We start from the raw sequence: 131,883 nt of genomic DNA, 5'->3' as shown, positions 1-131,883 counted from the left end.
CATACAATGAAGAAATAAGAGCAGCAAAATTTGGTAGAAATTGTGCATACAGTAGACAGTCAATATAATAGTGCAAAAGTCAGGCCAATAAATGGCTGAGGTAGTTTTGTTTGACCTAAGTATGCAAGTGGCATAGTGGTGCAAGTTATGTAAGAGCAGCAGAAGTGTGTTCAGAAGTTCACTAGATCTAGCCTAACCGAGATTAAACACTTGTAGTTTATAACAGTATGTTCACATTCATGAATATTGCACATTGAATTATACCTGTGTATGAAATGCGCTATATAAATAAGCTTGCCTTGTCTTGCCTAAATACCATGTATCTGCATTTCATTGTGATATTATTTTAATGGAGACGAATGATTCAATGTTTTTGGATTAGATTACCTGAGACATAATATGTGAGGTGCACCTCTGACAGACACCTAATTTCTTACTTTGCTGTGTGCATGCAAATTGTGTACAGCGGTAAAATTGTATTCGTCTGTGCTTCTTTGTGGAACTTTAAATAAATGCAAAATCCTTCTATATTGAGAATAGCTGCCTGTATGTTGTGAAAATTCTTTGCACAGCATGTTTAGTGCAGGACATGGGAAGACCGTCCACCCCAGATAGGTGTTCTTGTGACAGTTTTGGGTCTTTCAAGAGGGGTCAAAAGACATCTGTTCAGCTTACTTGTAATTAATTAATTTTCTTAATTATGGTTTGTATATTTATGTTTTTTGTTTATTTTCATTAATGATATTTGATGTTATTGATATATATTGTTATTATAAATATTTTGCTTAATGTAGGCTTACTAACTTTTTTAATTATTAATTGTAATGTTCATATTCTGTGTCACTTTGGAAAGAAGCATCTGCTAAATAAAATAAGTATAACCAAAGTAGTCGGAGCCTCATTATGACCGCCGCTAGCATAGCTAGTGTAGTGGTAAAGTCCGTCCCCCCCCCCCCCATCTTTTTGGTCAACGATACCCGGGACACTGAAATACCAGGGTAATTGATGAGCATGTAGCCCCACTAGACTTTTACGGAAAAATTTATTTTGGTCCCCGAAACAAAAAATGCAGTTTTTGAACCGTGGCATCAAGGATGAAAATGTTTTATGGTATGTTGGGCTCAAGGGCCCACATCAACATAGCTCATAACCACTCATTTGCACCCCCCCCCCCCCGTAAAAAAATTAAAATGCAATATTATACTGCTTAAATCGCCCCTTTCTTCAGTTCAGATGTTCTGAACTGCACCAAATTTCATGTGTATGATTAACCTGACATCATCATCTGGGGGTATTCCATGTTTCATGGAATTTCAACCATGGGGGGGGGGTATAAAGTAAATTGATTAATGTGTACATTTAGTGACTGTACACCCATCGGCCTGTAGGTGGTGGTGTTGAGCAAAGGGTTGCTGGTAGAGGATGTTGAGGAGAGGAGCTACAAAGCAGGACTGTCTCACACACACACACTCTCTCACAAACACACACACACACATGCACACACACGCGCACACACACTCACAGCCACAGACACACACGCATACACACGTTCACACACAAACACATTTCCCATTTCTTCTTGCCAAAATAAGCTGAAATAAACCTGAGAATGTTTATCAGACATGGTTGTTTTTTACTGCAGGTACGTTTATCTTAGTGGTGTTTAGACGACAACGAAAACTATTGACCCCGTCATTTAGACGCAAACGGAGGTTTTATCCCCCCGCAAACAGAGTTTTTAAAAACTCAGAGCTGATCATTTTTTGGGGAAACAATTGTTCGTTTGCATCTAAACAGGTACAAACAGAGATTTATGTGACGAGGCGGAGATTTTTAGTCAGTTCAAAAGAGAAAGAGGAAGTGACTCATTGCTGTTGTTGCTATTTTTGGGATTCTGATTGGCTAACATGGCTTGAGCTTCTTGTTACACTGCCACGTACAGGTTTGGCATGCACTTGAAGGCATACAGTATACCTGGGTTAGTGTAAAGAAAAACTATTCTGAAAACTGACAGGTGTGCACAATGTTTTATTTTTGAAAACGGAGAGGGTGAAATGTCCGTTTATGAAAATAGCCAACCAGCTTAATGTTCGGGTGATGTCACGGACAGAAGACGACCCAAGAGCGCAAGTTCAAATTCAGAGTCTTTTTATTGAAGGGTTCAGGGGGGGAAGAGGAGTGAGAGAAACGTGAGGTCTTGGAGGTTCCGGTTCCAGGGGTGCTAGGAGTGCCAGGGGTGTCAGGGGTTCTCGGGGCTCAGGGGAACCCACACACAACAGCAAGGTGAACAGCAGGCAGTAGTACAGACCAGAGCTAGGCACTAAACGTGGTGAGAGACAGAAGGCAGATTCGAGTTACCGGGGGGGCTGAAGATCGGAGAGTAATCGAGAAGATCCGGAAGGCAGGTCGGGATAACCGGGGCAGTAGAACAGGGAGGCAGTCAAGAAAGGATCCGAATCACAGGTAGGAGTCAGAGAGTAGACAGGCAGGCAGGCAGGCAGGTTACTGGTCCAGGTTTGAAGACGATCTGACAGGGCTTGGCTGAAAAACAGGGCTTTATATACTGGGAGAGGTTAGTGGAGAAATGCAGTGCAGCTGGCAGAGTAATTAGAGCAGAGTGGGGCAAGGTGAGGATGGTGAGTAGGAAATGCAGCGCAGCTGGCCAGGTAACAAGAGCTGAGCAGGGCGGAGCCAGGTGGAGCTCGTTAGGCAGAGTAGAGAGAGAGTGAGCAGAGTGGCAGAGAGTTGAATCAATTAAGGGTTGTTGCCAGGGAGAGAGAATGCTCATGACAGGTGAGTGATAGAGGCTAGTTTGATTGTTGGTATATTTATGAAACATAGTTATACTGAGCAAATTGATAACAGCAGGAACGTCGTTAGGCCTATTTTGGGGGGGGGAAACGTCATTAGGCCTAAGCCCCCCCAAGATGTTCAAAAGCCCCCCCTACAAAAATATTGTATTTTCTTTTTTTTCTTTTCAAGGAAATTGTAACATTCTTGTACTTAACATAATAAACCAGACTATGAGTTGAAATACTAATACTAATTCAATTAGAAGTTGTCTTTAATTTGGATATTGTTTCCAAGAGCGCTGGCGGGAAGGGCTAGGGGTCACATTAACGTTACATTTTCTGAATCAGGATGGCAATTTGGCACTCGGCGTAAGAAATAAGAGATAAATTGACAAAAGAGATTACAGATCACAGAGTGAAATTTGACCAGATATACAAAGGTACCTGACAAGTGTGAGGGAGAAGCAGAGCACGGTGAGTGGCAGAGCAGCTGATGCTGACGGAGCCTGCGAAGTCAGTCAAGATCTAGGCATACAGGTCGAGTCTACTTGTGTCCATGAACTAACGACCAGCCAAAACTACTTTATTATTTCATTATATACTCTTTACTGTAATAAATGATGAATTAAGGAAGCACTTTAAAGATGTGATAAAAAAAAATCGGTGCGCGCATTGGATAAACTAGGGGTTAAGCCCCCCCAGTCTCTAAATCCTAGTGACGTCCCTGGATAACAGTACTGTAATTGTCTTCTTCGATTGTCATCCCATTGTTTTCTGACCATACTGAGGAGCTAAATTAGTTGGCCACAACACTAATGTTCGCTAATGTGATGGTTTGCCGATGGAAGATATACAGCAGGGTATGGATACCTGTCTATGATGCATCCTAAACATTGACCTGGGACATTTCTGTTGCTAAATAGGTTTTTCTGCTGTTGACTCTCACAGTCCTTAGTGGCCCTGTCAGTGCTTTGTAAAATGCCTTAAAGGTAAACTATGCAGTATTGGCAATTTCCTTACTGTTTTTTTCCCCGGTTTTTGCTTATTTTTCACTTGCTCCGTCATGACGAATGTCTGAGAAACTCCAATGCTATCTTTTTCTAGCCGGTGCCTGGCATGTATGTGTATTTGAATGTAGTAAAGCAATTTGTTACACTCGTTATACTTCCTGACACTGAGGCCGTTGGCCCGCTGGCCCACAGTTGCAAGGGTATTTTTTCGCTCACAGGCGCTAGGGGGAAGCGAGATGGCCACCATTCAACCTGAAAAAAGTCATATAACCATTCCAATGACTCTGAAGCTGGTAAATGAAGGTAAATTAACCTAAAAAACTTCCATATTAAGCTAAAAAACCTGCATAATGTGCCTTTAAGACCACAACAAGTCTACACGAAATAAATGTGAGCATCTGAGCTAACGTTCATTCCCAAACACCCATTAAACTAGGCTACTCCCTAATTTCAGTCTTCCATTTCTTGCATTTCAACAAAGGTGTTTAAGTAAAGAAGAGCATGGTTTAGGCTATACAGGCTAAAAGTAAAGTAACTGATCATACTTGTAAAATGTTTGGCTTGCATAAAGGGAGCGTCAAGTATAAACTGCTCACAATATAGTTTGTCACAAAGAACAAAGGCCTCTTTTATTCTTACTATTTTTTATATTCAATACACTCTTTTATTTCTTAAAAACTAGATGTACAAAATATGACGCTGCTCAGTCCTGTACATCTGTTCTGCGAACATAAATCACACTAATCAATCAATCAATGTAAAAATGTAGCATTGTTATAAAACCTTTAAAGGGACACCAGGCAAGCTTGATGCTTTTTCTCTACGAAACTCCCCCTCGCTCGGTCTGAAGCTCTTTTCCCTTTCTTTGCATCTTCCGTCAAGGGTTTTCGCTGCATCTTCGCCGGCTCTGGCATTATACACACGTTTGCAACAATCGCTAGCGTTTTGTTAGCCTGCCTCTGTGCTGTGGATGCAGGATGTAAACTGATCCTGCTTCGGCCGGCAGGTACGATACACTGAACTTGCAAGCGGGATATTCTTCCTACAGGCAGTAGGGGCGCGCGAGAGAGTCTTCATTCGCCCTTTAATGAGTCATTTAACCCTATATCGACTTACGAAGATGAGTAATTAACACGAAAACGTTGCCTGGTGTCCTTTTAAAATCTCTAAACAATCACAAGTAGGGCAGTTCATCACAGTTCATCCAATGCAACTGGACTGATGAAAGTTCATGTACACCTGTAGACTGTAGGCTACATTGTATAGGGGAAAGCTGAAGGTATCAGTTTTACTTTTATTTATTTATATATTTATTAATAAACAAAACAATCCATGCAGTTTTCAACAGCTATCAAGAAGAGATGTCATGCCATGGATTTTTGTGACTTACTACATAACGCCAGGACCACCACTGAATAAAAATACTGATTCCCACATTGCAACTACTGAATCCATGGTCAGGGACCAGCAGCAATGTCCTCACGGACCACAAGTGGGCCGCAGACCACCGGTTGAAAACCCCTGGCTTACAGTATAAGCGGAACCTCTTGGCGAAAAGTTGTAGGCTAATACATTTCACGCAGCTGTGTGAATCACAGAAAGCGCAAATGAAGTGGCCACTTCTAAATGGGACCCACTGTACAGTAGCTAAAGGTCTGGCTAAAGTAGCCATAATGAAAGTGTTATCATTGTTTGGATACTTCACACGCACATGCTTTTTAATCGCAACTACAAGTACCAAGCTGGAATCAAGCACATCGATTCCCCTCTCACACCCTAAGCACGAACTTCAAACAAACGAACAAGCGTCTCAGTTTCACGCATGTATAGCCATAAGCAAAACTGTATCAGACATAACGTTGGTAAATCATCCATCGCACAGAATGATTTTTGTAGCACGTGCAACAGGTAGGCGACAGCCCTGCCCTGGATACATCTCTCAAAGTGCGCTCTAAAACATTTGGTTTAAGATGTAGATCATCACGGGTGCGTTAATAAATCTACATTGTAACGAGTTGACACAAATGATTCACTTTGCCGAATTTATGTAGTCAAATTACGCCTTGTTTCACGGAGGGCTACCCATCCCTTCCACATTGTGTCTTTTGTGTAGTTCACACACAAGTGTTGTTCAAATTTTGTAAACTGAAATCTTTTTATTTTTTTGGAAACCTAAATGAGTGTCAGACCTCCTTATGTTGCAGTGCCACCATACCTTCCTCCCAGTCTTTTTTGCATTTGTTCCTGTTATTGTTTTAAACACACATTGAAAACTTAATAAAAAATTCTATTGAAAACCTAACATGTATCAGTCATCCTTTTCATGCTGTAGTCTCACCAGCCGGCTGAAATATAAGTTATAAGTATTTTATTGAAATAGGCCTAGTTGATTGCTTATTGAGTTACAAGTGTGTTATTGAAACAGTGGGTGTCTTATCTTGCAGTATTAATCAAATTTTTCACATTTAAGTTGTTGATTCTTATTTAGCCTATGTGTTTTTGACATGTTTATGGCTTAGTCTTAAAATGTTACCAAGGCTGTGTGGTGGCCACCTTTATGCTATTTCTCTAAAAGAACTGAACAGATTTAATGCATTGATCAAACTTTTAAAATTTAAGCTGTTAGGCTACTGAATGCCATTCATATATTTATATATTTGATAGACGTTTATTGCTAGTCTTACAATGATGGTGTTGTGTGGTAGATTTGGGGGGGGGGGGGGGCACCTTCATCTTCATCTCACCAAACGAACTGAAAAGGACACGGGCTCTAATGTCCACACACAAAAAGGATACAAAATGCATAGCCTACGTTTTGACAATGTAAGTAAAGTATATGTAGCGTGATACAGGCAAATGTAGGAATCCAGGAACAGCTCATGTCCAGCAAGGAAACAAACGTTCAATGTTAGAACTACCAAAGAACATATTTTAGATCGATGTTGCAAACTAATTATACTCGCAATATATAATTGACACTATAATATAAGCATGTTTTTGGTTTGTTGTAATGTTTCCCGTTCAATACTGCCATTGAAATAACACGACACGCAAAGAGCTGTTTGGAACTGTTGAAGCGTACGTGAACCACATGACCGCGTGGCGGGGACTTCATCGCAACTCTCTTTTTATGGCTCTGGGTCCCATCAAAAAGCTAGTTAAACTGATTGCACCTGTATCAACTGCTTTCTGCTCAATTAGGCCACATCTCTATGTGTATCTCCATTCTACAAGGATATAAGGCACATTCCATCCAACTTTCTATCCATTCACCCTCTTCAAACCATTCACTCATCTACCCATTAAACTATCCCATCAACATCCATTAAACAATCTGCCTATCAACATCCATTCAACTTTCTATCAACATCCATTACACTATCTACATTTAACTTTTAAACTATATACTCTGTCTCAGGCTTTAAACATACAATCTGGCTCTACAGATCCTGTTCAACTATTTCCTCTGCCCACAACTGTTTCAAAATAAATGTCCTCACTACAATAATTCACTATTAAATAATTTAACTATTTAAACTACTCAACTATTTAACTGTTCAGCCATTTCAGTTATCAACTATGACTTCTGGCAATTGTTATCAAATAAAAGTTTGTTTTGCATTTTATGTTAATATACAGTATGTTTATATTTTCATGCACTGGTAATTTCCTCAAAATTACATTTTCTAGTTAAAATATAAATCCAATACACCTCAAACTTATGTTAACATGTCAGAAACACGAACGTAAATAGCCTAGGCCTACATCTTGTGAGTTGTGACTCGCAGTGCGCACATTTTGTGTAGGCTAAAATGTGGAAACGGTAGACTTCTCCTGCACGTTGCAGTGTGCGTTTCAATGCGTGTGTTTCATTGAACTGAATTATAGAACGCATATATGACTATAGACTAGGGCTGGGATAAACGATTATTTTTTTCGATGCATCGATTAATCTAACGATTCATTTTTTCAGTCCGATTCGATTTCGATTCGATTATCTCCCCATTATATGACTAATAGCAACTTATACATGTTGATTTAAATATTTGAATGAAAAAACATGAATTCTTTAACAGTGCAATATATGTTTATTGCTTTTAAGATTCCAAAATAAAAGACTATACAAGTGCAAAGTAATGCATTCTTAGTCAGAGGTAGCATTCAATTAAGTTCAGTCACTTTAGGAGTTCGTGAGGGAATCCTTGCAATTAACATTAACACAGTTAAAAGGCTGCGGATGTGTGGATGCAATTCATAACATAGTTAGTTCAAATAACGGTTCGTACTTCTCCTTGGGACAAGCACTTTTGAGTCTTGGAAAACACTTTTCCATTTACATCGGGATTTTGCAAACATTCAGAGTCAATAAAATGAGCCCTGCATGAGTAACAAAATACAAGCAACTGTAAGTAAGCATGCTAAACTTGACATCCAAACAGTATTCTAACGTTAGCTTTGAGATACTGCTTGATTGCATAACTTAACTTAGTACATTGAGGAGACTAAACTATGTTGTGATAAGACATTAGCAGAGTTTACTTTAACTTTAATGCAGCAGTTTTGAACAAATTTGCGCAGCATGGTCACGATGCTAAGCGGATTTAATAGCAATTTAGCCCGCTGTGTTCTATGCAGTGCTTCTATGTGGCAACAACAATCCTTCAACAATCGTGAATATTTTGTTAAATGCACATGCAAGAGGAGGAGCAGCGGGCTCGTTACGAGAGAGAGCGGGCGGGGCGAGGAAAGGCTGCGTGAGTAAAAAGTGCAGCTCAATGAAATTATTTTATCTTATCTTATCTTTTTAAATAGTACAACATAGAACATCAATGTGTGGTGGGTGGTTTCGATTTTGTGGCGCCCAGCCACAGATTAGTCAACGTATGGGAAACACTGAAGGTGTAAAATTAAAAATATTTAGCAGCACACGTTATGCTTGACGAATCGACGTCGCGTCGACGATTTTGCGTCGACGTATTTTTTGCGCCGACGTCATCGATTACGTCGACGCGTTGTCCCAGCCCTACTATAGACTATAGTCTATAGACTGGACTAGTGGATACAAAATTGTCAGGCAAGAGGCAACACAGATTACTAACCAGAGTGGTGGTCAGTTGTGATATGCATTAGGTTAATATGCAGATTATTGTTTTGTCATTCGAGTTCGAATCTCATAGTTGAACTTTTTTTATTTTATTTATTTGCTGGTGTTTATAAGCCTGTGTTAGAGACACTTCAAGTAGAGGCGGCCACAGCCTGGCAGCAATCAGTGAAACATTTGTAAACTTAACCATGTTAAAGAGTCCTGCAACGGGTCGGGTATCCGCGGGTACCCGCAGAAAAGTTGCTAAAACGGGTAAATTATGACGTCCCTAAAATGTACGGGAGGAGAAAAGGAGAAAAAACTCCTTTCAGGCGGATATGATGAGAACCAAAACAGTATAGAAATAAAACATCATTGAAATATTTGTATATCTAAATTACCATTACCACATCGCAAATGTGAGTTTTAGGCAACGATACACTTGACCCATCACATCAGTACTGCGACTTTTGAATTATTTGTTTGATGCATCTATGTGTGAAAACATTAAACAATATAACCGTCTCGTAGTTGGAGCGCAAGAGAGTAGGCTACAATGGATGAAGTCAAGGTAAAGTTGGCTAGTGGCAGGCTCAGGTTGTTTTTTTCTTGTTCTCTTTGTTTCATTAACAGGTCCATTTTATGTAGAATAATGTTCTAATGCAGCAAGGTTTGTGCTATGTGTCGTTGTTGGTTTATCCCTGACGCAAAATGTAAAAAAAAAAAAAGGTCGCCCTTTACGAATTCCTAATGTGCTCAGCACAGCACCGTCTTCTCAATAGTGCCACGGAGGCGCTGCTTAACGTAGTGCTCTGTATATACATTATTAGAGTCTTGTGACGTTGGCTATTGTGCGTAGGTCAAAGTCCGCCGCGCAGCAGCATCCTCCTTTTTCGTAAAATTGATTTTTTATTTCTCTGGCTGTTGCAATTGATACCAATGATTAATATGAATGCCCTCAGTAAAAAAAGCACAACAAACAGAAAGCAAACAGTTACAAACAGTCACGCACTTGACTTCATAAGATTTCGCGTGCCCGCCTGCACTCGCGAACTGACCACCGGACAGCTTAGCGTAATATGACGGGAGACCGCGTGACCACGGCAGCCGAAGCATCAAGCCGGATTTGAACCGACGATGCTACTGGATCTAACGTTCATTCCCAAACACCCTTCAATCCTCTATTTTCAAAGGTTTTTCAAGTAAGGAAGAGCATGGTTCAAAGTAAAGTAGACTAACCAGGACTGAGACGACGTAATTGACCAGGGGTGGAGTGGGGCACTAAAATCTACCGGGAAAATTCTGGCGGCACCGCCCCCAACACGCACACACATCAATAGCACAAACAAAATATGTCAATTTAAAATACTAATAGGCTATGTATAGGCTACATTTGGAGAAAGGAACTATGGATAGTGCTAATGCAATACATCAAGCCAATCAACCACAAACCAGGAATTTTTTATAAATGTGTAAGGAACTAGATATTTAAGTGCAGTATAAAAACAGCTTTGTGGGTGGATGGAAATTTCAAGCATCATGCAAGGACATATCTGGGTATCATAGCACTCCAATAGTTGCCTGTATAAATTTTAAAAAGGCCTAGCCTACAGACAGTGTCAACCTAATAACTCAGGTAATTAAATAATTGAAAAACCAGGCACTTTGAATAGGTTTGTAGAGAATGATTAAAGTAGGCCTATATAGGCTTAAATATCGACAGTTCCAACGAGTTCCATAAACCATTTATCAGCCTGAGTGGCCCACTCATTAGGCTAGGCCTAGGCTACATATTGTAATGATCTGAGCCTAGCTGTTGATGACTGTGCTCCCATAATGCTGTGCAGTGTATGTGTGTGTGTGTGTAATGTTGATGTTGGTTTTAGTATGAGTAATTGCGTTTACCTTGTCATGTATGTGTTAGCTGGTATAGTCTTTCTTTATGTTGTACCTCGTGTTTACCCCGTGTATTGTATGTGACTACCCTGTTTGTGTATCGTGCTTGTTTAATTGACCTCCTTTGTTTTGCCTGTGTAATGACGTTCGTGTGTTTTGGTGCGTAACCAATAAAGACCATTTTGAGACAACCTTGCAGTTTGTTACATTGGTGTCAGAAGTGGTATGACGACCCCTACTGGACGGGAGGAGAAAGCTGCAACTGATGCCCTGACGATGATGAGTTTCCTGCCAAGACGGCTCTTCGACAGCGCGCTCGCCCATGGCCACCTGCTGGGCCCAGCAGACGGAGCCAGCCTGCAGCGTGACCGTGACGAAGAGACCCGCCCCCGGCCACAGGAGGGAACGAACCGGGCTGATGGCAGCATCCCGCCACTTGAACCTGCTCCACACGGGAGCGATGGAAACCGGCCGGTCCCCGGTGCGACGACGGCGGTAGAAGGGCGCCCCAGCGTAAAGTTGCCCCACTACAATGGCGAAAGGCCACTGGCGACATACCGGGTACAGGTCCGGCTGGCAGCCGAGCTGAATGGCTGGTCGGCGGAGAGAACGGGCGTACAGGTGCCGTTGGCTCTGGAGGGGGAAGCGCTACAAGTATTAGAAGACCTGCCACCGGCGGAACAAGTAAGCTGGACCGCAATCGAAGCAGCTCTGCAACGACGATTCGGACAGAGAATCTTCATCAGCGATGCCAGAGAACAACTCGCTTCCAGACGGCGACACAAGGACGAGAGACTGGGCAAGTTCGCGGCTGACCTGCAGCTGTATGCCCGGCGGGGCTACCCAACGTACAGCCAGGGTCTACATGAAGAGATGGCACTGGAAGCGTTCGTGCGAGGCATCCACCCAGAGCGGCTAAAAGAACACCTTCGCCTGAGCGCCCCCAGCTCGCTGTCCGTGGCGCTCGCGGAAGCCGAACGGGTGGAAAACATCTTCCGCACAACAGAGTCGAGGCATTGCGTACGCCAGACATCGATGGAGGAAGACGGGGAGGAACTGGAGGTGACGCGGCAGACCACGGCACAGCCACCACAACGCCGCCCACGTGAGTGGAAGAGGCCGGCCAGCGGAGACGGATGCCACCGGTGTGGCGAGCCGGGACACATCGCGTGGTACTGCCCAGCCCCGGCACCCCTCACGCTCGCGCCCCAGTTACTAGAAGAATGTGGCACGGCGGGAGGGGCTATGGACTGCATACGGCTGGGCCGGCTCGGCCAAACCAGAGGACTGTATGTGGACTGCACACTAGATGGGACTCGGTGTCGCACCTTGATCGATACTGGCTCCACCATCTCGCTTGTGCGCCCCGGTCTCTTACCCGGCACGCTGGTAGCCAGACCCAGAGGCTGGGAAAAGACAAAAACGCGCATCACAACAGTTACCGGAGAGCGAGCGGAACTGTATGGACAAAAAGTGGTGTGCATGTGCATCAACGGTGAGACGGCGAGCCGCCGGCTTTGGTTGGCTAGCATTCAGGATGATTGCATTCTCGGGCTGGACGTGCAAGAGAAATGGGGGGCTGTGGTGGACATTTCCCGGTTCACACTACACTTGGGGACGAGCAGCGTAGTGTTGCACACGGAGGGGAAAACAGAGCATGAAGTGCGGAGAACTGGCGCGACGAAGAACTCTCCAACTCGCTCCACACAAGTCCGCAGGAAGCGAACTCGCAAAGAGTACTCGTCATACCAGACTCCGCCCCTCCCCACACAAGCCCGCGAAACTCAAGCCCGCGAAAACAACAGGTCTCATCCAGGTCCGCTTGCTGAGTCTCCGCCCCTCCCCACACAAGCCCGCGAAACTGAAGCCCGCGAAAACAACAGGTCTCATCCAGGTCCGCTCGCTGAGGCCGCCACTGCTCAGCTCACGCTCACCAGGGAAGAGCCAAGAGAGCGGATTGAGCAAACACCACTCTCCGCTCAGAGAGCGCGGCCCTCTTTAGAGACAAGGCAAGCCGTAAATGAACTCTGCACTCTTAGCTGTGAGGGGCTGAGTGAAGCACAGGGTAGACAGGTGCGGAGACTACTAGCAGCGTACACCGACATCTTCGCTGCAAGAGATGAGGACTGCACCCGAACGAGCCTGGTCCAACACGATATCGACACCGGAAATGCTCGGCCTATCCGACTTCAGCCTCATCGCTTACCGTTCGCCAAACGACAAGCAGCTGAAGAAAAGATCAAGGAAATGGCCGCGGCAGGAGTGATAGAGCCAAGCAGTAGTCCCTGGGCTGCGCCGGCTGTACTCGTCCGGAAGAAGGACGGCTCGTGGCGGTTCTGTGTTGACTACAGGCGCCTCAACCAGGTAACCCGGAAAGACTCCTACCCGCTCCCCCGCATTGACGATGCGCTGGACAGCATTGCCGGCTCCTGCTGGTTTAGCTCGCTGGACAGTGGCTACTGGCAGATTGAGCTAGCCCCGGAAGCTCGGCCGAAGACAGCGTTTACCATCGGGCAAGGGCTGTGGCAGTTCCGGGTACTTCCATTCGGCCTATGCAACGGGCCAGCGAACTTTGAGCGGCTGATGGAGCGTGTCCTGGCGGGCATTCCACGAAAATGCGTGGTTTACCTGGACGACATCCTGTGTCATGCAACAGACTTCACCGGTGCCATAGGACATCTGGAAAAGGTGTTCGACGCCATACGGGGTGCTGGGCTCAAACTGCACCCGAAAAAGTGCCACCTGTTCCGGAGGCAAACCGGATTCCTAGGCCATGTCGTGGGGGCCGCCGGAGTGGCCACTGACCCAGTTAAGGTGGAGACGGTGAGACGTTGGCCTGTTCCACGCGACGGTGCTGAGCTGCGGAGCTTCCTGGGCCTGGCGTCATATTACCGGCGCTTCATTCGGGACTTTGCTACAGTCGCCAGCCCGCTGCATCGATTGACGCACAAAGGCCAGCTCTTCGAGTGGACACGAGAGTGCGACGCGGCATTCCGGCGGCTGCGGAGGGCGCTATGCGTGGCCCCGGTGCTCGCCTTCCCTGACCCTCGACTGCCGTTTATCCTGGACACTGACGCCAGCGACGTGGGCGTCGGCGCCGTCCTCTCACAAGCAGGCGAGCAGGGCGAGCAAGTGGTCGCATACTTCAGCCGCTCACTGGACCGAGCGGAGAAGAATTACTGCGTGACACGCAGAGAACTGTTGGCTGTGGTGGTGGCAGTGCGCCATTTCCGAACCTACCTCTACGACAAACGGTTCCTGCTGAGAACGGACCACACGTCGCTCACCTGGCTGCTGAACTTCAAAGAACCAGAGGGCCAGCTGACTCGCTGGTTGGAGGTGCTCCAGGACTACGACATGGAGATTCGACACCGGGCGGGTCGCCTTCACGGCAACGCGGACACCCTGTCCAGGCGTCCGTGTGCAGCAGACCAGTGCCAACACTGCCACCGGAGGGAGGAGAGGAGCCCGCTCGTCGGCTACAGGCTGCATCACCGCTGGCAGAGAGAGAGAGAGTCGCTGTTTTCAACGCTAGCCAGCGTCGCGCCAACGAGAGGGTCAACGCTCGCCAACAGCACGCCATTGAGGGAGCCAACGCTCGTCAGCAGCACACCAGCGAGAGACTCAACGCTTGCCAGCGGCGCGCCATCAAGAGAGCCACCGCTCGCCAGCTTCACGCCAGCGAGAGAGTCAACTCTCGCCAACAGCACCCCGAGGTCGTCTCGCCACCTTCCACTACCAGCTACAGTGATCGAGAGACCGGAGACAACGCACCGCAGCCCAACGCCACAACGCAGCACTGCAGAGCGGCAGCTGGGGCCACGGACGCGCAGTCGCCGGTGGACGTGATGTCGAGGGCGGAGATCCGGAAGGCGCAATCGGAAGACGCCACGCTCGGCCGAGTGTGGTCATGGATCGAAGCCGGTCAGCGACCGCCATGGACTGACGTATCAGCACTTGATCCAGAGACCAAAGCGATTTATTCACAGTGGCCGGGAATAGTAGCACGTCAAGGACTGTTGTATAGACACTGGCGAGCTCCCGATAGGCAATCGGACATTTTCCAGTTGCTGGTTCCTGCTGGATTACGAGCCTGTGTACTGGAACATGTGCATGGGGCAGTGGGGGCGGCTCATTTCGGCATTCCAAAGACTCTTCGTCGGCTGAGAGGCCACTTCTATTGGCCGGGATGCAGGCTGGACGTTGAACTGCATGTTCACTGCTGTGACGCCTGCACAGCGAAGAAGGGCCCCACGCGACGCTCGCACGCTCCGCTGCAGCAATACGCAGTCGGGGCTCCCATGGAGCGGGTAGCCGTCGATGTCATGGGCCCACTGCCAGTCACAGAGCGGGGAAATCGCTACGTGCTCGTGGCCATGGACTATTTCACTAAGTGGCCGGAGGCGTATGCGGTGCCAGATCAGAGCGCCCACACGACAGCGGACAGACTGGTCACTGAGATGTTCTGCCGGTTCGGGGCACCGGAACAGCTCCACAGCGACCAAGGGCGGAATTTCGAGGCAGAGGTGTTTGCTGAGGTTTGCCAGCGCATGGGCATCCGGAAAACGAGAACGACACCTCTGCATCCACAAAGCGACGGGCTGGTGGAACGGTTTAATCGGACTCTAGCAGTGCAGCTGGCCATATTGGCCGACCGCCGACAAAAGGACTGGGACTTACACTTGCCCCTGGTGCTCTGGGCATATCGCACAGCGGTGCAAGAGTCAACGAAATGCACACCGGCAGCTCTGATGTTCGGGCGAGAGTTACGCACGCCAGTGGACTTGGTGTTCGGTTCGCCTCCGGAAGCGGAGATTGGAGGTAAGCCAGGGCTGGAATACTACAAGCAGCTACGCGAGAGACTGAAAGGAGTACATGAGTTGGCCAGGCAGGCTATGAGTGAAGCTGGAATACGTCAAATGCGAGCTTACGATACGTGCTGTCGCGGCCAGGAGTTCCAGCCCGGCGATAAAGTTTGGGTGTACTGCCCGGAGAGAAAGAAAGGCATTTCTCCGAAACTCACTAGTCAGTGGGTAGGACCGTGCGATGTCAAAGAGAAGCTGTCTGATGTGGTCTATCGTGTGAGACTGATTAAGCGTCGGAGAGTTGTGGCTCTCCACCGTGATCGACTGGCCCCGTATCGACCCCTGGCCTCAGTTGAGCGTCGTGGAGACTTTGACACTGACTCTGTGGAACTTGGTGACAATGGAGCTGTGGCTCTAACACCGGTCACCGTGCAGCCTTCACCGGAAGTCACCGCCGCGACAGCGGGGCGCCCACAACGCCAGCGTCGCGTCCCAGCCAGGCTCATGGACTGACGTAGGGTAAGACTTGAGTCAAGGGGACATGGACTAAGTCTCGGGGGGGCTGTGTAATGATCTGAGCCTAGCTGTTGATGACTGTGCTCCCATAATGCTGTGCAGTGTATGTGTGTGTGTGTGTAATGTTGATGTTGGTTTTAGTATGAGTAATTGCGTTTACCTTGTCATGTATGTGTTAGCTGGTATAGTCTTTCTTTATGTTGTACCTCATGTGTTTACCCCGTGTATTGTATGTGACTACCCTGTTTGTGTATTGTGCTTGTTTAATTGACCTCCTTTGTTTTGCCTGTGTAATGACGTTCGTGTGTTTTGGTGCGTAACCAATAAAGACCATTTTGAGACAACCTTGCAGTTTGTTACAATATCAACATAAGACTAGCTTGTGCTAGTTTCTGCCTAGCAATAACGTCAATGCTTTAGCTCCGCTAACCTTTCTCTTTGCCTTCCGTCCATGTGTAAAACAGCAAGCAACCACACAAATCCGTCGACTGTCAAAATTCCTGTAGTTTTCCTCGAACTTGATCGCTTGTAGGGTCATGCCATTAGACGAGGGGCCGCTCATTTATCCCCCTACATTTTCTGCAGTCGTAATAGACCTCTCCGGAATAAATCCCGCCTCCGAAACATCCGGATCCACCCAACTTCCGGTTGTCGAATGTCTATGGGAAATAACATGCATGGTGTTTCGAAAAATGGTACCTGTCAAACTCTGTTGGTGGCAAAGTAGAAAAAGCTGGTGGGCCGATTGGCCTACATACTTCTGCCATCTGGTTTCCACTGGATTTTTTGATTGTCGGTGCAAAGTAGTAAACGATTATTAATGCTAACCGGGAGCTAGTTCCGATGTACGTGGGCGGAGGAGGGCGTTAGATCTCGCTCACAACCTAACGTGATGGTCATTTTCACGTGTGATTCACGCTTGATTTCAATGGTCTATAAAAGTAAATCGTTTGCAAGGTTTAGCCTCTTTTCAACACGACTTAACTTTGGTTTGACTGTGCTGAGAGTTTGTTGTTATTAAGATATTTGAAAAAGAAAGAAATCGCCGACAAAGACACTGAAGACATGACGAAACAAGATTTTTTTTTCACGAAAAACAGATAATGATAAGCAGACTAGGAATCAGAGGCAGAGTCGTATTGAGTTGATAGCTTTATTTTGCATGACCTTGATCAGAACATTAACATTTTCAGAATGTATCAACAACCTATCAAACATGACGATTTCATGCAGGTGCCACCTCCGTAGACAGGCTCTGGTGCCACAAACTCCATTTCGGTGAAGACAAACTATGAAACATTGCCGTTGCTATGCAACCTTGACTCAGGGAATCGCGGCGTCCGAAGCGTGCGTTAGCTTAGTGCTTCTTACTGATATATTTCTACTTTAACAGCACCGGCAATCAAAAAATCCAGTGGAAACTAGATGGCAGAAGTGTGTAGGCCAATCAGCCCACCATTTCTACTTCGCCACCTACAGATGTTTGACAGGTATGATATTTCGAAACGGCATGTTATTTCCCATAGACATTCGACGCCCAGAAGTTGGGTGGATCCGGATGTTTTGGAGGCGGGACTTATTCCGGAGAGGTCTATGGTACCAACATTTATCTCGTAAATTACCCCACTAATAATGCCCTGAATGGTACGAAACTTCTACAGTAGTAGGCTACAACTATGTTCTTTACTCATAAAACGAGGCATTGAAAAGTTTGTAAGTACACCAGGAGAGGGCCGCGAAGCAGGGTCGTTCACCCTGTTACGAGTTGATGAACCACGGAAACAATTTTGGAAACATTATTTTAAGGTGCAAAAAACTCTTTGGTGTTGCTTTAAGACTAAAGTGTAGATCTTGGAGTTTTCGCAGAAAATTCTTAATGCATTTATCATGTAAGACTCACAGCCGCGATAAGAGCTCGCCATTTCGCCACTGGCAGACAGCCTAATAAATTGTTTGCAGGCAAATCTGTGGCCTAGCGCAGTGAAATGCCATCAGTCAAATTATTATATATTAAATATAGCGCAATTATTATGCCATCAGTCATTATTATTATATTAATGTAGCTATCCATTTTGTACAGATTACTCAGGTATGCACATGTGTATATTACACAGGTATGCGCATTAGGGCTGGGACAACGCGTCGACGTAATCGATGACGACGACGCAAAAAATACGTCGACGCAAAATATGCACGTCGATTCGTCAAGCATAACGTGTGCTGCTAAATATTATTAATTTAACACCTTCAGTGTTTCCTATAAGTTGACTAATCTGTGGCTGGGCGCCACGAAATCGAAACCACCCACCACACATTGATGTTCTATGTTGTACTATTTAAAAAGATAAGATAAGATAAAATAATTTCATTGAGCTGCACTTTTTACTCACACAGCCTTTCCTCGCCCCGCCCGCTCTCTCTCGTAACGAGCCCGCTGCTCCTCCTCTGCATGTGCATTTAACAAAATATTCACGATTGTTGAAGGATTGTTGTTGCCACATAGAAGCACTGCATAGAACACAGCGGGCTAAATTGCTATTAAATCCGCTTAGCATCGTGACCATGCTGCGCAAATTTGTTCAAAACTGCTGCATTAAAGTTAAAGTAAACTCTGCTAATGTCTTATCACAACATAGTACATTGAGGAGACTAAACTAAGTTAAGTTATGCAATCAAGCAGTATCTCAAAGCTAACGTTAGAATTCTGTTTGGATGTCAAGTTTAGCATGCTTACTTACAGCTGCTTGTATTTCGTTACTCATGCAGGGCTCATTTTATTGACTCTGAATATTTGCAAAATCCCGATGTAAATGGAAAAGTGTTTTCCAAGACTCAAAAGTGCTTGTCCCAAGGAGAAGTACGAACCGTTATTTGAACTAACTATGTTATGAATTGCATCCACACATCCGCAGCCTTTTAACTGTGTTAATGTTAATTGCAAGGATTCCCTCACGAACTCTTAAAGTGACTCAATTAGACCTACTGAACTTTATTGAATGCTACCTCTGACTAAGAATGCATTACTTTGCACTTGTATAGTCTTTTATTTTGGAATCTTAAGAGTAATAAACATATATTGCAATGTTAAAGAATTCATGTTTTTTCATTCAAATATGTAAATCAACATGTATAAGTTGCTATTAGTCAATTAATGGGGAGATAATCGAATCGAAATCGAATCGGACTGAAAAAATGAATCGTTAGATTAATCGATGCATTGAAAAAATAATCGCTAGATTAATCGTTTAAAAAATAATCGTTTATCCCAGCCCTAATGCGCATGCATCGTAAAAGATTTCAAGACAGGAACATTGAACATATTTTAATCTGTATTTATAAAAAAAATACTGTGGATTAGATGGAAGTGTTAAAGTCGATAGTCTAATAATGGCATTATTAAGTGAAGAGTACCTGATGACTTGTTCAGGACTTGAAGATTAAAGGTTAAGGCCTAGTCCACACGTACCAAACCAATCTTTTTTTCCTCCGTCTTCCCTGGAACCGTATCAAGAATATTTGCGTCCAAACGGATCCATCTCAACACGACTCAACACGTTACTTCATACCCCAGGCCTATAGGTGGCACTGTGTCTTTACAGAAATTCACCAAAACTTGCAAAACTTGCGCTTTAAAAACAGATAGAATAGGCTACGGCGAAATGGCTAGTGCAAGGAAACCAGAATTGTTTGTGTGGACTGATTGTGAACTGTCAACTGTAGCCAACTGTAAAACTAATAAACTTTATTTTACGGTTTGTGAAGGGTGCAGTCCTGTCCTTTATTTGGCTAACACAGGTAGGCCTACTAATCACCTTTACTTTCTTTGGTTGTAGGATAGTCCGTGATTCACATTAGTTTTGGCTATCAACGCAATTAGGCTACTAAACGCAAGGCTTACCCAAGTTCTAGGCTATTCTGTCGCCACATTTATAATATTGCTATAAAACCTTCGTTAGTAACAGTCAATACTTTTGCCTGCATCAAATCGCGCATTTGCATTCAGTGTGCTACCATCGGCTTAACGTGAGTTCTAAGCGTCTTTGTATGCTTATATCTGATTTCACTCGACTGTGAATGCATGTATATATGTTGTAAGACATGTAAAATAAATGAATGACACTGGCACTACGCACAAATTAATGTAGCCTAAACTTACATCGCACTTTCCTAAGTGCCTAAGTTCTTAAGTTCTCTCGCGTCACTGACAGTAGCTAGAATGCATAAAAAAACACCGGGAAAAACAGTGTTCAGTCCACCAAGTCCACCAAGCTATCGGCGCTGCGCAGCATCAGTTGTGATATTTATCTTAACGGAGTGTAATCGTAGGTAATGTCATGTATGAAAACTAGTATTGTTAGGCAATACTATAAGTGCAAGTCCAGGGCAGCTGAGGTGTGGCGATGACATCATCGATACGCAAGCAGGATGTGCGGTTTCGCTGTCTAAACGAACTCAAACGGGCTACGGTTTCAGATTTCTCCACTCTGGGACCAGGTTTCAGAAAAGTGCGGTTTCGGGCAGTGCGTTTACAGGATTCGTTTGGACGCTCGGCCAAGACGAAGCAAAACCTCTGCGTTTAACCTAAAAAGCGTCTCCGTGTGGACAGGCCCTAAGACTTGGACTTGGACTCGACTTGCCCTTCTCTGTATTTACTTGGGACTTGACTGCTAAGACTTGGGACTTACTTGTGACTTGTCAAACAATAACTTGGTCCCACCTCTGGTTAGGCCTATATAAAATGCCCCAGCTTGATTAGAACCTTGTTATGGGAGAACATTTTTATAATGTGTTTGTTAAAAATTACACTATCGGTTAGCAGTTTTTGAAAAACTCAAATATTGAAATCGGTATAGGCCTTCAGAATCCCATATTGGTTAGGCTCTATATATCTATAGGAGAATAGAATAGAATAGTTTATTTGTCATTGATTTACAGACAACGAAGAGCAGTTTAACAGCTCCGCATTGACGGCATAACACATCATTAAACACACAACAGTCATGTCAGGATGAAATCAATAATAGATTTTAAAAAAAAAGTTGCAAAGGATTAGGGTAGATGAAAAGTGCATACACAGTGCTAACAGACAGACAAACCGGCAACACACACAAACAGAGCAGTCCCATGTGTGATAACAGTTCTTTTCAGTGGCCATTTGGGGTTATGGATTTGACAGCTTGTGGATAGAAGCTGTTTTTTAACCTGTTTGATTTGGACTTGATGGATCTGAATCTCCTTCCAGAGGGCAGTGGAGAGAACAGAGAGTGACCAGGGTGTGTAATGACAACTGGCATTCTTCTGCATTCGTCTACCATTGTAGATGTCTGTGAGTGAAGGCAATGGTGCTCCAATGACACGCTTAGCAGCCCTAACCACCCCTCTGCAGGGCTGAGTTTTAGCTTCCTCAGGAAGTAGAGCCTCTGTTGTTCCTTTCCCACCTGGTGAGAGATGTGCGTAGTCCAGGTGAGATCAGCTGAGATGTGCAGACCAAGGAATTTAAAGCGCTCCACCCTCTCTACTTCTCTACATTAATGGAGAGGACAGAGTGCTCAGTGCGCCTTGATCTCCTAAAGTTCATTATTATTTCCTTGGGTTTGGAAGTCCAGGTTATTTTGAAGAGATGGAGACAAATTGACATACGCATGCACACACAACCAGACACACACACACACACACACACACACACACACACACACACACACACACACAGGCATGCACATACAAGCATACACAAAAGTTGCAAGAGTAGGGGCTTGAGTAGGAGATGGAGACAAATTGACAAGCGTGATTTATTTTCGCGGAGAGGATGTACAGTACTGAGCGACGGTCATATTGTGTACCGCTATGCGGTACATCTAGTTTTTTACAGTTCAGAAAACAGTGTGTTTGTATTGCCCTCTAGTGTTCAAAAGCAAAGGCACACAACACACTGGGGAGCGCTCAGTGTTAGGACGTATGGTGAGGCCTGATCAAATGGGTGATAGGGGCAGTGTAATTGGCTGTACAATGATTAATACAACACAGTTTTAAAACAACGGAAGTTGCACCGAAGTGTCTTACAATAACTGAGGTGAATCCATTTTATAGTTTGATTTTTTTAAAGAAACAACAACAACAAAACCCACAAAAACATGTTTTGACACACATTAAATTTCACTGGTATAACTCAGGGGTTTTTATTTGAAAGTAAGTAAGAATATATTGCTTTGAATGATGCTTACAAGCACATCTTGATGGGATTGTGTATCAGGCCATCTCATTCAGCATCTTTGGTAGCTTCAATGAGGGTAAAAAAAACTGACCAATCAGAAGTTAAAAGAAGACAAAACAGGGCTTGGGACTTCAGGGTGTTGGGCAAAAATGTTAAATGTTGTAGGGCTGCAACTAATGATTATGCTCATTGTTGATCAAACTGCCAACTACACCGCTGCACTGTTTTTGCACTCTCTCCAACCCCTACCTGGGCTTTGCTCCATTGTGAGGGAAAACTCCTGCTCCCATTCAACCAAAGAATCCCTCCTGAGTCATTCCAAGTAGAGATCTCAGTAGCTTTGTGTTTGTCATGTCATCAGTACATTTTACTGGGATGATAGGGGAGAGCAGAAGGGAATCTTGGCGTTTAGTGCAGATGACAACAAGCAGTGTGGATAATAGCCCCCCTATAGGAGGCCAGCTGCTATTGCATAAGGGTCAGACATAGGAACTAGAGTTCTCAACGGGTTGGGTCAGCCCGACAAACCCGACGGGACCCGCAGGTCTCGGGCTTAATCTTTTCCGCTCAGTGAAAAAAAAAAATGTATTAATCATTGCTGCTGTTCACCGTAAAGAAAGTCTGGTTACTGCGTGCAACGTGCATCATGGAGAGGGACGGGGGCAGACCTGACGCCGCTGCGTGCAGCCTTTAGCCTGGAGAAGAAGATGGAGTTGGTGAAAAGTGAACTTGCCGCAGGTGAATTCACCGTCGCTATTACAGGAGTGGGAAAATCAGAGGTCTGGAAAGTGTTTCGATTCTGATGGAAATTCTACAGGTTATGTCTAATGCTCAAAATGTAAGGTGCTGATGAAATATGTGACCCTGCAAGGCGAAACCAGTCGCTTAGGTAAAATTTACAAAATTAAGTTATTGTGCTCACATTAACGGCCATAAACTAAGCTTCCCAACGACATGTAGCCTATTTAAGCCTAGGCATGTACGACATGTAGCCTACCACGGGCCGGGTTCGGGCAGATAATTCATGTTGATGTGTCGGGTTACATCGGTTCCGGGCTTTAAAAGCCACGGGCCGGGTCGGGTCAGGTTGTAATTTTCAGGCCCGTTGAGAACTGTAATAGGAACCCAAATGCACCTTTAGCTCTGTCACTCAGGTAGACCCTCATGAGTTAAGACAAGCCAGAGGGGTTACCTTACAGACATGTCTGCTATGGTTACAGTGACCATGCCATATTCGAGTCCGGCCTGGGTCATTCCCCGATCCCACCCCATCTCTCTCCCACTCGTACCCTGTCACTCTTTCCACTGTCCTGTCAAATTAAAGGCACATATATGTGTGTGTGTGTGTAATGGATGAGTGTTCTTGACTTCCCTATATATATATATATATATATATATATATATAGTTCCCTATATATAGTAATGACTCGAGCAAAGCTTGATTCACAATATGCAGCTTTATTGCTGGGTCAGGAGCATGAGTCAAGAACACTCATACATTACACACACAGGGTTGGACAGCCACACCAACACAAAGGGTCACACAAGAGGTAGAACTAAAAAGGGATTCACGCTGCACTAAAACACATACATAAACAGTAAATAAAGGCACAAACACACAATAAGAACCCCAAAGTTCTCCCAGAATTCCCAGCGTGAAACATGGTGGGAGCCGTAGCTTCCTACGCCGACGCTACAATATATATAAAAGAGATGGAATCAGAAATTCATGCACTAAAGACCCTGATAATAACCATTATCTTTTAAATAGACAACAACAGTCTTATGACTTTGGATCTGAAGGGAGTCAGTGCATTTGTTTGTGGGGGACACTGAAATGCCGGCTGCATCCCGGTGGGGCTCTGTAGCCCAGTGGCATGTGGCAGATGAATATTTGATTGGCCATAATGGAGGCACTTGCATGTGCTGGTAGTACAGTTTGGCTCACTGGCTGGCTTGCAGGCAGGAGGGAGAGAGAAGAGGACAGACTTACTGAGATGCTCTGGTCTAATCTGCTGCCCCCATTGTTGAATGTGGCACCCTCTTGGCCACGCCATCGAACAACAACAGCTGCTGGCTGTTTCATCATTCAGACCGGGCCGAGTAGCGCACAGGATGACTGGAGAGAGGACAAATATGCAGTAATGTTCACATCAATGTGCCCTCCATTAGGTATTTGTATTACAATTTGCCTCACATTCTCTTAACAGAAAAAGAAATAGTCAATTTATTTTATCATAAACATTCAATTGTCAGTTTATGTATTATAATTATTCCTATTCCAAAATGTAGCCAATTGGTTTATTACAGTTGCTGTAAAGTAAGCAGTACTTGTGACCAGTGTGTAATGAATGCATTGCAATGTATGGATTTTTTATGTGGTCATGGTCCTTGGTTGGGTTTGGCAAGACTATCCAGCAAGTAGTTCTGCTTAGCCTCGCAGAATGTGATGATATATTATTGTGAGCATTCCAGGGGGGTCAAAAGGTCAAGGTCTTGCAGCCATCTGTCCACGAGTTGATGTGAGGTCATTCTCTGGCTTCCATTCAGAATGCCTGCCATGTTGTAATCCTGTTTATGGCCAATGACAACACATCCAAATGGCATAGCATGGTGTGGATGACATTCATTGCAGTAAATGTGTTTGATATTTAAATATTTCCTGGATCAATTTAACAAATACAGTCAGCATCACATTTAAGACTTTTTAAAGACAAAAAGAACCTAATGTTTTGGTTTGAGTTAAAAGTTGGCAAGAAGGCTATACATTTTTAATTCTGAAATCACAAGTTATTAGCCTGGGAATACGAACTTTTGGCAAATTTGGGATTTGCTCTGCAGGTCCGTCTGGCCAAGAGGCCATTGAAGCCCATTTCCAATGTTCCTAAAACACGGGCACGCAAATACAATCTGGCATGGACGTGTATTTCTTTTAGCCTGGCGGGCCATCCTATATCATTGAAATGTATAGTCTGGAATCGAACCATTCACCTCGCTTAATCCAAGGGGCGGGCAGAGAATTGTCTTTCAAACTGCCTAGGCATGCAATAGGCCAGCGCTACGACCATATCCGTATCCGGTCGGCAAAACGGCAAATACATCCTTCTTCGAAAGGAATGACTTAAGTGCATTGTGTTGCTCAACTTTCAAAGAAAAGCACAAGTCCAACTCCTTCAAATTTGACGCCAACGCTGATTCAAACAACCGCTCTTCGTTCGCCATAGCCACCTTCCTTGTTGTTCACCGTCGCAGGACTGTCATTATCCTGTTAAGCCCGCCTTAAGACTCTCTAACAAAATAGAGCGCTGTGATTGGATGACGTCCACGGCGTCAGCCAATAGAAATCCCTATGGTTTGATACTAGACGTACAGGCTGAGCAAATTAATTTGCCGCCGCTAGGGTGCGTCTAGATTTCTAGGCTATATTTCTTTGGAATTGAGTAAACAACTGCATTTTAGCCCTTCATTTACAAGATTGCTACACTTCTGAAACGATTTGGTAAGAGTTTAATGAACCAGTTTAAGAGTAGTTTCACTGCTAGTTACGTCCCTGTAAAAAGTCGTAAGTCAATTAACCTTTTCCAGACCCACTCTCAGTGGAGAAGGGTCTGGTGTCAACTGTCAACAAGACTAACAAGTTATATTATTACTGTATAAATATCACTCCCTGTTATTCAGAGTCACCCCGTGTGTCTGTGTGTGTGTGTGTGTGTGTGTGTGAAGGGCTTGGCTGGACATTGACTGACAGGGGGATTTCAGAGGTGTGTTTGGCAGTGTTGGTGTTTCAGAAGGACGCAACCAGCTGTGTTCTCTGACTCTATCAGAGCACCTGTCATTTACAGTATAGGTAGTGCAGTACACACACATTACACACACACACACACACACACACACACACACACACACAGACCTTGTCTGTCCCCTCCATTTGTTTACATCTTTTCCTCTTGGCTACACCTGTTTTTCTCCACAACTACTCTCTTTCTCTCCTCCTGTCCCCCCCCCCCCCCCCACACACTCATAATACACACACACCACTGGCTCTATCATTATTGGAGTCAAGAACATTCCATCTCTCTCTCTCTCTGTGCCGTCTCCTCTTTTTTATGTCCATTTCACCAGCCATCCTCCCTACTCTCTCCTTCTGTTCATCTCTCTCTCTCTCTCTCTCTCTCTCTCTCTCTCTCTCTCTCTATCTATCTATCTCTGCATGTCTGTCTCATGTTTATGAGTGACTGGAATGGCAGGCAGTGAGAGGAGAGCCAGGGCAGCTGGTGGTGTGGTGCTTTGGGGCTACATGCTCCAACATGCCCCCCCTGAGCCCATCTCCGACGCCAACAGGTGCCTTTCATATTGCACCTCCTGACACCACCCCACTCCACCCACCTTCCACTACCCCAAATACCCCCCCCCCCCCCCCCTTACTGCCTTATCCCTCCCACCACCACCACCACCACCTCCTCCTCCTCTGTTCTCTGCCCACCGAACCACTCCCACATTCCGTTACTGCCTCACACACGCACTCTCTCCCTCATACATCCCCTCTACAAATCCAGTTCTCTCCCCTCCCCCCTCCTCCCCGAAATAACACTGCCTTGTCCGCACACAGGTGCACTTGCTCTGCACTTTCCTTAATTGTGTGTTTGCTTGGCAGCTGTTGGCCTAATACCCTTTTTGTCGGGGGAAAGTGCTCCCCTCGCCCCTGGACGACCCCCCCCCCCCCAAGGCCTCACTTGATTTCAGAGACCATTAACTCCGTGAGCCTATTACAGTAAGTGTTACATTCCTGAAGCGGCCCATCTCATCCACCACGCTTGTTTACATTGAGTGGACACACTATTGATCGCTCCAACTGGACTCGCCGAGACCCCTCTCTCTTTCTTTTCTGATCCCAGAGCTTTACTATCAATGTTAAAAGGGTTACTAGTCTGATGACGAGAGTAGGTGGAGAATATGATGGAGTAGAGGCAGAGGGGTGCAAGTAATGATTTCCTGCGGTCTTCCCTCCTGTTTGTGCCCAGTCTGATTGTGATGTTACTCCTGTGTGCGGGGAGATGATGAATGTGACCGGCTCTGGTGAGGTTTACTGCCGCGCTGTAAAACCCGATCTGCATCTGGGTGAAATATTTCACATTGCAGAGAGTAAATCAGCACTGGCCACTAATCTCACCCCCCTCTCCTGTTACCTCCGAATTACCGACATGGCCAGCCACCAGCCTCTCATACCATCCATTTACCACCTCATGCCTCCAGATGAGAGACTGAGAAATACATACACTGTCAAGACATGAGGATAGAGAGAGAGGGGGAGAGATGAGCAGAGAAAGAGACACAGCTACCTCATGACAGATAGATAGAGAGGCAAGCAGAGAGAGGAGAGGGAGAACTTGGGGCTATAGACATGTGTCCCATACATCTTCAAAACATTTGCATTTTAATGACAAGGTGAAAGAAGGGAGGGAGTGAGTAGAGTTGCCAATTTTCTGATATAAAAATAAGGAACTGCCTTACACGTCAGTGTGTGTGTGCGTGTTGCGTGTGTGTGTGTGTGTGTGTGTTGTATATCAAAAAAAAGATTTTTCATTTTACAAAATTGTGGGCCTGTTTACTAAATTGTGTCAAATGAATGCACTAAAATGAGTGCACTATTTGCTAAAATGAGCGTATACTATACTACATTCTATGCACAATGTAGTAAAATGAGATCATAACTGAGTAAAACGAGTGCACAATTTGGTTAAATGAGCGCACATTGTCACGATATACACAAAAAAATGATATATATCGCAATGATGCCTCCAGGTGTCTATCCGGTGCAACAATAATCATTTCGATGCAAAAGCCCTTGATAAAGAATTGTTTATAGTCTATTATCTGTTTTTTTCTGTCTCAGCAGCAAGTAGGCTAGCCTGTTTCTCTTGCACAGATGCACTGTAAAACTCTGAGCAAGATGTCATCTCACTACTATCAGTGTAATACGTGACTCACAGTGGCTCAAATCAAAAGTGCATTCTCTGTTGGTATAGTGATGACAGACAAACCAAGAGGGTTTCCCTTCATCTCATACAAATCGTGCATTCTTCGTTCATAGTCTCAACTTTTCAACTTTTTACTTGATCTGCACTGAGTTGACTCAATAATATGGAACAAAATGTGTTCTGTATCAGTTTGATACGGAACACGTCTTTTTTCTTTAAAATACGGGACAATTCTGTATTTTACGGAAAGGTTGGCAACCCTAGGAGAAGAGGATGATGGGGTAAGAGGGAACTTATAAACACAGAAATGTAAAGAGGGAGAGAGTGATAGAGTCAGTGAGTGAGCGAGACTGACAGACAGATGAAAAAAAACTGTAAACATAATTTATGACCCTGAGGGTTTTTAAATGGCCAAAGCAAGCCAGACGGTCGTATTTCTGGCATCAATGTTTCATGGGTTTTCTCTTACAAGGTTAGAGGTGGCACCCTGCATTGGCCAGAGCAGGGTCTACTGCTCACCCACACGGCCTCTGGTGACAAACAAAACAAAAACAGAGAATCCAAAACAACAGGCGCACAGCGCATTACTGACTGAAACACACACACACACACACACACATACACACATATACACATATACACAGTGTGTGTCAGGAAGCCATCCAGTCACAGGACTGGCCATACAGCATCCCATGGGTCCCTACCTCAATCTCACCACACACACATTCACACACATTACACGGTAGTATCAACTTTATGGAAAAGGTCAGTTGCATCATGAGGCTGAGATGAGCGTGAATGTGTTTTTGTGTAAATAACACGTACACCATTGGTCAAGTTGGTGGAGGAGGTGGACATAATGAATGGAGGACATGGGGAAGGGCAAGCTCATGACTGGATAGATGCAGCGGTCATGTGTTGTATGATGTCATGATAGGGAAGGAGTGGATATGTGTGCTATCTGATTGTCTGTGATGTGGCGGTGTGACATTCAAAACCACGGACAGAAGAACAGCTAAGAGCAACCATTATAATAATGTGTAAACCTCTCAATGAGCATGTGGTCATTTTAAACTTATAACAATTAAATGTCTATGTCAACAACATGTTGTACGCCAAAAACGTAAGTAGAAGGAATAAAGGTTTAAAGAGGCTTTAAAGAGGAATGACATTAATAGATAAATAAAATGAATTAAAATAAAGATAAAATAAACAAATAAATGAGCTTTAAAGTAAGAGGATACAGATTAATACTGTATAATGTGACCCTGCAAGGCGAAACCAGTCACTTTGCACAAAGTGCTATTTTGAGAAAATCCAATGTCAATAGTGGGGCAGGAAATGTGGACGGTAGAGGCGAAACAGTAAAAAAGACTTTTACTAATATAATGTGTGTCATTACTAAAAGACTTACTAATGACACACTCAGTTAAGCAAGAACTATTTCCAATGAAATTTGCAGAGAAACATAACTCTTGATAAATTAGCAAAATTGCATGAGTGAAAGAAAAGATCTGAAGAATAAAAAAGAATCTGAAGATAAAAAATTCCACTAGCTTACGCTAACAAAATAAATACAAGCAGATGAAAACAGGTTTCTATATATGGGGGAAATAAGTTTAAGAATGCCATGAGCTCACTCACTCCATCATAGTGTCACTGCAGGGTGTGACATCACCCATCTGTGCCTGCTGCAAGGGGGTTTGACACACAGTTGCCTCCAAGATTCGTCTAAATACATGGATATGCAGTCATACACACACACATACACACACACACACACACACACACAGTTGAACAAGTGTGCAGCCATAGCTGTAAGCAAACTCTGAGCACCTGAGAGTCGCAGGTGCCGCGGCAGAGAGACGAGTCCAGTCAGAATCATCAGGGAAAGGCCACACTGACACTCAAGAAGGCCGAGGGGAAAGTCCACAGCCACAGGGGGCCCAGCAGTCTGCTAATCCTATGTAAAGATGCTGTGTGTGTGTGTGTGTGTGCGCGTGTGTGCGCTCCCACAACAATCTGGTTGTGTGTGTGTGTGTGTGTCAAGTTGAATCAAGTTTATGCCTGTAGCACATTTAATTCATCATTATTTTGTTCATGAGCAGGAATTCACATATTTTATATGAATGTGTGTATGTGTGAGTGTGCGAGTGCAAGCATGTATGTGTATGTGTGTGTGTTTGTGTGTGTGTGCCGGAGCGTCAGACTGGGGGTAAAACCACTACTGATTATAGGGGCTCAAGGGGAGAGAGGGCCCTTGAAAAGTCTGGAATATATTTTATTTTACCTGGGTTGAGGAACATGGGGGCCCATCAGGAGGGGCCCAGGATCTTGTGCTACGCCCCTGTGTGTGTGTGTGTGTGTGTGTGTGTGTGTGAATGATGGGATCACACTGAGGTGTGAAGAGACTCAATGGGAGTTGATATGACAGAGTCCTGTTGGGCCTGCATCACAATAGAAGTGTGAGATTGGGGGAACTTCTGGTGCTGGGGCGGTAAAAGCAGCACACAAAAGCCAAGGAATGTGAAGCCTGTTCTGCCTCACAGGGGGTTCCATCAGAGACACAGAGAGCAAAGCAGTGGGATGTCTTTCTGAAGGCAAACTGTCAATTTAGAGTTTAAAAGCAGGGTAATGACTAGTTAGTTTTTTTCTTCATTTTAAGTTTAAGTGTTTCTTTCTAAATCACATGGCTTAATGGTTTGGGCTGCTTACATAGCATTTGAAAGATGCGTTTATCAGGTCTGTAAATGTGGAAAAGCTAATGGGAGGAAATGTAGCAGACAAATAGGACCCTCAAGGGGACCAATGACCTCATCCACATGGCAAAGTTAATGTGGCAATATAGAATATTAAAAGGGTCATTACTGCAAAATGGCCCAAAATAATTTCTGTCACTCTGCACGTTAGAGCATCAATTTCCTGTCACAAAGAGCATTGGACAGGGAGGTCAATTTGGAAGGAGGAGTCGCACACACCGTGATGATCTCATCCTCGAAGAAAATGTTTGCCACTATTCCCCGCCCGCATATCCTCTTTCATTATGATGCAAAGATTTCATCATGCGGTGTTTATGTTGTACTCCATCAGTAGCATGCCGAACCTGCCATTTTATTACAAACTGCCCTTCTGGTTTTTGGTTAGCCACAGCGATGAGTAAGTTAGCAGTCGTGCGTCCTCGGGGAGCAGTTATGTGCCATTGGTGCTGCAGCAGCGTGGCGCGCGTTGGAATGAAAGTGATCCATCATGAGGTCATGCCAGTGCCAGGCCATGATCTCATATGCCAAGGTTGGCATTGGAGCGGCTGCCTGTCTGGTTGGTTTATTAGCTGCCTGATCTGTCAGACCAGTGGGCAGTGAGGCGTCCCTTACCTAACACTTCACACTTAAGTCCTTTCTCCTCTCCTCTCTCTGTCCTTTTTTTCTCTTTCTCTCTCTCTCTGTCCTCTCACTAACTCTTTCCCTCGCTCCCTTTCACTCCCTTCCCTATTTTCCTCTCTCACTGTCATTTTCTCTCTTTCACTTTTGTGGTCTTTCTTCCTTTTACACTGTCTCTCTCAGACACCCTCTCTTGTTCTATCACTCTCTCTATCTCTTTCTCTCTCTCTGTCTCTCTCTCTCTCTCTGGGGAATGCCTGCTGTCTTGCCGTCTGATTTCCATGCTGTGTTCCTGTTCCAGGGCAGTGGTCCAGGCTCTCTGGAGGACATGGCTGCAGACCGTCCAGACCGGCCGTGACAGACGCGGGCAGAGCAGGGGGTGCTAAACATGGGCACTGACAGCCGACACCTCCCTGCCAAGGTGGAGGAGAGTTCACATGCACATACACACGCACGCACACACACATGCGCACAAACACACGCACGCATAAGCTATGAGCACCAAAAGAAAGATAACTATGTCTGATATGTTTTAAAATTCCATCTGGATTTTAAGGGCCCTTCTGTAACTACGGACTTCCCCCTACAGCTTTATTTTACAGCCGTCTTTTTGGTCTTTTCGCTGGCTCTGCCATGATGAACATCTAAAAAATGAAGCCATCTTATAGTTACAGTCTTAGTCCTGGCTGACTAGTGCTTGAGAGCATGCATTTAAGCATTTTGTGTTTCTCACTTGTTCTCGCTTCTCACAGGACTTCAGACACTTTCAGACACTGCCGGGACGGTATTGCAGATCTTTAGGGCTGGTTTTCCGCTAGGAGAGAGGTAGAGGGAGTATAAGTATAAGTATATATACTTTTTTGATCCCGTGAGGGAAATTTGGTCTCTGCATTTAACCCAATCGGTGAATTAGTGAAACACAAACAGCACACAGTGAACACACAGTGAGGTGATGCACACACTAATCCCGGCGCAGTGAGCTGCCTGCTTCAACGGCGGCACTCGGGGAGCAGTGAAGGGTTAGGTGCCTTGCTCAAGGGCACTTCAGCTGCGGCCCACTGGTCAGGGTTCGAACCGGCAACCCTCCGGTTACAAGTCCAGAGTGCTAACCAGTGGGCCACGGCTGCCCAGGGAGCAGGGAAAGCCGCCATTCTTGCCACAACACAAGTTGAAATGTTGCATAGGGGGGCTTTAAACACAGCGTACAATAAGAGTGTTAGATGATGCAGGTACACAACATCAAGTGCAGTACTGCAATACCACTGCACTCCAATATCACAGTACTGCCCCCACCCCTCTCACACTTCTTGCGTTCTCTCTTTCTCTAAGCTGTTGTCCAGTGTAAAATACGTGTCCAGCAGCAGAAGGGGGTTAAAGGTCAGGACGTGTCAGATAATCCTGACAGGTTCTCACAGCTGGAACTGCAGCAGGGAGCCATTCCAGAGGAGATGATGTCATTATAACCCTGACCCTCCTCCTCTTCACCCCAGCTCAGCTGCAGGTGGCCTGGAGCGCTTCAGAATGACAATGTCAGCACATTAGCTTGTGAAAGGGGCTGATTAAAAGACCAGTTTTCAGAGGTGAGAGGTCCCCTGCGGAGCCCAAGTATCGACAGGGAAGGAGTGGAGGATCTCTTTCCCACCTGTGTGCAACTCGAGGTGGGCTAATTGTTTGGGGTGTCTCCTGTCCACACCAAAAGATCAGCTTTGTGCTAAAATGTTACACTCCACCTGGGCCTGCTGGACAGTGGGCTGAGTTCATTGTGAAACGAAATGATAGTCAGAGGACGACTGTATCTGTAGTAATCCAATACAATCGGTTATAATCAGAAGATCATTAAATGAGAGGATTAAATAGTCATCAATGTGTTTGAAAGAAGTTGCAGTTTTTCATATTTCATATGATATCCTTGGCCAGTTGACAAAAAACGATGTACATGTCATGCAGACCATAGAAGTCACTTCATTTTATTTATTATTATATGTCACATCAAATGATTTGGAATAATTACACAATTTGGTCTGTTTGGTCATTAGACAGCCTCTCTCACTTCAACTATAAATGCTTTGAAGGCAATCTGTCCATCAATTCTGACGGAATATACAGTATAACAACTTGCTTTGATCTTTGCTTGGATAGTGTCATCCAAATATGTATGTCACCATTGTAATCAGATGTTCATACAGGTTTGGAATAGAGGAGAACTAATACAGGGAAAAAATATTTATTTTCATTTTCTTTATGTATCATGTAATTGTGCTAATATATACTTCAGCTCATATTTATGTACAAATACAGTAGTATCCTATTATGTGTGTTTTCATTATGTATTTGTATCCAGAGTTTATTTTTGAAGATTGTGTTTTGAACTCTCTGTTGGGGCATTTGGAGAGAATCTAAAATCCCTACCGAAGTGATTACATCATTCAAACATTTGCCAGACAAGTTCATCCAGTATAAAATGCATTAACCCAACTGGTTGTACTATGTAATCACAAATTAAACATACAAGACAGCAATAAAATAAAATAACACAACTATTTACATTCATACAGAATGTATGCTGTTTGATCTTTAGTTTCAGAGTTGTGCACACTTGGTTTGGAAATTTCTATGTGACCCCAAACTTTTGACCGGTAGTTTGGGGTCACTTAAAAATCAGTTAGTCAAGTCACTTATATATACACAAGTCACCCTTTTGCAATTATGTGCCTACATAATTGCAAAAGGGTTCTCAACTGTTATATATAACAGTGATCGATGGCAATTCTACAAGACAAGGATTATTATAGGCTTGAAGAGATTCCCGAGGCCCAGAGATATATATATATATATATGTATATATATGTATGTATGTCTATATGTATAGTGAAAAAGAACTGTGTTTTTCAACAAAATGTGTAAAATTCCAGAGCAAATGTGTAGCGTTCATGTTTTTATGTTCAGCAGCACTGATGTTTTTATACCTGCTACACACACACACACACACACACACAAATTAAAATGATTAAATGCAGGTTTCCTCGTTCATGTTTATCACATTTTACACAGCTTCACATATTCAAAATAGAGTACAGTAAGAATGAAATAATTAAAAAGGCTACAAGTTCATTCAAATCCCTTTGCATAGAGCCTTTTGTATGAGGGCACTGACAAATATGAGTAAAAAGTAGCAATGGCAAATATTTCACAATATTCTCCTACACCCTGTAAATTGTATCACTTTGTTTCAGGGATTTGTATGTTGCACGTGTTTATGTTTTCATTTATTTAGTCTAGAAAACATCTGTAGACCTAATCTGAACCTTTCTTGTTTGTTTTTAATTCCAACATCCTTGTGACACAAATCAGAACCTTCTGAGCAACTTCATGTCAACACATGTCCATTCGAGTGCACACGAATGGACTAATAGTTGGAAAAACAAGGGGAGAGTCACACTTAGCGGGAAACCTATGTGCTGGGAGGTGGGGTGGGGAGGAGTTGGCTCCAGACTGTGTGTGTGTGTGTGTTAGAGAATGTCTGTGTGCATACTAGATTATTGCAATGATGTTTGTGAGAGTGTTCAGACACGTGCACAAGCATCTACGCTTGCAGTTGGGTTGGGGTGTGTGTGTGTGGTGGGGGGGACTATAGTACTCTTCAGCTCACGTTTTCTGTGTTTCTCAGAAGATCAATAAAGCAGCTTTCATCTTGCTTCTCGGGACATAGTGACCTAGAAACACTGACTGTCTCATTAGACAATGTGATGAGCCTTGTGCTGCACTAGCTGGAGGGAGGCTCTACCCAGCGGCGCACGCTGAAAGAGGATTAATGCTCTGTTTTCCTTGTATATGCAGCTGTGTAGGATAACTTAGGTTGCCATTTGCTCCCTCGACGGCCATGCATTATGAATACAATCCATATGTTCCTGGGTTTTTAAATGCATTAATATTTATGACTAAGCATACATTCTTGTATGTATTTGTGTAAAAGCCTGCAATGGCCACCACTCATGTTAATGACCACATAGCTCAAGGGCAACAAGTTATTTATATATATATATATATATATATATATAAGGAAAAGGGGGAATGGAGGTGGCTTTTGTAGGACAACACTTCAAAAGCTGTTATAGCCGACAGAAACAAAAGACAGGGTGTGGTGTGGTGTCTGTGTGAGAGTGTGATGGGGAGTTGGGGGTAGGGGGTAAACAGGTTTGGTGTAGGACATCAAACACAAGGTGCCGTGAGTCCGGCAAGAGGTACTATTGATTGGGTGGGATAAAAACAGGAAGGTGTAAAAAGCTCAGGTAGATATAGATGATTCCCTGCTGCTGGACACACACCGAGCTGCTTTATTTGTTGTGCACCACTGAGGATGCTGAAGTGATACACACAGTGCAGCTGTCAGGAGGTGGAGGTGTGTGTTTGTGTGTGTGCATGTGCGTGCTGGGGTACACTTCACACAATTATTCAGCTCTCTAGGATGCCTGCTGACCCCCAATATATCCCGCTAGTTTTGATGCAAGACCACCCCAGACCAACATGATGGGGGTAGGTACTAATTAAAGCCCACTGATCTGCCACACTCCCCAGAACAAAGATATGAAATTGAAAAACCAGAGCTCACCAGTGATTGTGTGATTAAAAATTGAAGAATTATCCTCTTTTTGTGTTTTTACTCAATATCCGAGGGGTTCAGGTGCCCTTTAAAGATTTTGAATTCCTCTGTGGACCTTTGTTTTTCCTTTTGAAGAAGTTCTGCTAAAGCTTTAACAAGCAACTTTATCATAATTAGAGGCACAACGTGTCGGTAGGACACAATGTAGCTCCACCACTTTGTCCAGGGGAACAGGAAGTCAATGATTATCCTCTGTATTCATTACACCGACATCTCAAAACACTGTATTACATCCTAAATGATTTAAAAGCTGCTCCATTGTGTTCATACATAACAGCATGACTGCCAAAAGCTCCCCATAAATCCTCTTTCCTACAGTGGAGGTGAGAAAACATCATTAAGATGTGAATCAATTAATCTGCATTCAAATGAAAAAATCTGGAGTCTAGCCATTAAGTTATCAAAGAACTACTCTGTAAAATGTGTGTCAATGTAATGATGTGCTTTCATAACCTGTTCCCTCAAGGGGAGTCCAATAAAACTTTATAGTAGTTATACAAAAAGTTGTACTTATGAAGTTATTAAAAAATAAATTAATCCATGTGCCAAAACGGAATCACTGAACCAATCCCTGAATGAGTTTAACATTATTAATTAAATGCTGGGGGGAAGATACGATGATATGCTTGCAATCATCTCGCTCTCTCTCTGGCTTCTCTTCTTGCAATTTTGGTCTCACTATCAAAGGAAAGCCCTTTGCCACAGCATTAATAAAACACAAGCACGTGATACGGTGACTCGCGGACCCCATTTGCTTTGATGTTAGGTTTATTTTTTTACCCACGGATCTATTGATCGTTCAGCAGATAGACCAGCAACATCAAAGAGATCTTGTCTAGAGAGGCTGTCTAAACTATGTCACCTCACAGTCTGAGATTGTGGTCGTATGCTGGTCAACCTCACTACAACCCCCCTCTTCCTTCACACACACAAACACAAACATACAGGTTGGGAACTGTGGAATACTGGTATACATAGGACCTTTTGCACTCTTTCTTACCAATTAAGGCTAACAACCACTGTTACTGATTTTAAACACATTTCAAATGGTATTTATCTGGTGGTGTTTTTGTTTGTTAGCTCAAGGGAACATCTGCTGCACCTCACCATATGTGATGATGTCATACGGAAGCCACTCTGTCCATTCACTAGAGTGGAAGAGAGAGAGAGAGAGAGAGAGAGAGAGAGGGAAAAAGACAAGAAAAAAAAGATGAGCACATGCACTCAGACTACAGGTCCATGGAGTGTTATTCAGTTCACCACATTACCTTGAGATAAACAATTTGCTTAATGAGCAAAACACATTAGATCATCCATCCATGAATAAGAGCCTATGGGCCATACTGCTAACCTTTCACATATATTTTCACTTTAGGGGATAATTTGGTCACAATGCACAATGTACACAAATCCAAAGAACCAATACTACAATTCTCAGAACTACTGATGAACATTACACAGGATACTTGACCAAGAATTAACTGGCAAACTGGCTGGCACAACAACATTTCCATCTGGACTGTCCACTGCATGCACATCAATACATGCATTCTTTATGCCCTACAGGTTAAATTGCATTATCAGAAAGTCATTAGATGAAATGCATTTGCCTCCTACCTTTGGTTATCAACATTACCAATAGAGAATAGTGGGGTATGAGCTCCCTTCATGGGCTTTAAGCCTTTTATTCTGCAGTCCCACAAATGGGGCTCTTGGGTTGTTTGTTGGTATGCTGTCTGGCTCTGTGATTGGCAGCACTTTTGTTTTCCGCGTGTTAGGGAATCTGACTTCACCGTTGGACCACAGGGGGTGGGGGGTTCACATAACCTTGGCCGCAGGTCACCCAATGCCAATGACCCCTCCTCCACTGGTCAGAAGGAACAGGTCAGGACTGAATGCGCCTCTCCATCTAACCCAATCTGTGGCCATAATGACAGAGACACACACACACACTTGCGGGAACGTCACATATACACTTACACACAGTCCAAGTACTCAGTGTGAGGTCAGTGTTGATGCAGACAGTATATCGCTTAGTATTCAAGGAGCCTTGGGGTTCTCTGCCCTCTGTTCTCCTTGGGAAAAGTGTAAAATATTCATGGGATATACATTAAGGGGGCCTGCATTGCCCTGGTATATGATGTTCTCAACCTCGGCTTGGATTTCACCACAGTCTGGTTCAGAAATAGGGGGACGGGGGGATTGATTTTTCTATCATTTTGCCTCTTCTGCTGTGCAGGGATAAATAATTCACGTTCATACCTTGCGACACCTCACGCATATTCATTACTGTAACTCAACTCATGTTTTCTTTGGCGTCGCCGTTTTGATTGGCGTGACCGTGATTGTATGACCATTATTTGAAACAGATGGGATAAATAATGAAGCGGTGCCCAAGATCACCCAGGGAGATAATAGGGCATTATGTTGCCATGACGCCATGACCGGTACCCATCGCTCATAGTCTGGGGCATGTTGTTGACAGCCTCAAGATGAGTGTGTGTGTGTTCACGTGTGCCTACATGTATATGTGTGTATTTGCAGGTCTGTGTGTGTATGAGTATGTGTGAGTGTGATAATGTGTGTTTGGCTGTTTATGTTCATGTGTGTTGGTGTGTCTGTTTTCTGTTTCTCTGTGTGTGTGTGTGTGTGTGTGTGTGTGTGTGTGTGTGTGTGTGTGTGTGTGTGTGTGTGTGTGAAGAGGGCGAGGGGTGAAACTAGAGACAGACATGTCTGAGGTCACCCACTGATTACCTGTCCCACCATGGGTCAGATGACTTTCATATGTTTTGGCCATGAATATTCCCTTCAACCCTCTACTTCAAACATTTCACAACCCATATCAATAGTAATATCAGTGGCAATCTCAGAAGTGGACAACTTGCAATCAATTAATCTGTACATCATTTTGTCAGCTCTTTATAAATAAGTTAAAATATATTATTTTCCTTTCCAAGTGCTTTGCCATCACATTACTTGGCCTACAGTTATTTTGCTAACCATCACACATTACATGCACAAAACAAATCTGACAACAAACAGCAAAGAAGAAAGAGATCTTTATCAGTCTGAAGTGAAGATGGCTATTTCAGGGCTCTCTCTGTCCCTCGTGACGCCTTCGAGTCTCGCGCTCTTACCACACAGGAAACGCCCTCTCGCAGTCTGTTCCGCAGCAGGGCTTCTAAGAGGCCGATACATCCATGACATCACCTCTGAGTGTTGCATCAGCCACATCTACAGACCGCATGGCACCTTCTGCTGTAGATGGTCTGATGGTTCCCAGGCCATACGCTGTCCAGGAGCACTGAAAGCTACATTTGGCCCATCACATGACTGTGAGTAATAATGGACAATGTGGTGTCTATGAGCTGGATCCTGCTAACCATCCTCTGAATAAATGAGACTTTCTGAACTTGCATGAAGTGCACTAAAACCACCAAAGTAGCATTATTACTCCTACTGTTTCTCAACAAATGTCAAAACACAAAACTACAAGCATCACATGGATGATGTCTCCAACTTTGTGAACTAACATCAAGAGCCCTAAAAAGACCAATATATAATTACTAATCCAATTGTTTGTCAATAAATGTAAAATCACAACACTTTCTGTACAAGCATCAAGTGGACGTTACCAACTTTCCAAATTTCAAGTGCACTAAAATCACCAACTTATCATTAGTGCTGCAGCTGTTAGTCACTTAATGAAATGTCAAATCACGGAAAAAAAACACAAAAGGCAGCTGTGTTAGGGAGACCTGTTGATTCACAGCTCACAGTGGCAGCAGGGCGATATCAAAGTGTTTTGGGCTTAATAGCCCCTGCATCTTTCAGGAGCGGCTATAAGGTTACAGTTGGCTGTGGGCCTGGAGCTACCCTGGCGACTAGTGGATAATTATACTGGCCGCTGTAAGTACAAATTGCTCCGGAGGAACCGCTCAAAGGGCTTGTTGGTGCATGTCAGCCATCACGGAGGTGCCTGGCACCTCAGTGCTGCGCCAGCCAGGCCAAGTGTCCCAGCGAGGACACATGGGACACCAGGCGCAGCCGGCGTCCTCCACCCATCACCCATACCAATGGCACAAATACTCTGTTCCACACTGACATCAGAGGAACATCAGAGGAAGATGTATTGAATGTAAAAATGTCAGTCCAGTGTTTTGCACTTTCAAAAAAGAACCTTCTTTACTGTGTATCTGCATGCTTATGCTGGGAAACGTTTGGAGTTGGAGGACAATGTTTGGAGGACAGACATGACTTACTATCATCTGTCGTGCCATTCGTTCAGCTTCCTCCACGCGACACACACTCCAATGGCACACACACACATACACTGATCAAGTATGCATGGTTTTGCTGGGAGACATGGTGAAGTGAGAATGCTTGGCTTCACACACACACACATACATGTTTTGCCACTGCTGGTGTGTGTGTTGTGTGTAGGGAGCCAAGCTGTCCCTTGCGCCGTGCCACAACTCGCTTCTACTGGTGTGTGCGGTGTGTGTGTGTGCAGCTGGTTGTGTGTACCGTCTCTGGTTCAGTCTTGTGTCTCAGACAGAGAAGGCCCAACAGGGCTAGGTCACAGAGGGACAAGCCCTGCTCCATTTCTCCAGCGTTTACACCTGTATCAGGTTCACATGCACATACTGTTCTACAAGTCCTTTCTCTCTCTCTTTCTTTGACTCTGTGTGTGTGTGTGTGTGTGTGTGTGTGTGTGTGTGTGTGTGTGTGTGTATGTACTGTATGTGTGTTACTCTGCAATGTTTTCATCCTGTCTGAACTAATCCTGACTTTTGTTTCTATCTGAAACCTGACATGGATCAGATATTTCTTTGTTACCTTTTATGTTTGAGTGGCACTTTGCCTACAATTAGATAGCCTGTTTAAACCTTGAAGCAAAATGATGATAAAAAAAATTGCTCAGAAGTGCTGAGACAGCAAGTGTCTGCTCGTTGCATAGGTGAGTCACTTATTATTGAGCTCCAAGATGGATGTGTGTTTTTGAACCTACATGTCTCCTGGCAGGTGTTTGAATGTGTAAGATTTCTCATTTTTCGTCCTCTCTCTCTCTCTGTCTTTTTATAGACTCTGCACTGTGTCAGGCGTAAGGGCCAGTGTTGCCACAGTTACCTTGAAAAAGTAATCTGATTACGGATTACTGATTAGGCCTACTCCTTTAAAAAGTAACTTAGTTACTTTACTGATTACTTGATTTTAAAAGTAACTAAGTTAGATTACAAGTTACTTTATTAGTTACTTTCAGCAGCTGCCAACAACACCCCCACCGCCTCAACATAAAAATGATAACCGGTTTTGCCAATACTCACTATACTGGAAGTGCATTTGAACAGTAATGTCAGCAATGTATAGCAGACATCCCATAACCTACAGTACTTAGATACTGAAATTCAGATGTTTGTTAAATAATGTCTAAGTACACCAAATAAGGAAGACCTATTGATAGAAATTGTTATAGTAAAATATGTAGATTTTTTTGTAGATTTTTTTTCATGTAGCCTTGGCAACTAGCCATCTTGTATAGGCCTGAGTAATATGCAAATGAAATGACACTTGTTAAACTCACCTCAACAAGTCTTTTGCAATCATTTAACCCGCTGTGAGCAATGCTAAAGTCGCTGTTACAAACAGTGCAGCGTGCAAGACTATCATTATATTTTAATCTTATGAGACAATTGGGTATACTTTTGTGTAGTCTGATGTGAAATGGGTCTTAAATCTTCCTTTTTAAGGGGCACTGACTCTGCCATGACGCTCCAGTTCCTAGATGCACTGACTAAACTGATTAATTAAGTTTATGAGAAAAGAGATATAAGCACACTTACACTGAAAACTGATTGTTGATTTAGCAAAACAGACCAGGATGCTCTCTGTCTTGGATACGCTTCAGGCACAAACGCACCACTCCTCTCTCTCTCCCTCTCAGTTGTGTGCGTGTTAAACTCATATGCACACGCGATTTGAAGTCCGGTCTGGCTTGCGTGCTCTTGTTCGCTCTAGGTACCATGAGATTTTATGTAATTTGTGGGCGTCAGGAAGCCGCTATCAATATGTGGGAGACTCCCAAAACTTCGGGAGACTTGGGATGTCTAGCTAGACAGCACTTTGTCGCCAGCACAGGATGTACAATGTACCTTAATGTTGTCGTGTTTAGCTGACACAAACTCAAAGTAATGACTGATGAAATGTGCATCTCTCTCTCTCCCTCCATTGTTGTTTACGTTTGTGTCGCTGCGTGGTTTTACATGTGAATTGTCCTCATGCTGAAAACTTGAGCATAGCCTACATGACATTAATCCCCAAGACAAGAAGAAAGCAAAGAATATATCTTTTTACTAAGGAAAATGACAAAAATAGTAACGCACAGTAACTTAGATAAGTAACTTTAATCTGATTACTGTTGTAAATAGTAGCGCATTAGATTACTCGTTACCGAAAAAAGTGTTCAAAATAGACTAACGCGTTACTAAGTACTAAGTAACGCGTTACTGGCATCACTGGTAGGGCCTGTCTGCTTCCTACATTGTAGCCAGATAACTGACAATGGTTAAATATGAATGATGGCAGATAAATGTTTAGTAGCGGAGCAGAGGCTGAAACCGGAGCCCTTGGGTCCTGGCAGAATAATTAGCAGTTGATGAGAGAGGCCATCAGTGGAGCCCTGTGGCCTGAATGAATAGGCTTCTATCTTGGCCCCCTTCATGTAGGCCCAATTCAAGCCATCTACAGGTAATTAAGCTTTAAATAAACACCAGCTTATCTGCTTACAGGAGCCTGGGCCTACTGGATCACATGTAAATGGGGCAGGAGTGATAACATTGCATGTATTATTGAAAGCTGGAAAAGTCTGAAGAATGAGATTCATGTATGTTTGGGTGCCTGAAATGTCTGAATCCTAAGTGCTGGCCTGCAAGTTGTGCACTCACTGACACCTATTTGAGGTAATTCAACCTCATTAACCCTTCTCATGAGTTCTACTGTACCTGCTCAGAAACACAGGTGTGAATTAAGAACATTTACTGACCACCGTGTTCACATCTGGTCAACAAATACTGCACGTGTCTGAGGCTTTTTGTACCGTTCACTGGGAAATGTGCGTGTGTGAGTCTGCATGGTTTTGCGGGGAAACGTGTGCATGAATATCTTCATGGGGGAGTGAGAAGACTGGCCTTCATTGTTTGGATGACACACACACAGAAGGTTCAAACACTGTTTGTGTCAGATCTCGTCTGGCTAAAGCAGATCAGAGCTACACCACATTCCACCATGGAAACCACCAAGCCCTGGGTCTGTAAACTCTTGATTGCTATCAACCACTTCAATGTGCCACTGGTTCATGGATTATGACTTATGTCAACAACTAAAGCAGAGGGAAAACAAAAGGCATCATACAACCTCTAACCCCCTCTTTGACAAATGAAATGCCACAATACTGTTTTCAAACCCATTATCATACCCATATCAATAATACAGAAAACAGCGCATCATATATGACTTTGGATTGCCCTTGAATACCAACTAAATTGAAAGATACTGTACAAACATTGAAACGGTCAGGCTGTGATGAAGGATTAATTGTGTTCAGTGTGCGGCGTCTTAAGAGCTCAGGTTGCCGTTATCTTTTCATCTCCACTCCTCTCTGTTTGCCTTTTCCATGCATACATCCAGTCTCACACAGCGTTGTGGGTCACTGATCTTCAAAGAGGATTAATGGGATCTATTTAAGGAACTCTACAAATATTCCAGGGGGAGCAATCGAAGGAGGAGGGAGAAAAAAAATCCAGGACTGTCACATCTCTTAGGGTGAAGGACCCACAGAGAGAGATCAAAACAGTCGCACATAATTCCCACAAAAGCACTAAATCCCCCTTTAACTGCACTGGCTAAAAGTGACAGGAGTCACTGGAGCGTGCCACAGTCGGTCGGGAGGGGAGGAGTAGCACAAGAACAGATGGACACAGGCAGATTTCCACTCGTAATACTGTACAACAGGGGTCTCTGACCCCCGCAGGGCCCTTTGTTGGAGACCTCCACCACTCCTGCACTCCTAGATTGTGCCCGATCCAAAGGACAGGAGCCGGGGGCAGCCATGTGGAAGGCAGGCCTTCTGGTCTGTCTGTGTATGTGTGTACGAGCTCTGCCATCATCACTGTGTTGACAAAGAATAACATCAGGCTCTAAAGCCTTATACTGATGATCTAATGCCTGAATAGAATGAAGCCCCACATGCTTAATGAAGTTAGCTGTGAAAACAACAGGCGTTTAAATGAACAGTCAGAAGCAGAACTAGGCCAGGTCTCCAGGTGCAGGTGACGGATAACACAACGGCAGCAACAACAACAAAAAACTTGAGAGGGAGAGGTGGAGGCACACGTAGGCCCGAAGGGGTGAATGCACACAACCGTTTGTTTACCAGACGGAGAGAAAAAGAAATCGTCTGTGTCTGAGGCCTCTCGGTTACCTGAGGGAGATCGGGTGTCATTGCTTCATATCCACGGCATCTTTGCGTGGCCTCAGGGTGGCTCGCGGGGCGGCTGACTGAGCTAGAGTCTGCTCTCCTCAAGCCTGCGTCTGTGTGTCTGTCTGCCTGCCTCTGGAAAGAGGCGAGGGTCAGAGCCTCTCCCACCCAACGACTGCTCAATTATTCACACTGTCTTCACCTGAGAACAGTGGCAAGGGGCTGCAGACAGAGGATCTCTCTCAGTGTCTGTGATCAGCAGCATCTCTGGGCCGGACCAGACGTATAAGGGTAGGATCATATGCGTATGGAAAGCCATACACATGCTTTATTCATCACAACATACCCTCGATTGTGTATGATTATGGTCCTCTCCACACCACTCACACACCCACAAACCAGTGAAGATTTCAGCTGTGATAACAAAAGTTATTTATAGAGCATTGTATTATTCTATATGGGTGATAGAATTTCATATAGAACACATGCAGCTGGCGTGCTGCCAGATGGCACCACTGCCTCTTCCAGAGGCAATCAGGTTTCACATCTTACTCACAATGAGTGCAGATGGATCCAGCACTTGCTATCATCTTGCTCTTGTTTGGAGTTGCATTAAAGTTCAAAAACTTGGGCTCTGACTGCTCCTGCTGCATTCTCACCAGTCCACTTTAAATCACCAATCCTATATGCATATCCTGAAGGACTTACCAGTCCTTTTCAAAGCTTTCTTATAAACAATATGCACAACAAATGATTGGTATACTTGTGTATGAGTACTAGGAAGGGAGCATGGATTTCACCCCTTTTATCTACGAGCAAGGAACGGATGACAACCCATTGATGTTAAGTCCCAGAGACTCTGCAGAGGCTGTGCAAAAATATTTTGATGACTGTGCTGGAAAGAGATATGAATATGAATGAGTGAATGACAGGAGCCGCTACAGAAGAAGGAACACGCTGCAAATGGACAGAGAAGCTTTACCGAGCCAATGAGGCTGGGGTGAAGGCGGGATAAGGTGGTCAGGAGACTGTTACCAGGTCAGTGTGTCTACTGTGCTACACTGCCATTGGGTCAGTGTGCCTCTCATGCTCTGCCTGAATGGCTAGCCTGGCAAAACGCGGTTGCTATGGAGCTCGTCCAATTGGAGAGGAGCGGAATCCCCCTTCCTGGTTTCCAGGCAGGATTCACCACGTGCAGGGGATGTTTTGGTGAGAGAAGGGTGGGTGTGTGTGTGTCGGTGTGTGAAAGCGTATGTGTGTGGGTGGGAGGAGTATAAGAAGGAGAGAGGGCGAGGTCAGGGGGGCCAGTGGGTTTCAGGGCTACTAGGGGAAGTGGAGCATGTGATTGTGCAGCCATGTGTGTGTGTGTGTGTGTGTGTGTGTGTGTGTCTGTGTGTCACTTTCAGCTTCTTGACTGCGCTTTCTGATGCAACCGAACGAGATGTCAGGCCCTCTCTTGACTTCTCTCTTTAGACCCCAGGAAACCACTTGTTTGTGTTTACAATCCCTCTGACAAGCAGGGAAGGCCAATGGGGATTCTGTTGGCATTGAGGAGAGGGGGGTAGGGTGAAATGGAGGATGGTACTAAGTCTCGCACTCCTCGTTACAGTGATCCATCTCCTCGGTTACCATGGAAACAGAGTAACTCCAGAGCTGTGCTTTAAATGGCGCTGATGTCTTTTCGTGTAAATCTTTCATACTTGTCTCTGATACCACACATCCTATACAAGCAGACAAACTGGTGACAAGACCTTCCTGGATGTGGGCTACTCTGTGAGTTGCATTTGTGATCTTTAAAACAGCAGAATGAACATATGATTTACATAATTAAATGGCAACCAAATATTTTATGCATACATGAACTTTATGCATGCTTTAAGCACAAGTGCAGTGAATTAGAAATAAGGTTATGGGACAAACATTTGCTTAACTTCATCAGAAATCTTAATTACAACATAAAATAACTAAAAGAAAAGTAGGCTATAAATCATCACACCGCAGCGGTATGGTGTAATAACATTATGATACAGTACAGTGCATCAGTCTTTAGCCATAGCATAATGTCTGTGAAATTATATTAACACAGCTAAGGAAGAATTGAGAATATTGCCCTAGCTAGTAAAAATACAAACAAACAAACTCAGTCCTCTGAATGACATGAAATGGCCAGGGAAAACATGTTGTGAACAACGAACAAGTCACAGCATCAAGAAGCCAGTGAATGAGAAATCATGCGAAAAGCCACTGTCCAAAAAGGGCTCGGCAAATAAGCATGATCTAATGGCAACTAACAACAACAAAGCTAGGGAAAACTTTTCATCACTGCACATTCCCCCATTTCTGCCTGTGTCACCAATCCAAGGCACGCGTGGAGATTTATCTGTGGCCGATTTGTGAACCTGATCACAGCCGAATGAATTGGCCCAGACCCAAACAAACTGGCGGTGAACTCGTGGAGAGCGTGGTTTGTCAGGGTGAGGTTCACTTCAGGGGAGGTGACAGCAGCAGGGGGAATGGGGGAGGGGGAGTGAGGGACCCATCTCTGAATATGTCAACAAAAGGTGTTAGATTTCAGGGTGATTGTAGCATAGAGAACTGGTGGGATTGTGGGAGAGGATCAAATTTTCATTTGGCTTTTTTTGTTTTGTTGTAATTTTAGCAAAGCTCTAGTTATGGAAATGAACTTGTACAGCTTTTACAACTGTCAGCTTTTGTCATTTTTATACAGATACTGTCAACTAGCAATACCAGGGTGTGGGTGTTGTTAAAATTTTAATAGAACTGCAATTGCAAAGGAAATGCACCATTAGCCGAGCAACTTTAAAAAAACAAAAAAAAAAAAAACGAATCTCTAATCTGAACTGTCAACTTGCTATTGACTCAACTACAAAAAAGGGAGAATTAAGTAAATAACATGACAAGTAACAACAACATAACAAGGTCTGTTACTTTGTTGTCGAACCTCTACAGGTTTAGGGGAAATGGGAATGGACTGACCCATTCAACGAGGATAATTACTACATGTGGGTCCACTCCTGAGTCATGTATTGAAAGTCTGATGTTTTTGTTATGACTGATATTAAAAGAGCCAACACTGGCTCTCCCCCACAGCTTTTGTTTTGCACTGTGCTCAGTCATGCAAGCGGTAACCTTCTTTCCAATACACCACAGTGGATGTGAAAGCAGACTCTTCCCACTTTTCACATCAGGTCCCACTGCACTGCTCAGCTACAGTATACTGCGTGTGTGTGTGTGTGTGTGTGTGTGTGTGTGTGTGTTTGTGGGGGGGGTGTTGTAAGTGAATGCGAATGTGTATGACTGTGTTTGTACAATGTGTGTTTCTGAGTATGTGTGTGACAGTGAGTGTGTTGAGTATAGCGTGATGTGTGAGAGTCATAATGGGGGAAGGTAGGCTGATGAGTGACAGATTGAGTGTTGGGAGCTGAGCAGTCCTAGTGGGGGTAGGGGAGTGGTGTGTGTGTGTGTTGGGAAAGGGGGGGGGGGGGGGGGGGGGTCGAGAGTGGGGTTTTGAATTGTCTTCTGTGTGAGAGAATGCAGGGTCATTCTCTTCCCCCAGCTGCCCGAGTGTTTATTGATCAGTGATACCCCAGGGGGTGGGAGAGAGGGCAGATCATAACAACCAGCACCTGCCCCAGCCTCCCAGCACCACTCTCAAGCCAGCACTGGATTCCAAAGGGGAATAAATAGAGCCTATCAAACAGTGGTGGAATGGGTGCGGCCTTGTTTGTGGGAATGTTACATTCATGTGCTGAGTCTGCTATGCAGAAAGGTAATTAGAAACTGTTACAGCTGTGTTGGGTAGGGCAGTGCACAGTACAAATGGATTGTTTGCCATTCTTGGTAAAGAGCACCTATCCATCAAACAATGGAAATGGGGGGAGGTTGGCATTAGGTTTCAATTTCAGATGAGCTAAATGAGATCAAATAGGCATCTGCCTATACCTGCTGCTAACAATGATCCATATAGCGGATGTCTGCGTTTTGCACCACATATCTGTCATCTTCAGTTAAATACCAACATCTATCTACATGAAATAAGCTGCCTTTAGGCTACTGCGTATGAGTCTATTCTTTCTATTCTCTCTCACATTTTTCGTTCATTAATACTAACATAACATAACATAACATGCGGGCAAACACAGTCAACACAATCGCACAGAAATGTGACAATTTTCATTCATATAGGCAGTTACTGTTGATTTGAGCCTCAGTAAAAGCGGAGGCAGTCGCTGACAGAAAGTGCACTAGTTTTCCCGCTGGGGAATTTCCCATCCACGTGTCTAAATAGGCGGGATCAAAACAAACATTTTAATTGGTTGTTCAAGACGTCAGTCTTCCATCTACCAAATTCTGTCGTGAATATGAAGTAATGGTAAACATTTCATATTTGTTGAATTGTCGACTGGTATCTATCGAAATAATCACAACATTTTACATCTGGAACATTTTACTGAATTAGTAGGCCTGCCTTATTCAAGGCACATTTGTGATAGTGTAGCCTAGTACATAAGTATGTAACTAAGACAGCCTAAAGTACATTGAGTTAAACATGCAAAAACTAAATAAAATGTATAAAAGTAAAAGACAGCAGAGGCCCATTGATAATTCAACGGATTAACACACTTTAACTTTTCCATTCATTGTTATGGTAGCCTACTGTGACAGGCCCTATTTACTTGTAGGCTGGTCAATGGGAGGAGTATTTTTCTGACGTCGACGGATGAAATGGACATGCTAGTCTACTCACAGCAGAGAACGGAGTAGAACCGCGATAAGCACGACCCTGCTTGCCTGCGTCGCCAACAATCGTGATCTTACAAATACATTTCTGACAAGGAAATACAACGAATTGGAGAACAAACTGAGGTAACGTTAGCTGCTACTGCAATGAACCCAAGCAAATGATCAAAAGCAAAGACATAACGTAACGCTAGTTTTTTTTTGTCTTTCTTAGTTTCTACATGAACGTTAACTGTGTAGTGCTACATATTGACGTTAGTTACAGAATACCAGTCTTAATGACACATACATTTTGTTTGTTTGCTAGCTCGCTTGCTAACGTTAACTTCCATTAACTGGCTCTAGGGTATTTTGGTTTTTAACATGCAGTGCTTGCGAACGAATGTTAAATCACTGGACATTGTTATTCGGTTTTACTGATGACTCACTTGATAGGAAGTATGTTGTTTAGTCAGGCTGCGAAAATTATCATTAACGTTGTTAATCTAGTTAACGTAACTGGCAGACGTTAATGGTGGCTTCGGCAATTTTCGCTAGTAGATCTAAACCGCCACGATACGGGCAAATAGAAATAGCAACTACCTAGCCAGCGGGCTAATTTAGCCACCGGTAGATTCGTAACGTTAACTGTTAGCGATAAGACAACGGTAACATTGTTAACACTATTGTACCTGACTCCATATTACCGCGACGGGCAATTTAACAGGTTATTCTTATTAGATTGTTTGGTTTAAATCATCGTTGGAGATATTTCATAAGTTGCCATAATAACATAACATCATCTTGCTTGAAAATGCTGATACGGAATATTAAGTTATTTGATATTATCAGTGTTCGTTAAACTTTACGTTACTTTAACATAGAATGCTAAGCCTTAACCGTAACGTTAACGTTACTCAGCGATAGACATCGACCCCTCTGCTCCTTAAAGTTTTCTGAACTCACGACGGTCAACATTTAGCTCAACAATTCAACTTGCTAACGTTATCACTAAATTGACACGCTTCTATCAGCTTCCTTGTACTGCATCTTTTTTCATCACAAGTGAACTGATGGGAGACGGCTGTGAACTGACTTGACATTGATGTAACTGTTAACTGTTACATTACTAGGAAAGAGACGTCCCGAACTTTGTCGAAATGATAACGATATAACTATTTGTTTTGGCTGTGGCGAGTGTTGGAAGGGAGAGGCGTTGCTTACTCAAGATGTAATGTGATGTTATTTATTTATTTTTTCCCAATTATTTGTATTATTGTTATTTATTATTATTATTATTATTATTATTATTATTATTATATTGGTTGACGTTAGACATCATACACATGTAAGTGCCCTTTAATATTAACAATATTTTGCCAAATGGTTTAACATATTTGGCGAAAGAGATTCTATGAAACTTAGCTAGTTCTACCCTTGGAGAAAATCATGGGAGCTAAGTTTAGCAAGGTAACAGTAATATTAACGTTAAACTAGTGATCTTATCTAATTTGTATGACTGCACGCAATGGGTTCACTGAGTTTATGGCCGTGTGTCTTCCCCGGGTCCGGGAAGTCAAACAACTTTAACGTTAGCTAACGTGACTAAAGTCTTTGCGAAGATTTTGGTATATAATCTCTACGGGGCCAGGCCGTTAAATTGAGATTCAGTATACAACCAATTGACTCTGACCACCGCCCTAGTATCCGTCCGTTTCGTTATTAACGCCAAACACCAGCCGTATGAATTAACATTAATTTACAGGTTATACCTAGAACCTTCGGTGCTATCCCCAAATTAACGTTAACATTAGCTGTAACAGGCAAGTTTTCATATCGTGGCACAGTTAATTTAGCAGGCTAACTTGTTTTAAGACAGGGAAAACACATTTCGTAGTTGTTTACCTTTTTCTTTTTAGCACATGCGTGTATTACGTTACAGAACGGACGGAAAAGTGAAGGGGAAAAAACAAAACACAATGCATTTAACGTTACCGTTGTCTGTACACATTTATCCACATTTTGAAAGGCAATCTCGATGTCGGTTAGCGTGGAGGGTACATTTTTAGCCAAGCTGTCATTTCCTGAATTTTGTAGTGAGAAGTTAACATGAGTTGTAGGCGAGCACTTGCGAGTTGTTTAGACACCGCCTGCCAGGGGGTGGTATTATAACGTTTGACAGGGTGGTGGTGAGCTCTTGGTGTCAGCCATATTTCCTATGCTAAAGCTAAATTAGGCTACCCATTACATTTTAAAATTATAATGACTAAGTGTAGGCCCTTGGCAGAATCCTCTTTCAAACATGCTGAATACGTGGTCTCGTGAGCCGGCATTCCAAAAAAGTATGTAATATGATGCCGCAGCTGTAGCCTACTCAGCGCGCGTGGTAGCCTTCAAGTCGAAAACCAACTAATCTCTCTACCCGTGAACTGATGAACACTTCGAAATTAAATGTTTCTCCTGTTTCATGTTTTGTGTAGTTATTATGATGACCGCGTAGGGTACTTTGATGCAGATCTGCTTACTTACTTTCTCACATATGCTGGCAGAGTAGGCCGCTACAGAATTAAAATGTGTTCAAGGTTTTACTATAATGAGTTGTAAATGACTAGAATAAATTTAGGCTACATATCTGCTCTCTGGTTTGAGGCCTGCTGGTACTGATGTTTGACACGTTTGTGGCATGTATGGATGTATGAAGGTATGAGGCTGTGAGAGGCTATGTGTTGTGTTTGCTACGATTAGGAAGGGAATAACAGCGAGAAAGCAAGTGTGTGATGGAGAGTGTATGAGGATGTGAGGTGTCTGAGCAGTTTTGGAGAATTGTTAAGCTGAGGACATCATAGTAAAGGTGTCAGGATGGGCCTTATCAAGTTAGAATGGATAAAGTAGTAAGTAGCAATTATTAGCATGTAATTGCACAAATGGCATGTATGGGTTTGTGCTTGTGGATGAGTATGACTGGCATTTGTGTGAGAAAGTGTGTGTGAAGTGAGTGTGTCTGTTTTCAACAAAGGTGTAGAAGGTCATGTGTTGCCTTGTATTCACACATGTCTGTCAGGGAAAATGCCTGTGTGTGTGTAGTGACTGAGTGTTTTTTTTTTTTAGCAAATGTTTATAAGGGAATGTGTAACCCTGTGCTCACCTGTCTGTCTGATGGGGAAATTGTGTAGTGTGTGTGTGTGTGTGTGTGTAAATCACACAGGCAGTAGGTCAGTGTGTATTGAGCAGAAGGCAGCAGAGGGAGCTGTGTGTCGCTGAAGCTCTGAATCTCTGAATCTCTTGTCCTGTACTCAAGAGAAGTCTCAGGCAACGGCCCTTGCAGCGCTTTCAACTTGGCAGCCGCCTGCAACGAAAATCACCAAAACTCACATCTTTGAACATCAAGCAGCCCCAACACCTCGAAACCTTTTTCTGTCATAGGCCTTGTCCACCAAAACACTCACTAGGGCTGCACGGTGGATTTGGAGAGCAATATGCACGTACATATGCATGGAAATAAGTTGTCAGAATTGTAGATGGTTTGTAGGAAACAGAATGTCTTATGGAATTACCATCATTTATTTAAAAGCAAGAGAAAAGAAAACAGAAGCAAGTGCCAGGACCATAGCAAAGCCAACACACACACACACACAACACACACACACACACACACAAGCACAAGCTTTGCTTTTGGCAGGCTGACAGATGTGTAAAGTGTAAAAAAAACAGAGAGAAGTACCATTAAAAAACAGTCGTTATCCATTGGCCGTGGATCTTTTTGTACAAGAAAACTGCTTAAGTTTGACTGTGCCTTGTCATGATCGTCTTGCTTGTTGTAGAAGGAACACACACTAGTGTGCGGCCAATGTCATGCCTCTCAATTTATGGCTTTATTGTGCCAAAAAGAGAGAACGTAGGGAAGGCGCTCATTCTCATCGCTTTGCCCAATGTTTGCGCTGGAGTGGCCTTGTTATGGCTGTCTTACTCTCTGTTGGCACTAGACGGGTAAACAATATGGCTGAACTAGTGAATGCTGATTTTGCTGTCACTCACGGAACGTTGAGGCTTTGCAGAGTACGGAACGTAGCCACAAGACCTCAGGGCTGAGGAGGGAGAGGGTAAGAAAGATGTATGATTAGGCTCCCGCCAAACGGCAGTCTACGGTTAGGCCTAAATATAGCATTACGAGTCGCCCAACCACAACCAAACGAGTGTGTGGTTTCTTCGTGGTGACAACCTCTGCTATTTAAACCAAATCATACAGAGGCCCCAGCTTAAGCCACACTAATTTCCACCCTGGTATTATTTTGTTGAGCAGAAAGAAATGCTGATTGTTGGCTCCGCAAAGAGTTACTTGAGGTAGCTTTTTTTTGTTTTGCATCTTCAAAACCCCTCAGTGAAAATCCAAAAAATCAGTCAGGCCACCACACAAAACTCTGGTTGTTTTGTTTAGAAGTGGCACCTGAAACAATCGAGCAGAGAGATCATACTTTCAGATTACATCATTCCTATGTGTTTTGTTTTTAAAACTTTTCATTTTTAACTGTCAGTGAGCTCACACAGATCACATTGGCAAGGATGAGGCCTGTTTGTTTCTCTTTACTGATTGGTTACAAGACACCCCATCTCCAGGCAGCCTGCAGTGGTGTTAATGAGTCCTGGTGGCTAATTGGTTGTGGTTTGTGTACTTCTGTCTTCTGATTGGTCACAGGCAGCCCGACTGTGGCGAGCTCCACATGGAGGATGATGACGAGGATGTTTTTAGGGAGGACTCACTCTGGCACTTACCCTTCAAGGACATCAAGTCGGAGAACAGGGCAACCCAGACGCCTGGCCCCGCCCTGTTGCTAGGCAACGGCATGCTGCCCTGTGGCCTGGCACAGGAGCCAAGACAAGTCTTCCACGGTAAGATGAACCCAAATTCGCATGCACACCACTCAGATAAATGCACCGATAGACTCCCTAATAAATAACTTCATCCTATTCTTAGTGCTGATGTGTTTGTGGGTTTACCCTGACATGTTTCTGAAGGAGTGTCAACACTGGTGTCAACACTCTATGGTATTTTGACACTTATCATAGAAATGTTGACTTTGATACTAGCCACGGTTTTTGAATCTGGAGGCTTGATCTACTGAAATCCACTGGGTTGTTGCAGCCTGGGATAGCAAATCGGCAACTACTGTCAGCTTTCTTGTTCTTATTGCTGGATGTAAGACTGCCTTGTGTTTATACCTCACGATGCCAAAACAAATCAATGTCAAATGCAACATTTGTTCAGAGCTTAGTAGAGACGGCTTCCTCCCTGAGCGAGAGAGTGAATGAGTCCCAGAGAGTGGAAAAAAAACGTGAGATGGAGAGACTTAAGGGTGTGTGAGATACGCAGATGACTCCCGGCCAGCTAGCGTCTCCTCCTGTCGTAGCCTGAGGCCAGGCGCCACTGAACTGCGAGGACGACACTTTTACAGCCACTCGTTTGCCGCCTCGCGGCTCCGAGGGCCCCCCTCTGGCGTCTGCCGGTCCTGGTCACGTCGGCTTTTATTACCTGAGCGCTTGCTCGCACGGCTGCTTTGCATTGCAAACAACCGTTGGCTCGCTGCCTCGTTGTAACCTTGGCAGACGTGGGAACGCTGGTGGGCTGGCTGGCTGGCTGGCTGGCAGACAGACTGACTGGCAGGGAGCCCGTGGCTTGTGCCTGGCAGGAGTGGCAGATGCCGTGCCCTGGATGTTGGTCATCCCGTCCGGGGTTGTAGAGCTGTAAATCACTGATTGCGGAACAGCCTCTGGTCCTGACAGGTGGACTAGACAGCGAGGAATGGAAATAGCCAGAGATGATTTCTCCATCTCTGTCTAATGCTGATAGGCTTTGATGGAATAGTTCTGGATGTGTAGTAGGAGTGGAGGGTAGGAGCATACACAGTGATCACATTGGATGCAAGGGATGTGCAGTAGGAGCATTGCACAGTGATCCATGTTGACACATTTTACAGTCACCTTCATTTGCTCATGTACACTTTCATCCCAAGTGAATTATAGTCTTCTGCAGATACATGTTCCATCAGCCTGAGGGCTATCAAGTGATATCGAGTCCATAATTTTGTATTGTTAGCACCTTTTTCTACCACCTACTGGATTTACAATAGCTACAGTATAACTTCATGGTCACTGGTGTGACTTTACCCTCTTGTAACCTGGCCTCTGTGCCAGTCAGTACTTTACACTCTAGACTCGAGCATTTCTCGAATCATGGGGCAACTTCCTCTGAGTGACCATGGCACGCAGGCCCCCGTGACTCACGTGGCTTTCGAAAGCACTGATTTCCTTTTACACACGGCACAAGTATCCGGACCTGTGTGTCTACAGTCTTGTTTTCACTGCATGCTGGTCGCTTTGTCTGATTTTAATAGTTATGAAACCAGGAGACGGGCATGTGTGCATTTGGCTGTCTGAGATGTATCAGACAAAGCAGACAGTTTTGGGAGAACGTTTTCTATGCTGTAAAAGCGTGTAAAAGGGTGTGAATTTGGTTGCAGAAAAAAAGAGTTGCATCTGACTACTTATTTTATTGGAAGGATGTGCTTATGCATAGTGCCGTCAGTTTTTTTTATTGTAAATTTGTCTCCAGAAATGCTTAAAAAGGGTCTTCAATTTTATTTCCAAAATAAAATCCATCTTGAAAGCTACTGTTAAGCTACTACAAGAGGGGGCAGTGGATGCTGCATAAAGCTGATTACTAGTGAGGAGTAGCATTGCTCTGACATAATCAATTTTGTGTGTGTGACTATGTTGATGGCAGGTAACGCAGCCTTGCGATTACAGTCTGTCCACCTTGAGCGCTTTGGGGAAGCCATGGCTGAAGACCAGTGGGGTCAAGCCCATCGTCCCCAGCAGCCAGCAGCAAGGAGCGTGGAAGTGGAGATCGGCCAGAAACTGCAGATGATTGGAGATCAGTTCCACCAGGAACAACTACAGCTGGTACGTAAAAAACACACACACAAATCACTTCTCGGAGGATTGTCTCCATCACATCTAAAGACCTCTAAAAAGAAATCATCTGTCACAATCAATGCTGCTAATTGGACTGCACATAACATATCAGTTGCTCATTCTTCATGGAGATAAACGTGTTTGAGGACTCTCAGCTCTACTCACACAGGCCTTGACCTCGGATGTCTTTCCACTTTGGCTCCTGAGTCACATAGAAACGGCTCCAGTTTGGCCTGCATATGCGTCTTGAGCCAGGCTGGGCTGGGCAGCGGTGCTGATTTGTTGTTGACTCAGGTGGTTTGTCCATCAGCTGCCCGTGACGTGGCTGGTGCCCAGGGGGGACATGAAAGGCCAGAGGGGAGGTTTGGAAGGGAGGTGTGGGGGGTGAGCTAGCCACGGTGCCGGGGCCCGAGGGCAGGCACGTCTGCCTCCGGTGTTTGTGTTGGCCACCACGCTTCCCCCACTGTGTGTGTGTTGGTGAGACCAGCTCCAACCTGGCTCGCTAATTCCCCCGAGACTCGAGGCCTGAGCAGAGGCAGGACGTCCCCTCCACTTTTCCGCTCGCTCTTTCATTCTTGTTGTCTTTCTTTGTTTTTTGTTTTCATTCTTAATTTCCATTCACTCACTTCTCTTTTCCATTCTCACTGCTAACCTCTCACTACTAGCCTCAGGTTTCTCTCTCTAAACCTTCTGCTCTCACTCCCTCTCTCTCTCCTCCAGTGTCATCCATAATGGTGTTCTTCCTGTTTGTTACTGTGGTCCCCTCAGTGTGTTTGCCCTCAGTGATCCTACCATTGGTGGTGTGTGGGAGGTGACGTAAGGCTCACCCTGGTCACAGTGACATGATCCAGCAGCCAGAGTTATTGAGGTGTGTGTGTGTGTGTGTGTGTGTGTGTGTGTGTTTGTCCGTGGTGGCCATCCTTGGTGCGGATGAGTTGCGATTTTGGTCAGGTTGCCTTGAGTCATTATTTTAACTGCTTGAAAATCAAAAGAAGGATCACAGTTCATTGCCTCAACCACAGACACACAAGCATGCACACTCACTCTTTAAAACTCTTGCTTCTCTGACACACTCTCTGACACACACACACACTCTCTCTCTCTCTCACTCACTCACTCACTCACTCACTCACTCACTCACTCACTCACTCACTCACACACACACACACACACAAGTGTACATTCACTCTCTTGCCTCTCTGATACACACTTGCAGGGTGTGTTGGAGGGCATCGAGTTTGGCCAGGGCTGTGGAGTTGGCTAGGGCTCTGAGGGGGTTGGATGTTGGTGAGGTGTGTGTGTGTGTGTGTGTGTGTTAGTGAGGATGTTTTTGTGCTTGGGTAAGCGTGAGTGTGGGGGAGTTGAGGTTTTTGAGGTGTGTGTGTGTGTGTGTGTGTGTGTGTGTGTGTGTGTGTGTGTGTGTGTGTGTGTGTGTGTGTGTGTGTGTGTGTTTGCATGCATATATGTGTTTATGTGAATCTGTGTGTGTGTGTGAGTGTGGGGGTACGAGGAACAGCTGTGGTTTGGGAGTCTCCAGCAAGTCCTGCCCTAGCCGTCAGGAGCGCCCACAAGAGACGCCCTAATAAGAGGCTTTGCTCCACATCCCTCAGGGCCTACCCATGCGCCGCCACCAAGCCCTGTGTGTGTGTGCGTTTTTCAGCTCCACTGCACCAGTGGACAGGAAGGCTCTGTGGCAATGCCAGCCTGAAGTCGATGCCAACTGCAGTCGAAACTGAGATAGTAAAGCCACTGCCCTGTGACATGGAGATGACCAACAGTGACCACAGTTGGTAATCTGCTGTTATCAGATATATATCTAACTCTTTTTTTTTTTTTTTTTTGTGTTTGCCCAGTCCATTGTTTGCCTCAAGACGGGGCTTTTCCTCTGACAGGGACATACGTAGCCTAATCCACCTCAGCTCTTTGCAGGATTCACTAGGCCTTGTTTCTGTTCAGCTTGAATCCCTCGGGCACTCATCATCATCCTCTCTCCCTCCTTCAATGAAGAATTGGCATACCTGTTGTCTGCTCTTGTTGAAAACAATATTCTTTGATACTATCGGGATTCTTTGGTAAATGCTCTTGTGAGAACCCTCTGATTAAGTATTATTTATTTATTTATTTATCTATCTATCTTTTTATTTATTTATAGTGTGAAAATCATCATCTGTGTGGGAAGAAATATCTGAAATCTGTGTCTCTGTGTGTGAAAGACTGAGCAAGAAACCTCTGATCACAGTTAGTAGGCACAGCGGCCCTCTTGTCCATACTGCGCAGACTGTGGATAGGTGATATAGGTGACCTCCTGTCCATACTGTGCAGACTGTGGATAGGTGACATATGGGCCTGTTCTGGTAAGCCGGCAGTGGCAAGACTATCAGCAGTGGCAAGACTATCGACATCAGCCGGTGGTATTGCCGGTGACTGATCATTAGGGTTGCAAAGGGCGGGACATTACTGCTAAATTTCTGGAAACGTTCCCGATAATCCCGTTAATTCCCATGGAAAGTTTCCAACTTCCTGGAACCCTACTGATCATGAGGTTATCCGGATGAGCCTAAACTGTGTGTGTATTGTGTTTGTTTGTCTGTCTATGTGAGTGGGTCTGTGTCTGTCTCTCTGTTTGTCTGTCTGGTTGGCTGTCTGGCTGTCTGTCTTTGTATGTGTGTGTGTGTGACTGGCTGGCTGGCTGGCTGTGTGTGAGTGTTTGTGGTCAGTGTGATCAGCACAGCACAGCACAGCACAAGGCTACTGCTGATCTTGGCTCTGTGGTGATGTTGTGCAATTAACTGTTCAGCAGTGAGGTAGGTAAGAGCCCTCAGGCAGCTCATGAACATTGCAACTGCATCTCTCTATCTTCCTTCCTCTCACTATATTGGCATGACTAAAGATACAATATTGCCAAAGTGTTGTCTGTCTCTCTCTCTCTCTCTCTCTCTCTCTCTCTCTCTCTCTCTCTCTCTCTCTCTCTCTCTCTTCTCTTTATTTATCTTCTTCTGTGTCTCAACTTGTGTTTTTCTCCTTGTCTGCCTGCTTCCCTCTCTTTCCCTCACTTCTTTTTCACCTCATTCTTTCTTTCCCTCTCTTCTATCCATCTCATTTTTTCTGTTTCCCTCTCCCCCCCCTCCCCCCTCTCTTTCTCTCTCTATTTGTCTTTCCTTGTATCTCTAGTCATATCTCTCTCCTTGTCTGGCTCTGTCTGTGCCTCTCCCTCCCTGCCTTCCCCCCTCCCTCTCTTGCAATCTCTCTGTGTTGTTATCTCAAGTTCAAGTTCATTTCAGTGTTTCTCTCTCTGAGGTTGTAGATATGCCTCTTTGTTCACAACCTGAACAATGTCTGTGTGTTCACAAACTTTGAGAGTCTGTCAAACAGCTCTCTCCTCTCTCTCTCTCCTCTCTCTCTCTCTCTCTCTCTCTCTCCTCTCTCTCTCTCTCTCTCTCTCTCTCTCTCTCTCCTCTCTCTCTCTCGCTCACTCACTCAGGAGTTTTATCTCACATTGCCATACTTTTTTGTTTATATCTGCACTCTAGTGCTCCACTTGTCTCTCCAGTCTTGTATCTGTTGTTCTCTTATTTCTTTCTCTTCCTCTCTCTTTCTCTTAAACAAATCCCTCTCTCTTCGTCAGACATCAGTGTGGTTTTTCTGATGTTCCATTAGACGTCCAGCCCTTTGGTATGTTCAACGGCGAGGTCTTGGTTGTTGTTCCTGAGCCCTCTCTATTTTCCCTCTCTCTTCCTCCTCTCTTTCTCTTCCTCCCTCCCTGTTATCTCTTTCTCTCTCTCTCTCTCTCTCTCTGTAGAGTGCCTGAGGCATGGCCGTGGATTAAGTCTCTTAGAAGTCAATGTGAGGCATAGGGCCGCTGACAGATAAATTGCTCCTCACTCTGACAGTGACGCTTCAGACCCATGGGCAACTTTAGTGTGTGTGTGTGAGACTTGAAGAGCTTCAGCAGCAGGTAGTAGCTGTCATCGAGTGTGTGTGTGAGAGGCGAACTCAGGCGAGAGGCAGAATTAGGTTTCAGGATTTTTTTTTTTTTTTTTTATCTGGTCTTTTTTCTCTCTTTCACTCCCTCCTTCTCTTTCCCATAGGGAGTTATCCTGCTGCCTTCAGAATGAGTGCTGAAAGCAGATTAAATGTCTAGTATGAGTGCATTAGATATGTGTGTGTGTGTGTGTGTGTGTCTGTAGTGTCAGGCAGTGTCTCCTTATCTTCACTCAGCAGTCACAGTTGCTCTTAGGGATCTCACACACACACACACACACACACACACTTGTGTGTTTACAACTTCAGCTGTGCTTTGGGGAGGAAAGCGGCAAAAGAGAAGTGGGGTTGGGGGGGGGGGGGGGGGTGGGGGGGGGGGGGCTACGCTTTGAGTCACACTTCCTGCTGACGGTCTAGTAGTGCGTCGCTGTGCACACAGGAGAGGAACCACGATGTCACCGCTCTGGAGGAAAAACAATGCTAACTCAAACCACCCCGCCCCCCCCCCCCCCCCCCCCCCCCCCACACACACACACACACACACACACACCAAAACAAACCCGCCCCCCTAGCCAGCCTTGCGTGAGAGTGGGGATCAAACATGCTTTGTCACCATCATCACAAGTATAGGAGTTCTGTTGAGTAACTCTGGGATTAACAGATAAAACCAACGTTATTAGCTCCAGTGTGTGTGTTTCTTGTTTGTGTGGAAGAATTGTCATTGTGGTTGGTTGGGTGTATGTATTATGAGCACACACACATGTGTCATTTGTTTTGCCAAGATTCAGCAAGTTTGCTAGGCGCCAGCTGTTTATGGCCACTTGCGTATATTTGCCATCAGCTTGTGTGAGTATGTATACGTGTGTGTGTGTGTGTGCGCGTGTGTGTGTGGATGGTGAAAGGCATTGATTGAGTATGCAGCTGTATGTCTGCTGTTTATGAGCGCTCTGCTGATAAGCAACTGGTGTTTCAGGACGTGTGTGAGGTGAGCTGGGCAGCCTGCATGGGCATGTGATAAGGGTGAAGGCCACAGTGACGACACAGAGTGTCTGGGTAAACTCAGGTCTGCCCTTATCAGCAAAGTGCATTTAGATTCAGACACAATTCTGACAGTTTAAGCCACATGACTAGGGTACCTGTAGCACACATACATACATACATACATACATACACACACACACACACACACACACACACAGAGATGTACACAAACGGAAACATTCATATTGTCACACAGATGCACAGAGACGGACACGTACTGCAAACCCACAGTTAGATCAACAGATAGCATCCAGAGACGAGCAGACTGGCCCTTGCACTTGTGTTGTAAGTGCTTGAGTGATGCTCACACATGACAGTCACACACACACTACCAAACATGTTAATAAGTCAAGTCAATTTATTTATATAGCACATATATTTATATAGCACACATATTTTAGGCAACAGGATTGACTCACACTCACATACACACCAATAGACACTTTTCATATCTAACAACGGACTCACGCATGACAAAGCCCATAGATCTTGGGGCTCTAAAGGTCACTGGCAATAACAGGAGGGACTTTCTGGAAGTTTCTTTATCAGGCTGTGTGGTTTAAGGGCACGACCCTGCGCTGACGTACAAGCTTGCTGAGTACTAGGCTTTGACAGTGTTTGAGTTTCGTGTTTCCTCATTTGTGTTTACAGTGGAAACATTTCTCTTAAAAGACTGCTTGGTGTGTCTGTGTGTGCGTGTCTGTGTTTGTATTGTACTATCATAATTGATTTACACCAGCAAAACTCTACTAGCAGAATTTCAGACACTGATTTAGTTATCTTTTTGTTGATTTAATCCTGTTGAAACACTCAGTACAGGTGGCATTCTCTTAAAGGTGCAGTCAGGGATTGTGCAGGAAGTTGCGTTTGTTTGTGTTTGATTATTGCTGAATGTGACAAAAAATGTTACGGGCTTGAAATCATGCAAAATCCCTGACTGCACCTTTAACTTGGCCTACACTTACACATTAAGGGCTGAGACAAACATTTACATTTATTCATGTAGATGACTCTTTTATCTAAGGCAGCTTACAAATAAAGACTGACATTCAAGCTACAATGCTAATGTTATTCTCCTGAATGTAGTTTGACCATGCTATTGTTATTATGTTATTGATTGAAGGAACATTATTGTTTATTATTACTATTTTCCTTCATTCAACATCATTGTTTATTTCATTAGGCTATTGATTGAATTGACATTGTTGTTTATTTTGCTATTCTCCCTAATGTAGTCTGACCAACATTACATTTAAATTGTTCCCTGTTAAATTTAAGTATTATATTTGTATTTGTATGTCGCCTTGGACAAAGGCGTCTGCCAAATGCCATAACCATAACCAAAAGGAAACCTTGTACATAGACATCTAGACACATCTAGACACTATGATCTATACACTTAAACTACACAAGGACACCCACATATAAAAGGGCTTAAACATACAGCTTAAGTCTACCAGACACAGAGTTGCAAGGTGTTTATTTATCACCTGATGAAGACCTCATTGTAGTGTTGCTGTGCTTATCAAGCTATCTACCTGAGCACTAGAGGGTTGTGTTCAGATGTTGCTTTTACTAAGGGGCATGTCAGATGGCTTGGGATGCACTTAACACTGTTCCTTCATTAACTGGAGGAAATGGATCCAGCCTCCAGACAGAGACACAAGTCGATGCCCAAATGTCTGCCACAGATTATGGGGAAATGCTTTTTTGATTTGGGTGAATGCATTTTATTTGTTCTCATTGTCATAACACATCAGGATCAAATCCACAGTAACTCGAGTGTTCTTGTGTCGGCTTTCAAATACACACTGCAGTGGGTGACTACATCTCCCCCTCCTCCCCAACACACACTCACAAGGCTCCCTGCAGAGCTGCAGTTGGGGGTGGCAGTTCTCTGGTCGTTTTTTCCCCCCTTCATTTTTATGTTGCCTTCCCACACAGAGCGGCACAGCAGCGTAAGCCAGCCAGCCCGCGCCCATGAGGAGTCAGCGAGGGTGCTGGCGCAAGCTTATGCAACGCTCTGCAATGTTTGTCCTAGTGTCTGGGAGCCAATGGAAGCCCGCCTCCGCGAAACAATGAAGGAAGCCCAGAAGTCGGGAACAGAAAATGCGTGGGCGCAAAAGTGCTTTATTACCAGCCTATTTTTAGCCTTTTCCTGAATGCGATACGATGACCGTTATTACTGTTATTCTACAGATTAGAATTAAGGATGGTATTTTCATGGCACCTGCATTGTCAGTCTATGGCCACTGAACATGTCCACACATGTCTCTAGAAAGTCCTGAAAGTACCCCCCCCCCCCCCCGAGTCGTAAACACAGTCTGGACAGTACAGAAAGAAAGCAGTGTACCAGTCTGATATCAGGGGGAGGAGTTGTTCAGATGCTTAAAGGACGCTCGCTCGCGTGGAGTTTTATGGGCTGTCTTTAAAGGGGGCTGATATCGTATCAGCGTTGGCTGTCTCACCAGGTTCAGAGCCAAAGCAGCAGCACTCCTCTCTCAAGACGCACACACGCACACACATATACTAATCACACACAGATGCACACAGACACATACACATAAACATTGCCCAAATCTTTTCACTGACTGCACAGTAACCCCCCTCACCCCTCCTTAATCCTGTTTGTTAAAATTGTCTTATCTGTGCTTGTCAGTGGTACTGCTGGCTTTATCCTCAGGCTAATCTCTCCATCCAGTCAGAGTGGCAGCCACATTGATGTGTGTGAGAAGTCGCTTTTGCACACTTCCCTCGGTAGGCATTCATGTCTGGGGAAGACTGTAGTGTGGATGTATGATATAAGCTATCTATAGAGAACTATGTGTAATATATAATAGCTATATATAAGCTTAGTGTGTGTGCGTGTGTGTACACAGTCTAATAAAATGTGTGTATACAGTACTTGTATCTAAGCATCATATCTGAAAGCCTCCCTTAGGGTAGCCTAGGTCAAACAGCAGTGTTTGGCATGCCTGGGTTACTCTCCCTGACTCAAACTGAGAGGAGTGTAATATTTGACTAGTGTGTCCTTGACAAACATAAATGAGTTGGCAGTGAATGCTGGGGCAGGTGTGTTCACAGTGGAATTACACAGTGTTACAAACACAGCTACAAGATGATTTTCTTCACCAAGTCATTATAAGTGATTCATGTGAAATTACAATTGTCATGTCATGGTGTTGCTGACTTGCATGTCAACAATGTCATTATTATTGTGAACAGTGTGTCATTAAAAATTGACATTGCTCAACCTGTTGTCTCCTGCATTCATCATCATCGATTCTCATCATTCTTTTGTTTTGTTTACAGTTTCAGAGAAACCAAAGACAACAGCAGCAGCCAGTTTTGTGGCGTCTAGCATGGGCTCTGTACACCCTGCTCTTTGAGAGACCGGCGGGCGAAGGGCCGAGGTGAGACGGACTATGCTGACCAGCCGCCACCACGGGCCAGACCGCCCGGTCCCACTCAGCGTGGCAGGGACCACCAATGGCACTGTCCAAGATTCAACACGGGTTTGGAGAAGGAAAAGAAGGAGAGGAAGAAAAAGAGCAAGGGAGCAACAGAGAGATGAGCAAAAAGGAGATGCTGGTTGACTGCAGGTCGGGGAACCCATGTCTCTTTTCTACTGTTTTTCTTAATACCCCCCACCCCCTGAGGATGAGGTGTTTTTTTCTCTCCAAGTAGAAGATGATGCCATGCTGTTCACAAGATTTTTCTATTCCTATTTTCATAAAAAAAGACACACAAAAAAGAAAAAAGTAGTGAGAAAAAAGGAAAGTGTTGAGGTGGTATTTTGTACAGTATATTGTTCTTGTTTTATTGTTTGCACTTCCATATATGTACTTCTTGAATGACCTCCGTATGTCTTGGGAATGCCTTATTGTCCCCATGCCACCATGGAATGACTGAGGAGAAGGAAAAGAAAGAAAATGATTGGGTGGCATGGGGTTCTGAAATCTCCCAGGAAACCAATCAACTTGACAACCAACTAATCTCCAAAGAGGCTGTTTTTTTTGTGTGTATGTTGTATTTCTTCCCTCTTTTTTCAGAACAAACTGTTTTGCACCTCAGCTTGTCCTGTTACTTTTTTTTCAACAAGATGTTAATATTATTTGTTCTTTCTTCAACTTCTTGGTGTGTACGAGTGTTTTTGGTTTTATTCTCAGTGTCTGATTATTTTTTTGTTTTTTATTTGTTTTGAAATATTAAGTCTTTAATGGATTCAAGTTCCAGTTTGTTGTATTAGTTATTGTGCCATGCATGGCATCATGAAGTACGTCATGGTAGGTGTGGGCTTAATCCATAAGGATTAGAAAACTGGTGATATTCCTACTGTAGATATGAAAGGCAGATTAAATAATCCAACTCAGTATCTCTCCAGAGTGTCTCTCCTGGTGTCTGCTTGCGTAAGGAGACCCAAAAGTGCTCCCCGCTCCTCATAGTCTTTTGGGGTTACAACTACTCCTGTCTTTGTGCCCCTATGAAATGAAAGAGTAGCATGAGAAGGCCAGAACATTTTTGTCATACAACCGGCAGAATCCCAGATGAGCTTCGGAATCCATTTTGCTTGCACTAGTGTACGTCTGCCAAGGGTGATTGATTTTAATCAGAAAGCATGTTGTTTTTATTGTTACCTTTTTATGATGATTTTTTTTATTTTTTGTTTTGGTCAGGGAAGCAGAACCTCTTAGGGATGATTTGTTCTGAATGAATGTGTTGAAGTATGATTGAAATAGTATCATTATATTTGCATTATATTTGATTAACGTAAACCTCTCAAAGTGTGTAATGAAGGTGACTAAAAACATGTTTTATTTCTTACAATTATTTTTTTGTTTTGTTTTTCCCAAGAGACCTGACTGTTTTTACTCCCCCCAATTCAGATCAGACAAAAGAGTAAACATATCCAGAGCAGAGCAGAGAAAAATGTTGTCTTGTTGAAACTTCTATATACCACGAAAACCAGTCCACTGAATGCAGTTATTTCAACTATTCAAATTGATAAATTTATATAGGTGCGTACCCCCTGTCCCCCCAAGATGTTTTTGAAGTGTGCTCATCTTTGTTGCCAGTTGGAGAGACTCCAAACAACTTGAGTGTTTGGTGCTTGAGCAATACTGTGCAAACAAATCTGTGAATCGACTGCATCTTTTTTTTCCTCAGGATGTGTATCTGGGCTTTTGTAATTAACAAAAAAAAAGTATATGACTATATACCTTTTCAGGTGATTTGTTAAACGGTGCAGTGGTGTAATTGTTGAATATAAATGACCACTACTTTTCTGCCTTTAAAACATTCTTTTTACAAGACTAGAGGAGAAAATCTCCAGAAGAGAGAATTGAACTGTAATTATTGTTATAATGTTTTTGGCATGTTTGAAGACACTGATTCATTCTCGTCAATGCTGTTATTTGTGTTTCTTTTGTTTGTTTGTTTGTTTGTTTGTTTGTTTTCTATTTTGTGTTGCCTTATTCTTTTTTTATTGCGTTCTTTTCCAACTTCATGTCCCAAGTTTGAGTAGTCCACATGCTATGTCTTATCACTTGGAAGAGATTTAACTTCTTCACCTCCAATCGCCACCTTTTACACACCTTTGGTCCATTTGGAGGAAATAACCTCATGTTGATGATTAGCAATTCATATAGTTGTAGCAGATTCAGTTCTGGGTGAGATTATGCAGCCTGTGCCGTTTTAAACAGCTCACAAAGTTGCTTTCTTTTCAATGGCCACTGTGTACAACCTTGGGTACATGAGTATGGTACAATAGATGATCTTGTGGATGTTGATGTAGCTGTAGGTTGGTGACTATTGCGTTGAGAGCTATTGGAGGCAGAATCTACATTTGAAGCTTGTTCGACATTAGGAGAGGAGTTGAAAGTTGTAGTTGTTTCCTGCAAATTTTGAACGCTGAGCCAGTTAATTGTCCTTGTAGCTCTGCCTCTCTATCTCTCGCTTTTTCCCCATCTTAGTCTTGCTGTGTCACCATACCAAATTCTTTCTGGACCCTGTGTATGTGGACTACTTCCAAAACTTCTTTAGGACATTTTGTGTTTCACTTGTTAATTTTTTTTTATTTATTTTTTGTTTTGTTCTTTTTTCTCTTATTTATTGTTTGTATATTTGCCCATTTGCTACTGTATACATTCATTTGTGCAATTTCTTGACTTTTTTTTTTTTTTTTTTTTTATTCTTAGATTTGTATATATTGTATTTGTGTTTCTCTGCTGAATGGTAGGGGCCATGCATTGCCTGATTGTTTCTTGGGAGTACATTCTTATGTCCAGAATCTCAGTTGTGTTCACTCAAAACAAACAACCGAATTTTTAAGTTTTACAATCAACTGAAAATTTCATTATCATAAAAAATGGAATTAATTTTGTATGTCAGTGGATGGTCTACAACGACCTTAAAATCAGAAGGGCCAACACTTGATTTGAGAAACTCACATGAGACGCAGACCTACGTGAACAAGTTTAATTGCCAGTGACATGTTTGTTCTGTGGTACGTGTATGAAAATAATCATAAAGACGAAAAAATCTGGAACGAGCTGAAGGTTAGTTGATTTTTTGCCCCCGGAAAGCTGTGCCTTTCTCTTGGCGTGGCGTGTCGAGGTGTGTTCTTTGTTAAGTGATGTGTCTCCACATAAAACCATGAAGGACCAAGCTTTCCCTTCAACCACTAGCTCAAAGCCCACTGAAGCCCTGTACACTGAAATTAGCAGCTCAAGATGCTGTTTGACACTCTGCCTTTGTTAGTTATCATTGCACATACAATTGTTACCCTCGTATTTTAGTAAATCATCAAGTTAGTCATTACAAGTTGACCACAGTGATTATTTCACTTCGAAAAAATGGTGGCACTGACCGTAGTGTTGTACAAACTCTGTCCAATTGTTCTGTGAAGTCACTGGGCATTGGTTATTGGTTAGACTTTGTTGTTTGTTTTCTACACTTTTTCAATTGACATGCACTGGAAAAAAAAAAGTCTTTGACACTCACGTGTTTAATCCCTGACTGTTGTAGCAAAACATACATACATGCATTTTATTTAATCTGACCATCAGGTGCCAGACAAGCAATGTCCTGTGTTATATCTGTATGGACTGGACTTGACATTCTTTGTGCACTCCCTGAAGTGTAGCCTACTATTAGGTTGAGATGTCACCCAGTGTTAGTGTTGTTTTTGTGGGATCAGGGGGAGGTTCAGTGGAGGAGAGAGGCCCACAAGAACAGTCAGTTTAGTATTGAAAACCGTCAGTGTCTTGGAGTATCACTATTTTTTTTGTCCATTGTAATTCAACAAAAATACCTGAGGAAGAATGAATCTTAAATGTTTTTTTTACATGCAAGCAGTTCCTTGCTCATGACTTTTTCTGACTTTTTTTAAACTTTCATACATCTGCTTTTTAGAGGCAGTTTTGGCCTATAAATTGTTTTTAATACCTTTTGGAATTTCTATGAAACATCAAATGAAATCAAGGGCTTTTTTTTTTTTTAAAAGAAAGGAAATTAACTTACAACATTCCTTGCTGAATGAATTTTGGTGTGGAAAGGGCGGTACGGGCTTGTAAGATTCAATTTTTATAGCAATTTTTAAACTACAAAAAAGCATCAGATTTTACTTAAATTGGCACATATTAAGCATTGGCATAAAAGAAAAAACATACTGTTAGTTACATTTATTGCTGAAATCCTTGAAGTTGCCTTCATTTCATACAGGTTTAACAAAGTCTTGAGGCTCACACATACTCTATACCAAGAAATGAGACCCAGCAAAAATGTAGCATTTTTGTAAACTTTGACTGTGTGTCTTCGAGACTGTACTGTGCACTCATTACTATTGTTTCCCTGGTTTTTATACAGTATGGAGGTCTAGACTATTTGTTATATAGTGCAATATGCTGTACATAAGAGCTTTTCTCAGAAAGACTTCAATTTTTTGTTTAATTGGTACATTTTTTTTTTTCAATAAAATGTATTAAACTAAAAGATTGGAGTGTCTCCTTTTCTTCCAGGCATATATGCTTTTCCTTACTTTACTGTGTACACAGAGGGTAACTTCTATACATAACACTCACATACAAACACAAAATACACACTTCCCTTTTTTTTTCCTCTATCCTATTTTTCATGCTCTCTCCATCTTTCTTTCTCTTACTTCCTCCCTCCATCTCAGTGTCTGGTGTGTATCCTGCTGTAACGGGCATCTCTGTGGGCACCCAGGCGTTTGGCAGCGCTTGGCCTGCGGCCTCCCCCTCCTGCTGTGAGGTCATTAATTCACTGGCCCCAGTCAAGCCTCCTGACCAGGCTAATGACTTCCAGTCACTCCACAAAGTGACACACACAGACACACCATACATACACCATACACATGCTATCCCAATATTCACATGCATGCAAGCACACATCTCTCAGTCAGAGGTGTTGGTAAAGAAAAAAAAAACACACACAGGCATTCGGGTATGATGGGACTTAAATAGGAGTGTTGTGAAACAAACGTATACACACATGCATGTTTTTAGCAGTGTGGTAACAACCAACACAATCAAAGCATGTACAGTATGTATGCAAACCAATACTTGCATGCAAACCAAAACAGTGATCCATGTGGGGCTAGCCCAGCTACACACATGAACTCGGTCTCACTCTTATGATAATTGGCGAACTAATGTGCACAATACCAACTCTGACCTGTGCCCTAACCTACTACATTGTGGAGGGCTATGTAGTGTTTACATCCATCCCCTGCTCAGTTTAAATTAATGTCATTTTCTTGCCAGAGGTCATGGCTGGTAGATAGAAGCTGGCTCTGGTTAATGGTCAGATGTGCAGATCTGGGCCAGACAGACACCACAGTTCACATCGTCATCTGAGTGTAATCTGGCAAAGCAAAGAGGTCACTGAGCCTTGATCCCTGATGACCCTAATGTATGTTTGGCTGCCCAAGTGAAGTCGCAACAAACCACCAAAACATAGCAGCCATGCTTCTCGGCAGAGATTAACTCTCATTAGGGTGGCTTTGAGTTAATTAACGACATTAACCAAAACATGTTTTGGTTAATCTTGCTCTGTAGACAGAAAGCAGATAAAAATTACACCACTCCAATCCTTTAGTGTGTTAGTGTTAAAGAAATGCTTCAACACACACACACACACACACACACACACACGTATACAAAAAGTAAAAAAAAAAAAAAAAACATTACACTGCTAGAGAAATCTGTTTTTGTTCTCCTGAGCCGTAGCAGCTGGAGAGGCAACTCTGGTTACATCTGTTGTTTTGTTTAAAGCTGTAACCCGCAGGTACGCAGTTCCAGGTCTCTCTCTCTCTCTCTTACTATCGCGTGGCAGACCTGTTGTTCAGCACTGTCAGGTATGCTTTCGCACCTCGCCACCACTTGACTCACCTGCTCCGCCACCCTCCCTCGCTCCGTCTCGTTGCCGCGGGGCAGGCATCGTTGGCATGACACCAGCACCAGTGCTGCCTCCGGTCTGCTCCTGCGTCTGTCAAAGGGGGATGTGGTTTTGATCTGGTAGGTATAACAGCCAGAGAACTCAGGAGGGAAAAGACAAAGGGACAAGTAGACACGGCAGTCTGTCAGGCTCATTTCTCAACTCAAAGGAAACAAGGACAGTAGAACATTATTATCCTTCTACAGAGAGGACAGATTTTCATACAGGTATACAGGTATATATGAGGTGCTAAAATAAAACAACAATCGCTGAACCAAGTCACAATTGAACCCAATGCTATCCTTAAGATTCACTAGGAACACACTGTGTATACATACCCACACATTCACACACAAAACAGTATAGGCCCATGACCTATACACAACCTATGGCAACCGTTTTTTTTTAGTGGATTCTGAATTTAATGAATTATAAACCAAACATTTAGCCTAACCCAAATGTTTGTTAACCTAAAGCCAACCCTAACCCTAATGCTTAATGTTAAGAAATGAAGACTAATGACTAATGAATATTTGACAAGGACACCCAATGACAGTGAATGACACACACACACACACACACACACACACACTGAAAGAAAAGCCCAACCAGCCGCTCTGACTTAATGCAGCCTGTTGATGTGGTGCCATTTTGTTTTCCTAAGAGTTTAGGGCGAAGTTCAGGCCTGCATGATAAAACGCTGATATGCATAATTAGTCTGTGTGTAGGGCTGTAAGAAAATATAGGCGTCTCAGATGACCGATCTCAGATTAAGAAGCCAGTGGCTCCTGCATCGGTAACTCCAACCTACCCCCACACAGCCCTCTAGCCCTCCCCACCCCAGTCCTCCTCCACCTCAGCACCTATTGTGCCTCTGTGTGTAAACAGTCCAGTGAGGAGGAGAGAGAAGAGGAGGAGGAGGAGGAGAGGAGGGGGGGTGATTATCCTGCATGGGGTTTAAAATCTCCCTCGGGACAGACTATTGTGCTGCTGCGCTAGGAGGAGGGCTGGGGGATGGAGCCCTCTGTGTGTGTGTGTGTGTGTGTGTGTGTGTGTGTGTGTGTGTGTGTGTGTGTGTGTGTGTGTGTGTGTGTGTGTGTGTGTGTGTGTGTGTGTCATTATGTGAGTGTGTTACTATGTGAGTGTGTATGTGTGTCAGTATGTATGTGTGTGTGCAGACCACTCACTGCTGCCCTGCTGAAGTTGCTGCTTTGGCTGGATCAGCACTTTTTTTCCCCTCTCTCCCTCCCTCTCTCTCTCCCTCCCTCTCTCTCTCTCTCTCTCCCTCCCTCTCTCTCTCTCTCTCTCCCTCCCTCTCTGCGCCGGGGAGAGCCTTGGCCACAGAGGAGGCCCCTGGAACAATGGCCCCTCTGTTTCTGCGCTCGCCATTCGCTCCGCTGAAAGAGACACCCATTAGTGCGCCCGTCTATCTCTCTCCGTGGGTCGGGCCCCGGGGTCACTGACAAGTGCGGCTCTTGTTTATGTCTGTGAAGCCAATCAAAACACCCCTGTTGCCTTGTGCGCTGCTTTAACCCCTTGTGTGCACGGCCCTGCGTGGGAGAAAGCAGTTGGTGTTTACACATCTCTCCCTTACACATACACCCAACACACACACACACACACACCCACACACACACACACACACACACACACACACACACACACACACACACACACACACACACACACACACACACACCCACACACAGACAAACAGACAGACAAACAGACAGTCAAAACAGCCCCTTGTTTAGAATTAGAGGGGTTTAATTTGGAGTATAATAGATAAGATAGTATGGTAATCAGCTTCAGTATACAGATATATTAGTAACAAAGAATATAACAGCTTGTGATGCTCTACTCTCCTTTCCAGAGAGAGAGAAAGAAGAAAGGGAGTTCATAAGAGTGCTATCATAGAGCCTCACTAATTAGAGTGTGGCTTCTAATGCTGGGCCTCATTGCTGTTAAAAGCACCCATAGGGCTGGCTGACAGTTGGTGAATAAAGAAGCGATCAGCAGTGAAGCTAGCAGCAAATTAGCGCTGAAAGGTGTGTCCTGAACCTCACATCCAGCGAAAGTAACAGTGGTTTCCCCCGAGCTGTATCGCTTTCGTAGATCATTTCTCACCAGCTGAGAGATAATTACTTAATTGCCCCTGTAAAGAACGTGCTTATTTCACAGTGGGCTGAAAAATTGTTGCTGTGTGTTTTTTTTTTTCTTTCTTGAGGAAGAGAAACAAAACAAGATATTCCAGAATTGTGATAGGCTATCAGTACATGCAGGTACGACTTAGACTTCGAGGAGGACAAACATGTACATCCACTTCAAAAGTCATTTGAGCCCAAGTGCCAGGCAGATGGAAGACATCTCAAGTAAACTCTCTGGCTCTGACTGCAGTGCCACCATTGTGCATTTTTCTGCAGCAACTGAGACAGATGTAGTTGAAATCTCTTTTAGGGAGAGTGAAATTGAAAATAACTAAAGATTCTTCTTCTGTAGTCTTCTGTATTAATATAGGCAGTCAGTGATGTGACAATTCAATATTAAGACTCAAAAAATTAAGATCTTAATTTTTCCATGTGATCACGGTGATGTTGAACTTGACAAACAGGTTATGGATTTTGTTTTGAGGAAATGCCAGTTCTACATGGTGTTGAAGGAGTTACATCAGTAACCACAATTGTGAAAAAGGTTCCCTTTTCTGTTGTATCTGAATATGTTTTCATGCTGTGCTGTCTGGTAGCATTTTCTACCAGGAGAGAGGGACGACAGAAAGGCGGGAAGCCAGCTCATCAACTTCTACACTGTGTGTGTTTGTGTGTGTGTGTGTGTGTGTGTGTGTGTGTGTGTGTGTGTGTGTGTGTGTGTGTGTGTGTGTGTGTGTGTGTGTGATTCTCGGGTGGGGTTTGGAGAACCGTGAGAAGATGGAGTGACTGGAACATAAACACACTACTCTCTGCTCTGCATGCGAAATGAACCAGGGGACAAACACACTCTTCCTCTCTCTCACACACACACACACAGACTCCAGTGTCCAACAAAACACAGTCTCTGTTTGTTTGTCGTTTGATCGTTTGATGTCAGCACACCAAAGGGGTCCCTGTTGTCACTGTTCCACACAGTCATGCTATTTGTCCTGCTTGGACTTCTGTTTTTGTGTCCTGATTGTGACTCACATTTAAAAATAGAACAACAACATTAATGTAGACCAACCCCCACAACATTGCTGGATTGCTCAATGCTTTTGGTTCACCAGCATTATTTAGCAGTATTGCTGCTTCTAACCCTCTGTCCAGTGGTGTGTTATACATTTGGCTTGCACACTGCCCCTGCTTCTGTTCATATCATTTCAACGGAACATTCTCCACCCTTGGACGTCGCCACTAAGCCTTCAGTTGCTCTACACTTGGTGACACCAAATGGTCTCTTTGGGTGTCTCAGACAGCAGTGCCTCTACCTTTGCCCTGCAGACACTGCGCTGTTATCGTGTTGCTTTCCTCCATAATTGCCCACCACTCTGGTCAACTGGCCTAGATTCTCGATTACACTGTGTACTTCTGCCATTTATCTTAATTACCCACAATCCACCCATTACCACATGCAGATAAATTGTGGGGTGGGGGTAGTAAATTAGCACAAGAAAGAAAGGATATAAGTGAGAAAGAGAGGAGACGAGAAGGGATGACTGGGACTAAAAAAAGACATGGTTGGCCTAACAAATGAAATGTAAAAACTGAAAGGAAACAAGACAAGTGAAGGAAAGGCTAGATTTGGCAAGAAAGAGAGGGAAGAATGGAGAAAGAGTTAGTGAGAGAGAAAGAGAGAGAGTGAGGAGAAAAACAAGGTGAGCTGAATGGGGGAAAGGTCTTTTACCACTGTCCACTGTATAGCCCCCCCCCACACACACACACTCCACTCCTCCAAAGCCCACCCCACCTTGGTCTGCACACATCTGCTTGTGGGGACCAAACACTCACACACACACGCACACACACACATGCACACACACACAAACACACACACACACACACACACACACATAAATACACACACACACTCAAGCTGTTGTCATGGGAATTGTAGCCACACCAACAAAGCCACATGTGGAACGGGTGTAATAGGGGTGTGGGGGTGTGACGAGGGGTGTAGGGGTAGGGCCTCAAACAGCTGAGTAACCCCCCCCCCCCCCTCTTTCACCCTTCAACTCCCAAACAATCTCTCCATGGTACTGGTGTCCTGAAAGCGCGCGCGCGAGAGAGAGAGCACAGAGGGCAGTTAGCGCTTAATGAAAACCTTAGTCCACTCCTACAATGCATGCCTGTTGACTCTGTCAATATTGAAAGCATCTCTGTATATGTAGTTTCACTCTATATGTGTACATATACTTATGACAACACCTGTCGATGTGCATTCATCTACAAATGTGTATTTAGGTGTGTGTGCTTGTGTGTGTGTGCACATGTGTGTCTGTGTCTATACATAAAACATACCGTACATCTATTGGTTCCAAGCAAACCACCCATGAAAGCCATTAAACTCAATGATGAGTGCAAACACAAAACCCATTCCCCTGGTGTCTCAATATCTCTTGGGACATACCTTTCTCTCACTTAAGTCGGCCCTTACATTCCCTCAGTAAAACACGGGAAATAATAGACACTGTGTTCTTAAGGAGAAGTGTGTGTGCATGTGTGTGTGTGTGAGAGAGAGAGAGAGAGAGAGAGAGAGAGTGTGTGTGTGTGCATGTGTGTGTGTGGGTGAGAGAGAGAGAGAGTGTGTGTGTGTGGGGGGGGGGGGGGGGGGGACGGGGACGGGGACGGTCGTAGGTTATCTTGAAACCAGCCTGTAGAAAAGACAGTCAATATTCTAACAATAGGAGTGCTGAAAGAATGAATAACAAGCTCTGCTTTTCCCCAAGGTAGTCATTTGACATGTCAGTCTCCTCTCAGTATCTGATTCATGCAGTGGACCTTTATTTAGTAATGAGTTGAAACAGTCACCTATCTGTCCCATGTGTTGTGCAATCCCAGCGCATGTAGACACACATTGCTAGCAGAGTCCTTTGTTGAGCTGGAGGGGAGAGTCACTCCCAGCCTCACAGCTGTGACACACACATACACGCACACACACACGCACACTAGACACATAAACACGTGTGCACAATCACACTCAACCCCCTTGCTCTCTTCACACACACACACACACACACACACACACACACACAGAGCGAGAGAGAGAGAGAGAGAGAGAGAGAGAGAGAGAGAGAGAGAGAGAGACACACACACACACACAGAACCTCACAAACACAAGCCTATCCTTTGGTCAGGGGGAGGGACCTGAAGTCTTCCAAGCGCAGAAAGCGAACCCAGTGAACTTTTTTGCTCATGCTGAATCGGCTGCAGTGAATTGTTTTGATAAACTAGATTTTGAGTTCAGACTCTAGCAAAAAAGACCCAACAACAACAACATCAACAACAACAACAACAACACAAATGAATAAATAGGGATTTGTATGAGCACGTGTGTGCTGTAGCGAATGAACAGATCACCGCCATATATTTCGCAGGCAGTCCCATTTTGGCATACAGCTGAAAGCCCTGTGCAGCCGGCTATAGACGGCCAGCCTCTCACTCAGCTGACTGGGTAAACAAACCCGCTCTTTGTGGGATGTCAGCGATGGAGAAGGGATTTCTCTGGTCTGAAAATAAGCAGTTGCCATATTCTCATTCTCTTCCCCCTAGCTATCTAGAGTTTTAGTTTTCCTCTTTTTCTTTTCTCTTTTTTACAAATCAAAACAAGAGCGTAAACTTGAATTGCACCTCGCCAGCTCTGCATGTGGGAAGTGGTAATGAGACGGGAGTTTGCCCGTACCCGCTTTCCAGACAGAGTCGCGTTGGGAGACAGTCAGGGAGTGTCTCTAAAGCTGAAAGAAAAGAAAAAGGGGGGGGGGGGGTTGAAAAAGCCTTCAGGCAAAATGGAGTCCAGTCGAGCCGCTCTGTTCTGTTTTATAGAGGCTGCTGGAGGACTGACAACAGAGTTGTCCAACTGGCTTATTAAGAGCGTCTCCTACCTTGATAAGGGAGCGGGCGGGAGGAACAGCGGAGCGGCAGGAGAGCAGAATTGCATGCCAGGGCTGAGGGCGAGAGTATGACTGAGAGTTTGTGTGTGTGTGTGTCTGTGCGTGTGGATGTGGGTCTGTGGTGTGTGTGTTAGGGTGATATTTGTGCGTGTGTCTGCTCATTCAATGGAATCGCTCATAAGTAACAACTGCAAAAACATTTGGGGGAAAGTGTTAAACTCAGGGATATTACTCAAGCTCATGTTTCAAAACAACAGAGTAGGTCTTCCCTCTCTCCTTTCTTTGTTTCGCATATTTTCTGACCTATTTCTGCATGCTGACCAGCTCTCATTTTCCCCCTTTCCTTCCTCAGAACTGCAGTCTCTCTCTCGTTCTCTCTCTTTCTCTCTACCTCCCTCTCTTCCATTCCCCTCCTCTCTTGCTCTCACCCTCTCTCTCACTTACACCATCCCTCCCTCTTCCTCTCTCCTCTTCCCTCTCTCTCTTGCTCTCCTCTCTCTCTCACTCCTCTCTCTCTGTTCCTCCTCTTTCTCTCTCTCCCCCGCTCCCTCCCTCCCTCCCTCTCTCTCTCTCTGGCTGTTGTTGAGAGCTGACAGTGTTGATTTATTCCAGGCTTGGCCGCCTTCCAGCTCCCCTCAAACAATCGCATGCGATTCAAGCCAGGAGGAGCCAAGTCCTGATGGCAATAAACAGAGTAGTAGGACTCCGAACTCTCCCCTCCCTCCTCTCTTCCTCCTTCCTTTCTTCCATCCCCCTGTCCTCTACTCTCTCTCTTTTCCTCTCACAACCCCCTACCATTTCTCTTCCCTGTGTCCTCGCCATCTCTCCTTTTCATGTGCTGTGCTGTGGATTGTGTGTAGAGTGGAAGTGTGTAGAGTGTTTTTTTCTTTCTCTCTCTCTGTCTCGGGTAGGCCTTGTCCTCTGTGATGTCAACTCTGCCCTGATGTGTGTAAGTATGTGTGTGTGTGTGCATGTGTGTGTGTGTATGTCTCTCACATGCAAACTTCAGGGACAGCCTCTGTATCCCTAACACATGACGTTGCAGCAACGTCGCCATAAAGTTGTCATTTGGTCACACGACATTACCTTCTGGCTACGTTGTTGCAACGTATTTTTGGTCATTCAATTACATTGTAGCAATGTACTGGCAACATAACTGTGCTAGCTGGGTCATTTATCTACACATTTCACCACCAAACAAACACACGGAGCAGGAGTTAAAACGAGTGGAAAAAGTGAAATTCCCAGCTTCGCTTATGTGCTGACCTACCCTGGAAATCCAGAGTTCTCACGAGAGTTAAAAGTTAAACGAGAGTGAGCAAACTCTGGTGACAAGTGATGATGCTCATTGCCTATGCCCATGAAACTGAGCTGCACCAATCACATCGGTGTATCTGATATAGGCAGGCCAGAGGCGAGCTAAACAGATGATGACAGCGCTGCGACATCGATGTCTGGAGACATTGGTCGTAGTGTTAACCTATTGCGTTGACGTCCGGAATCGGCCAGTAAACATTGGTCGTAGTGTTATCCAATTACATGTAGTGATATTTTCAAATGCATGCTTAGTGCCTTAGTGCCGCCCCCCTTAAAGCAACACCAAAGAGTTTTTTGTACCTTAAAATAATGTTTCCAAAATCGTTTTCAGTCGTTCATCAACTTGTAACAGGGTGAACTGCACTTCTGCATTTGCTTCGCGGCCCTCTATCGGCTATAACCGCACTAAGTTTGCCAGATCGGGTAGCGGATGTTCAGTGGAATGAGACATAAGAAACTACAAATTTGACTTGCATCTGATGTCACAATACATCGTACTTTCATAAATCGTGCAACATATTCTACCTTGTCTGTGGACATCGTTATTTGCAAAGCCGGTGCTGGATAAACAAATAGCGTGCGTGCGACAGATGGAAAGTTCTTTGGTGTTGCTTTAATCTTTTGGATTGGGTGTGGTCCTCTAGGCTAGTGCTGACCAGTTCAACATGACTTTGGGGTGGGTAGGTTGGTCTCTGATGGTGGCCCCATATTGGCAAACTTTGAAGCAATACTGACATGAGACGTGGTGAGTGAGCGTAAACTGACATTGATGAGCTCTATGTTCTGGGAGTTAAACCAAGTTCAATGCTAAGCTCCCATGTCACTAGCGTAACGTTAGCAGTGCCAAGTGTTCAGCTGCCAACCTCTAGGGAACAATAGAGACGCTACTGCTTGCCACAGGTTGGTGTGATCCCTGCCTCAGGGATCTGTCTGTCATGCTGAAAATTGGAACAAAAAGTGTAATTCTTCTACATTACACATCTCTGTGTGTGTGTGTGTGTGTGTGTGTGTGTGTATACCGTATGTGTGTGTGTGTGTGTGTGTGTGTGTGTGTGTGTGTGTGTGTGTGTGTGTGTGTGTGTTTGTGTTTGTATTTATAGTGTTCAGTTCAGCATCCAACAAGTTGTTCCTCTCTCTTGAAGCATAATTTTGTGGCGCTTTCAAACTGTCTGCGCTCCTTTAACTGGATTAAAGCTCATCCCAGGACCTGGGCTTGGCTGGGCAGGCACATGACACAATCGTCGGGTCTGTCACAAGACGCCTACATTAGGAGCCTGGATTAAAAAGTGTCACTCTGCAAGCCAAGGAGTCACGTTGTGGCTCCATACTCCAGAGTCCTCCAAGACTACAAACAAGCAGGCCTCCAAACACCGCTCAACCGACCAATCAGATAAATAGATATACTTTATTCATCCCAAGGGACATTTTAGATCACACAGCTCAGGAAGCTAGGGTCTGCCATCATAGCCAATCAGCAAGCTAGTCTTCCCTTTTTGAGCCTCCTTTCAGAAGGGTTGGCAGTTGACTACAATACCCAGAGGATCCAACGTGAACTCTTGACCTGTGGCAGTGAAAACATAGAGACATGTGGAGTTGGGAACCCCCCTGAGTTGGGACTCTGCCTGGGCAAGTTTCCATTCTCCCTATCCACTTCTGCTTTCTTTAAACAGCAGCAGAGTTCACTGTCATTGTTATAGCTGTCCTGTCTTTCAAAACAAACAAACAGGCAAAAAACAAAACAACAAAAGCCAAACGTGCACCACTGCAGTCCTGGCTGATCATGTTTCCACTACAAGAGTGAGGATGACAGACTTTGTGTGGATTGTCGCTAAAATCAAGTACCCAGTGTCATCCAGTGGCAGACAGTGTTCTGATTTTGGATATACAGTACCTATAAAAAGTACCCACCCCTTGGATATTTCCCCTTTTACTGCTTTTATAAAAGGAATTTTGATCAATTTAATTTGGCCCTTTATTATAATATATGCATAATAAATGTAGAAGCAGATTTCTACAAAGTAATGTTAAAATATAATGCAAAATAAGCTATTGAATAAATACGTAAAATAAGTGACTGCATAAATATTCACAAGTCAGGATTGAGTAGATGCACCTTTGGCTGCAATTAAAGCATGGAGTCTGTGGGGATAGGTCTCAATTAGGCTTGCACATCTGGATACTGCAGATTTACTTAATTTTTCTGTGCAAAACTGCTCAAGCTCTGCCAGGTTGGAAAGGGATTGGTTGAGAACAGCCCTTTTTAAGTCCAGCCACAGATTTTCTATAGGATTGAGGTCTGGGCTTTGACTCGGCAACTCCAGAACATTCATCTTGTTGTCTTTAAAACATTTCGGTGTAGAGTAAATCTTCTCCCAAGTCGTAGTTCTCTTGCAGACTGAATCCAATTGTCCTCCACCATTTCCATATATTTTGCTGAATTCATTTTACTTTTACCTTTACAAGCCTTCCAGGGCCTGCTGTTGAGAAGTATCTCCACAGAATGATGCTATACCACCACCATGCTTCAAATTAAGAATGGTGTGTTTTTGGTGATGTGCAGAGTTTGGTGTCCATCAAAAATAGCATCCAGTCTGATGGCCAAAAAGCTCAGTTTTGGTCTCATCTGACCATTTTTTGTATCTATCCCCTCACTTATGCTTGTCTATAACCTTTTCATTGTTTGAAGTGACTTTTGTCTTCATAGTGGAATTATAGCCAGGAATACTGATTGACCACTGACTGGACCTTCCAGACGCAGGTGTCTTTATGTTACTCTACTATTACACATTCACTGCACTCAGGCGATCTCCATTTCACTAATTGTGAGACTATTAGCACCAATTGGCTGGACTGCTGTTGATTTACGTGAGTTACTTTAAGGGGGTGTATATTTATGCAATCGCTTATTTTGCATTATATATTTTTAATGAATTAACATTCCTTTTGTAGAAATTTGCTTTCACTTTGACATTAAAGCAGGGATTTTTGTAAATTATTGTAAAAAAAGGGCAAATTAAATTGACAAAGATTCCATTTATTAAAACAATAAAAGGGGAAATATTCAAGGAGGGGTGAAAACTTTTTATAAGCACTGTATATCTTTTTACACCCTAATCCCATGGTCCCCGAGTGGAGTATACAAAATAAAAATTCCATTGTGCAGTAATGCATGGATGACAATAAAGCATCTTATCTTATCTTACCCAAGGAGGGTGACTACTTTTTATAGGCACTGTGTTAGCTGGAAACACCAAAAGTTCCATTTTGGAGAGATTAACCTAGAGGTGCCGATCCTTCATCCAGACTGAAATACCCTTAAGGCATAAAGGAATACGATCTGAAACGGAGTCCTCAGGTGGGAAAGACAGGTAAACTTGAGTATCATCTGCATAGCAGTGATAGGTGAATCCACTGGAGCGAATAATATCACCCAAGGAAGTGGTGTAAATTGAGAAAAGAAGGGATTCTAATACTGATCCCTGAGGCACACCTGTGGTGAGGTCATGAGACTTTGATACCTGTCCTTTCCAAGACATTCTGAATGAACATTCTTTAAGGTATGAGCTTTCCAAGAAATTCCTCAGACAATTTAGATAGGAGAATGTCATGGTTAACAGTGTCAAAGGCTGCAGATAAGTCAAGTAGAATTAATACTGATGACTGAGCAGAGGACTTACAGTAGCTGCTCTGAATGCTTTAGTCACAGACAGAAGAGCAGTTTCAGTGCCACTCTACAATGACCATTCTTAAACCAGACTGCTTAGAGTCTAGTAGGTTGTTCTGATATAGAAAGTCAGAGACTTGCTTGAGGACCACTTTCTACAGAACCTTTGACAAGACAGAAAGAAGGGAGACGGGTCTGTAATTCTTCATATCGGCTGGATTAAGTGTACTTTCTTGAGCTAAGGCATAACCCTTGCCTGTTTGAAACAGGAACTATTCCAGAATTGAGTGAAGAATTAATCACATGGATGACCACCGCCAGACCAGTAGCAGAAGAGTAGACAGGACGGGATCCAAAGAGCAGATGCTGTCAGATGACTTTGCTGAAGAAGTAAAAAAAAGAAAGAGTCCAATGATGCCACCATGTAAACACAAGGCAAACCACTCAAATCACACCACATCAAACTGCACTTATTTGAGCAACTTTTTCAATGAAGACAGGTGGCTATGCTCCGAGATAACATGGCATCGTTGTGATGTTGTTGATGAACGACCAAGCCAGCGGATGTGGGCAGAGTGATTTGTGACATTGCTGCCAGGAGATTTTTTTTCTGAGATGTCTGGTGTGGCTTTCCAGTGAAGAGCCGCACTAAAGATGAGACAGAGGTCTCCCAGCGTGGAGAGACCACCACTCCCACAAAGGTGGCAGTTCAGGGTCTGCTGGCCATGCATGCATATGAAAGTAGGTAGCTCACATGGCCTCTGCTTTGCATCAATATCTGCAGGTCTTTCTAGTGTGGCAACCTCTGCTGCTGTTGGTGGCTGTGTGTGTGTATGTGTGTGTGTGTGTGTGTGTGTGTGTGTGTGTGTGTGTGTGTGTGTGTGTCTGTGCACGTGTGTGTGCGTGGGCATGCTTTGCAATACATGTGTGGACGTGCTAGGGAGGACATATCTCTGAAACTTAGTCGTGGGCAGAGCAACTGGACTGAAACTACTGTGGGTGTGAAGGTCTCATTCTCTAGCCTTGCAGACACCACAACCCTAACTGATTAACGGTTCACTGAGGGGAAAACAAGGCTTATCATGGCTTGAATTCACCTTCAGGAGCTGATGTTGTTTATTCAGGGGTGAGACCAGGCTACATCTGTTGCTGTCGTCCTATCTTATATTTGTTGACTAAGACAACAGTAAGATACAAAACTTGTTGGCCTTGATGCATACTGCAGAGAGTTAAGGTGTCCATTGGCCAGGCAATTCAACAAGCTGGTGTCTTAAAGGGTCATGTTGGCCTGCTTTCAGATGTTTTTCATGAGTTGTATGTCCAAAACTGCAAGTGCTGCAACAGCTAATCCTAAACAAGAGATAAGGCCTGATGTAAATAATCGTATTATTGTTGTCGCCAGGGCCAGAGGAAATTGGGGGGGGGGGAAACATGCATAAGGCCATTGTTTTGGCAACCTCGGACCTCCTCTCCTCATCTCTTATGGCCCCAGAGTAACCTATGGGGAGCAATCGACCCTAGAGCCAATCCTCAAATGGGCTTACATTAAAAACTTGGTGAGATTACGAGCACTAGGCTTAATAAATCCAGTCAATGACCTGTAAAAGCAAGATCACAGCCCTTAATGCGCAGCGGGTCGCACCCTCTGATCTGTTTCAGAAGGGTGGAGAGGGGGGGTGAGGAGGGATGGCTTGGTGGGATTCATGGTATTGACAAAGACTATCAGTGAAGGGGGGGTGGGGGGTCTGCATTTCATATCTTACCAGCACTGACAAACAAACAGAGAGCACTTAAGCGCAAACTACTCCCCATCTAAAAGGCCAGCCGTTTCTCCAAAAAATCTGACTCTTCTACCAACGCAGACCATTTGAGCAGCTTGCTGATAAGAAGTAGCCAGACTAAGACCACTAGACCACTTCTCAAATTTTAATTGTGACTGAGAGTGGGTCTGGGGCCTTTCATTCACCTCCGGGTGATTTTCATTTTCAACGGGTGTAACCAGCACTAAAACTAATCTGAAATTGGTATTGATCTCCTACCAAATCTTTTTGGAAGTACAGCAAATGCATCTTTCTTGCCAATAAATGTTTTTAATGCAATTGTTTACTCAGTTCCAAATGAAATACAAGTCTATAGCACTGCCATTCGTTGTTTTGAACAGCACTGCTAGCTGGACTTCTCTGGCTCATCATATAAAGCCTGCCCCATGCTAACTGCCATGCTGTATAAGCAGCTAGGATTGGTTCCTGGGTCATCTGGAAATCGGCTTCAAAGGGAATTCAAATTTGCTATTTGGTTCGTCTGGGTTCACCCGAGCTAGATAAGCACCAGTCAGCTCTCTCTTGTGTTCAGCCACAAAGTCTCATAATGTTCCGGTCCTTCGGCAGATAAGAGCTATGATGAACAGAGTGCTCTCATTGCAGCTGCCTGCCTCACTCCATGGGTCTGCACGCCCTGACATGCTTTATTCCACAGAGTAGCTGCTGACGACCTCGTGCTCACTTAGCATCACTGTGGCGCGCTACTGTCAGAATAACAGTCTAGTGTTAAATCTGTTTCTATGTGTTTACTTTACAGTGGTTCGTAGGTTTGTTGCAGGGCAGGTTCTTCATAGGAAAACCCTGTGGTGCTTACTTAAACTGCTTGATCTGGAGGGTGGTGGGGAGATCAGATGTGCTGTGAACTAGCCTACGGATTAAAGCCAAAGCCTAAGAAAGTGAAAAACAACTAAATGAATAAACAAATCTGCCTACTTCACTTCAGCAATCCTGTTAGTATAGAGGAGGATGCAGATAAACTGTCACTCCACACAGATATACACACATGCACACAAACACTTATGCACACACACACACACACACACACACTAACAAAGACATTTTCTATAAAAACACACTGTCAAAACAAACACGTACACATACACACCCACACACACAGACACAAAGCTGGAGCAGTGAGGGATGTCAACTGTTCTATTCCCTTTGATGAATGCCTGTTTCCATCAGCTGACAGCAAGGCCCCAGAGCCTCTATTAATGTCCCACAATCCCCCTTAACCCGTCTATACCGTGTCTAACCTGAACCCCTCCTCTCCTCTCTTCTGTGTTGAGCTCCTGGGACTGTTTGCCATGAGGGTCGTTCAGTTTTGTTTTGCCCTCTCCCTTTTCACTGCACTAATTACCATGGTGTGGAAAACAAGCAGACTGAGGATGGAGGGAGAGAAGACGAGGGAGAGCCAAAGACAGCGAAAGGAGAGAAAAGGGAGAGAAAGAAGGAAATCAAAGAGGGAGGCAGGAGACCAAGAGGAGTGGAGAGAAGAGGCAAGATAGAGAGAGAAGAGGAGGAGGGAGATGGCAGAGGAGCAAGAGAAAGAGAAGAGAGAAGGAGAGAGAGGACAGAGAGAAGAGGACAGAGAAGAGAGAAAAGGTGGAGATGGGAAAGGAGGGAGAGGGTTTGGATCGTCACATGGGCCGCATGTATTAGTTGTTTGTGACCAGCAGAATAGAGTGTGTTTCAGGCCTACACAATACTCACCCTAAGTGGCTTTAAATGAGGGAGACAAAAAATGCTTTGTTGTCCCCACCGTAAAGATTGCCATGCCAACAACCTCCAGGACAAAGCTGTCTCTCATGCTGATGCTCGCTGCTTCCATTTTATCCTTTTTTTAATGATAAGGCAATGTCTTGTCAAAACCTTAGGCCATCAGCACTTTACAAATAGAATACACTTTGTGGCAGTTACAGCTTGAAAAAGTGAACTGAAAAATAAGTGTGGTGCTGGTGCAAATTATCATATGGATAATGTGTGTATAGGAGGGGGATGGCGACAACATGCCATTACCGTGACGGACATGGAGTAGTGGTGTGTCTCCCAACAGCCACTCCTGACCATCCCTCTCGTCGTGGTCACTGTGTCTGCCATGTTTGAGAAGAGGCGCTATTTGGAGAGAGACAAAATCTAAACAATTTGGACTTGGCTCCAATTTATTGGTTTGGCATGGGGCTCTGGCTCCAGACATACTCTCTTCTCTCTCTCTCTCTCTCTCTCTCTCTCTCTCTCTCTCTCCCTCTCTCTTTCATTCGTTCACCCTGTCAGACGACCTTACCTCCGCCGCGGGTGCCTATGCTTGTGAACTCCGGCTGAACCGCCTGTCGGCCCGCCTGCGTGCTGCCTGCCTGCCCAGGGATTTTATGTTCTACGTATCATTAGTCGTTCACCCCAAACCAACTCTAGTTGGCAATGGCATCAAGTGGTTTTAACAGCACAAGAACGAAACTAGTAATGAACTCTTGAACTGTACGACGAGCACCTCATCAGTAGGGAGCGTGTTAAACCCCCCCCCAAAACAGCCGGACGTCCCGCAGCACGTTCAGGTTCTAACCCCCCCCCCCATCTTTCTCTCTTTCTCTTCCCCTCTCTCTGTCTCTCTTCCACTCTCTTTATTTCTCTTTCCCTTCACATTTGTTTTTTATACTACTTTTCAATAAAGCATCTGGGTTTTATATCAGACCACTCTTGGTTGTAAGGTACACCACCGGTACAAGGCCGGTCCAAGCTCTTCTCGAGTGCTCTTTTCTTGGCAGGAGTGTGTCTCTTGGAGCCCCTGCTCTGACAAGCTGAGTGAGCTGTTTACATGTGCTCTGTGGTAGCTCTCGTCTCTTTAAGGGAGCTCCACAAGCCCACTACCTCTCTGTGTTCTCTCCTCTCCTCTGACCTCCACTCTGCCGTTTCTGCTTCGAGTGTGACTAAAGTGAAAATAGACAGCTAAGTGATAATTGAGTGTTACTTGGCCTGAGAGTGTGGGAAAATGAAAAGAAGAACTTGGTTTAGCGTTCACTTAGCTCAATCGGTTAAGTATTAATAACATCAGATTGACATGTCTGATGTCAGGGTCTATTTCTAGGCAAGAATCATTATCATCTCAGTGTTGCCATTATTGTTTTATGATCCCCAATATGCAATGCAAGTTTTTTGCTAATGTGACTCTTTAAAGAATGAACCAAGATGAAAGCTATCTGCAGACACATTGGTTGATAAATACTGTTAAAGAGGAAGGAGTGTGAGGCTACTCTTTATCAGTTATGATACATCATCCTAACCAGCACGTTTGTTTGAGTGTGTTCTCTCTATTCTTTCCTCCTAGGCTGTAGAGGGATGAGAGAAGCTCTCACTGAGGCACGGCACGGCAGTGCCCCCCCCCCCATGAGCCAGTTCCACCTCCTTTCTGATAAAAGCCAGGTGGTGGTCACCATCACCTATGTTTACTCTCAGGAGTTAAGGCTTTGGGCATGTAAAGCACCTTGAGAAAGCTTTAGAGGGCTGCTATGATTCAGTTATATTAATAAATAACCCTGAAAACTGAAATGAATTGATTTGCCCCTAGGGTCCAATTACTCCATTTTACCTTTTACTCTTACACTGGCACCCATTCAGGGCCAGGGGGAACAACTCCCTACAACACACTCCAATACTACTCTGCCATCTAGGTGCAGCTGCTCTCTGTTCCTCGCGCTCTCATACTCGGGTGGATGTGGGAGAGCAGTGGAACACCTCCTCCTCCTCTCGCTCCTATTTCACCCTCCCGCCGACCCCAGCCACGTCGAGGCCAGCAATAACTTTAAACAGCCCTGGGACAGCCAAATTCCCACCAGCTCGGCTCTGACCAGCGCTGCAGCTCTCGCAGCAACATCACAGTGAACTTGTGAAGAGTCACCACCCACTCACTCCCCCCTTTCTTACACCTCAGCAAATTAGATGTCTCAGAAGGAGAATCGTCCGCTCCACTGCTAACTGTTATTTTGCAATCTGTGATTAGCAGATACAAGTTGCCTAAGGGGGCTTGATTTGCAAGTGTGTGGAGAAAGAGCATGCTAACTGTTATGTCCACAGGGACTGCCATTTGTGTAGCTGTGTTTGCTTGGCATATACTGTTCAGTACTAGACCACATGTTTGAAGCCATTCCAGGAGGATGTTGTGCAAACAATCGTAAACTCAGCACAAATACTGCACTCATTTACCTGTTATATCTCAACGATCCAGTCAGAGAAGTGTTAGTCCTCCACAAATGTAGGATTATTAATCAGGTCAGGTCATTGGTTTGACTCTAATACCTTCACTTATCACTTTAAAGTATTCCTAAACCATATGGCGTGCTTGTAGGGGGTTAAACACTTAACTGTAGGCTATACATATCTTGAGAACAAAATAGGGCAAAGGGGACAGCATTCACTGATCATATTGTCTGCAGGGAACCTTCTCAGAATTGTGTGGATCACAACAACCCTACTCATGTCTACTCTCTCCATGCTTGACCTCTTAGGGCATTAGATCCCTGGTGACCTTCCATAGCCGACTTGTCACCATGGAGAGAGGAGAATGGCCTCTCATCTCTGTCACCTTCTTGTGTACAGCACCTATTTCTTACTGAGTTCTTGACATCAATCAAAAACACACTCTAGGAAATGGTTGTGTAGCAGAGGAAATAACACAAGATGTTTTACAATATTTTAAAATGCAGCTATATCCACATGCAAATATCTTTTCTCTGTCATGTGCCATTGTCACTTACTGCTAAGATTTGAACCAGACAGTAAAATGTCTGTGGAGCTGCAGGAATTGGAATATTAGAGGTGTTTGAAGAAAGACTGAAATTCAACTCTATCCAACCACTAATTTGGTTTCATAGTCACATGCCACTGATTAAAAACAAACCCAGCTCTTCCTCCATGTTTTGACTGGCCAGACATGAGTCAGTGACAGAGGAGATGTGACAGAACAAAGGCGGAGTGTCAGTTGGCTGCTAAAGGTCATCTGATAGCCAAATGCAGCGGAGTGAAACGGTGGCATAGGGCTCCTCATTAGACTAAAGCTAAATTAGGCCCCATCTCATCATAAAGACTGACAATACACACCACTGCTGCTACACTATGATCACTACCCACAGAACAGCCCTCAGTAGAGCAGGTTTTGGTTCCTCATCCTGGGTATGTATTTAGCTGGGAGATTTTACAAGAGCATGCGGCATGGCTGTGACATGAAATACACAATCTAGATATGACTCAGTTATTATGTGGCCTTGCAGAAGAGTAAAGTACAAGTCAATGCAGGTCATGTCTATATTATTCCTGATTCATGTGAATCCGAAATACTTTTGCGTACACTACTCTGGTGTTTTCAAACTCCTGAAATAGAACGATGACAACTCTGTCGAACGCGTTTTCATTTGAAAACTCCGGCTTTCTAATGTGCACAGGGAAATCCGCAAACATCTGAAAACTATAATGTAGAAAAACCCCATGGTATGTTCCCTTCCTGACTGGACCATGGTCTGATTGGATGCGCTCGTCTCAAGTGATAATGGATATGCGTGCTACACTCAGATGCACACACGATTTGAAGTTTCGGTCTCATGTGCGCGCTCTTGCTCGCTCGCTCTAGATTCCGGGAGATTTTATCTTATTTGCGGGCATCAGGGAGCCGTTATCAATATGCGGGAGACTCCCGGAACTTCCGGGAGACTTGGGATGTCTGGGAGTACAGTTCAAATTTGTGAATAGATTCATTAATTTGAAATATATTCATGAATGGTCATGTGATTTGTGCTAATAGTCATGTGATCTATGTTTCAGGGGTCCAGTGTTCGGTTCTGGAATTGTAAGTGTGCGTCTGGACGGAGATGTGGTGTGGATGTAGCGTGCGAGGCTATGACCCAAAGGCAAAGGTCACAGAAAATGTAAAGAACATCTAACAGATACTTTGCTGAGTCAGGACAGTGGCAATATTATCATATTTGGTGTGAATTGTCTGACTGTGCCCTCAATGATGGGTGAAGTGCAACTAAAGTTAATTTACTAGGTTGAATCAATTTCCAATGATATGTACTTATGCACCCTAAATCCAATCAAAATCTAGTATATGATATGAGCACCTGTGATATAAGCACTAGCATTATGCATTACTATTCAGTATGTTTAAGTAAAGTGTTTTCAGTAGTTTACAACTCATTGTGAGGATCTAAAATATCTAACATATAATCACACACAATGCAATAATAACAGAGACCAGAGACAGGGTGCAAAGCATATGAAAACCACACATGATGGCCACTGATACATTTCAGTCATTTCATTAGTAAGAATAGGTAACAACAAATTGGTTCTAACTGCATAAAATTCATAAACTTCTAAGTACTGGATGTTTTTGTGTACTTCTTGTATTTAACTGTCATGTGAAATGGACTGTGTAATTCTAAGTGTCATGTACGTTCATGCACAAGGCATGTCGTAACACATGCTGATGCAGTGTTACATGAAATAATGATCATTCTCTGAAATCTTGAGGATCATGTGTTTTTTGCAGACTTAACTACAAGCTCTGTCACAACATCGGCCTTTGCCTCAGACTGTGCTAATCAAATATCATGGCAAGGTGACAGCTGCACAGTTGAAAGAAGAGACTTTCTGTCTCTCTTTCTGTCTCTCGCTGGCTTTTTCATTGCTCACGTGTTTCACACCTCGCAAGAGACACCTCATGCTCTTAATTGCTCAATGTGGTTTCTATGCAGTCTCTTTGACTGTCTTTGGGCACTGCAGACATCTCTCTCTCTCTCTATCCATCTTTCTTTTTTCTCTCTGGACAGATATGCAGCTGCATCTGAATCAGACACCTCCGTCTCCCACCATGTGCATAACAGAGGTGAGCATTATCTCCAGAGTGATGATAGGGATGTGACTGCCTGAGGTCAAATACCCCAAGCTCTCTCTCTCTCTCCTCCCTACCTCTAAATGGGCGGGATACACTAATGGCTGCCATGGCGTTAATCTGCTGCCTCGGGTCTTTCTCTCTTACTGAAGTCCATCAGCCGGAGGTTAATTAGCTGACCTCTCTGACCCCTGGGGAAGACCCTGCCTGCCTGGAAATCCCCTTATGCATAGAGAGAAGGGACTGGGGGGGGGGGGGGGTGGTGAAGGTATGAGGACAGAGGGAGAAAAAGAAAGGGGGGAAGAGAGCTCTAGTAATTGGGATAACTCTAAACAGTGGCCTATCTACGAGACGAGACCAGGTCCTTTATGAGAGATTTGAGGTATTTAGGAAGAGAGTGTGTTTATGTAACACTTAAACAGATAAGACTCCCTGCGGAGGGCAGATGAGTGAGAGAGGGGAGGACCTCTGTCACTGAGCTGGAGGAGCAGGAACTAGCATGCTAATGTAGATCAGGATGGAACTAGCACGCAGATCAGGATGGAACTAGCACGCTAATGTAGATCAGGATGGAGTTAGAGTTGTCCGCCATGATGCCAAAAGCAACGTCACTGTAATAAAAATGCAATGCATGACAATTAGACCTGTTATGTTGTTGGGCATTGGAAAACAGTAACATAACTGTGTGCAGTACGCAAACAGGCCTACAGCAAAAAGAAGTGTGCTTGCTGGTTTGAATGGGGAAACTGGTGTGTTTTGTTCCTGGGCCTGTTCAACTGATGTCAATGTGACTGGCCTAGAGCAAGGGGCTCCCAAGCAGTGGGAGTCACGTGTATTGTATTGCCGGTGCTAATACAATACCAGCATACAATATCAGCATGAAGCCAAAGATGGAATGAAAGTGTTTGCAGACTGATATGAGTAATGGCAAGCAGCTGTCTCTGCCATTCGCTAAAAATAAGCACACATTTGGGGAATGTCTGTGTGTGTGTGTGTATGTTTGGTTTTGTGTGTTAATGCATATGGATATATATGTATTATATAAGTGTGTGTATGTATATTTATGTGTGTGTGTGTGTGTGTGTGTGTGTGTGTGTGTGTTTGTTTGTATGTGTGTGTGTGTCTGTATGTGTGTGTATGTGTGTGTGTGTGTGTGTGTGTGTGTGTGTGTTTGTATGTATGGGTGTGCATTAATGTGTTGGGAGGGGGGCGAGGAGCTTTCATGAACGTTCATATGCTGATTAATTTAAACCAACAAAACAACATGTTCCAACAGCCCACAGTTATGACATTTCTAAGTGAGTAGAGATTATCTTGAGCAAATGATCCGGGGTGAGAGTACAGTAGGTATGGGTAGATAAGAGGGGCTGGCTGACTCACCCTACTTGAAAAAGAACAGCAAGGCGTGAGAAAGCTTTGAAGGCTTTTATCAGACACATGAAAAGATTGAGTCAGACAGAAATCAAAAGAAGTATGTGCGTCCACCTACCCCCAAAACCAGCACTACCCCCATTGCTGCTTTTTGAAGTAGAACTAAAGTCTTACTATGACAGTCTATTACATGTCAGTCAAGAGAGTGTCCATATCAAAAGAATTCCTATTAACACAAATTCAATCTTTACACTAGATGGGGTGTAACTTGCAACCATTCGTCAGACAAGGGTCAAATTACTTATGACCTTCTGGTTTGTCATTATATTAGGCATACATGCTCTCTTTAGCATGTTGACCAAATGACCTTGAGTAATGTGTATGCGACCAACCCCTTACCCAGTAACAGAATTGACTTTGGTCCATTGTTTTGATTTATGAGGTTGAGGTGGTTGGACATTCATAAGCCTGTGACCAGTATTCCCTTTGGCTCAACATAGTTGTCATCTAAATTTAAGTACTCCGTTCCTGAGCCCATTACTATTTCACACCATCATTAATGTCAACAGATGGTTTGATGCATATTTACTGTCTCCATTAACGTAGGACCCACATTTGTATAGAAGAATCACTGAACCCTGAGCCCCTCTGTACAGAAAGGCTTTCCTGGCAAGGGGCTTCTCATTGGGGAAGAAAAAGAACTAGCGATCACACTGCTAACACAGAGTTTGACTTGGAGAGACACGGCCATGGTCTATTAAGCACTGATGTCTATAATGCTTCACTGACAGGAGAGGGAGGGAGGGAAAGGAAGGGGAACAGAAAGAGAGAGAGAGAGGGAAAGAGAGAGAGAGGGGAGGGGGTGCAGCCAGCTGTAGCTCCCTTCAGCTGTAGGGAATCAGCGGGGGAGAGGGGAGGCTGTTCAGAGCTCCAGCAGAAACATGATAGCCAATCTGCAGAGGCACTAGGGGGTGGGGGTGGGGGTGGGGTAGAAAGGGATGGAGTGAGATAGTGGGAGGGCGGGTGGGTAAATAAACTTTGCAAATAAGTGTTGACTATCTTTTTGACATCTCTTTATTCTTAGCAACTATTTTCTTCTATTCTATCATTATTGTCATGTTCATCTTATTGCACTACAGGAAATGCTTCACTGTTTCATTGCTATACACAATGAAGGTAAAAAACAAGGGGAGGATTAAAACGACAGCGAAAGAGTGGAGCTAGAGAGAGGGCAGAGAGCTAGAGGGGGGGCAGAGAGAGAGATAGAAAGGGAGAGAGAGAAATGAGGGGGGGTGAGAGAGATAGAGAGGGAGGGAGGGAGAGATAGAATAGGAGAGGGAGAGAGAGTAACCAAAACAACAGTGTGGAGTACACGGACTGGGACTGGGCTTCCTGCCAAGACTAACAACTCACTCATCGTCCAAGAGAGAGAGAGAGAGAGAGAGAGAGGGAGGGAGGGAGGGAGGGAAGTGTTTATCTCCAGTATATCATGTGCAAAGCAGGGCTGGATGATGTGCATGAGGGTCTGTGTGCATGTGTTTTATGTGCTGTGTGTGTGTGTGTGTGTGTGAGACTGTGTGCACATGCATGTCTGTGTGTGTACGTGCTTGTGTATGCTTGTGTGTGGGTGAGCATTATGCGACTAACACCGTTTGGAGGTCATCAGCAAGCTCACTGCAACCACAGAAACCTGCCCTGCCGACCTTTTGTTCCATTGGCAGCTCCCACCACTTGCCCACCCCCCTTCCCCCAACCACCCCCTCCTCCCCACTCACTCACTGCAAAACACACCACAACAAACACACCAACACACCAACACACGCTTACTTTTCTCAGCAACTCTGGTTTCAGCAAGCCACACAGCACCTAACTCATCTTCCAAGGTACATTCTGGTTTTCGGTACAATGAAGAGTCAAAACCACAACACTACAAATACCATCAAATGTCTCCGCCATCAAGCAGGTGTGTGGCCCACACTACATTTCCATCCAATTTCTTCAGCAGATGCTGATCTCCAAAGACTTACAACCTGTACAACTTACAACCAAACTGTCAGGCTAAGTTAGTTAGTCACCACACCACCAAGAGGCAGGCTCTTTCTCCAGATTCTCTCTCTCTCTTACCTGAGAATTGAGAGGGAATATACCCATCAGAGTTGCAATGGTGAATGTGTTATGGATGTTTATTGCTTTGTGGCAAACATCTTTGTGTGTAAATAAAAACTAGCAGAATGGGAAACACACAAGTTTATGTCCTTATGTACCGCTAGACACTGAAAAAAACAAACACACATGCACACAGCCATGCTCACTCTCATACACACACACACAGAGAGAGAGAGAGAGAGAGAGAGAGGGAGAGACAGAGAGAGAGTCTGACAGAAAACAAAGAATGGGATATCCTGTTTTCCTACCAGACTATGGTTCTAAAAATACTCTCGGTGGACTGTTATTACAATTTCACCAAAGGATTGTGGGTAAGAGGGGCTCACACATACCACAATGAAATATTCTTTCTCTCTTTCCCCACTCATGTTTTTTGTAAATCTCTTTCCCCACTCATGTCTTAAATCTCTTGTCTCCACTCTCAGAAACTCAGACTGCAAATAGTTTTCTCCTACAATCCTCTGTTCATTATTTTTTCTCTCTCTTATTTCGTACTCCCATCCTCGGCACACGGCTTCTCATCTTTAGCGTGCAGCCGTGCAGCAGGAGTTCTTTGAAGTTTTCTCACCTCCTCACTTGTCTGCTCTCCTTTCTTACACGTTCCCTTCCCCAGTCTACACGTGTGAGTATTCTACCCTTTCATACTCTTCTGTCTTGTCCTCTCCACCCACCACCCTCTCTCCTCATGTCAACTCTATGAAGCAATGATTCACTAAAAGTTTGGGTTGTGCAAAAAGAGGTGCACATTTGATATCAAACCCCCCTCCCCCAAAATAAGACCCAGATTACCCTCCTCTCAGGGTGAAAGGAAGTCAGTATTTCCAATGATGAACATACGAGAACACATTTCCACAACAGTGCTGGTTAACTAGCATAGATATGATGCTTTTGTGGTTATTAAGCTTGATCCCAATGTTCTTTAATATGTTATGGTCAGTGTGTGTGTGTGTGTGTGAGAGAGGGAGAAATAATCTGAATGTGTGTGTCAGGCCTCTGCAGCAGAGCTCACTCCTCCCTGATTTCACAGCTAAACTAGCGGTCCTATATTTGCCGTGACACACACACACTCTCACACACTCTCACACACTGTCACACACACTCTCACACACTGTCACACACACTTACAACATTCCTCTGCCTCATGCCATACCACACTGCTCCACCTTCCATATTTACATGCACAAATGTAAACACACACACACACATATCTAAATACACATATATGCATGCACGCGCGCACACACACACACACACACACACACACACACACATACCAATACCCCCAGCATTCAGTTCATGCCACACTTCTGGCATGCAGCGTCTCTTGGCCACGGTGTCAAGTGAGAGTTATCAGCCTTAACCTCAGAGGGCGTGCAGTCAGCCACTTGTGCCCATGCCAAAGATGTCTGCCACCAGCGGGGCGAGGTGGAGGTCAGTGATTGGATAAAGTGGAGTGGACGTTGCCTGTTAAAAATACACACACCAGACGCAGAAGAATCTCCTTCACCTTACCCGCTGACAGTCCCCACTGAGGGACAGAAGGAGGGAGTGAAAGGATAGGAGGGAGGGAGGGAGAGAGAGAAAGAGATTGCATGATTAGGTAGAGAAAGACAGACAGGGAGGAAGGGAGAAAAGGATAGAGGGGAGAAGAGCAGCACAAAAAGAAAGAGATTGGAAGCCAGTGACTGATAGTTTGCAGAAACAGAGATAAAAACAATTATTAATGATAAAAACTGATCAATAAATTACTGTTAAAAGGACTGTTGATCACAGATCTGGTCCATTTAGTGTACCTGTATGTTTTACATATGTGTTCTGATTTCTTATATCAGTCCATGTGTATGTATGTATGTTCTGTATCTGTTGTAATGTCTTATTCTACATGTATTAACTGCTTTAGCAATACAAGAACCCATTATGCCAATAAAGCAATGCGAATTTGAGAGAGGCAGACAGACATACTGAAAGAGAAAGAGAGAGAGCCTTGCATAACAAACAACAAATATTTCCACCAATGATGAGAATATCTCCTCCGGTTCTTCACACACTCTCACACTCTCAGAATGAGCCACATGGACCTGGCCTATAAACATGACAGTCTCCTCAGCCACAGGCTCGCTGTCTCACCCGCACTGCTTGTCCCTTCAGACTCTTGGTTCCTCTTTAGGGCTCACTTACTGACTGACACAGATGCTGGTCAGCCTGGTCTGATGTTGTTGGCTGGCCCTGGTTTCAGTGTTTGTGTGTGGGTATGCCTGACATGAGGCCCTGACTTCCTGAAGTATGTGTGTGCATGATAAAAAAAACTCCTATTGTGTTGATTTGTTGACAGTAGATCCTGTAAACTGAAGATAAAATCTTCTTATCAAAGTCCCAGACAGCAGAAGGCAACAGCAGCAGTCCAGTCTCTGCTAAACAACACCTGAAACTTAGAGAGAGACGGAGAGAGGAAAGGGGGGGAGGGTAGAGAAAGTGAAGAAGATAGAAAATGAAAGAAAGGGAGGAAAGGAGAGAGAGAAAGAGGAGATTCAAGCCTTGCAACAGTGTCAGTGTGCAGAGGATACACAAAGTGAGAGACGTGTGTGTGCGTTTGCTTGTGTGTGTTTGAGTGACATCTGAGACGTGTGATCATTTACAAGTGTTCAGAGGAAGGCTAGCGCTAGAGTGTATATATGTGTGTGTGTGTGTGTGTGTGTGTGTGTGTGTGTGTGTACGTGTTACAACAAAAGTCTAAACAATACCCTTACACACAGCTGGCAGAGGTGGTGAGGACACTCTGATTCTAAACACACACCAGTGTCTCTGTGTGTGAATGAACATGGTAACTGGGTTAACAAACTGAGTTACCAATTCTCATGCACTTTTGGTGCTGGTGTTTTACATATGCAAATACATGCAAATAAAGGCACCTTTTTGCATGCCAAGGGACTTGAAGTAAGTGAGTGAGTGAGTGAGTGAGTAACTGAATGAGTAAGTGATTGGGGACCATGAGTCTCCACAATGGGTGCATTAATCATAGTGTATGGGTGTGCAGAGAACAAAATGTCATTAGTTTTAACCCACTGTGGGCTGACTGGTGTTCATCTGTGTCTGGGGGAAAAAAGTGTGAGTGTTTTGCAGGTCACAGGTTGTGTGAACTATGTGTAGGCCTATGTGTGTGTGTGCATGTTAGCATGATTCTATATTGTGTGTGTGTGCATGTGTGACATGTCTTTGTGTGTGTGTGTGTGTGTATGTATGTGGTAAGTACAAAAGAAAGTAAATAAGTGAGTGAGGCAAGTGTATCTAAAAAGCACATTTTTCATGCACAGAATGCAACTCAAAGCATTTTACACAGAGAACAAAGCAACAAAGCAAACTCCAAAAACTCTCCAGTTAGGTTAGTTCATAGGTTAAAAAACAGCTGAAACGTCCATGTATGTGTGTGTGTGTTTGTGATTCTGTATGTGTGACTGTGTCAATCTGCACGTGTCAGTATGTGGGTTGTGCATGTCCAGCACATAACTGTCTATTTTCCATACTGCATGTGTGGGTGTCAGTTACCTGAGGGCATATTTTTTCCTCCAGCAGCTGCTGCACATACACAGTCTGCTCTGGTGCATTTGTGTGTGTCCCTATCGCCATGACAATGCTGCCGTATGTATGTTTACATGGCTGACTGTCTACCCTCACTGCTGAATGTCCAAGAGCCATTCAGTCAGACAGTAACTAAGTATAAGTATATATACTTTTTTGATCCCGTGAGGGAAATTTGGTCTCTGCATTTAACCCAATCGGTGAATTAGTGAAACACAAACAGCACACAGTGAGGTGAAGCACACACTAATCCCGGCGCAGTGAGCTGCCTGCTACAACGGCGGCGCTCGGGGAGCAGTGAGGGGTTAGGTGCCTTGCTCAAGGGCACTGGTCGGGGCTTGAACCGGCAACCCTCTGAGTGCTAACCAGTGGGCCACGGCTGCAATTTTTCAAGCAATTTTTACTGACTGACTGACTACATCCCATCAGACAGCAGTGCTTCCACACACAGTGTTAAAGAGTGCAGTGTGTGTGTGTGTGTGTGTGTGTGTGTGTCTGTATTGTGTCTGAATTATATAAATGAGTGTTTGTTGGTCTCATCTCTGACTGATTACAAATGTGTGTGTGTGTGAGTGCATGCTGCTAGTGCCATTTCTTGTACTTTGTTTGTTCCCCTGGGAGTCAGAACAGGGTTCTGTGGAAGCACTTAACCAAATGCATGTACTTCAAATCAAAATGCCCCCCTCTCACACACACACATTTTTCTCCCTACCCTTCTCTCTTAACCAAACCAAAACTCTTTTAAAGAAGAGAGTCAGAGAAACATCTGTCATATTTTATTACTCTCTCTCTCACACACACACACACACGCACACATAAGAAATGAAACCTTCTCCGGCACTGCCTTCTGCCTTGATTCCTCTCAGCTTTGCCGGTCTCATTTTGTTCTCTCTCTCTCTCTCTGCTGTTGCTCTGCTGCCACGGTGTCCATACAGAGGCTTGGGGGTCTGTTTTGATTGGGCGGTCCCTGTGAGTGGCAGTGACCCCGTCTGCCCCCTCTGCTGCTAGCTGCACTGCTCTGTGCTTCTGCTGAAGTCAGCTTCTTGCAGGAGATTTACCGTCCACTTTTAAACAAAGCACCAGGCCCTGGGGCGGGTGACTGACTGACACACACACATACACACACGAGGATAGGAGGGGGTTCAAGCAATTTTTACTGACTGACTCTCTCTCTTAAAGTGTTTTGCAGACACTCTTGCTCAATGCTCCTTACAAAACATTTCAAAAAGACTAAATTATCAGTAAGACCAGAAAGAAATTGCACACGTGTACATATTTAAATTACAGATAAATATGCATGCACATTTTTAAACTTCTCACTCTCAAACACCAATGTCAGAAACAGTTCTGAAATCTATAATCAGTTCTGTATTCCACTTTCCTCACATTATGACTCTTATAGTAAGACAAACCCTTTCAGGAGGCTAAACAGGATTTACTGTGCTCTGCAGCCAAAGCAGGACTGCCACACACACACACACACACACACACACTGACACACACACACACACACACACACTGACTGACAGCCATTACTAACCACCTCTATTATACAGAACAGACCAAAATCAACGTCAATTACTACAGCAGTTAGACTTGGAAACTTGATCATCATAAAGTGCACTAGTGACACGTACAGCTGATGCTGAAAATGTGATCACTTTGTGACCAATGATGAAGTTTTACTAGGCCTAACAGCTGGTGTAGAACATATCAAGTCAAGCCTCATTAGCAACCAACAACTGATTGTTTGTTCGTGTAATCAGAATGGACAATGCAAGACCTGTCAAAATACAGAAAGCTAATGAATGACTAATTAAAAAGCTAATTAGAATAATGAGCTAATTAAATTCCTGTGTGAGGAGTACGCTATGTAGGAATGCTACAATGGCATGACAGCTATTACTGACCACCTCTAACAGACAAAATAGTAATGATAAAAAGTCACAGAGACACACACACACCTATACAGATACACTTAAAGATACACTCCAGCCACTGATTAACCCTTAAAAGCTCATCTTAGTGTCTAAGATATACATATTATTATGAAAACAATCCCTTCATGGCCTTGAAATGGTTTGCATGCATTTCTACACCTTATGCCTCATCTCATCATCATGCGGGGAGCTGATTGCCCCCATGCTCACACTGTACAACAGCTTCAGTAGGCTCTAACTGTCTGAACATTTCTATTTACATAACGCCACATAAGCATTTCTATTTACATAACGCCACATAATAGCAAGATGGAGTAATTCAGCCAAGGTGGCCTATACAAGTTGAGGCATCAGAATGGTAATGTATTGGGTTTCTATTGCTTTGCACAATGTCAGATATTCAATGGTAAGATAATACTTGTTTTGACAACAAACAGCTAACAATGTTAGCTTATCCAAAGAGGTGATTGCTCTAAGACAGGGGTGGCGAACCTGTGGCTTGTGAACCACATGCGGCTTTTTGCCTCCTCGTGCAGCTCGCAGATACTCAAATATGTTCTCACTTCTCCTTGGAATTAAGTTTTTTTATTTTTTAAATATATTTCTGATAAATCAAAATGCAATCAGGAAAACTTAGCCTGAAGCTAAGTGCAAATCGAGGAACACAGGGCATTCAAAAGAAGGATTTGTCGTTTGGAAGCATAACGTGTCTGTAACCAAACTAACACCATAAAAAATGTGTTCTACACATTAGTTTGGTAATTGGTATGCCAGACTTAACTGATGCATAAAGCTTCATACCTGAACATTTCCCAAGACCTTCGCAAGTACAAGGTAAAGGTATAGGCTATTTAAATGTCAGTCAGAGAAGCAGACCCGTTTCCCTTTTGTTCATTATAATTTCAAAAATTAACAGAAGATGTTCACATTGGCATCATATAAGTTGTTATATTGGAGCATCGCTCATGCAGTGATGCAGTCATTCAGTGAGGGGGAATCTGTGATGCGTCTCAGATATTTTTGTTGCTTGCTACTCATTCCTAAAAACGATCATTTGTAGCATCTACCAAAAGTCTCACTTTAAATGAAAAAGAGAAGAACTATTTAAACTGTAATCCTGTGTCTTATTAGGCGTACGCCTAGTGTGGGCATCTTTTTTGTTGTGCGCCTCTTTTGAGTGGTATGGAATCTGTTTTTTGCTGTTCATGCTGGACTGGTTAGCTACCCCTGCTCTAATAGCACCTTCATGCCACATTGGATATTCGGAAATCCCAACCTCCGACCGAGGAAAAATGACTTGAACGCAAAGTCGGGTGGGATTTTGTGCAGAAGTCTTATGCCCCAAGGTACCCGACTTGACATCACTATCATATTCTCCAACTACGGTGGCCTCCCTTGCAAAAACACAAGAGAGGAATCTCACTGTCATTACAAATTGAAATAGGCAAGGTAATTTATTACTAAATTAACACTACAAATACAAACACTAGCCCGAGACATTTTCCTTCTTGCTCAACCATAGTAAGCAGTTCTAATAACTTATTTAAGCGTTTCCTGTATTTGTTTTCCGTTCTCATGAACACACTTTTTTCGGAGGTCGGGATTTTTAAAGTCGGGTCCTCAGAGTTTACGGCTGGCATGAAGGCACTATCAGACTACAGGGGAAGCTCCGCAGCCTCTAAAATATCGCTGAAAATGTTGTCAAATACACTGTATTTACATTACTATTCAGACTAAAATGTACTAGATTAGAACATGTTCCACTTCATGGCTAGTTCTTCAATAACACAATCGTTAACACATGTTAGCGTTTATCATGATTTTGTTTCTCATACATTGCTGTGATGGCACAATCAAACTATTAGGCTATTAAGTCCACAATATGTACAGTAGGCTGTCCAACGAAAATGACTATAATTAAGTAGAAGTAGGCTCCTCCTGCCTACCCATATCCAACCCCCATCCTCTCCCCTTCCCACTCTCTGACCATCTCTGCATCAACCTCTCTGCCCCGCTTCCCTCACCCCATAATCCCAACAAACGCACCATCACCTACCGCAATATCAAATCAGTAGACCCACTCTCATTCTCCCAGCTCATATCCTCTGCCCTTCCCCCTGACTCCTCTCCCTCTTCCCCTGACGACTACGCTATCATGATTAACTCCATCCTCTCAGACTCCCTTGACTCCCTAGCTCCTTGGAAAACTTCCTCTGTCTCTTTCACCAACCCCGCCCCCTGGTACACCACGGAACTCCGCACCATGAAACGGACTGGCCGCCGACTTGAACGTCTCTTCAAACGCATCCGCCTTACTGTCCACGCTGAAGCATACAAACATCACATCTCCTCCTACCGCGATGCACTTCAAGCTGCTAAATCTGCCCACTCCTCAAACCTCATCAACAGCACCAACCGGAACCCTTGAACCCTGTTCTCCACCGTCAACAAATTACTCCCGCCGCCGGACATCAACCCACCCTCCTCCCCTGATCTCTGTAACTCTTTTCTTCATGCCTTCAACAATAAAATCACCCAAATCAACTGCTCCCTGATTGCCGCCATTAGTACTGCATCCTCCAACCCTCCCCTAATCTCCCTCACCCTCCCTATCCACCCGCCCCCTCCTTCTCTCACTGCCTTCTCCCCCGTTGACTCCTCACACATTTTGGATATCATCATGGCATCCAAGTCAACCACTTGCTCTCTCGACCCCCTCCCAACTACTCTAACCAAAGCCTGCCTCCCTGTCCTCATCCCCCACCTCACCACCCTCTTCAATCAGTCTCTATCCCTTGGTCATGTTCCCGTTGTCTTCAAACTTGCCTCCATCACCCCCATCCTTTAAAAGCCCACCCTGGATCCAGCCAACCTCTCCAACTACCGCCCCATTTCTAATCTGCCATTTTTCTCCAAAACACCTCCAGTCAAACAACCTCTATGAACCCCTCCAGTCTGGTTTCTGCCCACTCCACAGCACCGAAACTGCCCTTGTCAAAGTCATCAATGACCTCCTCATCTCTGCAGACTCCGGTGCCCTCAACATCCTGCTACTACTCGACCTCAGTGCAGCCTTCGACACGGTCAACCACACCATCCTCCTGGCAAGGCTGCGCCAGCTGGGTGTTGAGGGCACCGCACTCGATTGGCTCACTTCCTACCTCACAAACAGGCAACAGTTTGTCTCCCTCTCTGGCCACTCTTCCACCCTCTCTCCTGTTCCGCAGGGGGTCCCCCAGGGTTCAGTCCTTGGTCCCCTGCTCTTCATCTGCTACCTTTTCTCCCTTTGTCACATCATCCGCAAACTCAACCTTGACTTCCACTGTTATGCAGATGACACCCAGATTTACATCAGCACCAAATCCACCCAAAACCCTCCCCTCAGCCACATTGAAACCTGCATCTCCACAATAAAATCATGGCTGACCCACAACTTCCTCCAACTCAACAGTGACAAAACAGAACTCCTCCTCATAGGCACCAAATCCACCCTCAATAAAACTGGTCCCATCTTACTCACCATCGGCACCTCGACCATCACCCCCTCCCCCCTGGCACGCAACCTTGGCGTCACTCTGGACCCCACCCTCTCCTTTGATCCCCATGTCAGCTCCATCATCAAGACCTCATACTTCCACCTCCGCCGCATCGCCAAGATCTGACACTGCCTCACCCCCTCTGCTGCCGAATCCCTCATCCATGCCTTCATCTCCTCACGTCTGGACTACTGCAACTCCATCCTCTCTGGCATCACTTCTCACTCCCTCCATAGACTCCAAATGGTTCAAAACTCTGCTGCTCGCCTTCTCACCCACACCCGGTCCCGTGAACACATCACTCCTGTTCTCTTCGCTCTCCACTGGCTACCCATCAAACAATGCATCACCTTCAAAATACTCCTCCTGACTTTTAAAGCCCTCCATCACCTGGCCCCGTCCTACCTGTCTGATCTCCTCACCCCCAATCGACCCTCCCGAGCCCTCTGATCCTCCTCCACACTCACTCTGATCACCAAACCATCAAGACTCAAAACCTTCGGCGAGAGAGCCTTCTCCTCAGCAGCACCCCGACTCTGGAACTCACTCCCCCAATCTGTCCGTGACTCCCCCTTACTTTCCACATTCAAATCCTGTTTAAAAAACATACCTCTTCTTACAAGCCTACGACCTCCCCTACCCACAACCATAACCATCCCCACCCATGCCCTCTCCCCTCCTCATACCCCGTCACCCCCTGCCCCTACCCCGCCACCCTCCCCCGCAACTCGACCCCCATTGTGACTGTTATTGCTCATGTCTTGTCCTGGATGTCTGTACTATTATTATTCATTCCTCATTCCACTATTGCTCTTGTCTTTGGTGCTTGTACCATTATGATTTACTTTTTATTCATCAATTCATTGCTGCTCTTTGCTACGGCAGACAAAATGAAGCCAACCCAAATTAAACTTACTGATAGAAGTGCACATCCCTCAGGTGTATTGTGGTTCGAGCAACCAGGCATTTCAAGAGTCTGCAACTGCTGTCATTATCAGAAACTTTCCTTTGACGCTATCTAGGTTATTAGTAAAGGGGACAGACAGGGTTGTTGGATATTTGGCTTTTGCCTCGACTGGCAGCCTGAACATTTAAATCAAATACATAGGAATACAGCCTGTGCGTTTTAAAATAGTTTTCATAGCCTATATGACACCGTGAGTAGGCTAACTAGATGTACCGCAGAGCGGTACAAAATATGACCGCCGCCCAGTCCAGCACATGTTTTCCACAAAAATAAGTCACGCTGAAAGGCATATATGATTCTAACTGTCTCACTGAATTGCATTATGCACACTAAATTATCACTGGTACCTGCTAGACAACAAGTACCAAAACATGATTAGTTAATAGATTTCACATGTAATACACATTTTATACAACCCCACCCCCATCTTGCCTGTTCATAATTCTGAGAAATTCTTGAATTGTGTGCATGTACATGTTTATGTTTATGTGTGTGTGTGTGCGTGCATGTGCATGTGCTTGTGTGTTTGCCTGTTTATGTGCCTGTGTGTGTGCATGTGCATGCATGCGTATATATGTCTACTGTGTGAGTATGTCATACGTAGGATTACTGTGAATGTTTGTGTGTGCGTGTGTATCTGTTTGTGCACATGTGTGCATATGGAATGGTTTTACATGACCCCTGGAGGCAAACATACGCAAAAAATTGGTCATCCTAGGCCCTACGGTTCTCAAGATATTCACAGAAAACTGTGTCTGCCCTACCCTCCTTTCGGGGGGTCCAGTCCAGCGGGGGGGGCTACAGATCAAAACGAAAAGCGATGGTTCCATGCTATCCATGTGGGGTTACATGCCCACCAAGTTTCGTGTACCCCGGTCTTTCAGTGTCCCGGGAATCCTTGTTGGTGTACGGTCACTAAATGTACGCATAAATTATTTTATTGTAAGGCCCCCCATGAACGAAAGTCCACGAAACTTGGCATGCATTCGGAGGGTGTCATAATGATCCTACACTTTCAATTTCGTGCTTCGCTGCGCGGCGGTCATAATAATTGGATTTAGTCAGTTACCTAGCCAACCCACAACTAATGCAAATAGTAACTAATATGACAACATTTACTTTTTTCTTTTATTTACCACAAAGCCTGGTAGTTATTATACAGCCTAAACCATGTAGGCATTAAGTCAAGTATCCGTAGCTTAATCCAAGTAGGCAGTCGTTTTATTTGTTGTCTTTCAGAAATGCTTAACCAACATGTAGCGCTAGGATGCTCATGCACAACACTAAACTCGTGCATGAGCTGTCATCTACCAATCAGCATGTACAAACTGGTGCCGGAAGTGGCAACCATGTAATGCCATGTTTTCAAAAATGACATGCTAATTGGCTGAAGCTAACCCTCCAAATCCTGACCCCCTGCTTTCCCTGTACATCACCCCTTCCACCTCTCTCCTCGTTCTCACCTCCTCTGGTTGCAATCAGACAAATGAGACATATTTGATGACGATTTCCAGGGCACAAGCTAGAGGACTGAGGAGAGAAGCCGCATATAAATAGACTATGTGCACGAAAGGCTCTTCCTGTACACTCATTGATTTCCAGTGGAAAGCTTGGGATGCACCTAGGGAGTGAATGGCAGTGGGATGTACCAGGACGGCAATGATGATTGGATGAACTGTTACCATGGCTGGAACCCGTTGTGATTGATGCGCACTTCACAATACTCGATGTTGTTGCAAAGTGGCCCGGATCCACTCATGACTCGAGAATATTGATGGAGAGTGGTCTGAGGCAACTGTTTGAGAGGCGTCATGTGCTAGCTGGATGTCACTTAGTGGGGGACAGTGGCTATCCCTGTAAGTCGTGGCTCCTCACACCTTACCTCCGTCCACAAGTGGGACCACAGTTAAATTACAATAGGTAAGTGCACATGTTATATATTATTTAGGTGGCATAATTTAATAGCATGACCACAATGTGAAAGCTTACAACAAATTAGTGGTGGCTCTTGGTGTTGTTGGTTAAATCAATAATGTTTAGGGCTACTGTTCCTTGGCATATGTTTTAGAGCACACAAGACTGGACAGCTAAAGCGACGTTTCCATGTCTTACATAGTGAAATCCGCCTTAGTCCAGAGAAGACCAGCAAAGTGATCACTGTGTGTGCGCTTCTTCACAACCTGTGTCGGCTAAGGAACATACCACAGCCAGGAGATGGTGATGAGTCTGATGATGATGATGATGATGATGATGATGAAGCTGATTATGACAATGACCTAAACCAATTTGAGGATGAAGTGGAACAATGTGGACTGGCATTCAGGGATCACTTTGTCCATACACACTTTGGGTAAATAATCATATATGCACAAATGAGTGAAGACACATATTTTGCTGAATTGCAGTGTGTTTATTCTCTTTGCATTTTTTCAATCTTTAGAGTGTAATACTCTGTCTTTAATTGTATCAGCCTCTCTTTTGCTTCAAGGACCCTTCTCTGCCTTTTCAAGACACGCATTTCCATCTTCATCTTCTTTTCTTCCAGGGGTGATGGCCTTGCACCAGCAGCAGAAGTGAGGGGAGAGTCAGGTGGGATTGTGGAAGAGGAAGCTGGAAGAGGAAGAGGTGCTGGGAGAGGAAGAGGTGCAAGGGTCAGGGGTGGAAGACACGCAAGAGGAAGATGACTTGCGCCTGAAGGACCTGGGTTTTCGTTTGGCCTGCAACAGAAATTGTAGTCTGTTAAAATATCTTATAATTTGTGAACAGTTTTTTGTGTGGGTGGGTGGTTTGCACATAATGATATTGTATGTCCTTCATTAAATATCACCAACAATGTGCAAGTATTGTAGCCTAATCATTGCATAAACATAGCCTACCCCTCTATTTCAATGAGCAGCTGCATTGCTGGATCAGTTGCACCCTCAAGACCCGTTATGCTGGTGTCTGACCCAATGACACTATACACCACCGATGCAACGTGGCTTAATGGCTTAGGTGCTGATCCTCCTCCTTAACACATGGAAAGTTTCACCAACTCAAAAGCATTGCCTACATAACACTTAAAAGCACACTTTAATGTAAGTTCTTTGTGACATTTTTTCCATAAGTAATTACATTTATGACAAGCAGAAAGTTTTTTATAATTACATCAAACAATAATTATATTGTTATAATAATAATAATAATTATATTATATATAATATTATGGGCCTACCTGTTGCCATGCTTGCCCGTTTAAAGGCTGCAATTTCCATCCTCGACTGCGATTGTAACGCATACCACCGCCTCTCGCAGTCGTCCGGGGTCCGCGACAAGAGCGGGAATGCTGCATTAATTTGCAAACAAATCCTCTCCCATGTCTCACGCTTGGTTTGGCTTGATCTGCCAATGCCGAATTTCCCTTTTATTATATATTTTTTTTCCAGCACCAACTGGGCCAGCAGCAGTAGCTGATCCTGCGTCCAGTTGGGCTTTCTTCTCCGTTTTGGCGAGTTCATCACCGACATTCACCTATGACATTACTTCAATCGGAGCAACATTTCCTGCTTTAAGTAGGCTATTTCGGCTAATAAGATGCCAATTAACCAAGCAAGTGTTAATGCAATGTCATTTTTCATTATTGGGCAAGTGGCGGTTTTCATTAGGGTATTAGGCTACCTTGATAATTGAAATCACGACTTTTCTCTCTGTCTTCCTTTTTAGAATTACACTTCACTTGGGGCCTGCACAAACATGTCATTATATACGCATTTCGATAACATTACTATTATTATTTTGTGTAGAACACAGACATATTTAGATAAGCTATGATGTGGTGCGTCTGTGTTATGTTCCGCATGATGGACCTGTCATCTAACAACCAATCACCGTGATCATTGCGAGGAAGCTCGTGCATGAGAATTGACGTCATCCATAGCAACGGAGACTCACTCTTAGTTTAGGAGTTGGCATTTTTCCTTACTAAAAGTAGGTCTGAAAGGCGTTGTGAATAACTTTTAAGAGAAAACTTCTAGCTAAAACCTTTTAGTGCGATTTAGGAGTACTCCTAGTGGTAAGATAAAAGGCTTTGTGAATACGGCCCCTGGTCTGTACCTTTGTAACGCCCCAAAATGTACATACACACCAGCCCACTTCCAGCTTCACGCAACTCCTTCACTGGAAGTCCGATGCCGCTGGACTTTAGTAGGCTAGATGGTCTAAGACGGCCATATTTGCAGATAAACATAATTTGTTTGGTAATGCTTGGATTTTGTAGCCTGACGTAGCCATACTCAATTCTAGTCAGAATATGAGTCTGATACTGCTCCATTGGGACGTAATTATGGGGCGTGTTTCAACCGATACAGGAGGGGAATGCCTCTGCACTCAATTGGATAGACCTAACCAATCAGAGCAACGAAATAACTTACCGTGAGATGTAGGAAGAACAGACGAGCCATCCTTCTTCTCCACAAATGCCTTAAAGCGATGGTTCGGAGTAATTTCACCCTAGTGTCCTTTGCACCATGACCCCGAGCCAAACACCCTCCCAGAACCTTTTTTCCCTTGGTCGAACCCTGGTCGAGTAGCGCTGTCAGAAACTAATAACGTTCTGCAGTCGTGATGGAACCAACTTTTATCTCGTAAATGACCCCACTAATAATGCCCTGAATGGTACGAAACTTCTGCAGTAGTACAACTATGACCTTTAGTCCAATAACGAGGCATTAGAAAGTTTGTAAGTGCACCAGGAGTTTATTTAAATAAGACTTGCCTGATTATCTGCTACTATACCGCTGTGTCGACGTTTCTTCCATGATTTGGGAAAAGCCCGTAAAAGTCCTGGCAGGAAGCATGCATAAGGATGTAGATCCAGGAATGCACTAATATTTGCGAGTGACTCTTGCAATGAGTAATGATGCTCATTACCTACTGTATGCTCACAGAGTCGAGCTGCACCAATCCCATAGGTGTATCTGATATAGGCAGGCCAGAGACAAGCTAAACAGAGGATGACAGCGCTGCAACGTTGAAGTCCGGAATCAGGCAGTAAACATTGTTTGTAGTTAGGGGTGTCACAATTTTGCTGGTCAACACTCCGACCTACACAACTGGCCGAAATTGAAGTCCCTCTTGCTCCTCTGAAATCACCAATGTGGAAGTATTTTGTTGTTCATTCACGTCAATTAACACTAACTTAACAACACATACTCAACTTAGCAAGTGAAAAGATGATCTAGTTACAGTCCAAAATTACTTTAAGGCTTAAAAAGCACATTAATAAGTACATATTCCATGAACACTAACCTTAGGTCTCTTCGGAGTGTGCTGAAACAATCAAATTATCATTCTGTGTTGTTTCATTTACCTATGTCCACGTCTCTGTTTAATGTTTGTCGGCATAGCCTACTGGGTCTTTGTTGCTGGGCCTTTATGAATGAACACATTTTTAAAAAAGAAATTAGCTGATCTAGCTGATCTAGTCTACTCAATTTACCTTCAATATGTCAATTTAATGTCAAGGCGAATTAACTCATTAGCTACTGCTGCTTTGTCTAAAAGTACACATAATCATGAAGTTGCAGCTATATATTGGCCACTACAATTACAGTGTTGTGTTGAACGTTTTCAGAAACGAGGAGCTGAGAATCTGCATTCCATGATTCACCGCTGAACAACGTTGTACCGGAAATGCGACTGAACGAACAAACGATTCAGAACGAATCATCTTGGTGAACTGAACAACGCGAACTGTGTCATGAGAACTAATGATAAAATCCACCACAAACTATCACAATTGATGCATGCACTTGAACTCTGTCCTATCGTGAGCTGATATATCTCCCAAGTCAAATCATACTCAGTGCCCGCTTAGAAGGCTTTGACTTTTCTCTGCTCGAGTTTTAAACATGGTTGAAAGAATGCATCTCGGTGATAACCAATCAACTAATAACTGCATCCCCATAACTAAAATGCATCCCCATAACTCTGCATCCTGGTGACAACTAATCAACTAAGCCACCAACCCCCCCCCCCCCCCGCCCTCGCCCGATGCCTCCTTGCCTGTGCCTGTAAGGTGTCCACGACTTGGCAACCGGAAGGACAACAAGGAAGCGGACATTCCCATGCACAATGACAATAAAGTTGAATCTAATCTAATGTAATGAGTAATGATGTGCTGTTAATGTTCGCAAAATAGCGATTTTTGAAATTCCATATGAAGAACAAGACCTTCAATATATGGCATAAGATTGAGTGCAACATAAACAATGATCGTTTTCATTTTAGAATGCTTATCCATAATGTTACATTAATGTGTCCCTTGGTGTGCTTGTACTGCTCAGGGGAGTGGCCATGCAGGGCAGTGATTTCTGGGAGTTGTTGGCTTTCATCCACATGAGCCAATATTACATGTTCTACCTTTTTTCAATCAAGAAGGCACTGACTCCAAAAATAATGTCACATTTCTACTAAATAAATTACCCAATTTCAGTACACATTCATCTATCCAGCGGTGAAATACTCCTTCTACTACATACTACTTTAAGCATGTTACTATCAGCACTCCTACCCACCCACACATTCATACTTTACACAAGCACAAACATTTGTCAGGAAATCAGCAACAAATGCTTGTTAAGACAGCTTATGTTATTGCTAGTCATTGTCACGTGCCGTTTTCTCTGTGATCCAACTCTCATGCAACTTCTCTCAAAATTAAAGCCAGTCACTGGATTCTCATACAGATTAATATCAAGATTGCTTGGTCATGTGTGTGTAACCGTCGATATTACCACAGGTTTTCAAGATTGTGTGTGTGTTTGTTTGTACCATGTCCATGTGTTAGCTTGCGTAAAAACTAGACTTGTGATGGTTATCAATAATTCAATGGTAAAATATGTTTGTACACTATCTTCCACATAGTCTATGTCGGTCTGTCTGTATGTCTCTCTCTCTCTCTCTCTCTGTTTGTTTGTGTGTGTCTGTGAGCATGAGCATGGTGTTTATATGTGTGCAAGTTCAGTCTGTATGGGTCTTTGGTCAGACAGGTCTGTGGATGTCTCATTTGTGAGAGTCTGTGTGATTGTGGTCCTGTCTGTCTATCTGTCTGAATGTGCATGTACACGTGTATGTCCGTGTGTGCAACTGTGTGTATATATGTGTGTGGGTGTGTGTTAGAGTGTGAGTGAGACTGAGAAAGCACACTGTGTCTGATTGTGGTCGCGCCTGCGGTTGAGTCCAATGCTAGTGAGGGAGAAGCAGCGAGTCTATCAGACACTGGGTGGTTAGTGTACATGTGGCACAATGAAAATAGCACAGAGCCATCAGCCACCACTGCAGCAAAGAAAACATCAGCAGCATGTTATCAGCATGCCATGACAGCCCTGTTCACGGCTATGAGTGGCCCAAGACACACGTGGACTTACATAATCAATAAATCATAATATACTTACAATGGCTGCCTACATATGCTTTCACTCGGCCTTAGTCGCAATCTCTGAGAATTGCTCAATTAGTGCTCAAACAGTACAATGACAATGTTTTCCTGCGAAAATGACCCAATCAGCTGTACAGTTGAACAGTGTGTTTTGGTGATGCACTAGAAGATACTTTCCTGAGATAGCATGGTACATAGGAACTGCTGTGTCATATGCAGCGTGAGAGCAGCTCATTTCCAAAACATAGGCACACACACACATGCTGGATCACAAAGGTTGTATATGTAACGAGACACAAACACACACACACACTCTCTCTGTCACATTTCACTCACATTTCACACACATGCAGGATGTGGGGGGGCGCATATGTGATGAGGTCCGAAACAAACAATGAATCATCTTGGTCTAGACATTTCTTTTGTCCCTCTTCTCGGCACAGACTGACCATGAGTACACTCTCACACACACAAGCACACACACATGCACACTTGCGCACAGCATAGTGTGGCGTGTGTAAAAAGGTTTGTGTGAACAGCTGTGTTGAAGTGTCACCATAGACAAACACATACCCACACAAACACACACTCCCACGCCTACACCCACACAATCACATCACACACATGAACATTCTCTCTCCCCTCCACACACCTATCTCTCTCTCTCTCTCTCTCTCCTTCTTGTTCTCTTACACTAGGGTCACCTAATTGAACAATTGAGCACACAAGACACTAGCTGCTTTCAGACATTGGTGTAAGTCTGCATGTTCTGCGCATATCAAGACGTTGGGCTGTGTATCTGAATAACATATCCCGACATTTGGAACTCCGAACTTAGGCGGCTCTTACACTTCTCCCCTCCTAATATTTCGGACGGACATTATGTAAGCTCGAAGAGAAGAACATGCGGGTAGGATTCACACCACGTGTACGTGAGAGAGCGTGTTGATGATGTTTCTTTCAACGTGCACTGGCAAGGGAGAGCACTCAGCTCAATGAACGGCTCCTCGACCTCAACTCGCTTATGCAGCAGGTGATTAAGAGGTTGTCAGTCCTGCAGGCCCATGGCCAGTGCTCTCCCCATGATCCAGCGTGGAGGCCAGTCCTGCAGGCCCATGGCCAGTAGTGCTCTCCCCATGATCCAGAGTGGATTTAAGTTTATAATACAATAAATGTCAGTTTTCTGTGCATTGGAATATAGCCTACTGTTCATGAGCTCGCTTGAAACATGAACTTCAAGTATTCACACTTACATGACTACTTCAAGTATTATGCACAATAGCCAACGTGACTATCTTTAGCTTAAATGTGTACTTTGTGTGGATTCAGGCTTGTTTATGTACACATCATGCAATAGATTACATAAGAACTCACAACTGGCCGTGTACATAGAAAAAAACGGTATTTACAACGATGGTCATGACGGCCTCTCTGATGCACTGGCCGCTACCTGCCTCTACCTGCGCTACCGTCATATCCCACTCCCCGCAAGCCCCCACCCCTCACTCAACCACGCAGGCATTCTGTTCATGTGTGTGGGTGATGTTCACACATAATGTCCACATGTAAGCATCATATCTGAATCACATGAAGGGTCGGACATCCGTTTAACAAAGATTTGCATATAGTGTGGAGGACGTCTGAAAGCAGGTACTGACTTTTGTTTTAGCTTTTCTCTCTCTCTCTCTCTTTCTCTCTCTGTCTCTCTTTCTCTCTCTCTCTCTTACACACACAAACATGGACACAAGCTTGACATGCAAAGCAGTCATAAATCATTCAGTAACCTACTTCATCGCACGCACACACACACACACACACACACACACACACACACACACACACACACACACACACACACACACACACACACACACACACAATGACATTTACTGCAACAAATAAATGCAACTTTTTATAAGTGTCTTTAATCTCTCGCCCACTTTTAGGGTCATTGTAATGTCATTAAACAAACAACAACTGCATCTAAAAGGGAACTCTTGAGAGAAGTGTGTCTTTGGTTTTGGCCACTTAACTCATTCAGCAGGATACTGCTGTAAAAAGAGCCTCTCATCCCAAGATAGCTGATACAATTTACCCAACAGTTTTGGGGCCTTTACAATAACCGTGTGTGAAGCTGGAAAGTCTCGAGGCAAATGCACTCTCCAATCCCCCACACCACCACCACCACACACACGCTCATCCTCCTCATCCAACTTCTAACCAATGTCATTACACAGCTAACACACACACACACACAAAGCCCAATTTTGCCACCATTTACTTGGGCCTCAGAGGGAAAAAGTCTCTCTGGTACGACCTCTCCCAACTGCCCCCCTCTCAGTGTCTCTCTCTCTCGTTCTCTTACACTAAAGCCACCTAATTGGATTTGCACACAAGACACTGACTTTGAGGCCATCCCCTCTCATTTATCGCCATGTTAATGCCCAACAGGAGAATTGGCCCAACTCTCGAAATAAAAATCAAAGGGCTCATTATTCAGGCCTAGCTCCCACTGGAGAGAGAGAGCCCAAACTATACACCCTCACACATACACACACACACACAGCAACCCTAGCAGCCGGAGTCACACGCTTCCACTTACTGAGTATTATTGGGCTTACGCCGGTGTTTAGGAGAGCTGGGTGACGTTTGCATGGCAAAAATGTAATTGGGTAATGGATAATGGGCACATTCTATTACCCAGCCATCGGCCATGTTGTTACACTTGCAAGTGAAACATTGATACTCCTTGACCGTGCAAGCCCCCAAGAGCACAAGAGAGGGTTGGCAAACTGGGTCAGGGTCAATCGATGGCCTGGGTGGCACACTGCACTGACACGTGTCCCTGCAATACAAGACATGTTATGACAAAACTTCGGCAAACTATGAGCAACTACTAACAAGTTTTCCAAAGGACTAGTATTACTTGATATCCAACATTTGTAAGATCTAATCTTTTCCATTGCAACTGACTTCAAACCAAATGAAAATAACCTGGGCCGATCTCAACTGCTTATCCGATATGTAGCAGGGATGACAGACAGATAAGCACTGTCGAGGCACTTTTGTTCAGAACCAATGGCTGTGTGGATTGTCAGTATTAGACACTTACATTTATTTTCTTTAAAAATTAATAAACAACTGCCTTTAAAACCTTCATTGACAAGACAGATGTGTTTGCAGTATTTTTGTTAAATGGAATTTAACAGCTGATTAAATAAAGAATGGAAACAGATCTGGTTTAGACTAGCTCTCAATTAACCAGGCAGGGTCAGCAGCAGTAGTACTACTACAGTTCAGAAAGTGGAAGACACATTCTTTGACCCCCAAAAAACAAGTCATTTGTTGAGATACCAGTACCAACCAGTTTTAGGGCCCGTCCACCCAACAATGTTTTTTTTTTTTTATCAAAGTTTTTTATCGGTTAGGCCTTTCTTGAAACCGGTTCCAAGAGTGTTTTTTTTTTTTTTTTAAACCACCAGTTAACTTTTGTGTAGACAGTAAAGCCGGCATTTTCGATGACGACAACCCCACCCCTGAACCCAGCCACCGCACTCGACCCGACACTCTGCTTGTCAGAACAAACCAAACCATTTGTTTGTCATATTAAAATGTTTTACTTTTCCCCGTCATGATTTCTGTGCACGCAGTATCAGCCTTTTGTGGCTAAGCTAGAAGCACACCGTTAGCTTAACTAACGCATGTTAGTCTCCAGTGTACCTTCCTCTATACCAGACCTAATGCAAAACCTAAAAGCATTTCCACATATACAGCCTAGCAGTCACATACCCTGAAAATGAACTTTATTAGTTTTACAATTGAATTGAAATCTGAATTCCGTAGTCTGAATGTTTTAGTCTCTTCATCGTGAATTAATGTGAAGCCTCTGCGTCGCCACGGCGCCATCGTCTGGCCTGGCATATGCACTACAGCTACCACTCGGTTCTCAGGCGTCCCGCCACCGGGAAGGTTACCCACCTCACCCCAACATTCCACATAATTTTTATACATCACAGTGTTATGTAGCATAGTCAAATGATCAAATTTATTTTACTATGTCTCAATTCTCAAATACTGCATTTCATTGGCTCTGTATCTGTACTCTGCTAAATGACAATCAAGTTGAATCTAATCTAATCTAATTCAAAATGCCCCCCAACCACCCCATTCCATATCAGAGCCCCTGACATACAATCAAAATGTAAGCATGAAACTTCAGAGTGTTACCTTTCATTTGAGACCAAGATTATGCTTCTACACAAAGAGGTTCATATGCAGTAAGCCTTTTATTGCCAGTAGGCCTATGCATTTTTGTTAACCAAAAGTCCTATGGGGAGTTTCCATAGGGCATTTTACAAAACACATGAGCATACCTTTGCAAATAATGGTCTAAAATACTCATATTTTCATTCAATATTGATCTACTTTTACACACAGCTTCACAAGACCTGGTGCTAGGGCTCAGTTGTGTTTCTCATATCAAGTGACCTAGAGGGCTGAAATGTGGTCAGTTCAGAGATGCTTGTAATCCGGCAGAAAGAAAAAAACAATATTTTAGCCTCTGCAACTCTGTGTCAGTACATCACACACTTATTCAGTGTCTTAGCTTTCCAAAGAGGTCAAGCAATATAGGCCAAACTAGGTGGGAACAGTAGCCTCTGAAGCAGGCGCTGTGAAATTTCAGGCAAAAACTTGGCAGAAATTGTCATTGAGAACCAAGTGGTTTAAAGGTGTGAAAGCAGTAAGAAATGTTGGTTTCATATGGACGTGGCCTTAGAAAGTTTAGTAGTAGAATTTAGTAGTAGTGTTTCACTATTAACTAGTGTGTGTGGGTGTGTGTGTGTGTGACGGGGGGACTGTGCTGAATTCAGGAACACAGCCTACCAGCTCAGATGGCAGATGTCCAGCCTGCCTGGTCACTCACTCACTTTCCCTCTCTCTCACTCATTCTAGTGCTGCTATCTACCACTCGCTCTGCGTGCTGTTGCTCTCCACAAACACCTCGCTCTCTCCTTCTCTCTGTCTCTCTCCTCTCACTCTTTCTTTCTTTCTTTCTCACTATCACTCTATTCCCCTCATTCTCTCTGCATACATGTGTTTCTCTATCTTTCCCTTTCTCTATCATTCTTGTCTCTCCACAATATCACTCTAACATTCTCATCTCATCTCTCATTTCTCTTTGGATTCCCTCTCTTCTCTCTTTCCTCTTCACTTGCTTTCTCGCACACAAACTGTTGCTCCTCCACTTCCTTCTCTCTCTGCACACTTACTCCTTTATCTTCTCTTTACTTTACCAACTTACTCTGTCTCCATCTCTATTTCCTTCTCTTTCACTCTGCTAAAAAGCATTTTCTCTTTCTGTGCACTCACTCTATTTCCTTCCTCTCTGACCTTTTCCTGCTTTTGCTTACATTCTCTCTCTCTCTTTCTCTCTGTCTCTAATCGCCCTAAATTAGTCTGTCAGGCGAGCAGGATCTGAATGGGCAGCCTTATTGTCCTACATTATAATGAACTCCTTATGAAGGCCAAGCATGGGATTAGACACTCCATGTTTTTTTTTTCTTCTCCATGTGTGTATGGGTGTGCGGTATGTGTGTGTATTCACGCGCAGGCGTGTATGTGTGCGTATGAATATCTGAGTGAGTTTTACAGTACGTTTCCAAATCCAGGAAAACCAGCTCCATTTCCACTCCAAAACAAAAGCTTAGGTGGAGCAAAAAAAGAAAGGAAAGGGAAAAAGCTCACAAAGACACAGGGACTTCATAAGGTCACACTCAATGCACTGATTGTGTGTGTGTGTGCGTGTGTGTGTGTGTGTGTGTGTGTGTATGTGTGTGTGTGTGTGTGTGTGTGTGTGTGTGCGTGCGTGCGTTTTGTATTTTGTGCATAAATTTGTTTGGGGGGGGGCTGGAGCAAGGCAATGCTACTAGTAGGAGGTTAGGGAAGGTAGTGTGGGATGGGGAGGGGGGGACTGTTTCACTTGGCACAGGGCTCTGCAATCCGATCCAAGATGGGATGGGTTTAAACAATAACACAAACCTCACAGGGTCACCTCGGGACACACACACACACACACACACAATGTGTCTGCCACTAGTGCTCTCTCTCTCTCTCTCTCTCTCTCTCTCTCTCTCTCTCTCTCTCTCCCTGAGACCTCAGTTGACCCATTTTATGCTCAATAGTGGTGTGATTAAGTTTAATTAACCACTTACACATTTCAAAGGATTTCTCTCTCACTGCCTCTTTCTATCTCCTCATACAGTCTATCTATCCCCCTCTCTTTCTCTCGCTCTCCTCTCTCTCTCTTTCCCTCTCTCTCTCTGTCCTGTACATGTCAGTCCCTGGCATCTCTCTCCTCCTGTCCCTGTATATGTCAGAATACAGTAAAGGACCGTTCACACCATGGTACACCATTCCTGCAGGAACGCTATAAAGATCATTCTAAAACGGATAGTTCCGGTTCTTAATTATGATTGGCTGAATCGCATTCGATGCCATTTTAGTTGGCGTGAACGTTATTGCCAACACACTCACGTACATACTTTAGTTGGCGTGAACGTTAAGGCAACATACTCACACACACAAAAGCCTAAGAACATCTGTCTTTTTTTCCGTGTAACTTTAGCATCCTCTTTGCTAAAGTGATGTGTTGCTATTTCTGATTCATTATCCAATGGTGTTGATGTGTTTACTTTTCTTTATTCTCAATTTCTGTCTGGTTTAAATGCAAACACACACACAGACACGCACACACACACAGACAGACACACACACACACACACACACACACACACACACACACACACACACACACACACACACACACACACACACACACACACACGCACCTGTAAGGCTGGAGATCTATTTTTTTTTAACCATTGTCCCCCAGTCAACTGTGATGATGCAGAAAGTGGTGATAAGTGGTTTAAGTGGTAATTATCCTGAACAACAACTGGACAACACTGAATCCATAAGGATGTTGACATGTGAACAGCCTTAATCAAGTCAAAACATGCGCACAACTAGCGTCTGCACTGGAGAAAAAGCAGTCACATCCTCTCATGAAGATGTTCAAATGTTTTTAATGCCAGTCCTCTCTGTTCCTCTCTTCCACTCCTCACCCTCTCACTTAACTAAGATAGCGCTCCTCCACTTCTTCTGCAAGCACACACACACACACACACACACACACACACACACACACACACACACACACGGTTGATGCACAGAGATGTGGCCTCCAGCCTTTCCCACCACTCTGTCTGGAGCCCAAACCCCCAGGAGAGACTTCCATATGTCTACTGTGTGATCACCTCTCCCCCACCCAAACACTCCCCGCCCCTGCCCTCACACACACACACACACACAAACACACACACACACAAACTACCACCACCACACCATAGGAAGCTGTTGTTGACAGGGGGGTGGGGGACAGCCTGGTGCAGCAGCACAATTACAGTAATAAGCATCTAATGTTTGCAGTCATTAAGAGTGGGGCCTGTAAATGACAGACATGCTGCGACCGCAGAGTGAGTCAGAGCAGTGAAGAGACCAGCGACGCCAGCTCTCCCTAGCAGCATTCACACACTTACTCCTTCTACTCTCTCTTTCTCTCTTTCAGTCTGCATCATCCCTTCCCTCTCTCTCTCTGTCTGCCTGTATCTTTCTTTTTCTCTCTCTTACACACACACTCTCCCATTCTGTCTATATCATTCTGGTTCCTCTCACACTCGCTTTCTCTCTCTCTTCCACTCTCTGTCTTTATCGTTCGCTACTCTTTTTGTTTTGCTCCTTTGAGTTGAAGTCTTTTTCTATATCCCAATGTCTGTCCGTGCTTCTGCTAACATGCCTCTTCCTTTCTCTCTGTCTCTCTTTCTCTCTTTCTCACCTCTTTCTGTCTCTCTGTTCTCTTTCCTTTGCTTTCTTTATCTATTTGCATCACAAGACTAAAAGAGAATATCAACATGAGCTGACATTCACACCTCCGCCCTAAATAGTACTCACTCACACAGAGACACACACACACCCACACACACACACACACACTAGTACGTGGAAACCAGCTCAGCAAACGTGCTCTTTCTCAGAGACAGATGTACAGACACATCAAAATTTATAATCAAAATTTGGCCCACACACACACACACATGGGTGCACACACATACATGTATCTCAGTAACACACATACTGAAACCTTTTGTGTAGGAAGTTGTCTGGATGTGACTTTATGCTGCGCTGTACTTTCCCACACTAACTCACCCAGACAGATAGGCCAGACACTGACGTACAAACAAACACACACACACACACACACACACACGCCCAGACACTCATGCACACACAGACAGTAAGCATAAATTTGTCCAGCTCGTCCCCTGGTGACAAATTCTCACACAAAAGGGACCAATTAGATATGAGCACATCAGAGACATGTCTCCTCACAGAGACATACAGGTAGCAGATGCAAAGATGCCAACAAACACTCCTCCTTGCATGCAGCTGACCCACACACACTCACACTCTCACACACACTATCACACATACCCTCAGAAAAATAAACAGTATGTGCAAAGACACACACAGACACACACACATATACTATATGAAAATCACTCCACTGGTGTGGGTCCCCATAAAGCTGCATACAGCAGCAGCGGAGCCTCACTCACACACACACAAGCACATATCAAACCGGCTTCATTCAAGGGCCAGTGCAGACTGCTGTTCCAAACCACAGGGACAGAGAGGAGAAAGGGAGCTACAGGGAGAGGAGAAGAGAGCCAGAGGGAGGGGAAGTGGAAGAGGAAAAGAAAATGAAAAGTGAGTTTAGGAGAAAGGAAGAGAAAGAGAGAATAAGAGAAGAGAAGGCAGAGAGGTTTAGAGAAAGGGGAGAGATGGAGAGAAAGAAAAAGTGAGGGGGAGAGAGAGAGAGAAAGACAGAGATAGGGACAGGGAGGAAGAGAGGGAGAAAGAAAGAGAGGGAATGAGTAAAAAGAGGGAGAGACAGAGGTGAGAACAGCATGGGAGCTCTTTGATATGGGTTTGTGTCAGGTCCTTATCTGTGTGCTGTGCGCAGACCCCTCTGGCTAGCACACAGCCAGTAACATGAAAGCAAGCCACTTCAGAGAAGGGAGGGCCCTTTCAACTTCACAAGCTTCTAACACACACACACACACACACACACACACACTCATATACAGGCATACACACACACACACACAGATAACACAGTGTCACAGTGACACGATGACTCAAAAACCGACCCCCCCCCCCCCACACACACACACACACAGAGACACACCCAGGCCATACAGATGTGTACATGTACATTTATGCACACTCAAACAAACTCAAACAGACGGTCGTTTGCCTCATCTCTCCAAAGGAACTCCCTCAGTCCATCGATTAGGGCTGCACAATTAAGACTAATGCAATTAGTCTCAAAACGCTGCTAATCATGCAGTTCGCAACTCAGTCCTAATGGTTTATCTGACATGTATATTCATGTCATCCAGGAGGTGAAGCTCAGCTCACCTAAAAGGAATGCTGTTCTCATGCACGCCATGCACGGCATGCTCACCAATCAGAAGGGGTGAAATCTAAAGTGACATTTGGAACATTGAGCTGAAGCTTGACTTTCCAAAAAATATATTGCAAATCAAATCACAATTGCAATATCAGTCAGAAAATTACAATTGGTAATCAGGTTCCCCTACTATTTACACACACACACACACACACACACACACACACACACACACACACACAGACAGACAAACTCATACTCACACACACACACTCACACACACACACATACATACACCAACACCATCATCTCTCCCACCATGAGAGCCAGGCTCTCACATTTTTCCAGATGGCGAGACATGCTAATATCCTGGATCAACTCCAGCTATTTGCTGTAACTGTTTACACCAAGCAACATGGAGCAGAAATACCCACAGCATCCTCCCATGAATATTAATACAATGAGCTCAGAATTTGATCAGATGCTTGATCAGGGTATGTGGGAAAACACTTGGGATGTGTTCATGAAAGTAACAAACGTAAAAAACACAATGGCTATCGTAAACAAACTCTTTTCCACAGGATCAGTGGCTGCACAGCATCTGCCTGAGCTTCCAAGCGGCCCCCACAGCTGGGGTAGCCGGCAGGGGCTTCAAAGCGCACTGGGTGACCCCCTCTGCAGAGGCAGACTGACCCCTGACAGAGCAACGCACCCCCACCCCCCCCACCCCCAATCCTGCAAACCTCCAGACAGGGCTCATCAAAGACCCCTGCTGTGGGATGACCCAGGAATATCACTACTGACCACACTATACCAGAGACAGGGAGGGAGAGGGACAGAGAGAGAGAGAGAGAGAGAGAGAGAGAGAGAGAGAGAGAGAGAGAGAGAGAGAGAGAGAGAGAGAGAGAGAAGGAATTAGTGAGGAGACAGACAAAGAGGGGAATGAGGGAGCAAGTGAGAGAGGGAGAAAGAGAGAAAGGGAGGATGGCAGAACAGTAAAAAGACAGAAAGAGAGAGATTAAAGGGGAATAAAGACAGAGAAGTGAGTAAAGATGAAAGGGGATAAATAGAGTTGAATGAACATAAAAGGGGACACATGACCCTGGGGGATTGAGTCATCACACTGGGCTGTGAGAGAACCATGGGAGAGGTAGAGAGGGAGGGAAGGAGAGAAATATAGAAGGATGGAAGGGTCCAGAAAGACTGAAAGAGGAAGGGATAAGGGATAAAGAGAGGTAATACATCATGGAGTAGAAAGAGTGTGAGAAGTCAGAGGATGAGAGAGAAAGACAAAAATAGAGATTGTGAGAAAGAAATAGACAGTGAGGGAGAGCAAGAAAGAGAGAGAGTGGCTGAGGGAAGGAGAAGTAGGAAGAGAAGGGTGGGAGGATTCATTTCTCTTTCCCGCACTCCTTTCACACCTGGGCTTCTCTCTCTCTTCCTTCTCCACTCTCTGCATCCCGCTCTCCTGTCACCGTACTCATACTCCCCTCTCATCCTGTCTGCACCCCCCTCCTGCTTCATCCCCATCCTCCCTTCTCTCTCTCTCTCTCTCTCTCTCTCTTCCATCTCTCCTCTCCTGCACTCATCTGGACTGCATTAAGAGAGTCGGTGTCATGGTCAGAGCCCACAGCTGACAAACTGTGGCATGGATACATTGTGGAACGGGGAGAATAGTCTTTCTCTCTCTCAGCAGCTCTCACTTTCTCTTTCACGCTGTCATACACACACACACACACACACACACACACACACACACAGAGAGAGAGAGAGAAACAGACAGACATAAAGTCCCCTAAACATCAACACTCCTTTTCAAGCACCCCCCCCCCCCCCCCCCCACACACGAACACACACACACATCACCACACACACCAACCCACCAAAAGAAAACTAAACTTCCTTCCCCTTAACATGTCTGATGAGAAGACAAACATTCAACAGTGTGTGTAAACAATTTGGATAACCCGCTACCATTCAAAGGCATACCAATAGATTACAATGTTTAAATATGAGAGCACATAGAGCATATGGCAAGACATTTAATTTTTACATGTAATACTGTAAGCTTGTTTTGTAATGGCTAACTCTTATGATTCAATGGCTTAAAATTTCATTAAAATGTTGCTCTTTCAAATGGCATGTGTGGTTGGGAGCTCTCTCCTGAGGTCCTGGTGAGGACTGAAGCCTATGTGGCACAGAGGCTTATCCAAATAGATGTGCTATAGCCTGCTGTTCCAAAGTCTTTCCCTGTTTCCTCAAAGCAAGGGCAAGGACATGTTCACACAGGCACGTACACACACTCATTCTCATACACACAAGCACGCACACACACTCACTCTCATACAAACAAGCACGCACACACACTCATTCCCATACAAACACACATTCTCTCTCTCTCTCTCTCTCTGACACACACACATGCCCCCTACCCACATACAACAACACACAGACACAAACACACACACACACACACACATACACACACACACACAACAATAAAAACAATCAACCACCACAAAATTGATCATTCACAGACACAGGCACAACAGAGAACCTTACATCCCAAATCTCTGTCATACAGATGTCACCATAATTAGTTATTTCAAACTGAAAGTGTTCGTTTCAGCCAAATCAAACAGACATTTGATTCTGTGTCAGCTCTCTGTACTGAAAAATAAATTGCATACACAATAAAAGAGATCAGGATTGGGTTGCTTGAGAGAGAGAAAGACCAGAGAGAAAGCTTGAGGGAGAGCAAGAGAGAGAGAATGAAAGATAGAGGGAAGCAGTAAGGGTGTGGGGGAGGATCTGTGAGTATTAGTTCCAGCTGTTTGTAGATACATGCTAGGTTCATTTTGTGTGAGTGTGTGTGTATTTGTGTGCGTGTGTATGTATGTAGTGTGTGTGTGTGTGTCTGTTTTTCCCTATCCCTCTGGGCTGGTGTGTGTGTGTATGAAGAAGAGTGCATGTGGTGGTGGTGGTGGCAGTGTGTGGAGGGGGTGTTAGTGGAGATGGGGAGGAGAGCTGACCTGTCACTCAGTGTGATATATTAATCCTCTAACACATCCAGCTGTCGGACGACCCCGGGCCCACAGAGACACAGGCCACCGGCCCACATTCGGCCCGGACCTGGCACCCGGCGATCCCTCACCTCCACTCAACACAAATTGCTTATCCTCTCCAGTGGAGCAGCGGAGAAGAGAGAGGAAAGAGGGCCTCCTCCCCACCCACACCCCCCTCCCCTCAGGGTTAATGTGTATAGGCCGGCTCAGCTTTCACCGCCAGAGTGACAGCTCCTATCGTCAGGTGCTGCAGGCGATGTAGTGCGGCAGTGGTGGGGGGGTCAGCTAGGCCATGTGGGTGCACAAACTCACACACTCTCTCTCTCTCTCTCTCTCTCACTCTCTCTCTCTCTCTCTCTCTCTCTCTCTCTCTCACACACACACACACACACACACACACACACCCTCCCCCAGGCTCTTTCACTCGAAAGTACATCCATGCATGTGTCCAAAGGCACAGAATCTCCCACATGCCAGATACAACTGATATAAAAAGAGATTGACACATACTCATACATGCTTATAAGTCATTATAGGCTATTAACTTATGCATGCTAATACTGTAGGTTATTAACTCATACATTCTTATAGGTTATTAACTCATGCATGCTTAGGTTATTAACCCATACATGACTAGGTTATTAACCCATACATGATTAAAGGTTATTAACTCATACATGATTATATGTTATTAATCCATGCATGATTAAAGGTTATTAACTCATGCATGCTTAGGTTATTAACCCATACATGACTAGGTTATTAACCCATACATGATTAAAGGTTATTAACTTATACATGATTATAGGTTATTAATCCATGCATGATTATAGGTTATTAACTCATACATCATTATAGGTCATTAACTCATACACACTTATAGGTTATTAACCCATACACTACTATGTTGTTACTGTAATGCAATCTAAAATCCATAGTACTATGCTGAGGATTTCAGTTGCCAAAAACAAGCGCACACACACACGCACACACACACAGTCTGACAGTCATACATATATATTACAAAAAACAAAAACACACACTGAAGCTTCACACCAGTTCTCTCTTTCTCTCTCTTTCTTGCACACACACACACACACACACACACACACACACACACACACACACACAGGCCGATGCCACTTATCTCTGCACCCAGACTCCTCTGGTGGATTAGCAGCTGGCATGGCCGTGGCCCGCAGAGCCCAGCCCAGCCTAATGCCGTGCCACGCAGCGCACTGCTCGCCCGGGGGAGTGAGGACTTAAGGATGTAATTAAGGCTGTAATGACTCATGCTGGGGATAGGACGCCCCCCGTGCCCCCGTGCTGAGTTCATACTGCACCCGAGGGTAGGGGTGGGGGCAATGCAGCTGCACCACGCCACACCACAGCACACCACCCCTACCCCACCCAGTCACCTCCAACACCCAACCCTCCCTATCCCTCCATCCAAATCCATTCCAACACCCACACACCCAACAGGGCAGCGTTTCCCGAAAGCAACATTGACCAACTATCATGGTCACCATGGAGAGAGAGAGAGAGAGAGCATTAGATGATAAGCCTGTGTATCATTTAGTGGTTGTGGTTGTTCAACAATGCTTTGGGTAAACACACCCCAGGCCACAGTCCTCCTCATGCCAACACATCCTCATTATGATTCATCATCTGCAAATGATAAATAGACCCAACAAAGACTTGTTGTTTTATGTCTTTCAATGACTATAGACTGAAGCTAAGAGTTAATAACAATAGAGCTCCATATATTCTGAACTGGGATGAAACCAATTCAATGCAATAAAAAAAGCAAAGCAACAAAGCAACATTACTATCCATCAGGTTTGGAGACGGCTGACCACAATGTAACCTCCTACCACAGCTACCCACAATGCTCAGCACCTCTTAAACAACCCCTTGGCCTATTTACCTAATCGTGCAGCATTCACATGAAAAGGCAAATACGTCTGTCACACCTTGTAAACTGGCTGGTGTTTATGGCTGTGGACAAAAGGAAGAGAAACAACAGCTATGATTTCCACTTCCTTGTAAAGAAATACATTCAAATATCATTATAATCAGTGATAGGCAAATACAAAAATGATCTGATGATCTGATGAAATGAAAGTCTGCATGGGTGAACGTGAAAAACAACCCAAATCAATCTTAATCTGTTTATATTCAATCTCTTTATCTTCCAGTCACAGGTGGAGAGTTGAGAGACTGGCTAAGGGGTGTGTGTGTGTGTGTGTGTATGTGTGCCTGTGTGTGTGTGTGAGAGCATCACCCAAACTCCCCACCTACTCACCCACAGCCTCTTGGAGAAGTTACACTAGCTACTAGCTCACTGCATTCTTGTTGATCTTGTTTTATTTTCCTTACTACATTTCAAACATCACACTCAGTGACCAATCAGACCATATCTGCGTCTGAATTATATGCACAATAACCACTTCACCACCACATGTGTGTCCTTGTACGTCATTTCAGCCCACAGACACTGGTGAGGTTTTCAGATAAAGCAATGGGGCAACATGTGAGTGTGTGTGTGTGTGTGTGTGTGAAGCCTAATCTCTGAGGTCTCTGTGTTCACCATTCTCATTGGTCAGCATCAGAAAGAAACACCATGTATCTATTAACTTCTATCTTCCTCTCATGTACTGGTCAGTGGGGTTTGCCTGTGTTATTGGCAGATGTAGTAAGCAGCTGTGTTCTATTTCTTGGCCAGTTTGCATAAGTCACTTTTATTTCAAAGAGTTTTCCAGCATCATAATGCACAGCAAACAAATAGCTTACCTTTAAACAATGCAAATGAACATCCTTTTCTAGGTATACAGAAAAAGGAGATTGTTTATCATGCCTACCTGCTTATGGATGTTCTGGTTACACAAACTCAAGCTATGACAATTTCAGCTTGAAGATGCGGTGAGCAAGCTTACCAGTGACAGAGCACTAGGCAGCCTTATCTTGTCACAGGAGAGACAGTTATACATTGAATGAGTGCTAGTTATCAACTGGAGAATAATAAATCAGATCGTCAAAGCCCGCCATGGATATTGATGCCTTTGGCGTCAACATGGGCTACCACAGCGACAAGTCACTTACTGCCTCTGCCACCAATGCATATTTCACGACATTATCTGAGGTGGAACTAAGCCGTTGGAGAGAAGGGGGTCGCGAGACTGTTTTTTTTGGGTAGATGCCAGACAAAAAGTTTGAGATCCACTGCTTCTAATCATCTAATGAGGTGGTGTGTGTTCACGTTTTCAGCTACCCCACGCCCTGTGTGTGTGTGCGTGTGTGTGTGTGCGCGCGCGTGTGTGTGTACATGAAAGCACTAAACAAAGGAAATTAGACATTTGACTTTAATAAGCGTGGAGTTTTTCTGGCAGCCTAATTGCTTCCACTGTTGCCTCTCATTGTTTCATGGCCACATCAAAGATGCAAAGCTACCCCGCTTGCTTCTCCTCTCCCCGCTTCAAGCACACAGCACTGGGAGAATGGATTTATCGACAAGGTCTTTTTGTCTTTTTTTTCTTTCTTCCGCTCTCTCCCCCTTCTCCCCCCCCTCTCTCTCTCTCTCACTCTCTTTCTCTCTCACACACACACACACACACACACGCTCACACATGCACACACACCACACCCTCCACTCGTAACATGCCCCTGGCAACACACTGGCCCAAGGCAACTCCTAGAGATGACCTCATGGAAACATACACACGCACACACACACACACACACAAACACTATCTTGTACATTAATTACTCAACTGACAATTTTCTGAAAATGTATTGCACACACAAGCTGCTAGCATTCATCTTGCTGTTGGTTTACCACAGACTACCTCAACAAATAATATAATGTGATATGAATCAGAGAGCCCTCAAAGACCAAAAGACTCCCAGGGGAACATTGTGATCATGCGTAGATTCAATTAAAACTATAGCCCACATAGGCCTGAGGAGCCGTGCCAGATGCAAGCCAGGTCTGGCCCAGATCTGTAACTGCTACTGAGTGTGCGCTTGCAGTTGTCTTAGGAGGCTGTTTATGTGTCTGATGGCGACACCAGCGCTCAGTGAGTGATGACACAAAGGACACACCCACACCACGGCTACTCAGTGGAAGTAATGCAGCTCGTCCTCATCAAAGGGGACACACTCTGACCATCTCCTCCTCTGAAACATCGCCTCTCAGGCATTGTGTTGGACGTGTCTTCTTGTTATTGTTGCTGTTGTATGTGCATCTGTGCGTGCGTTTGAGTATATATGAGCATAAGTGCATACTAAGTGTACATAAGTGTGTGTGTGTGTGTGTGTGCACGCACGCGTGAAGAGGAGAATGAATTATCTGTGCATATGTGTCAAACCATTTGTCATAAGTGTTTCTGGGTGACTCGGTGTGTGCATGTATATGGAAGTGTCTTGTCAGACAGAGACTGTGTGTGTGTGTGTGTGTGTGTGTTTGTCAGAGTGAGACAGACTGTGATTGTGTGTGTGTGTCTTGTTGTGAGAGGGAAACAGAGCCTGTGTGTGCGTGGGTGTGTGTGCACGTGTGACTTTGGCGGCTGATTTCTCTTTGATGTCCACAAAGTGATGCCCACATGTCCACTCTCCTCTGCCAGGAAACTTCACTGTCTTCCCAAAGGCCCACAGACTGCTGGGAAAAACGCCGCTTCTTTTTGATGTCATAAAGAGGGATCGTGGCTGTAATTTCCCTTTTATCTCTCTCTCGCTCTTTTTCTCTCCCTCCCTCTCCTTCTCCATCTCTCTCTCTCTCTCTCTCTCTGTCTCTGTCTCTGCCTCGTTTTTAGTTTATTATTATTTTCTTAGATGTGTGATTCATGCAGACGCTGGCAAAGCTAACGCCCTCTCCATAAGTGAAAAGAAATGTAATGCTGCTTTAAAAATAAACAGCCCGTGAAGACAGGCCGACTGAGCCAGACTGGAGACCCTCTCCTTCAGGTCTTTGGGATGTTTCCAAGCACAGTTTTGTCTTCACATAAAAAGCCTTGAGACTGACTGGGATTGTGCAGACACAGTATAAAACAAAGACAATGGAGATGAGCCCACCATGAGCAGTGTCCGGTGTGTGTTCACAGGCCAGGAATCGTGTTGCATGCAATGTGAATATTTTGAGAAAGGGGTGACATGGCTGTGCTAGTTTTGGTTTGGGTTGGTGTCTGAGAGCCAGGTGTTCAGTTTGATGAGAGTCCATTAGTGTGTGTGTGTGTATTGGGGTGGGGGTAGTAACGTATTGCTCTGCAGTTCAGAAAACTGATATACTGTACAGCACACTAACAAAATGGACTGCATTTCTACAGCACTTTTCTCCTCCAAGCACTCAAAGCACTCTACAGAGTAATGCCTCACATTCACCCATTCACACACACTCACACACTGAAGGCAGACGTTGCCATGCAAGGCACCAAACAGCACATTGGGAGCAGATTGCACACACACACACACACACACACACACACACACAGGCATACACAGATGCAAGCTTAATGCTTAAAAATACTCAGAGGCCCATTGTTTTTCTTTACCCCTGTTGTTTTCATCTGTCTGCTGGTACACCTCAACTCTTGAGAGACTTTAAAACCTACTTACTGTGCCTGTCAAGAAGTATAAGCGATTGCTGATGGACACAAACATATGTCTTGTGTCTCCCCACACTCACTCTGTGCTTGATTAATTGCCCCTTGCTATGGCAGGGTGATTTATAGGGAGTCTTCGTTCTGCTGGACTGCACATGACTATGGCACGCTCTTACTTAATGTACTGTTGAGCAAGATTGTAAATGATGAACGAGCTTATCAAGAATACCCGTACTCTGACATTTACGTTTTTAAAGCTCATCTTGGGGAGGGGGTAGTGACCCTATCCCCTACAAAAACAGACTTTGAAAATAATATGCATAAACACTTTTTCATGGGCCAGTTCTTTTGTGTAAATAAGCATAACATTCATCTTAAAAGTCGCAACAGAATACTACAAACATTGTAAGACAACAGATAAATTGGTGAACATCTAATAACATGCCCAAAGATATTTGAGGCTGATATGTTTACTTTGATTACTTTTGTTTAATCTTTATTTGCTTTTGGTGAATAACTGCAGTTCAAGCATTCAGGGTCAATGCTGTGTATAAGTATATATTCTCTTTTGATCCCGTGAGGGAAATTTGGTCTCTGCATTTATCCCAATCTGTGAATTAGTGAAACAGACACAGCACTCAGTGTACACACACTAATGACTAATCCCGGCGCAGTGAGCTGCCTGCATCAACAGCGGCGCTCGGGGAGCAGTGAGGGGTTAGGTGCCTTGCTCAAGGGCACTTCAGCCGTGCCTACTGGTCGGGGTTTGAACCGGCAACCCTCCGGTTACAGGTCCGAAGTGCTAACCAGTAGGCCACGGCTGCCCAATAACACAGTTATTCTGTTTCCATTTTTGCTGAAGCACACGCACACACACACGCACAGGAAGAGAGTCTCACATATTCCGATAAGCAATGGGCCTACTATTTGAAACTATCTCTATATATAGACAACCCACAGCACTGATAATGTAGGCTGATAGGCCACAGTGTGCGTGTGCTTCCAGACCATACAAACAGAACATGAGAGCTGGAATGTACTTCAGTAATTACTTATTATTGCTAACTGTTAATCACTATTCATTTGACAGTAATAGGCTACAAAATATTAAACCTAGTTCCTTTAGAATTATACAACCCCAACAATTGCTCATGTAGTTGTAAATGCATGCTACACTATTAATGAAACTGGCTTGGTAGAGGGCTGTATTACTCTCTTTTACTAGATGTGATGGAATTGCATGTCTGTTGGTTCATTTGTGCTAGTTGCTCTCTGTGGGAGAGTCTAGTGATCTTTGTTAAAGATGGCTCCTGTCAACACCTGCGGCGGAGCGCAAGATCACTCACTCAGTCCCTCAGTCACTGCTGATGTATCGACACGTTGCTTCTGGGTAAATGCCACTCCCTCCACTGTGTGTGTGTGTGTGTGTGTGTGCAAGGGTGGGAGGGGTGCCCCCACCTCTGCCCCTGGAGGAATTTATGGGCACTGCGGACTTGAAGCGGAGTGACCCCTGGAACATTACCCTGGTCACTGTTGACTCTCTCGGGGGCCAAGGTTCAATGCTCGTATTGTCGGGCCAAAGCCCATAAAATGGTCATATTTCAGCCTAATAGCACAGTGATGGGCTAAACACTCGCGGGCACTCTCCTCCTATCCTTTTCTCTCTCTGTCTCACTCTCTTTTTGGCCCCTCTCTCTTTTTATCTCTAAGCTGTTGGCTGTGTTCTGCCAGACGATTCATCACGATTACTCAAGACTCTTGATGTACTGCCTCTTTTGAAGCAAACGGACGCTGTGCATGAAGACATCCCTGGACACAGATGTTGACTCCCTTCTTCGGTGGCTCGTAAAGGCACAGTGGCCATTGTCCAGCTCAGAAAACATGCCTGCATCCTGCTGAGCTGCTTGTTTCTGTTTGTGTGTTTGTCTGGCTGTGTTGCGTTGCATTCGGTGCATTCGGTGGGAC

The 131,883-nt window shown here is 44.3% G+C and overlaps 1 protein-coding gene and 1 long non-coding RNA gene across 3 annotated transcripts; one reads left to right on the top strand and one right to left on the bottom strand.

The window, feature by feature from the left end:
- Nucleotides 1-34,568: 34,568 nt before the first annotated feature.
- Nucleotides 34,569-51,628, bottom strand: LOC121692969. The gene is made up of 4 exons (XR_006025386.1): nt 51,540-51,628; nt 39,466-39,632; nt 37,946-38,247; nt 34,569-37,476 (listed from the first exon to the last, which is right to left on the bottom strand). It is a non-coding gene; the product is annotated as an uncharacterized LOC121692969 (long non-coding RNA).
- bmf1 (BCL2 modifying factor 1) lies at nt 49,214-69,527 on the top strand. 2 transcript variants are annotated; one of them, XM_042072069.1, is made up of 4 exons: nt 49,214-49,691; nt 54,242-54,431; nt 56,323-56,501; nt 64,848-69,527. In XM_042072069.1, the coding sequence occupies exons 2-4, from the start codon at nt 54,263-54,265 to the stop codon at nt 64,950-64,952; spliced, it is 453 nt and encodes a 150-aa protein (XP_041928003.1). In that variant the 5' UTR covers nt 49,214-49,691; nt 54,242-54,262; the 3' UTR covers nt 64,953-69,527. The 2 variants fall into 2 exon arrangements, with proteins under 2 accessions (XP_041928003.1, XP_041928002.1); XM_042072068.1 differs by having other exon boundaries at nt 49,218-49,691; nt 54,238-54,431.
- The last annotated feature ends 62,356 nt before the right edge of the window (nt 69,528-131,883 follow it).

This window comes from Alosa sapidissima, chromosome 19 (assembly GCF_018492685.1).
Source record: "Alosa sapidissima isolate fAloSap1 chromosome 19, fAloSap1.pri, whole genome shotgun sequence".
In the NCBI taxonomy this organism is placed as follows: domain Eukaryota; kingdom Metazoa; phylum Chordata; class Actinopteri; order Clupeiformes; family Clupeidae; genus Alosa; species Alosa sapidissima.
This window is presented reverse-complemented; position numbering and strand designations above follow the sequence as displayed.

Excerpts from the sequence above, each read along its gene's own strand:
- bmf1 (XM_042072069.1), top strand. The coding sequence starts at position 54,263 with ATGGAGGATGATGACGAGGATGTTTTTAGGGAGGACTCACTCTGGCAC. Across the intron at positions 54,432-56,322 it reads GCCAAGACAAGTCTTCCACG|GTAACGCAGCCTTGCGATTA; the intron begins GTAAGATGAACC and ends TGTTGATGGCAG. Across the intron at positions 56,502-64,847 it reads ACCAGGAACAACTACAGCTG|TTTCAGAGAAACCAAAGACA; the intron begins GTACGTAAAAAA and ends TTTTGTTTACAG.